Source organism: Calidris pugnax, unplaced genomic scaffold (assembly GCF_001431845.1).
Source record: "Calidris pugnax isolate Ruff unplaced genomic scaffold, ASM143184v1 scaffold209, whole genome shotgun sequence".
NCBI lineage: Eukaryota > Metazoa > Chordata > Aves > Charadriiformes > Scolopacidae > Calidris > Calidris pugnax.
This window is the reverse complement of record NW_015090978.1, coordinates 228,289-372,467: the sequence shown is the minus strand read 5'-3', so window position 1 is coordinate 372,467 and position 144,179 is coordinate 228,289. Positions and strand designations below refer to the sequence as shown.

The 144,179-nt window shown below is 40.3% G+C and overlaps 2 protein-coding genes across 2 annotated transcripts; both read right to left on the bottom strand.

Annotated features, from left to right (window-relative positions):
• Nucleotides 1-12,552: 12,552 nt before the first annotated feature.
• On the bottom strand, nucleotides 12,553-60,080 carry LOC106894636. The gene is made up of 3 exons (XM_014953423.1): nucleotides 59,942-60,080; nucleotides 16,723-17,699; nucleotides 12,553-16,539 (listed from the first exon to the last, which is right to left on the bottom strand). The coding sequence occupies exons 1-3, from the start codon at nucleotides 60,078-60,080 to the stop codon at nucleotides 13,354-13,356; spliced, it is 4,302 nt and encodes a 1,433-aa protein (XP_014808909.1). The 3' UTR covers nucleotides 12,553-13,353.
• Nucleotides 60,081-65,792: 5,712 nt separating this feature from the next.
• Nucleotides 65,793-134,845, bottom strand: ZNF608 (zinc finger protein 608). Its single transcript, XM_014953422.1, has 10 exons — nucleotides 134,787-134,845; nucleotides 132,393-132,591; nucleotides 114,048-114,303; nucleotides 77,144-77,231; nucleotides 74,212-76,666; nucleotides 72,013-72,430; nucleotides 71,272-71,444; nucleotides 70,204-70,357; nucleotides 68,905-68,964; nucleotides 65,793-67,873 (listed from the first exon to the last, which is right to left on the bottom strand). Exons 1-10 carry the CDS (start codon nucleotides 134,843-134,845, stop codon nucleotides 67,737-67,739), a joined length of 3,999 nt encoding a protein of 1,332 aa, XP_014808908.1. The 3' UTR covers nucleotides 65,793-67,736.
• Nucleotides 134,846-144,179: the final 9,334 nt, after the last annotated feature.

Sequence of the window (144,179 nt, the reverse complement as noted above, 5' to 3'; positions counted from 1 at the left end):
CTACATTAGACAAGCTTTCTGTTACTCTGTGTCCTGGTTCACAGTAAAATGCTCCCTCCCAACAATGAGACTTAATATTGAGCCATTTACCTAAGATTTTTAATATCATAAGTAAATATAGCATGAAGGAGCTCCAAAAAGCCACAGACCAGCATACAGTGGACTGTAAATCTTGTGTTGGATTCTCTATTTGAAATCTCCTCTGCCTGCCCAAAAATCCAAAAGAAAAAAAAAAATCTAGGACTCCTTTGATATAGAAATGAATCATTCTTACTTTTTCAATAGAATTTGCATTACAATTCACAGAGTTTGTAATACACATGGTGACAGTATAGATCTCTTAGTATCCACCATCATGGTAGTCTACTGCAAGTCATAACACATTGTCAGCTACACATTTGGACGTGAAATATGATTTTGTTTATAACTTCAGACTTACTTATTGGCAATATATTTGTTGTAAAATTTTATACCTATAGGTATGTTGCTGCCACCAAAGTAAAAGAGGGTTTTGTCACTAGCCTTTGAGAGAAACTGAAATACATTCTCATCAGTTTTGAATTGAGCAAGTAGGCAAGGGAATGTACATAATAGTACTGGGTTTATTGCTGGCAGCATAATTGTGTGCAGGTCAGGTTTGAGACATTTTGAAGCAGTACTTAACTTTTTTTAAATGGCTTTATATATTTATTTTTTTTTAAGGAACTAGTGTGCCAGAAAAATTTCTGGTTTTCAGCAGTGATGTCAGTGTGACTGACTAGCTGAAAGTCTGTGTTTACTTTTGAGGTTAACAGATTTTTTCTTCTATTCATCAGTTACTTAACAGCAGTCTTAATTTTTGATAGTTTTTTTGTAAAGCAAATTTCCTCTGTTAAAATATAGTCAAAGAATAAAAACAAAACAGTTGTATTTGTTTTCAGTGGCAAACACGTACACTTCTCTCATCAGAGCTCAGCTAGTGGTGCCAATAAAATTTCACAATCCTAACCGCTCAGATTAACAAATTGCAGTTCACACTGTGTTACAGTTTCGCTTTAATATTACATTTCTCTTCTTTCTTTTTTTTTTTTTTTTTTTCCAAATGCTGATCCAGGGATGGTGTTAACACACATCAAAAGGGATTTATTCTACTCTGTATTGAGCAGATGGCAGCTAGAGGACTGTGTGAGTAAAAAAGAATATAGCTTTGGGGTGTGTGCTTGCTGATATTAGCTGGGCTAACAGTTCCTTTCCAACACAAACCATCCTATGATTCTATGATTCTCAAGCTCCATTATGTGTCCATGTGCTTGGGAGTGTTGGTTTATGAGGATTCTGCAGTTCAGCAACTCATTGAGGTATAAGTACATGAAACAAATTCCTTTCTGTCAAATGAACACTAAAATTAAAAAGCAGCTGGTTTAGTTCAAACATAACTTTGTTGTCATTTTGAGCTCACCTGTACTTACTTTGAAGTCCAACACAGGAAAGCCACACACACACACATACATACGCAAACAAAGATTTCAAAAGGAAGTCCTGGAAGCTTTCAGTACAGCTTTTCAGGGCTTTTTTTGTCTGTTTTGTTTTGTTTTGTTTTGTTTTGTTTTGCTTTGTTTTTTTTTTAACAAGTAACTCTTTTCCCGCGCTCCAGGCACCTGCTGACCTCCTCTCTGCTAATATGGGAAAGAAGGACCAGATAAGACAGGATTACATCAGACTTCAGATGCTATCCCTTATGCTACGGTACTTACTGCAATTGCTTTTTGATTAAAAGTCTGAGGAAAGTGCTATAAACAACATTATATACAAATGTAGAAAAACATTAAGACTTGAGATGCAAAAAGGGTAGAGGAGCACACAATTATGTTAGACAAGTCTACATTAGACTATATTATTAATCTTATTTTGTATCTTGCCTAAATAATGTTACCATATGAATTTGTGATCAGAACTTTAGAAAAGGCTTATAGATTATAGAAATTATCTGAATACAAAGTCTGTCTTTAAAAACACGTAATTGTGATACAATTAATGAAGACTGTGAAAATTTATTAAAACATGCCTATTGTCTGCAGGGATATGTTAAGTTAATGGTTCAGTTATCAGGTAATTATACAGTAACATTGGCACCCATTGTCATGTAATTACCATGCACTATTTTACATTAGCCCATGGCACCATTTTATTCTATTGTTTACATGGGGAAACTTCATAAGTGAGAGTGTGGCCCTGAGCAAGCTTCGAGCTGTGATGGAGAGCTTATTTTTCTTATGTTCTGTTGGTGCAAATAGGATTTAACTTCCATTAGGTGTCATCCTATCAATGTCTTGCACAGTCAGGGTAACAACACAGGCTTAAAAAGTTATTGCAAAATATCAATAAAAAAACAACATGGCAACTGTGACAACTTCAGCTTTTGAGTATCCCATTCAGCCAAGATGGTCAGACTTCATGTGATTATAGAGGGTTAATGTTAGGATGAAAAAGTTAAAGGCCATATTGGCACAGAATCAAAGAGCATCTCAAGTTGGAAGGGACGCGTAAGGGTCATCGAGTCCAACTCCCTGCTCCTCTGATTGGCACACCTGAAATATGCCTCTGTGTGTGTATTAGGTTTTTGACAACTTCTTCCATACAAAATTTACTCTGTTTTTTTAATCCAAATGCACGATCATGTCCTTATACTAAATCACTTGGCTCAAACTCTTTTACTTGGAATTTACTTCAACTTGCATGCCATGCCTACTATACACATGCTACTTATTAGACACAAAAGTAAAAATCTTTCATTTGTGATGTTGTGTAGTGCAGTGCAAAAATTGAATGCAAAAAATTAAAATAAAATTCCACTTCAGGAGAGGTGTGTCCTAACTTACGGTTTTCACAACACCTGAATTAACTGTATGCATGATATCACACAGAGCTTTATATTTCAAGGGTGTTACAATATTCAAATGTGAATCCTTCATATGATGATCTACCTCTCTTGTCAATATTGAACCAGTCCTTACATGTCCCTATTGCTGTAATGTTTCTTAAATTCAGTCTTTCTGCACACTGCTTAACAAGAGAGAAATTATTTTAATCAGTCATCTTTGCATGTTCTTTCAGCTGCCTGGTGGCATGCCTGACAGACCTTCTGGCTTCATTTTTATGTGTGTCTGAAGTATTTTTCTCTTTCTTTGGTAACCCTAGAGAGTAAGGTTGTTAAATTCTGACAAATCTCCACACTTGTCATCTATCCTTTCCATTGAGTAGTTTGTACTTTTCTAAACCATTTGTGTTCAGATATGCTTGATATATGCATCAAAGACTTCTGAGATATCATATGGTAGTAGACAGCCCTTGATTTCTAACTTTTTTTCAACACAGTCATTTTATTTTTATACAGATCAATCTATGTAAGCAGGGACCAGGAAGGGAAGTTTTCTTTTCCTCCTTTCTTTCTTTTTTGTTTTGTTTTTTTTTGTTGTTGTTGTTGTTGTTTCTGTTGTTTGTTTTGTTTTTAGATTTCATAGAATCACAGAATCATGGACATGGACCTGATGGAGTGGGTCCAGAGGAGGGCCACTAAAATGATCAGGGGGTTGGAGCACCTCTGCTACGAGGAGAGGCTGAGGGAGCTGGGGGTATTCAGCCTGGACAAGAGGAGGCTCCGGGGAGACCTAATAGCTGCCTTCCAGTACCTGCGTGGGGCCTACAGGAAGGCTGGGGAGAGCCTGTTTACAAAGGCCTGCAGTGACAGGACGAGGGGCAATGGCTTTAAGTTGGAGAAGAGCAGATTTAGATTGGATATTAGGAAAAAGTTCTTTACTATGAGGGTGGTGGAGCACTGGAACAGGTTGCCCAGTGAGGTGGTTGAGGCCCCATCCCTGAAGATATTCAAGGTGAGGCTCGATGAGGCCCTCGGCAACCTCATCTAGTTGGGAGTGTCCCTGCTGACTGTGGGGAGGCTGGAATAGATGACCTTTGGAGGTCTCTTTGAGCCTGGATGATTCTATGATTTTATGATTCTATAATAGTTTGGGTTGGAAGGGACCTTAAAGATCATCTAGTTCCAACCTCCTGCCACGGTCAGAGACACCTCTCACTAGATAGGTTGCTCAAAGCCCCATCTAGCCTGGTCTTGAACAGTTGCAAGGATGGGGAATCCACAGCTTCTCTGGGCAACCTGTTCTTGTGTCTACCCATCCCCGTAGTAAAGAATTTCTTCCAAATATCGAATCTAAATTTCCTCTCTTTCAGTTTAAAACCACTACTTCTCATCCTATTACTGCACTCCTTGATAAAAAGTCCCTCGCCATCTTTCCTGCAGGCCCCCTTTAGGTACTGGAAAGTGGCTATAAGGTCTCCCCAGAGCCTTCATTTCTCCAGGTTGAACAACCCCAACTCTCTCAGCTTGTCCTGATAGGAGAGGTGCTCCAGCCCTCCTGTTCATGGTGCTCCTTCATGGCACTCATGTGTGTCTCAAATGGTCTGCACAGTCTGTCTACAAGGTAGGTACACAGTCATTTCAAAGCCCATAGGATGTTTCTTATGAATGGATATGAAGTCTACAGCATATTCAATTATGTTGTAATATGACTTAAAATACAAACTTGCAGGTGTGTTTTCATTCAGAAAAACAAAATTTCTCTTGCAGCTGTAGCTGGGGTTAGAAAATGTAGTTTTAAAAGCTGGATACTATTGTCCTTGTTTCTCAAAAAGCTATATATTTAGCTAATGCTAATAAGGATTAACATATGACCCCTTTTGAAGATGTGATGTGTTTCATGACACTAACAAAGAATGATGAATATCACTATTGTACTCCATTTGAGCATTTGTTATGAAAGGCTTCAAACAGGTTGGGGCATCATTGTGCGAGAAAGTGTGCAAACATAAGAAAAAATAAGGCACATTATGCTCTAAGAATTACTTTAAAAAGCAACAATCGTGATCAAAGATGTACTTTCCCTATAATACTTTGTAAGATATCTTTGTGTTTTCAGTTTGGGTGAGTCAGGGATCACTCATTTTCAACTCCCTGCTCTTTTGGACTTGCATGCCTACAGAGTTAATACAAAACTTATCTGTAACAAAAGAAAGATGCAGATGGATTTGTGTTTTCAGTAGCTGTTGTGGAACAAAATGCTATATATTTGAGAACTGAAAGGATCTCAGAAGAATGTGAAAAGTGTAAAACCCAGTGTCCAGAAGGAGATGCAAAAGAAAAGTCATGCATTCAATGTCTCTGTTACTTGTATTGTTTTGCCAGCAAAGTAAAATAGTTTCTAATTCTATGAAAACATTTATATATGTAGATGCTAACAGACCTCAACCGGATTGTACAATACACTGGAATTCTTAACTCATTGTCAAAACTCTTTTTGTTCCTTGTCTGAGAAATTAATATATCAGAGTTCTTCAATTATGAGAATACAATAGTTCCATCAGGCTCCTTTAAGTTCTGTTTTCTGTTATTGACCATGGTCAGTTATGTTTGCTACGGGGAGGAGCATGAGAAGCAAAGCTACTGTAGTTCCTCCTTGTATTTGTTGTCAGCTTGCTGGTGCAGGGACATGGCCCATTATACGTAACCACCAATTATGCTTGTGTATCCTGGTGAATCCCTCTTCCAGGGATGTATCTAATTGTTTCATGATCATATGGCATATTTCAATATTTTTGTCATTTTAAAGAAGTGGTATTGGTAAGTTCCACTGTTCTTCACATCTTTTTTCAGCTTTAAGCCTTCTGCCTGATAGTTTTCTTTGGGTGGGAGCTAGTTCATGTGTTGTGTTAATGTGAATCATTGCCTTACACCCACAGTCTCCATATCATTCAGCATTACAGAGATTTCTGTCACATTTCATAGTCATTACCCTTTTGCAGTAACAAATTCTAGTTCTTCCTGGTCTACTCCAAGTGTATTCATACAGAAGTTGTTCTCATCTCTGATTATCTCCTTTATACTTTTCATAGTATCCAGTCATGGAGCTCAATATTTTCACATTTCTGACAGCTTAAAATGATTATCTTTACAGCTCTACAAACTCATGTAATGTCTTGTATTTAGCTTACCTGAAAAACAGATCATTCTGAAACATAAAGCAGCAGGAAAAAATGTTGGAGAAAAAATAATATCATGACTTTATCTTAGGAAAGTGGCTTGGAAAGCAACAGCGGCCTATTGTGTCTAACATTTCTACCCAGTTTAATGTCTATAAAAATAACGAGGTGTAAATTTTTAAGAACAAAGATTTTAATCAAGAGACATCCAAATAGTAGGGAAAGGCTAGTCAGACTAGAGTCAATGGGTGTTGAAATACATGCACTGCAACTACTTTCTCTGCCAAATTGATCTCAGTATCTCTAATTTGATCACCCACGCAAATATACAGCTGATACCCCCCACAGCTATACACAGCTGATACTACTGTGTGTAAAACAGCAATACATGCGTTTGACATTAATGAGACTGTAGAGGCATATTTTTTTATAAAGCAGACCAACTACTATTTTTACAACTGAGAAATCTCATTTTAAATCTTTTTATCTGTAAATATGTTATAAAACTTGGCCTGAAGTGATTCGGGCAAAAGATGGTCCATTGGTAATGATGTTATGGAATATAATTTGCATTTCTCAAATTACAAAGATATACTTCAAATTGTTCATTCAGAAAGCTTAATTTTCCTGTCTAATTATATGGTTGCCACCTATACAGCACCTGGCACTCTCACCGCCTCCTCCCAAACATTAACATAGATGTTCTCACTATGCCTCTGGCATTCAAAATCATCATTCTCCATACTTTGTAAACAAAAATATTTAGGCATCTAATTATTGTGTCTCTTTAACCATTAAGTTCATCATACAATATGCAAAAGTTAGGCACATAAGGCTATGAGTGGGTTCAGACTAAGTGATTTCCCCAGGTTCGAGCTCAGTAGAAGAACAACCATCAGAGTCTGCCAAGCAGATGAAGACATATGGTTCTTCTTCCTGTCCATACCTTGTCTTCTACTTGAGACAAAGTAAGTCCTGTGTTTTCAACCCTTCCTTGAAAAACTTAATTCTTCAGCTCAGTTGTAGACTTTCCAAATGCAGTTGTCCTGCTTTTGCAGAATTTAAGCTCGAGCCTGTCTTTGGGGGAGCCTTGCTTCTTCTTCCTGCATCATGCATCAGATATTCAGATGGGGGGGAAAAAAGTTACTTATCAAGGGAAACAAAGATTCAGCAAAGATTTAAACATAGGCTTAAGTATAACCATAGACAGGCAAAAAATTGAATGAGGTCAGCTGTAAATACTGTTTATTTGTCACTGATTTGATGGGACAATTTAAGGTGCACTTGTACTTATTTGGAGTCATTTTGATGTAAATCAGTGAGACCTGAATATGACTTAACATGTTTTGTGGGACGAAGGTAGGCTTCTGAGTGAGATGACCATCACATTTTTTAACTCCCTGAACATTCTGAGTCTTAAATTTAGGCACAGATAATTTGAAAGCACAATAATTATAATGCACAGCCTACTTTTTTTTTTAAGCTCCCTGGAGTGTTGCGTCAGACTTAATCTGATGAGGAATAATTATTTCATTGTTTTTGTCTATATGTTACAGTAAATGAATGTATAGCTCATTCAAAAGACACCCTAAGATCAATAATTTTCCGTTATGTAGCATTTTGTCTACAAAAGAGCCAGAACAAAGTCATGTAACTTTGCTTTACATTATTTGATATCTTCACTTTGAAACACAGATTCAATACCAAGAAGACTTTGAAGCACCATATAATGCAAGGAGAGATGCCAAAGGGCTTCACATAAATGTAAGGACTACGTTTTATTGATTATTAAGAAAAAGGGATCACATTAATTGCTAATGATTTCAGAGAATAATACAAATATAATTCTTTCTCATCCTTCTGGAGTCTCCAAAACCATACCCAAAGAGGTCTTTTTAGTTTTATCTACTAGTTTCAACAATAAACAGAATTACATTCCATGAACTATGCAAATTGTATGATTTAATACATCTCCTAAAGTGGATTGCATTTATGGGATTACATTGTTTTGCAAAGCAAGATAAGCAAAAATCATTTTGGAACACATAAAATTCCAGCTATTGATGGACTTCAGCTCTCCTTTTTTCGCACACAAAAACCTCATTATCCTACACCACGTGTTATGCAAGAACATGAATATAGGAATCTGTATAATTCTGCAACTGTAGAATAGCAACAAGACATCAACATCATTAGCCAAAACAATTTATTGAGACACAGACATGTGTTGTTTACCACTGTAAAACAAAAGTGCTTTCCTGTAGAGATGTAGTGTGGAAAAACATTGAAGGCTAGCAATGAGGTGACTGTGGATTAAGAGCAATGGTAACTTAAAGAAAAAGTACCTTTCTCCACTTAAGTTCTTCTAGAAAGAAAACCAGTATGCTCTAGGCTTACTTCATTCTAAAATTAAAGAAAAAAAAAAAATCTCCTCAACTGACTGTTGGTAAAATCAATGTTAAACTCATCCCTGGTAAACTTTTCCCTGTTGTATCTCTTTTATCTAAAACAAGAGCTGTGTGTTATTTGGTGGAAAGCAAGGGAGGTGTGTCCATACCCTGATGCAAAGCTGGCACTTGGGAATGCAGAAAAGATTCTGCTTTGCTATCTAGGCAGAGCAGGGGAGCAGAGCTGCTTTGTCTCCCTGTTGACCTACAGTGTTGTATTTCTTCTCTGAGAGCCATGGAAGTTAGGGTGTGTCTCATTTGTGATGGTCATATTCTTCCCCTTGCTTTTTTCCTGCCAAGAAGAAGAAGAAAACAAAAATCTTAGAACTTGCATAGAATCTTGTTACACCTACAGTAGCTGTTCCTCCCTCCCAGCACCTTAATTATAGCTTTCAGAGACGGAATTCTTTTTGAAAATTCATTATTATATAATATTTTTGCTTTAAAGGAAAACTTGTTTGTTGGACAAAGGGGCTTTCTCTTTTCTGTTCATTTATGATAGGGCAATTAGACTTCACCAGAAGCTTCTCTAATAATTACACAGAGCAAAGAGAAAACCTTAATTAAATTTTAATGATGAGTGTGATCGTGCTGATTAGGATAATAGTGGTCATTATACATTATCGCAAGACTTCTTGTTTATATTGTATGTTGCTAGTACCATGAAGCTTATCTCAAACTTTGTATTTATCTTAATTTAGTAATCTCTGCTGTTATTAATTGCAAACTCCATTTACACTCTGTACACCTCATCATTACTATAGTATCGTTACACGTTCCTCAAATAGGCACATTTATATGAACCACAACAACCTTTTTGTGACATACCTAAATATTTTTCTCATGTAGACTCTAGAAGCTTGGTGACCTAAAGTAGGTTGGACTTTAGATTTGTGAAAATTAAATGCCAAAAATGTTGTCATGGATTTTATCTAAAAGTTGAGTTGTTTGTGAGCTGGGTAAGTTGAGAGATGCTGAAAACCCAGATGCAGTCAATAGGAAAAGCTAAACACAAGTCTGTTTGCAAAGGTCTGTAATGCGAACCTGTGCATTTGATCTCTCCATGCCCTCATATGTACAGAACCAGACTTTCTGGAACAGCAACAGAAGCCTCGTAAATGAGAAACGTGATGAGTCACACTACGTGAGATACTAGGCTACCTTCCTCTGATAAATTATTGTTCTTATGGAAAAGAAAGGTCAGATGTACAAGGTCAACACGAGAAAAAGTAAAGCAGAGACTCATTCCAAAAATCCCAATAACAGTGCACCCTGGGGAGAAAAAAAGTTTGTAGCCTGGTGGTAACATCTCTGTGGCAGCACAACCTCTGGGAAAAAGAGCAAATGAAATCCAGGACTTAACCTCTTGTATAAGCATGTGAACCTCTGACATTCACTGAGTGTAGACACTCAACTACAGACTAACAAAGTGTGGAAAATTAATACAGCATCCCCTTTTGTTGAAAGGCTTTGTCCACTGCCTTGACGTGCTGGGAGCCCAACAACTTTATACAGTAACTTAATCACGCTCAGGTTTCCACATTGTGTACTTGAGCACCAAAAATGCATGGAGTTAGAATTTGAGCACTTAAATGTAAGAGGGCAACACACATTGCTTATTGAGCCCAGGAGGATGCCATAATGTTACAGGTGGCTGTGGGTAAACAAGATGCATGCTGTATCCAGGGGCTCTGTAGGATATCTGGGGATCATTAAGTCTTAATTTACTGTCCCCAGTGATCCCTTTTACATCAATATCAACGTAGGACAGTATGTCCTCCACCTTCCCTTTCCCTTGTGGATCTCCCATCTGGCAGGCGCTGGCCAATACTTCCTGACTACCCCAATACAATTGATCACTGGCAACCTTCTTGTTTTGTCTTAATTCACAAGTCAGTCTCAGTTGCCTCCATCTTCACTGGAATTACCTTTGTGATGGGCACCCTGCTCTGCTGCTTGCTGGCCTACACACAAGTGGTGTCCCACCTGGGCATAAAGTGCGTATAATTTCATATTAATGTGAATGTAAATTACAAAATCAGTCTGAGATTTAATTGGCTGCTGAACGTGTTCATGCTCTAAGGTGGCTGAAGGCAAATAGCTTTGCAGTGTCAATGACTAGCTGCAGCTCTCAGTCCCACATGTAGGATGCGATCCTCCAGAGGAAGGAAGTGTGAGTTAGCAGGAACAGAAACAAATGGTTTGGGATGAACAAAGGGCTTAGCCTTTGTAATTTAGCATTTCGGATTTCAGTGACAAAGGTGCAGAGGACCACTTGGGGTCTTTATTAAGGGGCATCTAAAGAAATAATGAACCATGAAGAAATGACATGATCAATAGATTAGCTCCAGTTTACATTTGTTATAATTCTCACCTAATTGCTTGCTTGGGTCTGCCCATGGCCTTAATTGCATACTGGTATGTCACCTTTGAACTCTGCTCTGTTAATTTTAATTGTAAACAATGGACTGTCTCTGAAATATTTCCTCCAGTTTTCTTTCTTTTCTGTCACAACTGAACCTATGCCTCCCTGATGTATTATAAAAAGGAAATGTTTTCTCCCTGCTGTGTCTGAAGACTGAGTCTAAGCCAAAATTCAGAAGTTTCTAATGGCCTAGGCTGAACACTGGCTCAAGAGAAGCATCACTATTTACAATAAGCAGGAAAGGTGAGTCACCAAGTACAGCATCTGTTTAATATGCCCATATACCTGTGAGCATACGCACACCCTATGTTCAAAATAATTCCAAATGCCATGGCAGATAGGAGTTTTCTCAACTGTACAGCAAATGTTGCAGAATTTGTGGACTAGGGGTTTTTTAACATCGCCTGCAGACCTTAAAGAATAATATTGCACCAGTAGGGTCCTTCAACTTCTTCTAATATAAGCCAGGAACAGATATTTCTATCCACTGGGTAACATTTACATTTATTTCTTCGTATGTCATACAGAGCCATTAATCATTATAGCAGCCTCTCTATCTCATAGGAGATGTAGGGCAATGATAATGTTTTATGTGTGTAATTAATCCTGTGGCAGATGTGTAGTTTCCAAGACTACTGCCATTAGAGTATTGACAAGATTCAGAACAAATATTCAGGCACTGGGTTAGTAATGATTTTAATATGGTAATATCCAGTTACTCGTAAACACAGAATATTCAGACCTTAAGTTTTACATGAGTGTTATTATTTGTAAAGGCTTTCAGAGAACTAGTGAGGAGGGTTTCATATTCTTAATGTTGCTGTTGAACAAACAGCACACAATTAACATAGCAGCTGGGTGTACATAATTCCTCAATTCCCCTACACTCTGTGGTAAGTCACCATTTGAGAAGTGAGAAGGGCAATTTACAGTGAAAATAAAGGTTATCCAGGGAAAACAAATTATGCCAAGCAATCTGCATATACCTTTAAAGGTTTGCTTTTAAAATTATGCTCCCTTTCATTCTTGCTAAAAAGACCTCCTTAGCTGGATTCTTGGAAAAGGGACAAATTCAATTATATATCATTATAAAATTGAGGAAGCAAAAATCCCCCAATTTTCTTTCACAAAACAACCTCTGCAATGCATATGGATCTTCAGCTGAGCACAGGCCGGACTGATACTTTTCCATGTTTTGATACTTTTTCATCTATTGACATTTCATTATCTGTTATTGTGTTATTCCTTATTCTGCAGGGAGGTGGGTGTGCTGGTGAGCCCCATGAATTTGAAGGCTACACTTTATACAGACATGATTTTTCACACTATTTTAAAACAGTATATGTTTCCTAAAAGGTATAAAAGTGTGGACTGATGGCACTAATTTCAAATCATATACATATATGCAACTGATATGTCTCCTTATTGAGTGGAGAAAGGTATTTCATATTCAGTTTGTACTATCTTGATTGTGCAATTTGCTGGGAACAATGAATGTATTAATCCACTAGTCCTTAGTTTGGTGACTGTCGTGGTTTGGCCTCAGACGGCAACAAAGGCCCACGTGCAGCCGCTCGCACACAATAGAGCCCTCACGGCCACGCGGCCGGGAGGGGAAGATGGGAATAAAAAGGCAAAACTCGTGGGTTGAGACAAAGGCAATTTTAACAGAACGGAACAAAGAGCAATAACAACAACAATAACAGAGGGGTATACAACCGCGATCACGATACCGCCGCTCGATACCGCCGCGCGCCGACCGCTCCCGGGACGCCCCCGACCGCTCTACTCCTCCGGGGGTCACCGCCTCCTCTCCCCAACTTCCTGTCCCCTCCCCTTCCCGGCTAGCTCCGGCTACCCCTTGGGCATGGCTCACATGGGATGGAATACTTGTGTCCCTCCTAGGTCCTGGGGAGAATTAACCCCATCACTGCCAGACCCAGGACATCATCCACCCCTTATTCCATACCATTTCATGCCATGCCCAGATCCTACAGTTTCCAGTTGTATACTGTCAGTTTCTCCTGACATATATATATATATACACATATAGGTATAATGTCCTTAGTCTATGGGCCATCGCTCTAAAATGTCTGTTGAGTTCATTTAACCCATGACTTCAACCTCCATCTGTTAGAACAGTCTCTCAGGGCATGCAAGATGGTGTATGTTGGGGCTGGACTGTTGCATGTTGTATCTTTTCTCTGGGCCTTGTGGCTGATGTATCCGGTGTAGCTCATGTCCATGGGTTGAAGACGTTGGTCTCATTGAAATTGCTGGGCGCCAGCTGCTGAGGTCAGTTCTGGTCTCTTCAAGGCTGCACCGTACTTGATTTCTCATCAGAGTCCATCAGTCATTAGTTGGGTGATTCCTACTATAGTACAACCAATAGCAGTCACCAAAGTGAGATGGCAGGGTCATTTAGCAATTAACATCATACAGTTTCATTCATTGGCTATTCTCGCCCAAAATCAGGTTCCCGTGTGGTACACACTGCACTTCCCCATCCTTCCGCATCACCCACCAAGTGCATCCGGGTCCTTGAGCAAAGGCAACCCCACGGACAGGTTTGCCTTTGCCTGAGGCAGGACTGACCCAGACTGTCTTCCCCAACATATTCTTCATGTGCACTACGGGGACTCTGTCTCCCTCCACAGTACGTGGGGGTTTAGACTGGGCAGGGCCAGCTCGGTTGCTAGATCCCCTGGTGTTAACTAACCAGGTAGCCTTTGCTAAATGTGTATCCCAATTTTTAAAAGTCCCACCACCCATTGCTCTCAGTGCAGTTTTTAACAGTCCATTGTACCGTTCTACCTTCCCAGAGGCTGGTGCATGATAGGGAATGTGGTAAACCCACTCAATACCATGCTCTTTGGCCCAGGTGTCAATGAGACTGTTTCGGAAATGAGTCCCATTGTCCGACTCAATTCTCTCTGGGGTGCCATGTCGCCACAGAACTTGCTTTTCGAGGCCCAGGATGGTATTCCGGGCAGTGGCATGGGGCACAGGGTATGTTTCCAGCCATCCAGTGGTTGCTTCCACCATTGTGAGCACATAGCGCTTGCCTTGACGGGTCTGTGGAAGCGTAATATAATCAATCTGCCAGGCCTCCCCATATTTGTATTTCAGCCATCGTCCTCCATACCAAAGGGGCTTTAATCGCTTGGCTTGCTTGATTGCAGCGCATGTCTCACATTCATGGATGACCTGTGCAATAATGTCCATGGTCAAATCCACCCCTCGGTCCCGAGCCCATCTATATGTAGCATCTCTCCCTTGATGGCCTGAAGAGTCATGGGCCCATCGAGCTAAGAATAATTCGCCCTTATGTTGCCAGTCCAGATCCACCTGAGCCACTTCAATCTTGGCAGCCCGATCCACTTGCTGGTTATTCTGATGTTCCTCAGTGGCCCGGCTCTTGGGTACATGGGCATCTACATGACGTACTTTCACAACCAGATTCTCTACCCGGGCAGCGATATCTTGCCACAATTCCGCAGCCCAGACAGGTTTGCCTCTGCGCTGCCAATTCTGCTGCTTCCACTGCTGTAACCACCCCCACAAAGCATTTGCCACCATCCATGAGTCGGTGTAGAGATAAAGTACCGGCCATTTTTCCCGCTCGGCAATGTCCAAAGCCAGCTGAATTGCTTTCACCTCTGCAAATTGGCTTGATTCACCTTGTCCTTCAGTGGCTTCTGCAACTTGTCTTGTAGGACTCCACACAGCAGCCTTCCACTTCCTATGCTTTCCCACAATCCGGCAGGACCCATCAGTGAACAGGGCATATCTCCTCTCATCTTCTGGTAGTTCATTATATGGTGGAGCCTCTTCTGCACGCATCACCTCCTCCTCTGGTGACATTCCAAAATCCTTGCCTTCTGGCCAGTCCATAATCACCTCTAGAATTCCTGGGCGACTGGGGTTTCCCATTCGAGTTCGCTGAGTGATCAGTGCAATCCACTTACTCCACGTAGCATCCGTTGCATGATGTGTGGTAGGGACTCTTTCTTTGAACATCCAACCCAGCACTGGCAGCCGGGGTGCCAAGAGGAGCTGTGCTTCTGTACCAACCACTTCTGAAGCAGATCGAACCCCTTCATATGCTGCCAGTATCTCCTTTTCTGTTGGAGTATAGCGGGCTTCGGATCCTCTGTATCCCCGACTCCAAAATCCTAGGGGTCGACCGCGTGTCTCCCCTGGGGCTTTCTGCCACAGGCTCCAGGTAGGGCCGTTCTCCCCAGCTGCGGTGTAGAGCACATTTTTAACATCTTGTCCTGCCCGGACTGGCCCCAGGGCTACTGCATGGACTATTTCCTGTTTAATTTGTTCAAAAGCTTGTCGTTGCTCAGGACCCCATTTAAAATCGTTCTTCTTCCGGGTAACTTGATACAGAGGGCTCACAATCAGACTGTAATCTGGGATATGCATCCTCCAAAAACCCACAATGCCTAGGAAAGCTTGTGCTTCCTTCTTACTAGTTGGTGGGGACATAGCTGCTATCTTATTGATCACATCCGTTGGGATCTGACGGCGTCCATCTTGCCATTTTACTCCTAAAAACTGGATCTCCTGTGCAGGTCCCTTGACCTTACCCCGTCTTATAGCAAAACCAGCTTTCAGAAGGATTTGAATTATTTTATGCCCCTTCTCAAAAACTTCTTCTGCTGTGTTGCCCCATATGATAATATCGTCAATGTACTGCAGATGTTCTGGAGCTTCACCCTTTTCCAGTGCAGTCTGGATCAGTCCGTGGCAAATGGTGGGGCTGTGTTTCCACCCCTGGGGCAATCGATTCCAGGTGTACTGGACACCTCTCCAAGTGAAAGCAAACTGGGGCCTGCACTCTGCTGCCAGAGGGATTGAGAAGAATGCATTGGCGATATCAATTGTGGCGTACCACTTGGCTGCCTTGGACTCCAGTTCGTATTGAAGTTCTAACATGTCCGGCACGGCAGCACTCAGCGGTGGCGTGACTTCGTTGAGGCCACGATAGTCCACAGTTAGCCTCCACTCTCCATTAGATTTCCGCACCGGCCATATGGGACTGTTAAAGGGTGAGTGAGTCTTGCTGATCACTCCTTGAATCTCTAGTTGACGAATCAGCTCATGGATGGGGATCAGAGAGTCTCGGTTAGTTCGATATTGCCGCCGATGAACTGTTGTGGTAGCAATTGGCACCTGTTGTTCTTCAACCTTCAACAGCCCTACAACAGAAGGGTCCTCTGAAAGACCAGGCAAGGTGGACAGCTGTTTAACTTCTTCCGCCTCCAATGCAGCTATGCCAAAAGCCCACCGGTACCCTTTTGGATCCTTAAAATATCCTCTCCTGAGATAATCTATACCAAGGATACATGGAGCATCTGGGCCAGTCACAATGGGATGCTTTTGCCACTCATTTCCAGTTAGGCTCACTTCAGCTTCCAGTACAGTCAACTCTTGGGATCCCCCTGTCACTCCAGAAATACAGATGCGTTCTGTCCCTGTATGGCTTGATGGTATTATGGTACACTGTGCACCCGTGTCCACTAAAGCTCTATACTCCTGTGGCTCTGACGTGCCAGGCCATCGAATCCACACTGTCCAATAAATCCGGTTGTCCCTTTCCCCCACCTGGCCGGAGGCAGGGCCCCCCTAATAGTGGTCATAGTATCCGTTACTTGCTTGTTGCAGAAATGATTTGGAGGTTCCTTCAAGGGGATCAGAAGTAGGTTCAGGCCTTCTATACTGTCTGGGGAACTGCACATTGGAAACTGGGGCAGCACTTTTCCTGGAGGGATCCCCTTTTGTGGTGGTTCTTCCTTGCAGTTCCTGTACCCGTGCCCGTAGGACTGAAGTAGGTTGTCCATCCCACTTCCTCATGTCCTCTCCGTGGTCACGCAGGCAGAACCACAGGGTGTTTCGTGGTGTGTACTCCCTGTATTCTCTATCTTGAGTGGAGAAGTGTCTGCTTCTAACAGCTGAGATACTGGCTCGTACAGGCGGGGAGGATATATTCTCTTCAAGTTGCTGGACCTTCCGGGACAGTTTCTCCACAGCTGAGACAAGGGGAGAAGAGAGACTTTCTTCATATTGCCGAAGTCGGGCAGCCACCTCATCCACCGTTGGTCCCTCTTCGCCTCTCCATTCCATCACTGCCAATGAGTTGGCATATGACGATGGGGCGCTCCGTACAAACTTCCGCCACATGGGCCTTGTGCACTGGACCTCATCAGGATCTGTGGGTGACTGTGCATTGTCCAGGTCACAATAAATCATCTCCCGCACGGCTAGTTCTCTCAGGTACTGGATACCTCTCTCCATGGTGGTCCACTTGCTCGGATGGCATATAACATCTTCACTGAAGGGGTACCTTTCCCTCACACCTGATAGGAGTCGCCTCCAGAGGCTGAGGACCTGTGTCTTCTTCCCAATTGCCTTGTCAATGCCCGCCTCTCTAGACAGAGATCCCAGCTGCCTGGCCTCCCTACCCTCCAATTCCAAGCTACTGGCTCCGTTATCCCAGCACCGGAGCAGCCAGGTGACAATGTGCTCGCCTGGAAGTCGGCCGAAATCTTTCCGCATGTCCCGCAGCTCACTCAGGGACAGGGATCGAGTGATTATCTCTGATTCTGCCTCTTCCTCTTGTTCTCGTGATGACCCTGCTTCATTGTCATCCCTCACTAAGCGAACTGATTTCTTGTTGCATTTCTTCTTCTGGATAGGGGCGACTGACACGGGCACAGGCTGATTTTCTGGTTCAGTTGCAGTGACTGCCACTGGGGTTGGGGCAGCCGCAGCACCTGCTGCAGGGGCTGGAGCAGCCACAGCACTGGTTGCAGGGGTTGGAGCAGCCACAGTGTCTACTGCAGGGGTTGGAGCAGCCACAGCATTGGTTGCAGGGGTCGGAGCAGCCACAGCACTGGTTGCAGGGGTCGGAGCAGCCACAGTGTCTGTCGCAGGGGTTGGGGCAGCCACAGCATTGGTTGCAGGGACTGGAGCAGCCGCAGCATTGGTTGCAGGGGCTGGAGCAGCCACAGTGTCTGTCGCAGGGGTTGGAGCAGCCACAGTGTCTGTCGCAGGGGTTGGAGCAGCCACAGTGTCTGTCAGCCTGGTTTCCATGTCCTCCCCCTGAGGATGCTGCACAACATTGAGCAGTGCTCGGTAGATACTGGCCAAGGCCCAGCACAATGCAGTGAGCTGTGCCTCTCTGGAATAGCCACAGCATTTTCCTTTCAAATATTCTACCACTTTATCAGGGTCCTGTAATTGTTCGGTGGTGAGATCCCAGACCATTGGAGGTGAAAAGGTCTCTAGATACCTGCCCATGTTCTCCCACATGCCATGCCACCCATGACCCTCCAGCCTTGGGGCAGATCTCTTGGTGGTAGCCTTAAATAGTTGCTTAACCTTAAACAAAATCTGAAACACATTCAGGAGACCTAGCAGTAAGACCAAACTGGTTTGCGTGTCCCAAGGGTATTCAAAATTTTCAAAAACTGACATATCCAGCACAAAAAAGGAGGTGAAAGAGCTGGGGAAAATATCCCCCCCTGCTTCCCTCATAGATTCAGTGTGTTTATCAATAAATTCCCCGAGATATGGGCAGGAAAGCAGCGCTGAATAAACACCCCAACAAAACCATCTGAACAGAGATGCTATCATATCATAAGTTGATATAGCACAAGACAGCAAAATTATAACCCTGATCCCTCTCCCAGAAGTGATAAACATCATCACGGGCAGTACATACGGCATGTAAGAGTTCACATAACACAGCCATGAAAACAAACGAAACAACATTGTGCCCAGCAACTAATACAATGAACACAGATACAAAATTCCTTTTAACATGCCCTGGTCGGATCTGCCGTAATCTCAACCCTCCGAGTGCCCCACGTTGGGCGCCAAAAAGGACTGTCGTGGTTTGGCCTCAGACGGCAACAAAGGCCCACGTGCAGCCGCTCGCACACAATAGAGCCCTCACGGCCACGCGGCCGGGAGGGGAAGATGGGAATAAAAAGGCAAAACTCGTGGGTTGAGACAAAGGCAATTTTAACAGAACGGAACAAAGAGCAATAACAACAACAATAACAGAGGGGTATACAACCGCGATCACGATACCGCCGCTCGATACCGCCGCGCGCCGACCGCTCCCGGGACGCCCCCGACCGCTCTACCCCTCCGGGGGTCACCGCCTCCTCTCCCCAACTTCCTGTCCCCTCCCCTTCCCGGCTAGCTCCGGCTACCCCTTGGGCATGGCTCACATGGGATGGAATACTCGTGTCCCTCCTAGGTCCTGGGGAGAATTAACCCCATCACTGCCAGACCCAGGACAGTGACTCTCTGTCAAACTCACTCCTCAGAAATAAATGTTGACCAATATAAGAAAGACAGGATTTACCTGCAACAGCTCCACAATATGGTTATTAGAACTGATGAATAGCTGTAAATACCGTGCTCTCTACTTCACACAGAGGTTTTGTTGAAATTGTTGTGGAGTCAGAGAGAAATTGGTCTGCACTGTTTGCTTTCCAGTTGTCTAAGACGGATGAACAAAACAGAGATGGAGAAAATCAACAACTTCTCATGTTTAGAAGAGGACTTGGGGAAGGCAACTATTCACGGGAGAGAGCTCTTGTGGATCACAAACACTGCCTTCCCACACTTTTATCTGTGCACCTCAGTGAAGCTTTTTCAAACTGGAAGCTGAAAACACACAGATGTCTATAGGACTTTGGAGACCAGCTGTTATGTGCCATGTGCAACAAAGATGAGTGGAGAGGAGTTTCAGTCCTGCTGTGACCTGTCTCCACGTCTGCTTTCTGCAGTACAGCCATGATTCACTTCAAACTTCCAACTTCTTGGCTCCTTCTTTGCCCTGAAGCCCCCTGCCCATAGCACTCTGCTGACACTGGGACAGTTTCATCTCTTGCTCTGTCTCTACATCATTAGCTCACATGCAGAGAGACAGGGAAGGTGTGCATGCCTCCGTGGATAGGGGTTAGCCTCAACTGCATCCATATTGACCTTCCCCCAAAAAAATGCATGACTCTGGTGGCTGAATGCTTTGGGTCTGCTTAGCAAATGCAAATGTCACTGCTATGTGAGAGGGCAATTTGACCTATTTGCTTGTAACTGTTTCTAAGCTATTTTGCAGGGCACGGAACAGGATTGTCAATGTTGTTCACAGACTCAACTCAGGATGAAGGTGGTCTCAGTAGTTACCCCAAAAGTAGGGTAGTCATCTTGGAAACAATGGGAATATATATAGCCAGTTTCATCATCTGTGTTAGACCTCATCACTCTCTACAACTACTTGAAAGGACACTGTAGAGAGGTCGGTGCTGGTCTCTTCTTACAGGTAATTAACGACAGAACAAGATGGAACGGCTTCAAGCTCCAACAGGGTAGGTTTAGACTGAACATTAGGAAGGAATTTTTCACAGAAAGAGTGGTCGGGTATTGGAATAGGCTGCCCAGGGAGGAGGTTGAGTCACCATCCCTGGATATGTTTAAGGGACATTTAGATGTGGTACTGAGGGATATGGTGTAGGGGAGGACTTTGTAGAGTAGGGTAGATGGTTGGACTCGATGATCCGAAGGGTGTCTTCCAACCTGAATGATTCTGTGATTCAATGTGCTTATCTGCTCTCCAATACTTGCCTTACTTGACCCATTTATTGAAGAGAGATTTTTCCCTTTTACATTTCCTTCGGCAGAACTAGTGGCTACAACTTGCTTACGTGATTTCCTATATGCTGAAGTAAAAAGTTCAAAACACCTAAATTAATGTTTTATGGAGAATTCATTTAGCAAAAAGTTATACACATTGGAATGTATACATATTTTACTATTGTTCGATTACCTTTCATTTATACCAAATATTTTTAACTTTGTATTTCCATTTTTTCACCCAGTCCATAGCAATATATGAGTTCTGGATGCAATATTGAATTGCTGTTAACAGCATAATTAACTGTAGGGATTTTTTTTCAATATTAAAATGGTGAAAGAAAAGATAATAAACATGTTGTCAGAAATGTTTGGTATGCCTGAATTCTGTGATTAATATCTGTGAATCTGTGAGTAGCTGCTTGCCAATTAGTTCCAAGTAAAATGTGAAAAAGGTTATTCATTATAAATAGCACAATTATTATGTACGCTGCTCCTTTGCTTTTTTTAGGTTAGAATGGAGCTAGTTTCTTCATTACAGAAACTGTATGTAGCAGGGTTGAAATTTGTGCTGCTTGAAAGTCATTATGTTTTTTAAAAAAACAGATTGTCCCCATATTCTGTGTTTACTGATATAAAGGAATAAGAAGGACTGTATCAGGCCAAATCAAGCATCTGTCCAGCCCAGTAACAAACAGGAGTTTGTACGAGGTGCTTCAGAGTAGGATACAGCATACTGTAGCACTGTGGACCTACAGCATAGCGTAGCTCCTAGTTTCTGGCAACCCACGGATTAGAGACTCTCCAAGTTGGAAGTTGCATCAAAAGCCTAATTTTTAATAGCTACTGAGTAGCCTAATTGTGTGAATTTGTCAAATCTCCCCTTGAATCCATTTACACTCAATGCTTTTGCAGTCTTCTGTAGCAATTATGAGTACTATGTTAATTATATGTGGTATGGAGAAAGTAAGTAATTTTTTGTTTTCTTAAAGTTATTGCCTGGGATTTCCATTAAAAGCTCCTTATTCCTGGTATTACAAGAAAGAGTGGGGAAACACTTCATTTTCACCCTTTCAGTACTGCTTATTATCTTACAAATATCTGTCCATCATGTTTCTCTGGAATTTGTCTCTTGTCCTACAGAACCTTCCAAGCCAATTTAGTTTCTTTGTTAGAATATCATTCAGTATGTCTGAGAATCTCTGGTCTCCCTTCCTGTGTTTTCCTGCAAAATCTTCCAGACAAGGTGACAAGATCTATATTTAGGAATTAAGATTAGTGGTTTTAGGTGCAGTCAAGAATTTACAGTAGCATAGTGATATTCTTTGTTTTGCTCTTAGTTCTTCATGTGCTATTGTCCCTTTTGCCTGGTTGGTAGTTCATCACATTCACATCTGATCTCGTTTGGAAGTCTTGAGTTTATGCTGGCAATGAGGCTAGAGCAGGAGGAAAATATTTCATGAGTGAAGTGTTCACCTTCCCAACCCTTCACAGATGCCTAACGCAGCATCTGAGCACTGGACCCCCATCAGCTGCTGGGACCACTCCCCAGATTACAGTGTCAATAAGTAAAGGATTTTTTATAACAAATCCACAAAGGAGCTGTGAGTCTGTAATCATGGGATAAATGGAAGCAGGCAGAAGAAGCCAGAAGAGGAGTGAAAACAGGGTGCAGAAACCAAGCACCCTCCTGGACAAGACTGTTTCAATGTGGTTCACCTTAGTAATTGGCTCCTGTTTCCCCACTTGATTTGCTAAATGCAGGTTTTATCAACAATTCAACCTAAGCAGTTCCATAGACTTACGTCATGAAGAATGGACCCAGCGAGTGAACATTTAGGATTTGCTCCTGAGTGAAAGAATGAAAATGTTCTGTTCTGCTTTTCTGCTATGTTTTTTATCTTTCTTTTACACCTCAATCACATACTAGTTCCACTAGCTCTCCAGCCAGGCTACTGGTTCTGAGGCACTTAAATATACTTTATTAGAAGACTTTTTGCTTTTACCAAGTTGCTCTTCAAAACCTTTTGTACCTGTTTTTATTTCAATTTCAAATTGTTAGAGATAGATTTCAGATTTGTCTTGTTTCTATATTCTTTTTGGGAAAGTTATCTTTTTAACTGTCTCTTTTTCAAATTAAGTTTTTTGATCATGAATAATATCTTTAAAACTTAATTTCTTTGTGGGAAGAGGAGGGGGGTTTGGTATATTCAGTATTAGTGTTGATATTCTCAGTTTTTTCCTACAACTTTGAAAATGGGGTTACCACAATCTCTCCTCTCCTCTCCTCTCCTCTCCTCTCCTCTCCTCTCCTCTCCTCTTGTAACACAATATTTCCACATATTTTTTAACGCATACAGCCAGAAGCCTGAGCTTAACTTATATACCATAATCGGCATCTGGTACTAACTGGTCAACTGTTTAATGTCAAAAGATAGAGATCCTGTCTACTAGGATTTTCAAAATTGCTTAGATCTGAACTTGCCTATATAATGGATGTATCCCATGATATCCAAAAAATCTCTTCACAATTCCAGTCAAGTCTGTCTACACATCTTTACAATTCTTCACAAGTTTCTGCAGTTCATTGTCAGTTGTAAATCAGTGTGTTCATTTATTTATTTGCGTCTCTAAAGAAGTGTCTCCAGTAATCTTCCAATGTGCCTTGTGAAATTGATCCTTTATATAACAGAGTTAAAGTTGGAACTAATAGGATTATTTAGGACTTTTCCTCCCCTCCCCTCCCCTTCCCTTCCCTTCCCTTCCCTCCTCTCCTGTCTGTCTGTAGCTCAAACCTCTATTAATTCTGCTAGTTCACTTTCACTCTCTTGTGTTTCTTGACCCAAAAGCAGTTAACTAACTACAAGACACAGTCTACAAAGGAAAAACAGAAACCTAAAGAGTCGAGTAAAAATAAAGTTGCACACAGTTAAGTCTCTGTGACAAATACCCTGGATAAGAAAGGAGATAAATATAACCGTTCATATGCCAACTATTTAGTAATTTTATGCTTAACTTTAGCACAGAAGGAATTTTCAAAGATAAAGTACTATTTCTTCCAAAAACAGGCCATGCAAAGAAAATTCAAATAATAATGTAAAAATGTAATAAGATACTCATTAGTCAGCTCAGGCTAAGAAATAGTTGACATTTGTAGATCTTCTGTATTCCTTCAGTAAATCTGAGTATACCTTTCTTTTAAGTAGTTTACTAACGTACACTGACAACTGGGTTACAACTAATTGCATGACATGGTTTATTTGGAATCTATGCTCAGATTTTTGCCATACACACTTGCGAGTCCTATCAATCATTTCCAACATGAAAGACACATTGTTTAACTCCTGCCCAGCTGCACAGATTTTCATGTTATTAATTTGAATTATATACAGTGTATGAGCTTAGCCTAAGTACCGTGCAATGCAGTATATTGTTTCCTCTTGGCAGTGTTTATAGTTGTAAGAGAGGAACTAGTGTAATTTTCGCAAATTGACATAATATCTGTTTATGATCTCTCATTAGCACATGCTGAATCCATTCGTACTATCACCTGCTTTTAAACCAGATACCATGAGCTGTGGAGAAATGCTGGCTGTTGCAGCATGTCAAGATATAATACAGCTTCATGCATGCTCTCTTCCAGGAGTGTTGGGCCAGAGAGAAATGCCTAAGAAATTCCAGGCTGTTAAGCAGATTTCAGATTTGCTTTGTGAAAATCCCTGTCATGCAATAAACCATGCATTGAATAAACTGTGAGTAAAAATAGCTTTGTTATGCTTTTAAGCTTCTGGCATAACTTACCAAAATACATGGAACTAAGGCAAAATGGCTCTCCAATTTTAGGGAGTTCTCCTACAGCTGACCAAGTAGCAACGGCGGAATTAGTGGTGTTGCACAGACTGCATTTTTATCACTGCATTATCCACCATTACTCAGAGCAGATGCTCTTTGATTTATGCCAAAATGCACTAAATTCAAGCCAGTGACATCCATATGAAACAGTTTAACCCACAGTTATTCTAGTATACTATGCAGTCCCTATTCGCTTGTGCTTTCAAGACTGTCATTGCATACAAGAGTAAAATATTAGGTAATGCTGCTTCAACAACAACTGTAATTAAAACCCTATCAGAATGACAATTCACCAAAAATAAATTATGGAGGGGAGGTACAGGGCTTTTTTTTATGGTGAAAACTGCTGTGAGACTAGTACCAATGATAGTCATTGTGTTAATACATAGAGTAGACTTTGCACAGTTAATATGTACTGATCAATATTAATGTAAATTAGTTGCCCGGAATTTATTGTCTCTGGTTAAACTTCAACAAGACCCAAAGAAAATACCTTTGAATGATTTATTTTTCTTCATCACTCATTTTACCATTTCAGCAAATATCTGACTTGTTTTTGTTTGGAAAATAATTTTGCCCAGCAAACAAAAAAGCACTATGTAACACAAATGCTTAAAATAAGTCATTTGGGGGTTGATCCAAAGCCCTTTGAAGTCAATGAGAGGTTGCCATTGACATCAGTAGCTTTTGAATCAGGTCCTCTAAGGGATAGATATAATAAAAGCTGATGACAGAGAAGAAGGTTAAAGCTAAAAGGTAGATAAAAGGAGATGAAAGGAGGAAAAATTGCCACACTCACCCAGCTTCATACCACTTGCGGTGAATCCATCAGGATATTTAACCACTTAAACTAAATAAGAGTTTCTCTAAATCATGATCCATTAAATGATAGAGAGAATACACAAACAGTGTCCCAGATTTTCAATGAACCTAGGCTCCCAAATCAGGTTGTGCGATGTTCAAAAGTGTTGAGCTTACAGAGGCTGCCATTAACTTCAGAGACAGTAAAGGCTTCACTGAAACACATAAGAGATGTTTAGTGTCTTTCATGGGTGGGACTTTTTTTGATAATCTCTGTTTAGCCAAGAGATGCAATGCCAAAGAGCTATAACATGTCACAAATGAAAAGACAATTTAAATGCCCTTTCAAATATTATTCTCTTTTTATGGCTAGGTCTTCTCTTATTGAAAGATCCTCCTTCCAAATACTATCCTTTAAGCACAGTTTGGTTTGGTTTTTCAGCAGGAACATTTTCTTATTCATTTTGGCCCTTCTGTAGTGTCTATTATTCAGCCCTGTATTTTAAGCATGCATTTTTCAGCTGGGACAAGCTGAAGTTTAAGCAAAAAAGAAAATAATTTCTGCAATCATAGCTGGCACTTTCAAGTATTAATATGCATTTATGGAAATACATGCTGGTGGAAGGCATCTCATTAATATCAGGACAATCTTTGTCAAGGCAATTTTGAGACACTATTTTCTGAGTTACATGATTATAACAGCATGCACACTTCCTGTAACACTTGCCTGTATTTTCCTGAAATACATACATTGTCCAGCTGGGAAGTTTTATGACTCCCTACTGCTTTAGGCCAGGTCTGCATGCATGTTTGAATTTATACTAAAAAATCCCACATGGACAGTATTAGTATCATCAGATAGTTGCCGCTAACTTTGAATATCTGATTCATTTAAACATTCTTAATATTCATATTTGTATCATCTATGAAGTTTATGTTCAGTTCCTAAAGAACACTCCTCTTTTTCTTTTCATAAGTAATATGCCTTAAACTCCTTTCTATTGACCCCACAAATATTTAATAATTATGTCTTTCCTCAAATTTTTCTAATAGCTCTTTCAGAATTCTCAGGGTTGAGTATAAATAACTCAATACGCCTAGCTATGTATAGCATCCTATAATCTGAGTAATTTGAGGTCAGAATTATTTTGAAAGCTCATAATCTAGTCTTTACTTTTATGATTTATTACGTCAAAGCCACAAAAAATTGGCATTAAATAGAACTAGGACTAGGACTACTTTACAATTTCTGCTGTGAATGTATGTACCTGAAATAAATGAAATTACAATTTTTTTTTCCTGAGCAGTCTAGATACTGGTGAAGATTTAGAGAGCAGAAGCATTGACCTGTTTCGCACTGTGTGCTTGAGAACTGGGCAGGCTTACCCTCTCTACATCCTTATATGCAAAGAAAGCAGTTGACAGTGTAGTACTGAAGTATTTTATATTTTGAAAGATTTATAAATTTTTATCCTGTCTTTATTAACAATCCAGGCACTCTAAGCCAAAGGGAAGAGGTTTAGTTCAACCCAGCCTTTATTTTCATGGATCAAGTTCCAGATGAATTACCTTATGTTCACTAAAATTATCAGTAAGGGTCAAGTAATGCCCAGTGATAATCTTGGCACAAGTGTAGGATCATCACTTTTGCTTGTACAATAGCCACAAAGCTTCCCTCCATCTTCTATAGTAAGATTTAATTGATTTATAGGGGGAACTCACAAAGGTAGGGAGGAACATACATTAATGAGATTAAATACTTCTGCTAATGAAGAATCTTGGGCATTTTTCCAAAGATTTAATGAACATTCTGGAAGATTTTACTCCATTTTAAAGGTGCAAAAGCAAGTAGGCCAATTTATTTTTTTCATTCTGGGTTTTGCTTTATTGTAAAGAACTTTTAACTTTCAAGGATAAAACTGGTTAAGTGGATAAGATTTTTTAAAATTTCTTGTGATTTTTCCCTGGATTCAGTTATCAAAGCTGTACATTACAATGCATAATCATATTTTCTGAATACTAAACATTCTGACAGAAATTAATACAGATAAGTATTAAATACTATATTGATTGATTAAAAATGAATGAACAAGAATTTTCATTGCATTTCTACCAACAGATAAATATGTGCTTGCACATACCTATTGTCTGAAAATATACACTCTCATCAGCATGTACAGAACACATATCAAGGATATAGTGGAATGAGAGGAAGAAATCAAATCATGTTTGGGCATCCTTTCTCTCTGTGGCACTATCTGCAAGGGCTTCAAAAGATTAAAACATTTTATTGTGCTAAAAGACTGCTTGGATCAACATCATGAACTGAGCAGTGTGCATCTCAAAAAGGGGGATATTCTGAGATGTGTGTTTAGAGACTTTTTGAACCTTTAAAGTTTTGTCATTGAATGAAAGTGGCTTCTTTTGGTTGTTGTTTTTTTTTGTTTCCACGTGAATAGCTTTGGTTTTCTGAGACAGCCAAGTACAGGATGTAAGCTTATCATGCTGGGGTTGCAGTCAGCTCTTTGCTGCTTTTTTTTTAATGCTGTACATGACTTACATTATGGAAGAGATATAGAGTTGCCATTGTATCTTAGTACCTTTCAGAAACCTTAAAAAGTAGACAGACTTAACCTGGACTTTTCAAAACAGCAATAGCCATTGCAGCTGAACTGTCATTATTATAAGGTATTTTAATCATTCACATGACAGCTGTTCAATAAGAAATGGTCCAAGGAACAGAGCACACACACGCACCTCGTGAATGTTCAGTCAATTTAACTGCTAAGAAATTAGAGATGCTTCTTACAAGCTTTTCCTTGCTATTACATATGAAACCAAGATCTTCCAGTGACAAAACGGAAGGAAAAGACTGCTCTTCAGATGGTCAAAATCTGTGTGCCAAGTCACCGCAGATTTGTAGTCTGAGGACAGCCAAATATTTTCCATGGCAGAAGCCAAGTGGCAGCATGAGCTGGGAGCCCAGAGGCCACGTGACTGCGGTGAGAAAGAGTCAGCCACACACACGTGGCTCTGAGTCTCTGCTCATGGCTCAAAACCTCCTGCGTGTTCTTCTGCTGGCCCATGTGAAGGGGAGTGGACCCACCCTGGAGGTGTCCTGGCTCTTGGGTGGGAACTCATGAATCATGGAATCACATAGTGGGGAAGGGATGTGGGGAAGTCATCTGGGCCCATCTCCTGATTGCAGGGGGTTGTGTTAGATCAGGTTGCTCAGAGTTGTGGCCTGTTAAGTTTTGACTCAGTTCCTTCAGCCTCCATGGCTCCAGCTCCCTGACCACCTCAGTGGACCTCCTTTGGACTTGCTCCAATATGCCCACGTCTGTCCTTCACTGGGGAACTGAAACAAAACACTGCACCGCAGGTGTCGTCTCACAAGTGAAACTGCACAACTGAACACTTGCCCAGCTTTTCCAATCCCACTTCTTTTTCCTCCCACCCAGATGCAACTCCTCATGAATCTAAGGAATCAGTTCCGTTGCTTAACAGTGCCTTGCACTGGTAAAAGACGGCCATTAGGTCATGCCAGAGCTTGAGAAGCCTGCAGTTTTCTGGAGTGGCAGCTGGAAATCAGCTCAAAGGTGCTTCAAATAACATCAATATGTGGGTAACTGAATGCTTTCTTCAGTGCCTGATTGTACAGGGCCACTGTAGGAGATGCTCAGATGCTGTATGTCAGGAGGTGCCCTAACAACTTTTCTTGTCTCTTTCAAGGCAAAGGTAATGGTCTCAAATAACATGTATCTGGCCACCCACATGGTTTACAAGGTACTTTTAGTTGCACTTTCTTTCAGTTCATCTGTCTGAAACACTCCTCACCTCCACAAACTTCAGTATTTGTCCATTTTTTCTTCGTCTGATAGCTACTCCATTCCTCCCTGTCATCAACACCGAAATGTGATTTGGATCCTAGGGTTACAACTATGCCAAACAGCTGTATTTAGCGTAGGGTATTTGGGGGGGGGTATGTTGAGTTTCTCTTCATATATTTCTGAGACATAAAACTGCCAGGTGGTAACTGAGAAAGGAAATTTGCAGTTAGAGTAATAAGGAGGAAAAGACATTTAATATAATGATGTAATTCTGCCAATTCAATTGAATTTAAAAGCAGACAAGAAATCTAGGATGATAAAGTTCCTAGAACTTGTGTGAAAATTGGTAGCTGGGTAGAGGACAGACATGTTCCCAGTGCCCCTGCGAAGGGGAAAAGTGGCTGTGCTCTCTGAGAGCAGCTGGCTGGCCAGTGGCTGTGCCAGGGACTCCAGAGCAGCCTGTCCCTGCCTGCAGCAGGGTCAGGGGGAGCATGGAGATGCAACACTGCCGAGATGGATGGTGCGGTGCAGGATAAAGGATGCTGCTCTCTAGAAAACCTGGTTTCATTAATTCTCCTGCTCAGTGAAAAAAAGATTTTTTAAACAGTAGCAGCAACCCACCAGCAAGCTCATGGTGCTAACAGTAATGTGGGACTTAATTACTCTATTTGTCTAAATGTCTTCACCTCTAGCCCTTCCTTTTCCTGCCAATTTAGACTGATGTTTTTAGGGGCAGAACTTGTCATGCTGCTAGACCTTCGCAATTATTACGAGTGTTTGCTAAGGCAAATTGCAAAGGTCCCACAGCATGACACAAAAATTATGTCTACTGTTTAGTACAGTGTGACTGATTTGGACCCCAAAATAACCCAGATGAGTAGGAGAGCTGGATTTGGTAGCGAATCTGGAGCTATCAAAACTGGATCACCACCACAGATATGCAGAAGATCAAACTATAAGATAAGAAGACAAGAGAAATCAATATGCTATCAACACAGGGTCTGACAACAGGTTTTAGACCCCACAATTAGCTACTTACAATTAAAGCACAAATTATGCTTGATGCTACAACAAGCTAAGACAGTTGGGAGATCAGCCAAGTGGGGGTTTTTTGGTGGCAGGGAGGAAAGCACGCACGCCACAGCTCTGCAAAAAAATGGAGACTGTGGTTTCATGCTTGGTGGTAGGTCCTACCTGTTTGGTTTTTTTCTGCAGGATTGGCTCCCCAGTCTAGGGTCACCTTGCACCCCTGTGGTCTCCTGCACTGGCACTGAAATGAGTGACTGACAAAAGGGGTAAACTCAGCTTTCTATGCCTTCATTGCTGCTGGAGGCATTGTTGCAAGGTCGTAGCTTCAGTTTTCACTTTTTGACCATTCATGATAAACTGGAGATCATCACCTTTATGGACGGTTTTGTAATTAGCAGGAATGGCTCCCAAAAGCCTAAGGGGATTATGCAGACTAGTACCAAATGCTGGAACTCATTTTTCAAATAATCTCAAAACTGTTTTCACCCAGTCCTTCTAAAGTTCAAGTACTATCTCTTCAACTCAGTGTAGCTTAGGGCTGAGGATACTTCTCCCTTGCCATTTCTCTGTTCATGGAACACACAGTGGAAATATCACACCGTGGTTCCTATTTGGCTTTCTAAGAACACCAAAACAGTCCTGGACACTTCTATTTCCTGATTAATGGTACTGTACCCCCAAACAAGCTGTATTGTGCTATGAGCTGGTCTCCACCATAAAAACGCACACATGATGTGTATAAGTACATATACATACATTCATTTATATTCTCAGCACAGAGGATGAAATAATTCTGCAACATGTACATTTTTGTGCTGTTAAGGCGCACTGTTGCTTTGCAAGCAAAACAGTAGATCTTTCATTTGCCGGTGACATTGCACAAAGTGCTTATAATTCAGTGTTAGCTTATCAGCCGTCCAATCTCCCACTCCAGGGAATGTGTCAACCATCAAAAGGAGTGGAGGAGGTGTGCTGAATCTTAATGGCTTCTATTTCATCAGACTCACTTTCTTAAGGGCATTTAATCAATGAGGACAAGTAGTAGGCAGATTTTTAAATAAATGTGTCACTTTAGGTTAATCCGCAGTACTGTTGAATGTATTTGTTTATGCGATTCCCCGAATACGTTCCTCTGCTGCTCAGCTGAATTGATAATCTGTAAATCAAAACATGTTACAAGTAGTTTTAAACTAGCCCTTGAGCAATAACTTCATTTGACCCACTGGCATCTAAACCATCCAGAAGTTTCAGATCCAAGGGTGTTTAATGTCAGTGTTTCATATTCAGCGAAGTTTCAAGCAAGCCTGTCATTCTGTGAACCAAATGTTTTTTTGGTCATGGCAGATTTATAGGATTATTTTTGTGAATTATTTTTATTTGATTGTGTTTCATTTTTCTTTTTCCTTTTTTTTTCCTTTTTTTTTTTTTTTTTTTAATCTTTTGAAGCAGTCTTGGGGAAAAGAAAAACCAAATGAGAAGGTGGAAAAAACCCACAAGCATTCACAATATTAAAAGTTGCTTTTTCATATTGCTTACTTCTAATTATTTAACAACTAATTCAGCCAAATGATTGAATAACTTATATAACCTTAAAAATCCAATTTAGGTTTTAAATAGTAAAGACACAAAAAAATAAAATGGGTTGTATGGGTATGTAGATACACGTGTTTGTGCCTTTTTTTTTGAGTGGATAAGCAGCTATCCACAAGTTCTGATTTACTACATTACTTCCTGCTAATTAAAACACTGAAACTGTTTATCCTTCCTGCTCAGATATGAGCATTAATGTACATTAATCATGTTTAGCGCATTGCAAAATGGATCTAAATTAGCCGCTGTTACAATGATACCAATATATATTGGTGTTCAGAGAGAGGAAAACTGACAAACTAGTGGGAAAAATGGCTAGCCCATCTGTACCTGAGACTTGCACTGATGCAAAATATTGGCAAAGCTGCTTCAATTTACACTGATATGAACAAGATTATAATCAAGCCCAACAGCTAGACTGAATGCTGTTTGTGTTACTCAGCTGTGAGAACATGTAAGGCCTTACTGTGTAGTTAAAACCCCCTTGGAGACCAATGCTATTTTTACCTGCATAATGACCACAGAGTTATACCATAATAGTGTAGAAATTATTCTGTGCTATAATAGAAAACTTTTACCTACGGCCATTTATTGGGGTCTTTGGTGGAAATACTGTGCAGATCGAAGCGTGTGACATTGCAAAGGACATCTGTGATTACGAGAGGCTGCTTGTGTTATGTAATATAAATCATTTGAGCATGGGCATCCAACCAGAATATGACTTTCCAGTTCATGTGAGGAGTAATTAGATCTGTGAGAGCACGCCACATGTGGAAGAGCGAAATAAAATAAAATGCATCAACAGTTCTCACAGGCAAACCAGAAAATAGGGCTGAGGAGGTGTTACAGGTGTTCTAAGCAACGTTTTTTATGATTTTAAGGGTGATTCTCACATGACTTTAGCCTGCCAAAACCGCTCTGTTTCCAAGATATGCAACACTAGTATTGTAAGTGCTCTTATAAACATACCTATAATGGGTACTTTCAAATGTATATTCATGTGCCACTTTGTATCACAATTTCGCTCTTCTCCATTCAAGACAAATTAAACTCATTCCTGTGCATCCTACTGGCAATGTACAATTAGCTTCCGGACACTGCAATCTATTTTTCTCTCTTACCTTGCAGGAGGCTTTGAAGACACCAGGTGAAAAACACCTCATTGCTTTAAGAAGGATCTTTAATATGGATCTGAATGCCATGTAAATCAAACCATTTTGTAAACTGCGCCTCAACCTCTTTAAACATATCTCCATGTTAGCTTTAACATCATTATGCCCCATTGTGATGAAAATGGACTTTCTGTATCCTGTGATAATGAAAATAGCCACTTTATGCAGTTTCTGTCTGCAATTATCCAGGCTTTTCTCAGACTCTAGAGAAATCTAAGCTAATTGCTTTGGGACTTTTGCTACATTTCCATAAATTCTTTGTTAATTTTTCATGAGAAACTGTTATTGCAGTTGGCCTTAAAGTTCCCATTGTATTCAATAATGTAAAGAAGTCATTATGAAAACATAACCAATTCACTAGTGCCTCCATCAAAGCTACACTCTTTTATCTACATGTATTCTCAGGTGAGACTGAATGACTCATCCAAACCTTTCAATGGCTCTTTTTTTTTTTTGTATTTTGATACATGCTTTTTTTCATCTGAGCTTATTCAAAGCAAATCTAAAAGTGGTTCTATGTGGTGCATGACCTTGTCATTATAGGACATGAATTGAGTTTGCTTTATCTGACAGTTGGCTGTGGAATTGCTTTTATACCTACTCATCAAGCCAAAGACAAAGAATTCTGTTTTAAGTGACATTGTAGTAATAAAAATAAAGCACATTTCCAAGGGAACGCTTCACAAGTTGTGTTGCTGTATTTGATTTATTGATTATTTTGAACTCAAAGTCATGATTTCTGTAGACTAGAACCAACAATAAAATATTAATCTAAATCCACTGTAGTGCACTTTGTGCAGATATTCAGTAATACAAACACAGGCTCTACACTGATGGCTGTTGAGGATTTATCAGAATCCTTTTTCTCTTTCCTTACCTTGCTGGACTTTAGCACACTGATGCACAATTTCCTCTGCAACATTCTCTTAAAATGCAGCAATTATGAATGTTAACTGTTATTAATTAGATAATACCTTACAGTTCCAGGGTAACTGCAGTTCTTTGCAGGCGCCTGAAATAACAGCAGATCTGTGCAGCTGGCTACATATGGATAAGCATTTCTTGAAAATCAGAACCTAATTTCTAATTTCAAATTAGAAACCAAGAACTGTCAAAAGCACGGCTGAAGTTGTGTTATTGACTGTGAAAATATACGTCACTACCTTCTACAGGCTGCAGTGTAAAAGCTTTGACTGCATTCTGAGGACAAGCTTCTCAATACAAAAATCAGCAGATTTGCATTCATTTTGCTGGCGCCATGCCAGTTTACTCTTGCTACACCACCAGCCTTGGTGAGGTCTGTACTTAAACAAAAGCATCATTGCAGTCCACTGAAATGCCACATTAAAAGTCTCTGAACCATATGAAACCTGCTTGGCTCCCCCAGATCCCAGAAAAATGCTAATAAAAATGAAAGCATCTACCCTATTTTCAGAGTGCATTGCATATTACAGATTTTCACCATTTAGCTCTTTCTGTTATGATCATAAAATATTGACATCTTTGTAATCAGATATGTGGCACTGCCAGCTCTGAAGCAGTTAATGTAATTTGCAGCGCAAGACAGACTTCCGCAATGAATTTCCCTTGAATGTTGCAATAGAAGAAAACATACATTACTGAGAAACAAAAGAAAATGAACAGGATCAGGGTGAAAAAATCACCCTGAAAAATCAGGGTAAGGCAGTATTTCTCTAGTTAGAGAATATTGCTTAGCGATATGATTTCTGGAAAGCACAGGTTTTGCTGATATCAGTAGTAACCATTATAGATTAGAACTGAATCATTTAATGACCTATCTTTCTCTAAGGTCCTCTAACATCTGATTGCTGAAAAAGGCAAGGGATTGTAAGCAAACCTCAGAAATCTCTACGGTTTGACTCAGATACATGCTCACAAATCCCATTGCTTATCCTAAGCTTTTCTAAACCGCTTTCGTGTGGTAATGAAGCAGAGGATCATTGTATGATTGGATCTCTTATTCTTTTGTAGGTAGGTGGTCTAAAATAAAAGAAAACCAATGCCGTTTGCGATATTTATCTTAATCTTAAATAAGTAAAATGCAAAAACCTTAAATAAGTAAAATGTTGGACATACTTTTTGCTTTCTCACCAAAAAGATAAAGCTGGCTTCAACCTTGTACACAGATTCAAGTTTTTCACATTTGTTAGTGATTTCCTTGGGGTGGGGACTATTGATCCAAGACCTGTGCCCTTCCCATACTTCCCAGGAGCTGTGGTGCTTTATTCTCCAAGGAAGTAACTGATGTGAATGGGAATATTGGCAGCATATGGCACCACTCAGGATGTCTGAAGTGGATGGTACATTGTACTGGAGGGAGATTTGTTCTTAGTTCTCATTGCACATGCTCCCAAGCAGCACACATTCACAGCCTCTACGAGATGGCAGTTTTACTACCACTGCTTTTCAAAGATTTGCTGCCACTGATGCTAATGGTGACACAAGTGAAAGACACAGTACAGTAGGTAGGAGGCTGAGATTTTGACTACTAAGAGTCTTAACTATTGGGTTTTGCCTTACTGCAGTGGTAGCAAAAATAGTGAGTGCTATTAGGAAGCTGAGCCTTCCATGTATATGACTTCAAAAGTGCTTAAATACACTGTATCTCAACTTTATCCAGAGCACTGGGTATGTATCTTTTTTTTCCCCAGAAGACACAGCCATCCTCTCCGTATTGGTTTTCTTCCACACAAAATGGGGTTTACTTTGAAAAGAGAGATGAGTGAAAGGCCTGCCCTCATCCCAAAAGTCTGGTGGAAGACTAATGTTCTTAACAGCTCGTCTGCCTTTCTTTTCACTGTCTTCCCTCCGACATCTGCTTCAAGCAGCAAATCCAGCCCCATGCATTCAGAGTGACCCAGAGAGGAAAAATGGATCCACTGGCAGTGGTTGTGGGGGTCTCTCAATCCATAAGGCATGTGAAAAGCAGGAAAGTGCAGTCGTGTTTTTCCCTGTAGTTGCTGAGTGGATCCGAGGAGAGTGGCTGTTCTTTGGGATTGGGCTAAACAAGGTATTGACTGAGAGGTGTGGAACAAGGATTAGTGGAAGAGACATGGAACATGAAATGCTGGAAACAAAGAGATCCAAACAGGAACAAACACCTGTGCCTGCATGTATGTGTGTGCACATCTGTCTGCTCACACAGGATTGAGGCGGAAGCCAAAGAAAAGAAAGCAAAAAGAAGCAGAAAGGTGCAAATGCAAGAAGCACTTCCAAGTCTTTCTGCTTAAGAGAACAGCAACAGCCAATATTTCTTGTACAAACACTGCCGCAGCAATGCAACAAAAGAGACTTTGAACTTCTGGTTTGAATGGTTTTGAATTGAATGGTTTGGCTGTGCTTCCCTAAGCAAGTCATTCTGCTTTGTTTCTACAGGATAATTACAACAGGCTTTACAGCTAGTAGTCCCTCTAATGGTAAAGAAAATTTCACCTGGGTAAATTCAGTCCAGCAGGACAGGTTTATTGTATCTTGAATATATCCACAAGTTCATACACAAGCTAGGTAACCCCTTCTTTTTTAGCTGGATCCGAATGGTGTTTTCCTTTACATGTCAGTTACTTTCAAGCTTTTTGGTATTTTGTCGCTCTGGTATTGCCTGAACCATGATAGCAAATGAAGTGATTACACAAGCTAGTGAAAATGGCTTGGTTCTTTTCTTTTTTCTTTGCTTCAGTATCTGCTAAATAAGTTAGAGAAAGACAGCTGCCTGAGCTGTTTGGGAAAAAACATAAACAAGAGTAAACACATACAGTAAAGTAGCCTTGGATTTTTTCAGAACCCTTAGTGTTTAGTTTCAGTCTACCAGAAAATAAAGATTATTTAGGGCATATATACACAAGGCATGCATAAAATTTTGTCTCAGTTGTTAGCTGACATGAGACTGATCACCAAAAACAACACAAAAAAACCCACTTTCATTCTTACAACAATCATTTTCTCTCTATTAGCTGAGTGTATGGAAAAATCCCTCAACATACATACATGTAGTACTGATTTCCATACAAGTAAGTGCTGACCAGTGCCATCACATTCCAACTAGCTCTGCTGTGAAGACAATTATTCATTGAAAGCTGTTGGGAAGATAAAGTTCACAAGCTTTCCAAAAAAAAAAAAAAATCCAAACCAACAGCTAAAACAAACAAAAAATTGCAAACTTTGGACTCTTAAAGTCCATTATGCATTATGTTGTTTTTTACTTCAATGAAGGATCTCAGAATTGCTGTTACAATAACAATGAAAAACACATTGCTTTACATGATGCTTCATTTGCGAATTCCCTGTGGCTAGTGTATTTCTTTCCCAAACTGAAAGAAATGAAGTGTCATGTGTATCAGCTTGTTCTTCATTGCTCACATTCCTCTTTGTGTTGACGAGAATTTTTCAGTACAAGAATGCAAGAATGGTACTTTACTTAAAGATACTGTGTTATGTTAAGCAGACAGTATTGTCATTATTTAGCAGCTATAGATAGACTGTGGATGCAGCCCTGTTGATTTTATTAAAGAGGCTGTCAGGATCTATAATTCACACATCATTAACCGCTTCATTAAGACTACAGCAGCTCTGTGAGCCCTAAACTTGTAGCAGTTTCAAGACAATACAAGTAAATGCTCACTGGCTGAGACGCGCAGGCATCTCGAGTGACTTGTTCACTGGATAGTTAAAAGCCAGCATGTTTTTTACGAAACACTTTTTTCAAACTATAAGCATAAATGCATAAAACATGTTCACTTAGAATTTATTTGATTTAAGTTAAAAGCATTACTTTGCAATGAGGTGTGCACTCTCACATCGTCAATCAAAAAAAAGGCAATAACATACCAAAATGTACAGTCATTTAAGTATTTTCATATGGTTTAGGTTTTCTTTACTGGAATATGAAGCAGCCTGTGTGCTGAAACAATGTGAAGCAGAACTCTAACAGACATGAGCAAAGTGAATCCTATTTATTTAAGAATTTAGAATTAATGGAGCATTAATTATATAGAGAAAAAATTTATTTTCCTATTATTTTCCCCAAATCCTTCTATATTTCCTTTCTACTATGCCAGGCCCTTGCGCTTGTTTTCCCTTCCTCTCTTTCAGTAGTCACCTCCATCTCTCTCTCCCTGCTTCTTTGGTTAGAGCTACCAACTCAGACATAAACACATCGCATGGATTTGGAGCTGCACTTTGCAGCCTGTTGGATTTGAGCAGATTTGGAAACAAGCAAAAAGATTTGCACTTTCACTGATTGTGCAGAGCCAACTGTGGAAGCCTCCTGGGTGGGATGCATGTGCAGCTCTCACAGCAGCACCCAGCTCTTCCCCTCTCTTTTCCTTGACCTTTTTGCCTTCTTCCATTGCCCTCCTGTTGCATGGTCACTGCCATTTGTGCACTCCCTGGAGTGCAGAAGCAGCGAATGGATCCAGTGGCCAGATGCTCCAGGCTTTGAATCAGCCACCCCTGATGCTTCCTCCCCGAGCAGAGCTCTTCAATACCAGGGCACTCCTTGTATTCTGCTAATCCACGTCTGCTGACGGGGAAGGAACTTTCCTTCTGCTGCCAGCAACCACAAATTTCCAGCCTTCCCCACCTCGAGAGTTGCAAGCACAGCTTGCTGGAACAAGGCCACCGTCCGTCCCTCTTTCCATGCAAGAGGGCTTTGGGCACTTCACTCCATGAGGTCTCTGTGAAGAGCCTGCCCATGCAAAAGTTATGCTGATGGTTGTTAAGGGCTGACAGCCTTGTATGGGGCTCCCTATGGGTTAGCATTAGGCATAGGGTCAAGAGAAGAGCAATCCCAAAGCTATGCTAAGAGCAGGGCTGCAAAGCGACTGCCAAAAGAAACCAAGGGCTGTCTGGCAGTCAGAGTTTTTGCAGGTTTTTATGGTGCACTTTTTGAAGGCTACTAAATAAATTAAATATCATGACATTGTGCTCATTGTTACCAGCCCAGGAGCACTATGCAAAGCATAATTGATTGATGTTACCCCAAAAGTCTATTTGAATTTGGCTAACTTAATTCTTTGCAGCTTTAATTTAAGTAGCAAGTTGTTGCCATAAAGTAAATCTTTAGCTAAGTGTACTGTCAATAAACATATTGCACCTTTCTTGGAGACAGTATGTGAATGACTGTATTTATATTTTTGGTAAGTATATAAGTCAATGTTTTTTTCAGAATTTTTTTTTCTCCTCTGCATTTACCTAGAGAGACTTGCAGATAGATTTCTACTCAGTCACAGTAGATTCTTTCAAGGTTAAATCCTAGGCCTTCAGGGGAATGTATTATTCTCTCTGTGAGATGTCAATGCTTCTAAGAATGGTCCAATCAGGGAAAAAAAATCTTGTACAAACAGAGCACAATGCTGACAACTATTTTTGCTGGGGGAGAGTGGTTGCATAATGGTCAACATTTACAGCACGCTTACAATTTATTGGGTGATCTGTGCTGTAAAACTCTGGCTGGGGTTGAGACTATTCTTTCTATGTTTTGGTGTATTAGTGGTTACTGAGAAATACGATCAGGTACGTTTTTCTAGGCTTTGTTTTCAGTGCCACCCAAACGTGTCAAATACTATAGGACAAAGTGGGCATTTATAAAACAGGACTGAATGAGGAGCTCCATGGTTCTTTTCCTGCAATTACCACTTGTTCGTATTTGCCCCTTCAGCAGCTAAAGTACTGGTTACTTTGGGAGCTGGTGGATTTGTGCAAAGCGGAAGGGTAGTCACTGTGTAAACAACAATTAGAGGCTAAGATTTTTCACTGTAGCCTTGCACTGACCTCAGTCTTGAGGTATAAACTTCTTTGTGAGAGGTAAAACATGAATGCCTTCCTGTCTGTCCAGGACAGATGGCCCAAGACATGGTAGTAAATTTGATGTGCCCAAAGCCATTCTCTAGCAATGAGGCCAACCTACACACAACAGCACACATCCTTTCCTTTAAATTATCTTACTGTTCAAAACAAGGCAGCCAAATCCAAACCTACAACTTGGCTCTAGTTGCATCCCACGCCCAGCAGACAGTACAGGCCAAACCTTGGCTGAGGAAGACCTGACGTGGAGCCAGTATGGATGGGTGAGCCTAATATCTAGCACCATTCCCCAGCTCTCCTTAATTTAACAGTATAAAAGTAACAGGGGGGTGTTCTTCTGGTGCTCCTCATTCTTTCTAGGGACTAAATCCACTCATTCTGGGTTCATTTTACTTAGAAAACTTGAAGAAAATACAAACAGTTACCTCTTGAAGGAAGGTCAATAGTCACTCCAGAAGTATCTGATAAGTCAAATCATATTCATACATTTTCACAGCTCAACTAGCATATTCCTTTCACAGCCTCATCCTTTCCCTGCAACCGTTATTCATTCTCAAATTTAAAAAAGATGAAAAAACCAACTCCATCAACTCCATTATTATAGCTGACCTGACTGTTTTGAGGATTGTTTGTGTCCAGAGCCAGGATGACAAGAGGATTGTATCTATGGTAAATCAATGAGCACTAAATGCTACAGAAAGTTAGCAAGGCTTAATTAATTAGTCCCGCAAGATACCATTGGGCAAGTCAACAGGAAAATATTTTTCCTAAGAGATCATCCAACTTTGGAGGAGCTGAAAAACTCGCTAATCTGTGATTATGCACTGCAAACAAAAACCCATGGAACTCAGCATGAGAAAATCTTTTTGACAGATAATTGCCAAAAAAAAAGAAGATTGAAAAATAACTGAAAAAACAGACATGTTTTTCCAATAGATGCATAAAAAACTAAAGGAAACTGCCCTATCCTTCCCATGCAATTTCAGAAACCTGGAGGCATAACAAAAAGATCCTGTGAATGCAGCAAGTATATCTGTAACATTCTTATGAACACTCCTTCTGGCAACAGAAGATCATCATCATTTAGTGTACTTAAGCAACCATGGTCTGTGCTTAAGCCATGCAAAACTAAAAAGCCCTCTGAGGAATATTTAGATTTCACAACAACCTTTTTAATTTAAAAATAAAATAAAATAAAGTAAATACTAGATGCTGGCTAGATCTCAGCATGAAATGTTAGCCTCCAGAGCGCATACCTTACCAATGTTTCAAAAATCTGCTACAGATGATGGCCAGTATTTTGGGCTACAAGAACTTTTGGTACAACATCACAAGACAGCCTTTAATAGTCTGCCTTTCTGATGGGTGATGTAAATCTTCCTTGCTGGAACCTCATTCCTTTACTTCTCAGCCTATCCACAAAGAGCCAGGAGATAAAGTTACTATCCTTTTTTGTTCTTCCTTTTATATTGTTTTGAGACTTTCATCTCTGATCAGATTCTTCTCAAAACTGAAATCCCTCATTTCCTATCATTCTCGTTGTTCCTTCAGACTCACTCTACTCAGTCCACATCTTGAAGTGTAATGGCCAAAAGGCAGACAGGGCATGGAGCTGACTTCTTCCCCATTGCTCGGTAGAGTGGGATCATTAGTTCATGTGTCACAGACTATGCTGTTTCATACTCCAGCATGATGTGTCGATGCTTTCACAATAGCATGACATTGTTAACATTGTTTACTTCAATCCATGATAAACCCCTACAGAGTCACTACCTAATCCCTGCTTTCACAGTTCATTTTCCTTACTTATGCTTACATTTTATGTGTCTTTTGCACTGAACTTGTCCTATTTGTGAAGGTTATTTAGCACTCCAGTCCCATCCTTCAAGGCACTTCCAGCTTAGTCCAGTTTGGTAGGAACCATATGTTTTAAATGAGTATATACTGTATTTCATTATGTAAGTTACTGCTTAATATACTGAAGATGGCCTCAGAGCAGGTGAGTGGGAATCTTCTCTCAGTACACACTCTAAGTTTGACCCGAAGTGTTGATAGCTATTCTCCAAACACAATCTACCAGTCGTGTTTGTCCCTACTTTATCAACACCATGCCTCCCTCACTTGTATTTGTGAGCGTTGTGTAATACACAGTCAAAGTCATACTAAAGTCAAGATAGGTAACATTTGGTATTATTCTCTTAATGTCCTATCAGAGAAAGAAATTCAGTTGTTTTGTCTTGATTTGTTCTTGTTTTGTTGACAGTTACTCAACTCTTTGTTCTGGGTGATTACAAAGAGTTTGTTTTATCCTTTGTTGTAGTATTCTTAGGATAATATTATTCTGTGAATTTGAAGATGTTAGACTCCTAGACTCAACTAACAAGCTGCCCTAACCCTGTGTTTCCATTTTTCTCCCCCTTGCAAAGCTGATGGAACTATTTCTTTTCTGTGACACACAAAACAAATCCTGCGGGTCCAACTACTTAGGCAAAGAATCACTTTTTGTGCACCTGCACAGACACATTCTAAACTCAGACATTTTTAAGCACCTTGTGGCAGTTGGCTGCTTCAAGCCAACAATTTTGACCATAAGCAGTTTACTCATCTCTGCTCTTACAGCAAGTTTTGCATATGATTTCTGAAACATAATAACTTTCAAGTTCAAGGCTTGGGAAGAAAACAAATATCAGCAACTGATGATAGAAGAAATAGATAAAAGCCTATCAGCAACGAAATAGAAGTCTCCTGGCATAAACACATTCTTCCACAGGGTCCTTGGCCTTCTCTCAGCTCCCCACAAAAAGCTAAAACACCTGCCAAGTTTGAAGGTGAAGCTTCATTCTGGCTTCAATTTTGTTACTGCTTCAAATAGTGGTATGATACTCAGCAGATGCTGATGTTAGTTAAACTATTAGCTAAGTAGGTATTAAAATCTCTCATCATAATCCTAAAACTACTCTACAAGTTATACAATTTAATTGCTTATAGGATACTTTTGGCTGTGTGGAAACCTGAGTCCCAAAGTAGTCTCATTTTGATATTTATCGTGTATTTCACATTCATCATGTATCATCTATTTATCAGGTACTTCATATTTGTGGTAGGCATATATCTTTGATCTTGGTAAAACACAACTTGAACACTAGATCTAGGATAAAATACACAAGATCTATAATAATCCCTCTGCCACAAGTGTTTTATAAATTACTTGTCTGACAGCAGTGGGATAATAGGAGTGCAAACAATTGATAAATGGATTTTCAGTCATTTTTCAAAAAAAAGAGCCATCTTCTTATTCTAACTGCATGTTTGCCATTAAGAGTTGCAACCAAAGGTTGTAATCACACAGACATTACTGGAGAGAGTCCAACATAGGGCAACCAAGATGATGAAGGGATTGGAGCACCTCCCTTGCAAGGAAAGGCTCAAAGAGCTCGGGGTCTTTAGCCTGGAGAAGAGAAGGCTGAGGGGAGACCTCATCTATGTTTACAAGTTCCTAAAGGGTGGGTTGAAGGAGGATGGAGCTGGACTCTTTTCAGTGGTTTCCAGCAATAGGATGAGGGACAATGGGCACAAGCTGGAACACAGGAAGTTCCATTCAAATATGAGGAAGAACTTCTTTATGGTGAGGGTGACAGAGCCCTGGAACAGGCTGCCCAGGGAGGTCGTGGAGTCCCCTTCTCTGGAGATTTTCAAGACCCGCCTGGATGCAGCCTGAGTGATGTGCTCTAGGCAATCCTGCTTTAGCAGGGGAGTTGGACTAGATGATCTCTAGAGGTCCCTTCTGACTCTGTCAAACCCATGAATCTGTGAATCTATAGAAAAAAATCATTAGAGTGCTTGTGAAGATTGGGGTCAAAAACAAACACTAAAAAATTATGTATACACCCCTATTCCCATCATCAGGTACCATGCACTGCTGGTTTTTGGGGATCTGGGCCAGATTTCTGGCCTATTTCTGGGGCCCTATGGTGTACACCAAATTTGTGTACATGGACAGGATGTATGTAATGCATAGAACATCCACACCAAGCAAAGCAATTCTCACATGTGCACTGTGCAAATACGAGCCCTTACATGCACACAAGCCTGAACAGTGTAGTGACCTCTTCTTGGAGGTTCATGGACTTTATCTTTCAAATTCTTGCTATTGTTCTTAGGCCTAATGTTCATCGAACACAGCAAAACTTTATTTACAGCTAAGCAGGTTTTAAAGAAACTAAAATATTGGTAGCTTTAAAAGTGCCTTTTCTATCATGGAAGTAATGTGAGGACAACTAATTCAAGATAATAATGTTAATAGAAGCTGATAAAGTGTTTGAGCAGACAGTTGTATGGATTTATCAAGTGAAGCATGCATCTTAAATGTATTAGGAAATGATCATCTCATACTGATTAAGGATGTAACATTTCTTTCCATTGAGATGCGCTTTACATCTGGGAGGCTGTAATGTGTCTTGAAAATGCCTTCAGTATTTCACAGACAAATTATATTTTTCTCACTTCCACATATTCTGTCACAAAGTGAATGGAGACACTAGAAAACTTAGCTCTAAAAAAAGTTGACTCATTTTCCATCCAAAATAGCCTTTTCATTACAAACCAACCTTTTTGCAAGGGCTGTAATCCATTTTGAGATGTTTCTCTTGTATTCCCTTAGCAAGCTATGACACAGCTACATAGACATGAGGAAACTTCAGCCCTGTGAACACTTGCCCACGAGAGACATGTAATCCCTGGCAGTCGTGCTTAATCACATTCCTCAGTCAGGTGTCAAACAGAGCAAAGGCACAAACACACAAGCAAGTTTTGTTTAGAGGACCTCAAAAAACCAGTCAAGTGGCAAATTTGGACATCTGTGCTAGACTGCAGCTGTCCTGTTTTTTCAGTCTAATCTGTCAAGATAACCATTTCCCCATTCTCTTAAACAAACACAGACTTCCTTGTTTAAACACTGCAACAGTTCTAACAGAGCACAGGTTTTAATCATTCTCCGCTAAGTACACTAGCAAGAGACTCAGAAAAGAAGCAAAACATCTTAAACGTAAGCTGCTGATTTTGCTGTGTGTGAAAGAGCAGGACATGTGACCCTCAGATTTCAGATGGACTGTAAACAGTGGGCTTGTAAGAAAAAAGTGTGACTCAAAAAGAGATGAGCTCTTTTTTGGCCTCTTAATTAAAAGAGGCTAAATTATATTCAATTCCACTCTGAAATAATAATTACAATAATTAATGGAGGGGTGTCACTTCCTGTGGGGTGTCCTTTCCTACAGATTCCCTCTGCTACTCAGATTATATTAAAGTAGCACTAGTAAAAGCTTTTCCATGAACAATATAATCATAAAACGTGATAAACATTGAACATTAATCTATAGGTAGCCACTGCCTTTAATACTAGGAAAATATGCCTCTCACAGAAAGACAATTAAATATAGACAAACAAATAAATCCAATTAAAATCACCACTTTTTTTTTTTCTGAATATTGACTTATCTTTTTCTTCTCTTCAGGCTTTCCTCCCTCCTTTACTTTTCTATTAGTTCTCATTCATTTCATTAAATTCTGTATTATTTGTCTTAGATTTTTTATTGTTTTGCATGTTGTGCTCTTGCCTTTCTCTTCTGTAACTCTTTGTTCTTTTTCTCTCTGAAAGGAGCATTTTTTTGCATTCATTCTTTACTGCTTTTATGCCCAGCACCTTTTACTGACCCACACGCTTCCCCTCTCCTTCTCCTATGATCTTTCTCTTATTTTCTTTCCTTTTGCCTGTTTCTTTTCATTGCATTCTACTGTTTCTTTCTTGCTCCTCCTTACCACATTCACACTTCTTTAGCCTTTATCCCTAGTGTCTCCTTTTTCTTGCCATTGAATCCCCCCTTTTATCTCTTTCTCATTATGGGATTTCCCCACATCCTAATCTTCCATCTTTTCCTATCCAACATATGGTGTCTCCTACCCTCTCATTCCTCAGGGGGTCCTTCTTCCTGTCCTGCTCCAGAGGATACATTACCACTGACAGAAATGCTACTCTCCTGTCTTCCTCTTTCACCTCTTGCTTTATTTACACTACAGCAATGTCTGAGTTTTACCACATGCTTGGGAATCACTCTACCGAGGTTTTGAGTCTTGTGATTTCCCACACAAATGATCCCGATTATTTTCTACCTGCGAGCCACCACTGGGTGTATTGTGGGTGTGCATTTTTTGATGGGAGCCTCCTTCTTCTCCCGTGAGATGATGGTCTTGGCCAGATCAGTGCAGAAGCTCCACATCACAGTGTTTCCTTGGTGTTTAATATTGACTTCCAAGAGCTCCTCTTTCATGGCACTCTGGTCAAAAGTGTTTCTCCTTGGAACCTATCATTAAAGAAAAGAGGTTTGCACAAGGTCTGCAGGAGAATTTTTAAAACACTTTATTCTTGGACAATACAGGAACCACATGGGCCCATGCACAAACAAGAACACCTACGTATGTCTCTCAACCAGAGTTTATTCTCCCCTCCTCAGTGATTCCGCAGGTCAAATTTATGATTGAGGCAGCTATACTCCTTTCCTCTTCTCTGTTACTCTCCTGTGTTCCAAGGGCAGTTCATCACTGAATTGGGGAGATAAGGCAGATAGATCCATCCCCTGGTAAAACTTTGCTCACCTCTGTCAGGTACTTTGATACCTTGGTCAAATGGCTCATATCCAGTTCTCAGAGAAAACTAAGACAACTGGCCTCCATTAGCTTAGTCTAAGTGCTCTTAGCAAAGACAGTTAACAAAATATCTCCTTTCACCTTTTACATTCCAGATGAAAAGAATAAGGCACCTGCTTTTATAGCACAAGTGGGATGAAACAATCCAGAAGGAAAGTGTCATGGACAGAGAATCTGAAATACATTGTGCTTTGACAAAATGAGATGCAAACCAACCATCCTGCTTTCTTGCATAGTAATATATAGACATTACTTCATCAGCAATGTATAGATACTAGAAACAGCATGTCACATAACTGGAAAATGGTTCTTCTATCCAAAAGGTGCAGTGATCACCTCAGACCAGTAATTCAGATTGAACCAAATAGTAACTCTTACGTGCTCCAGTGATATAGCTACTCTTTTCTGTTCCTTGCTGAATAGTGCCAACCCCTAAACTAGCATTCAGAAAGCAGTAGTAGGTAAGAATCACAGGTAGCTCAGATCCAGAAAGAGACAGAAGGTGTACATGAAAGTCCTAGCAGGCATAAAGTCTCAAATGCTTAGAAACTGGGAAAAAAAAGACTGCAAATTCACCTAGAAAGCAGTGAGGACCGGGGCAATGGTAGTCATAACCACGTGAGGCAGAAGTGGAAAAACAGCCCTGAACTGACTAATTGGGGGAAAAAACCACTGAAAACCAAAACCAAACCAACCAAACAACCAAACAACAACAAAAAAAAAACACAGAAGAAAAGCCTAGCTAGGGCCTGTGATCCAGGTTCTGATTGTCTCCAGAGGTGAATTCCCCTCATAAAAGCCCTCACGAAGCCCAAACTGCAGTTTGCTATAGGGGGTTCCTTAAAATGTCAAGTGCAGAACAGCTTGTTGTCCACAGTCTCCACCTGAAACAGCGATTTTAAAACCTTGCAAAGATTTCTAGCCATACTTACACAGAAATCCTCTCTGTTGCTGAAGAGTATGATCATTCTTACAAAATCTTTGAATCTAGAACTTATTTAAAGATATATTTTTGACATTTCTAAAATTGTACTGTACTTTGTGCTTACAAAGATATGTCCATCTTTGAGTCTTCTACACTTGATATCATCTCGGTATTGTGAAAAATAGGCTGCATGAGGTCTGTTTTGGAAGATCTCTTCTGTCTACTGTGTTGAGATCATCCATCAAAACAACACATCATTGCTGTGTGGAGTCTTCCACTTACTGTTAGAAAGTTCTGCAGAGGGCTTTTATGTTTATGCAACATTATAGTGCCTTCTATCAGTTCGGATAAGAAAACTAACAAATTCATGGAAGGATCATGAATTAGAGAGACAACATTCAGATCTCCTTCCATATGTTCCTTCCAATCCTGCCTTTCAAGCGGGTCAGCTAAACAACTTCATAATCCATCAAACACTTGAACATTCTACAGTTATTAGTCACCTGGAGAAATTTACAGCTTGGGGAGAAGGGCATAGTTCCAACATGAATCCAAATATTAGTGAAGGCTGACATCATAGAGTTAGAGGATTTTCTTACAAAAGGAATATTGTCCTGAAGAGTCAAATGTCAACAGTTTATGTGGTAAATTACCACCTCACTCAGTGAAAAAAAAATAATAATAATAATAAGGTTTTCATAGAACTTGATGCAAAGAGCATGAAGTAAGGAATCTAGAGAAAGACAGAATGGATGCTGCAAGAGTCCAGAACTGAAACAGAAAAATCAGAGGCACCAGAATGGAACAAGTTACTAGAAAGGAGAAATCTGAGAATGAAGAAATAGGACTCTGTTAGACATGGTACATGGTCTAACTATTCAGACTTCAGGTTGGTGTCAAGGCTAGGATAACATTAGGTGTGATGTGGCCCAGGACTGGCCTCCCTGGTTGCCAAGGCACACTGCTAGCTCTTGCTCACCTTGGTGTCCACCAACAGCTCCAGGGCCTTTGCAGTCAGACCGCAGCCTGTGGTTTTGCTTTTGATCAGTATGTCCCAGCAGCAGGAATTCACATTTACTTTCGTTAAGCCTTGCACAATGCTTTATGACCCAAACTTTCAGCCTGTCAGTGTCTCTCTATAGAGTGGCTATTCCTTCTTGCATGTACACATCTCCTCCCATTTTGATGCCATACACAAACTTGGAGCAGGTGAATTCAGTCTATCGTCTGGGTCAGTTATAAGAATATTGAGTACCACCAGTCCCACTGTTCGCCCTGAGGATCTCTGCTTGTGAACGGCGGAGAATATGACTTTGAGCTATTGACCACCACCAGTCAGTTCAGACAGTTTTCTATACATCTTGTGGTGCATGTGTCTACTCCATGTCTTAATGACTTGTCAGTAAGGAAGCTGCAGGAGGCTGTGTCAAACACCCTGCTGAAATTAAGGCAAGTGATGTCCTCCACTCTGCTCAGTATTGAGCAAGTTGTTTCACCATAGAAGGTGACCAGACAGGTTATGCACCAGTTATGCTTGGTCAAACTGTGCTGGCGTTTCCCAGTCACATGTCCTTCATGTGCCTGGCTATAATAGTTTACAAGAGGACCTGTACCACAATTTTCCCAGGGACAATAGTAAAGCCTGTAGCATGCTGGGTCTGTATCTGCTTTGATTTAGTTGTGACTTCCTGTAATTGTTTTCGGTTTCACACCATATATTTAGGAAGGATACAAAGGACATGCCTCCAAAGTTTGTATGGCACTTGAGGACCGGTCATGCAAAATGGCACAGTAGAGATAATGTTCTTGTAAGCCTTTTAGTCCCTGAGAATCTCTTAAAGAGGTTAATTTGGGTCTTAGAGCACCCTATATTGTAGCTCGTGGAACGACTAGAGAGTTATAGAGGAGAGAGATTAGAAAAATCCTATATCTAAACTGTGAAGAATGCCTTCAGTACATATGCCAGAGCAAGCACCAATGATGGCACCTCTCCCCTTTACCCAGTGACCCAATATGTGTCCAATACTGTGCTGTCCACACACATACAAACAGAATCTGAGCATGGTGAGGTTCCACATGCTTGTAACGTCAGTACCTTCAATAGTAGGTATATCCTCTAAAGAGAATATACACATGTACTTGGGGGATTTTATTTATGAATATGTTAGGCTGTGTGCGAGTGTTTATTTACGAAGGCCAGGATGTTTGGGCTTGCACCTTAAATCTCTCTGTTGAGGAGCTGAATGTCTTGTCTGAATGCCCTAAGAACCCAGGAGGCAGGAAGAATATTTGTTTTATAAATTCAGTGGAATAGATAGCAGAATGCATTTCTTATAGGGAAGAGATCTTATAAAATAACACGCCTTACTTTGGATATTTGCTAAGAGAAGAGGTAGGCTTTGTAGAATAATATACTAGTGAAGGAATAGAGATATTGCTAATGTATTTTTACTGTGGTATATTCCTGCCTTTACTTTTAGGCAAGGTAATTTCATCTTTTACCCTGTGCAGATAGCACATAAAGTCAAAGAAAGGCTGCATTCTTTTCCAGAAGAATGTGAATATTAGCTATTCATCACTGAGGCAGATTCAAGACCCATGTTGGCAAAATCAATACAGTTTTATGAATACTTAGTTTATTAGTGTCATAAATAATTAATTCAATCCAGGTAGACTCCTTTAAAAAGCAATTTACTAAGCTGTCCAACAATAGAGCAACAAAATACCAGGAATACACTTTGCTAAGAGGCATAATTTTGAAAAAGGATTAGTTATTAGATTAAAAATATGATAAAAACTTTTCTTCTGAACCTGCAGTTAAATTGCAGCATTGTCTTCACAAAAATTTGTAACTAGTAAGGCAGAAGGACAAGCAAAAGATGTTATTTTAAATAATAAGGATTAACAAAATGTAACATACTTATAGTATGATATTTCCCATCTGAAGGAGGTGGTGGTAAATGAATGTATTACTTACTTCAGAATGATTTAAATATTGCTCAATAATTAATGTGCCGCTGTGCTAACGTGGCATTATAGAGAAGAACTAATTCAAAGGCAATTAGTAGTATTAGATGAAAGTTTTGCTTTGGGGATTTTTATTATTTAGAAGCTATTTTTTATCATTAATTTAAACTCGATAGCTTACACTTAAGCTGGGGCGGCCGTGGCTGCCTCCTACATACGTTCTCTGGTGGAGATCTATGTTCTCAAGCCAGTCGGTCCCCGCAGCCCGGGGACAGCCATGCCAGAACAGCTCCCTGCATTCAAGCTGTCCCATGGGTGTGCAAACATTTTTAACCCTGCCACCTCCTCGCTCTTGTAGCTAAGATATAAGGGAAGAATGCAGCGTCCCAGCTTTGTCTTGCACTTCAGTCCCACGGAGAGGCAAAGGTTAAGAATGAGGAAAATTAGGCAGACAGCCCTGTGTGGCCCAGAGAAAGACATGCTATTCTGCGGGGGCCAACTCCCCTTACATAAATGGGGGAAAGCTCTATGAATGAGATCATTTTGACTTCCTTTGCTCACATGCTAATGTGGGCTTTCTTTCCTTTAGTGGAAGCAGGTCAGCCGTGCAGCAAGGTTCAGGGCCGCATTGTGAACCGTTTCCGAGCCCCCGGTGCCTGCGCTGACACGCGGGCCTGAGGGACGTGACATACGGGGGCTTTGCCCGCCCTGCGGCCGGCCTGCGAGGGCCCCCGAGCCCCACCGCCCTGCCCCGGGCCGGATCCCTGCAGCAAAGGCCTCGGCAGTCTGCACCCCCAGGGGAAGCAGTCAGACCACCTTTCAGGGGCTTATTAAAGTCACATTTCTGTACCCCCAACCCTCATCCCCAGCACATTGCGTTTTAAAGGGGGTCAACCCCCCAACATTTAGGAGTGCTGGTGGATCGCATGCTAGTCGCAGTGATAAGCTATCAGACAGACACTCTTTCTTCTGCTGTTTGCTTGGTGGCTTTTTTTAATCCTCGGATTACTTTGCCCTCAAATTCTTTTATAGTTTGCTCACTGAATTATGTTCACTCCAGAGAAGTGAATCCAGTTTCTTCTGTTCCCACAGTAATCATCAATTCAAGCTGAAGTGAAAGGGTCAAATTTAGAGGCAAGTAAATGGTGGTGTAAATTTCTCATTAGCAAATCAATGCAAATCTGTGAAATTCAGTGTCATTGAACCACAGTCAGGCCTGCTTTAAGTGAAAACAAATTCCATTAATTTGTGTGGGAATAGCATGTTTTTCGGTCTGCATTTGATCCATTGGGCCAAATTACCTCTATACCCTTGACACCACTGTGAATTTGAATTAATTAGGGAGGTCAGCATCTCTGACACGGTGAATGTAAATCTGCACAATTCACCTGCTGAGAGGGGAATTGAGCTGAAGTAGCAAAAAAAAAAAAAAAGTCAGAACAACAAAATAAACTTGGCCACCATAACACTTTTATCATCCCCTTGAACCTTGCTGGTGATGGCAGCTTCTACATTCTCAAAATGTGCACTGCATTAACAGATTCATACACTCAATGGACATGATGAGCAGATGGCTGGGAGGTGGGAGATAAAGTGCCCAAAAGGAGGCTGCCCTGCATACAAAGAAAATCCTGTCCCTGCTGTCCCAAAGCCTGCCCCTGGCTGGCATGGCCCCAAACCAAGTGGTGCTGCTGGGGGAAGGAAAGTGGCAGGGCCTCTCTGGAGTATCGGCTAAATCCGTACTGAAAGGCAGTGGTTATCTTACATGTATGAAATTATTTTAAAACACCTTAGAAATAGTGATGAACAAAGACAACCCAACACACCCTCCAAAACCTTTAAGATGTCCTTCAACCATCTAAAGAGTCACCCCACTGCTCTCCACCAGCACGGGCTGTCTGCTGTCCTTCCCAGTGGCTCCCAGTGCCTCGTGCACCCGGGAGGGTGGTTTATCGCATTGGACTGATGAGAGTGGTGCAATTTATTGCTTCTGGTGCAAGAAGGAAAAACCTGCCACAGACGTTCCACCAGTGGTGGGGTGCACTCTGGACCAACAGTCAACAGCAGCTTGCCACTGCTACATCCACAATGTCTGTACAGGCTGCTGAGACTCCCTGTTCCCCACTGGTTTATTTCAAAAATAGCTTTTAATCAGGCTTCCACACTTATGGAGAAGGTAACAAAATGCCTTTGAAAACATAACATGCATTTAACTGTTTGAAAATCTATAACGTAGCTTTACATATATATGTGAATGTATACATACTTATATATACATATATATCTATACATATAAAATTTTAAAGGCCGATTTACAAATAATACATCGCACATTGAAAATAAGAAAAAAATAAAGGGAAAGAAATACACTTTACTGTGAAATTAAGTCTAACTATAAGCTTTTAAATGATACTTTATTAATCTAAAGTTTACTTCAGATCAAATTTTCTCTTCTTTTTCAAAAGCCATCTTACTACTGCTCTATCATATTACAAACCCACTGTGAGAGACTTAGATTCTTACAAAATGAATGCCTTAGTCAGGTTAGGCCACATTCAGGAACAATATTCTCAGGGACAGCCTTGGCTGCTCTTTTTTATTATTATTTATTTTTCACATTGTCCAGATTTGCTTGATATTGTTTTGCATTTTTATTACTGTTATCTCTGAAAGCCAAGATGAAGCATTATAGCAGAGTCTTACTATTATCTCTGAAATATATATACGTGAACAAAGGCATATGAGAAGTGTAAGCAGTTAGGAAAAAATACTATTTTCAACATTGGAATTATTTAATGGATCAGATTCTAGCTGGTCCCTTTAGGCAGAACAGTTTCTCCCCCACATACACATGCAATTAATACTAATGTACTTTTAAAGGAGATTTGTGGGTACTTAGCTCGGTGTACCTGCCTGCACAAGAGCCTTGCAGAACTCCCACAGCAGCTAAAACGAATCTGTGAACAAGCCAAAATGGGATGATAGCACCTACGAGTGTAAAGGCCACTGAAGTGTATGCCAAACATGTGAGAGGTCACCCACTGTCCTGCAGCAGATATGGATAATACCTTCAGGCAGACTGTGCTGTCTGGGGCCAGCGCTGCTGTCATGTATCTGTCTGCAAGAGGAGCTGAAGCTTGTTTTGCAGTCTGCAACACTGCTCCTCATCTGACGCTCTCTAAACACACTTTTTGGAAACGGGAGAGAATTGCAGTAAATCTCAGGACAGTAGATGTGAGGATGCACAGCCTGGATTAAAATTCTTGGCTCTGAATGTTTTAGATTTCAGATCTGGATCACAATCTAAGCAGACAGTCGATGTTGGATTTACTGTGGTCAGAATCTCATGTGAGCTGCCAATTGTGTTTCCTATCAAAATAGCAGGAATTTTATAAAAGCAGCTGTTCTGGAGAGATTTTTTGCTGATCTCCAGACTGATTTCAGCTGATCTGCCTTTATCTACCTCACACTGTACTCAGTCTCTGGGAAATGCTACTCCTGTGTGCTCTGTGGAGAGACTGAGAGATGAGCCTGCGTATCACCAGCAGAGACTCATCTCACCTTCCCACTTTACTCACTGGTAGGCTTACATATGTGAAATACGAAATGGCAGAGTAGAACTGTGTGGTGCGGTATCTAACGTACTGTCAGACAGAGGAACAAACAGCCAGCAGCGTGGTGAAGGCTCTCTCTGCCTCCCTGATGTGAAGCCTCATCCCTTCTCCTGGGAACCAAGGAATATGAGGAGCAACACACAGCTGGCTGGAGGCTGAAAGACCTCAAGTATGCAAAGCAGCAGTTAAAACCTCAGCTGGTCTTTGCAGATCCACTCTGATGGATCATGGTATTGAAATCACTTCAGTCTAAGCTAGAGCATCTTGCATTGCTTTAATTTTTACTAGCTTTTGATGGCCCCCTCTGGGGTCATTATTCTATTAGGATTGAACTTTGTAGCACACATGGTCTCTGCCTTGGTACGTACTGTACATATTGCATCATTCAACCAATATTTCAGGAATTATTAGTCGTTGGCTTGTAGTGCAGTTCTTTAGATCTAACTGCCTATTTTTGAGTAACCTAATTAAAAAACTTGCTAAGGATTTCTTCTAGCTCCATGCAGATAACACTCGTATCCTGGCCCTCTCCCATTTACTATTAAGAGCAAGAACTGCTGCTATTACTGTCAAAGCAATGCCTCTTAAAGAAACTCACCAGCATAAAAACACAGTACAGAAAAATAATGGGCTAAAATCCAGGAAGTTAAGGGTAGGAATAAATGGGCTGTTCTACAGTAGAAAGATAGATATGAGTCTCTACAACTATAAAGTATATAACGGAAATAGAAGAGGTTCAAAGAAGAATGACAAGGATGATTAATAGCTTCCATACAGGGAAAAGGAAGAAAAAAAAAAAAAAAAAAAAAAAAAAAAAAAAAAAAGAAAAAAAAAAGAAAAAAAAAAGATTAGGCTTGGGGTTTGTAGTGTGGAAAAAAGATGACTTTACGTGGAATACATTAGAGTCTATAAAATCACAAGAGGTATAGGGGAAAGATCTAGGGAAGATATTGTCTGCTGTTACTTCCAGTACAAGAATCCAGGGTCATCAAATAAAGGAAAGAGAGACTGCATCCAGGACGCGCAGGTACGGCAATGTCCATGCAATGGACAATGGACTTGGGAAACTCCTTGGGAAAGGAGGATGCTGTGGATAGAAAAAGTTCATACTGAATTTGAGAGTAGATTGAACAAGAACATTAGAAAAAAACCCCTGTAAATTATTGCATAGAAAAACTATAACAGAAAATCTCTGGATGAAAATTGTCAGAAAATGGAAGAGTGTTAGCACAGATACTTGCTCTTCTCTATGCATTTGCTTGTTGCCACTACTGATGACTGAGCTTCTCTGAGTACAGAGAAGACTGCTGAGTGAGTAGATCACACCCCGTGCCTGAGTGCAGCTGGCTCACCCATGGCCATTGGCTTTCCTGCTGCTGGATCAATTCCCCAGCACTTTGAAATCCCGAGGTGGCCAAAGTATGTGTGTCCTCTTGAGCAATGTAAGTGCATCCAGAGGCTGCTGCATGAATCTTGGCCATGAAGCTAAGTGTCAGCAGAGCTGAGACAGCCAGAGTGGGAAAGTGAAAATGTTGGTGGCCTCCGCTATGTGGCCTGAACGTCCCTATGGCAAGAGCAGCTGGATTTCCAAGACAGTTCAGGCTCTTTGCAGGGATCTCAAAATGTGTTTCACAAGATAGTTGCCAGATGCCTAACTCCCCTTGACTGCAGCACGATAGCACTTCTGAAAATACATAAGACACCTATCTACATCTTTAGGTGCTTAAATCTCTCTAGCGTGCTGACCCTGTGCCCTCCAGAACTTAAAAATAACTTCGCCTAATTGGACTCCTACTTGACCCCGTGTGGTTTGAGGCCTGCTCCATCTGCATAGGCTGACAGGGCAAATGAAAATATATTAATCTGAAGTGAAAAGCACTTCTAGCAGATGGAGCTGGATCCCTTGAGGTATATTTCTGATCCCAAAGTTATGGACAGGCACAGCAATTTTAATATTAATACTATGTTTTAAATAATAGAGAAGCTGTGAGATTATCAATTTATGGCTAACAAAATAGGAATCACACTGTTATACGCCAGATTAAAGGACTGCAGTCTGTAACTTTTCACAGCTCTCTATGACTACAATACTATAGTGGTAAAATAGAAATTTGCCATATGTGGGGTGTTTTTTTCCCTCCACACAACAAAAGAGAAGGAAAGGAAGAAGGAAAATGATGGGGGCAGGTCTCTGTCTGTAAATGTGTTTGTGCAGCATCGAGCTGAGCAGAATGAAAACTTTGGCGGGCAGGGTAAAATAAAACTCCAAAGTAAACTCCAAACAAAAGAGCTCAGAAAGGCAAAAGGTAGAGCAGGAGGCATGTCAGGCAACAGTAGTACACTCACTGTGTGTGCACGTGTGCCGAAGGCATATCTGATCACCAGATGATCTCACATGTATGTATATTTATCTCAGCGTTTCACTATTATTTTTTTTTCTGAGAGAGCAGTTTTGTTATCAGACGCAGGCATTCCCATGTTTGGCACATTCAGGATTCATTCCCATGTCTTTGCTTTTTTTTTTTTTCCCTTTGTTTTTTCCATTGCAGTACGAGGCACTGAAAACACATTTTTTTGGCTCCTGATTAGGCAGAGAGATCTTCTTGTCCAATTCAAGGATGCATTCACTCACATTTTCAAAGCAGATGATTAGCTGTTCCTGTCTTTGCCAAGACAGTGGGAGTTGCATAGCTAAATCCTTGTGCGGGTCTTTGAAATTATTCTCTCTTGATAACTAATTGCAGCAGCTGACCTTCCCAGTTTCACATCCATCCATAGTTTCCGAGCAACGGTGCAATGCACCACCTACTATGCCAGTTATGCAGTAGCCATTATGCGCAAAACTGCACAAAAAAATATTTTTGTCCTCTGTACTTGGTATCTGCTTTAAACTCAAAAGCGGGTAATCAGGTAATAATCATTCCGGTCTGGTCCTGCTCATCTGGCCTCAGTGGTAGCTCAGAGCTTTAAGATGTTTCTACCCCCAGATGCCCAATTTACCTTTTCTTCTAAAAAAAAAGTGTTATGCCCATGTGAGAAGTACCCAGCCAGGCTGTGCTTCAGGTCTCCTCCGTCGGGGTCAGTGCAGCCTGGGGTAGATGTGGGGCAGCTCTCTGCCAGGCCACAGTGCTCGTCCCCAGCACGATGGGCACATTCAGCCATGGGACAAGCACTTGGCAACAGCGCCCTAAGGTCCCGGAGTTAAAATTTCCACAGGTCTTCCCCCTGCCTCCTGAGGTTAGAGATCAAGAGAAGCAGGAGTTACAGAGGTTGCTCCTCCTGTTGCTCTCCCAGTCTGGGCAGAGGCAGTCTGCAGGGCTTCTTTGGGGTACAGTAATTATTAGCTAAATGTTTACTGGATCACTTCAAATGGAAACAGCATGCCTTCAGCAACACTACAAAGGGCATTTCATTAGCAGGGGAGATGAGCCTGTACCAAAAACTTGGATTCAGAAAGTTTGTGTTCAGCCTTTGTGGCTGTAACCCTGCTCAAGTCAGGATGTACTCTTCCCCCAGCTATTTATTTAGCTGAAACACATAAAACTCTTGTTAGTGCAGCTAGGGTTGAATATTTCCTTTTTCTCTGTTCCAAGAGAAGCATTGTTCTACAGGAAGAAACAGCTTGTGTCTAAAAGTAAATAGGTTAGCAAAATAGCTGGTGTCAATGGGCAACAGGAGCACTCTTCCCATACAGAACAGCTCATTCATTTGGGTGGTTAAGAAAACAGAAGTCTGACTTTAGGTGCCCAAGTTTGAAAGCGTTGGCCTGTGCTCCTGATCTGAGTCCTTTTATGCTCCAATTCAAATCATATCAACCTTGCTGTACAACAGGCTGATGAATCCTAAAACCAGATGTTTGTTGTAAACAACAAAAAAAAATCACCGCTGCATCTTCAATGATAGCTATCTGAGCTCAGCACTGTGCTCCAGGTATGTCCTTTGCTTGATACTTCCTAACATTAAATGTACATGTGCATGACAGGGAAAAAAGATCCCCAACAGCCGTGCCAACCTCATTTGAACATTAGATTATTCACTTTCCAACTAATCAATAATTGTTATAATTAAAATTGATAGCTGCAAATAACATGACAGAGTGCTGCTGCCAGAATACTGATTGTGTATTTGGCTTGGAAAGATAGGCAGTAGCGTGGAACACTTATTTTCCAATTTGCTTTTAGCTGTGTGCAAATTGCTTTAGCTGTATCCAGCTGATTTAGACCTTGCCTGGAGGTACACTAGATTAATTGGGAGCCACACATTCATTGCTTACAGAATGGACTCTGTAATTGGTGAAATTTGTTAGTGCCAGTTATAAAATAACTATATAGTTCTGCTTTTTAGTTGTCCTTTCATTACTCTTTCAGGAAAGGGGAAAAACAATTAGAACCTTTCAGACGATCAAGCCTGCTTTTAAGTCTTTATGTAAAACTGCCAGTGTGACTACAGTCAATATTTTATGCAAGCAAACATTAGTGTGAATATGGTATTGATTTTTTTCAAAACTGAAAAGCTCTTCAGCATACACAAGAGGGATTTTTTTTTGTCCTTGTTGTGACTGAACTTTAGATAATGAAACCATTATGTTGTTACTACCCAGAGCTTTCAAAAATAACTCTTTGTTCTTTTTTGTATCTTAACTAGCTTATTATTAAACCGTAGAAAAATTCATTGTTGTTTGTTGGCGCCCAAAAGCACTAAGAAAAGACCATGGCCATAGCTTCTCTTAAATCCAGGCTCCTTTTTTGCCTATGTGTATATAATAGGGACACATAAAGCCTACAGCTAAATACATAAAAATAATGGACTACTTCCAAGTTACACATTCTTGTGATTATTGATGGATTTAGGAGTCAAGAGCCATGACCTACACATATTTCAGTTTCCCTTGTTCATAGCCTTACCCTAAACCCAAACAAATTATGAACCAGTTACTTTTCTTTACAACAGCTATGACGCCAGAGACATTCTGCATCTTACTTGTGGTGCAAGGGACTGGAGTGATTTCACAGAGAGGGTCCATGCCTGGCCCTGAACACAGCACCTCTGCGTGAGGGGAAAAGATGCTGTTATGCTCACTGCCACCTTTAAGTTCTTTGAGTGCTCAGGATACACACACAAGGCCATGCAGAAAAGACCCTTGCACACCTCTCATTTTGCAGTTCGTGTGATCACACCATGTGCATAACGTTCCCCTTGCACATAACATTTGAGCCCCGTTGACCAGTTGCATTTAAACTAGATACTCGAAAGATACTATAATTTCATAAATATTGGTAAGGAGGCAAAGGTTAGACAGCCTGTTAGTGGCATCATTTAGGAAAAAATTAAGAAGTTCACACTTTATTCAGCATCTGAGAGTCCAAACAGGAAACAAAGCCATTGAAAACTGATCTTGATTAGCTGCTCTGTTCATAGAACTATTTGTTGTTCTTCAAGTCTCTTTTCCTTTGTGATTAGCTAGCAATTTGCTTTTGATGGTGTCAGAAGATAGGGGTAATTCAACTGTTGATTCAAGTAGGGCATCCGACCTTGATGCTATCACTGGGGACTAATGGCTAGTAAATATAACAAGCAGGCAAAGCATAAACTTAAAAGGGGTGTTAGGGTGTGAAAGGGAGATGGGGAAGTAGTCTGCATCCCTCATTCCCCGTAGCTACCCTGAAAAAACCTTCTTCTGAAATCAGTGTTGTGTGTTTTCTTGAGGGATTTCACATAGATTTTCAAGTCTCATCCTACTGATCACTGTATACTAGCAAATGAGCTTTCGTGTTGGTTAGAGGGGTAATTGTATTATTGGTAAATGTTGCCTCCATGAAATCAGTGAAATTTTGAAATTTGTTTTCCTTTGGATCTGCTACCAGATGCTGCTAAGAATCTGAGTGATCTGTGAATTAATTTTGTCCTTTTAAAGAACCAAGAAAAAAAGAAAACCTGTCAAAGTTGAATTCCTGGAAGCTTATGTTTCCCTTTCAAATGAAAAAGATTTAAAAAACAAACTAAAAAAAAAACAACAACACAACCCCCCCAACAGCAACAAAATATTGCTAATATATGTGGCACACTATGAAAGCCTAATACCAATTTTGAACTTATGAACATATGAAATACTGTGTCCTGAAGATTCAACTGATACTTCATCTAAGCTGCACACTGAAGTGGCGATGTCTAAAAATATAGCAGCCAAAACAAAAGCATCTAGTAAGGACAAAACCGTCATGTCCCATGATGGAAATATCCTTCTTACAGAGAAAAATACTCAAGATGGCTTCTTAAACATGTATCATCCAATTAATGAGGAGATATGGGTGTTCTGTACTGATGGTTAGTAATCTAACACCATCATTTAACAGGCCCCAAAAGGATGTAAGAATCGATCTATTTAATTACAACAAACAATGAAAGAGGACAGGACCAAAGGTTTCAACTTACTGCCGTGAGAGGAAGTGTAAATGGAGACACACACTTCTGATTTCCCACATATGGTCTCCTGACTGATAATTTTCAACTCTGCAATAAAGTTCTCTTCCTCTGCAAAGGAGGGATTCCCTTTACTTCTGTCTTCACATAGCAGACAGAAAAAGGACTGGTTTGGGGAGTATAGCGTTTGGAAGCAAGTGAAATCCTGTTCCCTTGGGGTAGGGGAGCAATGGGACGGGTGTGGTGCCTTCCAGAGACAAACTTGTCAAGGCCATGCCTGGGCTTTAAGGCTGCCCCAGGCTTTACTCATCTATCAACTATCTTCCGTTAGTTGCTCAGACATAATAAGAGAACTGTCACTGCTCTTTGGATCATAAACAGCCTATCTCTCGATGCTGCAAGACCTGTGGCACTGCGGAAAGCAGAGCACGCTGAGATGGCAGCTCACAGGCCAGCAGCAGGGGAGCCTGTAGCAAGCACCCCAGCGCTTCAGATCTGCTCCAAGGGCATTAACCAGCTACAGAAGATCCGTCTGTCCCGAGACAGAGATTTCTTTACTAGGAGCCATTGCAGTCCCCAGTATGAGCGCTCGGGGACTCACCTGCACTTGCTCAGTGAATTAAGTGATGCCACTGTTCCTCGTGCTGCTTGGGTGACCTTGCTGAATCCATGGCTCTCCAAGCACAGAGCTCAGCATTGGAGTCTTTAAAGCAGACTCAGAAGTTTTTAGCTAGACCACTTGTATGTCAAAGCCTCCTGTCCTCCCTACCCATTACTTCCAGCTATAATCATTCCCTATCCTTTCTGTATACATCTTGAATAATTTTCCAGGCCCATACAGTGACATCTACATACTGCTCTTCTTTAATAAAATAGAATTGTAGTGTGTCTGCAGCTTAGAAGAATTAACCCTTTTACAGGCAGGACAGGTTTTAAAAGTTTGTGACCTAGTGTCAGGTGCAGAGATGAAACACCAAAGCTGAGCACTCATTAGTACTCTAGATAGCTATTTTATTGCCAGTGGGCTACAAAAGAAACCCCTAAGCAAATTAATATAAAATTATGTATATAGCATTTATGTGTGACCCTCTAACAAAGGGGAGAGTGAGTACATGAGCATCTGAGAGAGATGTACATGTGTATGTTCTCAAGGAAGAAGTAAAGAGCTATACTGAATAACAATCACTGCTCTGCCTCAAGGGACCGAAACCTTATCTGAATTGCAGAAGCAGAACCCACCTTCAGCCTAATGAAAGGCGCTCTAGCATAAAAAACAGTGGACTCTGACTTTCTATTTTTAGCGTTTTCTTTCTATAGTAGTCTCTTCTGCATCTTGCTTCTTTAGGGAAGTAACTCAAGAAATGGGGACAGACTTTTGGCAGATAAAAGGGAAAGTGGTCAGCTGGTTTCAACAAAGCCACAGAGGCTGAGGACTTGGCAAATTCTCTATGAAAGGCAGTCAGCTTCTTTCCAAGTAGGAAGATCATGAATTAGCACAGCAGATACTTGAGGCAAACCTTGGTATTAAACTGTTATGTTCCAATGTACAGCATGGGGAGACATATTGTGTCATTGACGTTTTAATGACCTTTTCCGTTTGGAGCTCTGCTTAAAAATCAGTGGTTTGATGAAGCTCATCAATGCAAACATTTAAACGGACCTAGTGACAGAGCTGGGGAAAGGCACATGCAAAAGGATATTACAAAAGCCTTGCTCTAGCACATGTAAGCAATGGAAAAGAAGAAACTTCAACCGTCCCTGCAGTCTGCCTCGCCCCTGATCTGGTTCCTTCCACTCTGTTCTGGGGAGCCCCAAAGGGAAGGAGACAGAGCCACGTTTCTGAAGCAGCCAGCAAAGCAGACCACTCCTGAATAGGGAGCTTATCAAGGAGAAACCTGTTGTGTATGAGAAAGGTGTCTAGTTTGAGCACATGTAGGCCAGCTCCTTTTAAACCTAATTGCCAATCTTGTCCCTCTCAGTTATGTACGTTGGATGGGGAGAGGAAAAAATTCCCCTCTCCCCTCAAGTTATTTCTAGTCTCACTTGCACTTTCAAACACAAGTTTAAACTATTGAGGAAAAAGGGGGGAAAAGAAGGAAACAAAGACTTTTTTCATGGCAGCCTGTTAACTATGCAGGAGGTTCTTCAATCAGAAAACCCCAGGGTTTTTTTTCCACACCTCATTTCTACTATTCTTGAAGAGTTTGTTTTGAAACACATAAAGAAAAAAAATTCCTCTTTCACCTTTCAGTCGTCTATTTAAGAAAGTAAGGGTCTTAAAGAAGCCCATTCCCTGCATACCGCTCTATTAGAAACAGCCTAACCCCAAGTCCTGCAGGAGCAGAAACTGCACATCCTTGTTCACAACCATGAGAGCACGGTCAGGGCTGGGGGCTTCTGGGGGCTGGCAAGTCCCATCTCACTGACCCCAGCCAGGGAGCCGGGGTACTGGGGTATCAGCTGGGGTACAGCTCCAGCCCAGGGCATCGGGTGGCCCTGGGGCAGGGATGGGCAGCCCCGGGCTGAGCCGCAGAGAAGGGGTGGGGGAAGGCTCCATGGGAGGCTGAGCAAGGCCAGCAAGGCTTGGTGGTGCCCTCAGGGCGCCCAAAACAATTAGGAGAACTGCAGTCATTTACTCTGCCTGTCAAGATGTATGCTTTAAAATTAGTCTCCGGCATTAAGGGTTTACACAGGCTTTGAGAGACTCTTTGCTTCCTGATTTAGCTCTTGCTTTGGAAGGAACTGCTGCACCCTTCAGTTTTGTGAAGAAATCCTGTAGCATTTATGCTCCAAGCAGTAAGTAAGCACTACTCTACCATCAGTAAACTCAAATGATGGAAATCGTGTAATTAACATACACCGTTACACCATCCAAAATGACTGCGGAGTGCTGCTGAAATGACTATGAGGCTACTGGAACAGAACTACAGGTACCAGCTTGGTCTGCAGGAGTTCATTTGTCTTTAACAAAATCTGCTCTCAAAGTCCCACAGCACTTCTCTATAATATTATGGTGGAGAATGAGGTTTTTTGCATGATAAATATAGTCAGGGTGCAAGTAATAATTACCTTTGCTAAATCCTTAAGTTTGCTAATTTATCAGTCCAGACAAGAAGTTTCAGAGTTGCTACTGAGGCTGAAAGCACAATTTAGCATAAGCTGCACAAAAATAACTAACAGCCAGTGCGAGGATTTTAATGGTGTCTACCTTCCCACCACTGCAATGTGTAACTTCAGCTGATGTCTCCCCTCCTGAATGAACACCTCTCGCATTTCTTGGTAAAAGTAACAGTAGGATTCCCTCAAAAAAATCTTAGAGAAAAGGCTGAAGCTATGGGAACTGAGGAAATACCAACCTAAGAAAGGTCCATGAACTACATCAAGGAGGAGAACTGTAGTTCACAGTAATGCTATAGAGTGTTTCGTACAGAGAGCTAGGTAAAGGGCTAAAACTGAAACAAATTATGAAAACAGAGCTGTTTCTATAGTAGAACAAAGGTGGTTCATTAAGTAATGACTGCATGTCTCCAGTTCCCTCTGACACAAGGAGATACAGCTTCAGACTTCCTAGGTGGGCTTGGTGTCGTTCCCTATTTTTGAGGTGTTAGATTGCTTCAAAATACCTTTTAAAATTGTAACAGGTTTTGTCAGTTATCTTAAGCTCATTGTTAATAACAGTCTGCTCTAGCTACTCATGGCATCTTTTATTATCATCTACAAGACGCCGTAGCTATTATTCAGAGGGAACTATAAATATGAACTTTGCTGTACAAAGTGAGATACGTTGTCTTTCCCAAACACTTTAGGCTGAAGAGAGACAGGATACATTAACACAGCCTAAGACACCGAAAAAAACCCCACAGGTCAAAGGAGGGAGTGTGATAAAAGGCAAGAGAGAGAACTAACCAAGGGACGAGATCACAAACGTATGCAGAAAGTTTCTAGCTGTGCAAAGAGTAAGTTTTGATGATATCAAATGGATGTAAGAGGGATTAACAAGTGGGCAAGTGGGGTAGAGAGGGGAGAGAAGAAAGGAGAGCGTGGTGAGCAAACATCAGAGTGAGATTCTGAGGCAGAAAGATGAGGACAGCACATTTACCAGTGGTGATAAAGACAGCGACGTGGCACCAGAAGGAAAGGTGAACTGGATTCCCTGTTTGAGTCTCTCACTGCTTCCCTGAGAAGAGCCAGGGTGCAGAGCTGCAGAAGGGCACCGTGCTCTTCTTTGCTTAAGCCAGTTTTTGAGCTGTCAACAATCCCTGGTGTGTTTTAGGATGGATTCGGGGGTTCTCTGACTTCACGTCCTTTAGGGGCACGTGTCCTGCCAGCACTTTTCAGCGTGACAGGTGGGACTAGTGACCCGACGGCTCAGCCCAACCCATGCACCTTGCAGACGCCGGGGGGAGGGGGAGGAAGGTGGGTATGGCACAGAAATAGCTCTGTGAGTTCTCAGGTGTTCCCTAAGGCCACCAGGGAATCTAAAATTACAAAACTGGAGAAACGCTACTCCTAGCCCCCATTTTCACCAGCTCTGGTCTAGCCCTGGTAGCCAGCCAGCTCTGTCAGTTGGACCCCCGTCCCTTTTCAGCCTATAGAGCTACGTGATTGCTCAAAAAACACCCCAATGCCTTGTCTGTTCACATTCATTTTTCCCAGTGCAAGCCAGGAACCCCTGGCTGGGTTTCCTTTGTGTGTGATGTGCTGCCATAGACAGACCTTTAGTTTCTCTGGATGTATTGCACAGACAGGTGAGAAACTCCCAAGAAATAAATGCAACGCATAGGCCCTGCTTCACCGTTGCAAAACATCCACCAACAAACATCTGGATGAAAGAGAGGAGCGGGGTCACCGATTGCTGCTGCTACAAGAGCAGTGCGGTAGAGCTGGCAGCTGCAGGGAACAAAAAAAGCACAAGCCCTTTCTGTGGAAAACAGAGCGTAAGCCTATCTGTGTCGTGCTGCTTCGGCTGCCCCTTTCCAGCCATCAGCCTCTGCAGCTCCTAGTTCCCAGGTCTGTAAGCTGTCTTCCTTGCATTGCTGCTTCAGTTTGCTCATCCTTTGGATGCCCACACAGTGGTGAAACGACCACAGCAGCTGCACGTCAAGGGGCACCCTCTGTCCCGGGGGAGCGTTGAAGCAGGGCATCATGCTCACTGATACACAGCCTTAGGGAGGCCAGCACAGCAAGTGCTAAACCGAAAGGAAAGCGATGAAGATAGAGGGAAGACAATAACCTGAAGGAGAGGAAGACAATAAATAGCAATGGATGTCAGCCCCTCTTACAGATTTCAAGGATGCAACTTTAATTATAATTTTAACTGCTGCTTACTCTGTATCAATCAGAGTAATTCATTCCCGTTACTTATGACGCTCAACCTTAAACCACACTAAATCAAAATCACCAATAGTGTGAATTTATAAGATCTGTTTTGCTGCAGAAGCATTAATGGTCTAGGATGAAAAAAATAAAAATCAATGGTACATTTCAATACAAAAGCCACCTGAGTCTTTACTAGAGAAGTAATAAGGCATTTATTATTTCAAGAGCCCTGCATTCACAATATCCCCTTTCCAAAGAAAACACCCCTTCCTTCCCATTTTTATGAGGCTGTGAGACTTCTGAATGTGTTCAGAACAAGACAATAAGAGTAAGCCACAGATGAATGATGTGTAATAAAAATCAATAAACCTTATAACTAGTCACTAAGGGAACTGATTTTATGCCTATAAAAATAAAACAATTATAGCAATATTAATGGCAGATTCATCATCGCAATATAAAAAGTCCAAGTGTGCTTGTCTGTTGGGAATCTTTAATTCATCCTTCTGCATTAAGTATTCACATGGTAGAAGAAATGGAACCGACTTCAAGAACAAGCTTTAACTTGTAGTAATTCACCCTGTCAAAACAGAAAACAAACACAAGAACAAAAAAAAAGCAGTAAAACTTTAAAAAACAGTTTTGACAATCAATGTAGCCGGGATATGCAGGAAAAGACAAAAGTTAAAGCCTCAAAAACCTGACCAGTAAATCTGATTTTTTTTCATGTCATGATTAGTGACTTCATATTACTGTGTACTGTGTTAACCGCACTGTAACAAAACAGGTGGTATACAGCCACATAAAATATTTATGTTGTGGTAACGCAGATTAAGCACAGCAAAGGACTTTTTTTTTTTTTAATCTGTCCTAAACACGTCCTCTGTTTTTAGGCCTCTATTCATGGGGGAGAGGGGTGCATTCAGTTATAATAGAAAAAATTTGCCTATATAATTTATAGCACACAGAGCTGCTCTACAACAGGTATTAGAGAATTAAGTTCCACTAATACCATCCGAAGTGTTACTATGGGCCTTTTTTGAGCTTATCAGTGTCAACTGAAAGAGGTCCACTGCCATCTGGCTGGAACCCCGCCTCGCCCGCTGGGAGAGGACACGAGCCCAGGCCCAGGGGGGAGGCACGGGAGGGCTGCGGGTGCACACCGGGAGCTGGGCCCCAGGGACAGCCCCTGGGCACACAGAGCAGTAGCTGAGTGGTCGCTGCAGCCTCCGCTGTCGACAACCGTGACACGTCTTTCCGAGCGGCCCATAGACACTGAGAAAGTACAAAAAACAACTTCTTTATTCTGATTGCCAAATTATTTAAGGCAGGTATAAAAATGAAAGCATTCGATATACATTTTACATAAAATAAACGAGATTACAGCATAAAACAAGTAACCAGGCAATGGCATTAAAGTCCCTCTTCTAAAACTCGGTAACTGTAAACATTAAAAAAAAGACTGCAGGACTATTCAAGTAATAGAACAATCACAGATGTCTTCTGGTATGCAGGCTATTAGGTTATCTGCCATTCAAGATTATCAAAAAAGACATTTCATTATTCACAGATGCTCATTATCTCCATTTAAAATCTATACATTATATACAACACAGTTTTTGTGGTACTAAGATCCCCATGCCTTCCAAAGGTATATTTTTCACAATACACAATTACAATGAAACAGTGAATACAGTAACATTTTACACTGATGCATCTTAATAGGAGCCACCAAATAGACGTCTACATTGTACCAAAGTGTCATCACAGTTAGCCTCTCTGAGAGCTTGTGGGAAATATCAGAAGGGTATGCAAGGTTCAGGCACACTGATACATAACATTATTTATTTACAAATGGAAAGAAAAAAAAAAAGGAAAAAAAAAAAGAAGATAAAAGAAACAAAACAGCCTTTTGCGGTTAACGCTTTCTAAACATGACAAATACATATCTCCTTTACTGTGTGGTTCGCAACTTAGCAGCAGACCCTGTGTGCGAGCCTTGGTACTGATACAAAAAAAGTAAAGAATATATATATATTTTTATATATATATGTATATATATATATACGCATATATATATATAAAAACAGAAGTCTAATTACAGCAACATTTGTTACTCTGTGATAAAATCTGCAATTTACAAAAACGAAATGACTGGTTTTTGCCTGCCATTAAGGCATTTCAAATTAACACCATGGAACTGATGTCTGTAATAAAGCGCTTCCTCATGTGATCCAGTCACATGACAATGTACATCTCCAAACTCATCATTCTCTGCAAAGAGAAAGAATAATATTTTAGTATGCAGTATCCTTTCCCCCTTGGTTTTTCCTGCACCTCAGATACATCATGAAATGCAATCTGCACAGTCCCCTCAATCCCAAGAAGGAAAGACAGCACGCCATGTCCCCGTCCCCCTCCTGCCAGGAACAACACACTAACAAGTAACCTGTGCCAGCATTTATCTTCTGGGTTCCGACACCCTGGCATCCATCAGCTCTTTCAGGGCTAAAAACCTTTCCCACTCAAATAACTACAGCTAAGAGCCTTATGTGGTCACCTGTTTTGAGAGTCAGCTTTCAGAAAGACACCCATAACCACGGAACATTATAGTACTATTTAATACATTAAACTCTGAAGCTTAACATGGCAGCAATGAAAGAAACCTTAATGTTAAGGATGCTTTGGTTTTTCCACTTGAGATGAGATCATTATAATATAAAAGAGTTTCTCTCCTCTTGAAGAGCAAGGTGATAGTTGAAGAGTAAATTCTACTGAAAATCTAGTAAATAACTAGGAGGCAAATGCATGGAATGGGTATGTAACTTAAATACAACGGACTCCCAAGAAATCCCCCCAAGCAAAATCAGCAAACCAGGCAGACTTGCAGAATAGATACAGTCCTAAGTTCTCCTGGTAGTACATAGATCTAACTGAGCACAAACTTTAAACCTCTTTTATAAGTAATTTGGATCTTAAATTATATTTCATAATCACTTGTTTTATCTTAATATCAATCCTTAAAACACAGTCTGTGGAAAATCTCAGAAGACAGACTACTTGTTCCTTCTTAATAATCGATGCTACAGTTAGAGGACATAACCAAGGACAAAACGTCACCTTAAAGAGAATAAAATTACAATTAACTCGAAGTCCCAGGTTTTTCTTCATCCTTAAAAACTGTGTCATACAAGGAACTGCAGACCATCAGGCTACAAAAACTATGATTTATTTTCTCCTCTGTATATTAAAATATATAATTTAATATTTACTGGCTATTTACCTTCTTTGTGCAGGAAACATACCAGATGCAGATGCCTGCGCAGCCACCTGCTGAGTGGCAACAAGGGCAGCAGAGGTCAATCCTGAAGGAAAGAAGAAAGGAAGGAATGTTGATGTACTTCTGGTTTTAATGGATTTTGTGCTCAGAGAAATGTTAGGAAGCATCTCTACGGCAAACAGACCAAAAAAACCCACCATCAGAAAAGGGTGGGGTGTTAACACTGTATAAATGGCAAATATTTCAAGCCACAGTATTAAGACGGTCCGCCCAATGTGACCAATATGCCTTCATATCGTAAATGGAATTGTTCTTAACAGATATTTTACAAGAAAATACAGCATTCCTACTTATTGTATTTCTTTCCAAGTAGTGCACTGCATGATGCCAAAGGGATTGTATGAGTTCCTGAATAGGAAGCTCAGTAGAAATAATAGGTACCAGCAAACAACAGGAATCAAAAGTCACAGTGAATTAAAGAAATGGCATGCCAGCTGCTCAGAATACAACACTTCCATAAAAACTTATCACTTTTACAGTTTTCCTACTGAACAAGCATAATGCATCCCAAAAGGCATACGGAATCACTAAATCAAACTGACAAATGTCAAGACTTTTACACAGGAAAAATAACTGTTGAGGCACCAAGTGAACGTAATGAATTAATGTCATTTAGCCACCAATTGTGATAGCATGTACTTTGCTGCATGGGAGGAAATCTCCTTTAAATTCAGCTGCAATTCAGGGCTAGAGAAAACCAGTCAAAGACTGGTATAAAACCTAGGGAGAATGAATCATAACTTACTGTGCTCTTTTTCCCTGGCTGCAACTTTGTGCACTGCATTTGCCAAAGTACAGAGTCCTCTTTCAGACGGTCAAACTATAACAAGCTCAAACCCTTGTGACTGCAATGCCTTGTACATGAAATATGTTCAGTATAAAAAGCTTTTGTCTTCGCTACACTTCTTCCATTGCTTACACAACCCTAATTACACAAAAAGGAGACTGTTTGGTTTGGTTTTTTTACTGCCTTTCTGCCAGCTAATGTCAGTTTGCAGTGGGAATCAAAACATTCATGTGAATGGCAGCCTAACTGGTACATCTCTAACACCCAGTTTTGGAAACAAAACTTTCTCAGACATGAAGCTACTCATTTGCTGTTAGTCCACGCTGTGAATTCCCAAGCCTTTTTCCTACACGTAAAGCATTTCTGATTTACCAAGGGGATCTCTATTCAAAATACTTCACGTAGGCATGACTTCCAATGTCAAGGTAACAACTCCATGAGGCCAGCTAATCCCACCATTGGAAATCTTTTGCTCACCTTGAAACGGGTCGTATTGTCCAGGTATAAGGGGGTAGCCCATTCCAACGTGTGTGTGATGGTGCGTATGGAGATGCCGCTGGCTGAAAGGAGAATGACGGTCTCGTTCCCTTTCTGCTTCCCGTTCACGCTCAGCTGCCGATTTTTCCACAGGCTAGCAGTAGGAAGGAGTAGCAGAAAGCATCAGAAAGAAAACCCGTATGAGAATTTTTAAAGGGACAAAATCACAATAAAACCACACTTGCCATTACCTGGCAACAACCTTTTGAATTCAAATTATGAACCTGTTTCTTTCTGAAGAAGTATCTCTAGTGGATTATTTGCACTTGATTCCAATCTAAAGCTGGTGCATCTGGTTAATAGAAGATTTTTCAAGGCACAGCGATTTTGAGGCAATGCACTGCAGCTTGAAGCCACCATGATGACTTCTAGTTTTGAGCTCCCTTTAGCTTGGCTGACTTGCCAATGCCTGAACATCCTAGCTGAGCTGCTGAAAGCTGATAGAAATGAATCCTCAGCCCTCTTTAATGCACTCTGGGGATCAAGCCTGCCCGAACAGCAAGAAAGCCCTATTAAAAATAGAATCAGTAACTTCTGCACAATTAAAACAAGCACCAACTTATCTGAAAGTATTTGCTCCAATGTGGGAATCTTCAGAAATGGGGGTTGGTAAGCTGCTATTTTGAAGATATGGCTTCTTGGCAAATACAGGGAGGGGATATTACCAAATCCCACAGCCCAACTTCTCATTTCACTATCTGTTTCCAAACAGGAGCTTCCTGTTTAACTGCAATAAACTGTGCACCAGGAGGTATCTCTGATCCTATGTTTCTACATGAATCCATTCATCTAAGATAGTAAGACTCCAAGCACAGAACTGTGTTATATGTGTCACTTCCAGTTAATGCCACGGAAGCATCCTGACTATAAACTGCTATTATTTTAAGCAGTACTATAAAGAAGAATCACGCAGTCAGAGCTTGATGCCAGATTGTGTGATTCTTAACATTGTGTTCTCTACCCCTTCCCATATGTGCCACTCTTCAGTATCAATAGATGAGGCCTTACAACAGGGGACTTGCTGCGATATTGGTTGGCATGCTGCTGGAGCAAATCCAGTGCTTTGGACTCAGTGGTTGATTTCGCATTGATGCTCGGGCTGGTATTGACTTTCTCCGCCTCTTCTCTCCCTGACATCTTTCCATAAACTGGATAGTGAAATCCTGGAGAGAGATAGGCCCCTGTGGGTAAACAACAATAAAACAAAATAAACATCAAGTTACTGGTTTTACATTTTGGTTATATCAAGGTGGGAGGAGGGGGTGCCAGGACAGAGGATAACATCAAAAATGGATCATGTGACTATCAAACAGCATCTTTGCTCTTCAATTTCTTCACCTAATTTACCTTGATGAATGGAGGTTATAAAGAGGGTTGAGCTGATAGCCATTTCAGACATTTATGGGTCCTCTTTAAGTGAAAGGAATAGTAACTATAATGGTCCTGACAGTAAGTGCTTAGAATATTTTTATAGGCAATAAACTATCTGTCAGTCTAACAGCAATAGCAGACTGTCAAGGGTTGAGAAAACTGTAGCTGGGAATTGTGACAGTTCATAAAAGGAACATCTTGTATTAAATCAGTTTCATCTACAGAACTTTCCCTAGTGGAAGCACAAGCAAAACAAATGTCACCCAAGAAGCTTCTAATTTACCCTAGCTACTAACAGAAATACTAAAATGCAGGCTTTACTGCATTTTGAGGGTGTAAATCTTAACTAGGGTGAAAGGCAAATTTCAGAATACATACCAGGATAGCTGTGCATTAGGACAGGAGAGACTGCGCGATAGGCTGGATGGTTGGGATCGTACATCTGTGGATAAGGATAAGCATGCAAGTACTGGATATATGACTGATGCTGACTCATTGGTGAGGAAACTGCTACTCTAGCACCCCGAGAGTCCTTCCAATTTACAGGAGTCTTTCGATCATCGTTTTTTATCTTGCTCTCATCCACTGATTGAGAATCAGAACGCTTGACCTCTTTAGGCTCCTCTTTAATGCTTGCTAATGAGACAGGAAGGTTAGGCAGGGAACTTTCCTTGTTAGGTGTTTTTCTAGGGCTGTCTTCTTTTAACTTTTTCTCACGATCAAGTTCTTCTGGTTTTTGCTGATCAAGGTATTTGGGCTGATAGACATAATGATGCCATGTTCGTGAATCTGGATCCTAATATGGAGGAGAAAAAAATTTTTGTTCTGAACTTAGTTGTTGAAATAAGATCAGTATTGATATTTCCCATACTTCAGTTAATGTCTTTTTAATAGCTGTTTTAATAACATATCCCTATTACATAGAGGAGAGGTTTGCTTGCTACAGGGTGTCTTGAGCTCAAAGTCAATCCAATATTCCCATGAAGAAGCAAGAGACTATTATCAAAATTTAATTCAATTGCTTCATCTTATATCCTTCTTTATGCCTTTAACTAGTTTAATCATGAAATACATACACATTGTATCAAAGTTCTGAGACCATGCTATTCATAAAACATTTTAATTAAAGCCCACAGAGAGATTTTCCCACTAGAGAGAAAAAAAAATATCTGTGAACCACAAAATTAAAGCTGGATAAATATATGCCAGAGCACTTAGATTACTTGGAACAACGAACCCGAAAAACTGATCTAGCTGGAAAGATGTTAATGCTGCCTCTGGTATTACAAACATACAGGAATCAGTGGAAGTCAGACATTAAGGCAGACTTCTTCAGCTGACAGTCTTATTTCAAGTTTGTAAAATTACACATGATAATTATTTACAGGATTAGGACAACACAGTTTAAAGAACATGTACAGAGTATCGTAATACATTTTTGCATAATATATTACATAGACCAGTTTATAAACACCAGTTGATAGAATTAGGTAGGTGAGTTCTTTACAAGACTACACCAGATTAGTACTGAGCAGTAACAGGAAGACTTTTTTTTCTAATACAGGATACACAAGAGCTAATTGTAAACATTGTCTCCAAGGGACACACATTTATGGTACGTGCAACAAAACCATAAGCACAGAACTAGACTCTTGGACAGGCTGGTTCAAATACTCATCTGAATCAGCAGAAACCTTCTCCTACTCTGGGCTGTACCATCCCACTGCCTTTAGAGCTCCCTAACTCCCACTCGCCTGACCCCACCATACCTTGAAAGACAGACCATAAGGGTGAAGTCTGGGATGTACTGTACATCCAGAACATGAAAGCATCAAGCATCGAGGCCCCGGTTCAGAGCACAGAGACAGTCGCATTGCTTCGAATGAAGGCAATGTGACGTCTAGGAAGGTCAGCACGAAGCCACTGGATGAAATTCTGGCTCTACTGAAGTCAATGGCAAAACTATCACTGACTTCAACGGAGAGAGGATTTCATCCATTGTGTAGGTCTGTAGGGGCTTGAGGTTGGCTGAGGAGAAAAGGGGAACTTAACTGCTTCAAAAAGGTCACCTTGGGTTAAGATAAAGAGCTGAGCTTCAAGCCAACTCTTCAAAGAACCAGCTCACCCATCTTTAGTAAATGCCAACTGTTATTTAACAAAAAAAAGAAACACTTCAAACCATGTTTCAAATCTACTTCAAGTTCTCTCACAATGAAAGCTGCTTATTTTGCTTGAAATTTCTCATTTCTGAACTACGCAAATTGCTTAGAATTTACACCTAAAAGAGAAATCTAATTCTATTTTATTCATGCATGTAATTTAAAATAATCCATTCGGGTCTTAAGCCTGGGTTCTGTCACCACCTTGCTAGATTTTTTAATATTTTTTTTCTTTTCAAACAGCTCAACTGAAAGGACTATTGGTCTATTCACAGACTACAGTACTATCCATCATGAAAAAAGGATGGCGGCGCTTCTTTGGCTGCAAAGGTAGAAGAACATAGCAGAATCAGGGACAAAATCTTACATGACTTAAGGATAAATCAAGACACTCTTTTTCAAATTCCTGTGATCTCACCTGTTTAAATCTTGTGGTTGGATCTACTCCCGTTTGCTTCATGGAGTCCATAACAGATTTCATCTCCACGGCCTCCTTTATGAGCTGGTGGTTTTCCATTTGTTTGGCTTTGAAACTGTCAGACTGAAGCTGCTGCTGGTGATTGGAAAGGATCTGTGATTTGCTTGTCTCCTCACCTTTGTTAGGGACTGATGACCCTATTTTAGTGTTATTTTTGCTGGATTCTGGAGTTGAAGGGGCCTTTGAAATAGTGGCCGATGGAATATTCTTCTGCTTGTTGTCATCCTTCCCAATCTCCTTCAAGGGGGGTTCATTCTTCCTTTCACAGTCCCTCCCAGTTTGTGCCATTTTCTGTTCTGCTAGTCTCTGGTCCTCATAGTATTTTTCATACTGCTGCCTGTAGGCAGGGTTAGAGGCCATTAAGGACTTTTGGTCCATATAGAGCCCATAGGCATACTGTCCGTAATAAAGTGACTGAGCAAGTGCAGGGTGTCTTTGAGTTATTACTGACTGATGTTGTGGCTGCAAATTAGAGGAAGTAGTGCTTTCATTTTTCTTGGCGTCTGACGGTTCTGCCTTCTCTTTCTTTTCAGCCTCTTCCTCAGCCTCTTTTTTGATCTTCAGTCCCTGTGGGGTACTGCTGTTCCCAGCTGCTGGGGCACTGACCTGTCCAGAGTGCATGTAACTTGGGGAATAATAAGGATCGTAGCCATGGTAATAGGGAGAATGGGACTCTTTCGCTTGAGCCGATTGTGCTGTGGTTGAAGAATGTCCTTTTACCACACCGTCCTTATTAGAAATAATATCCGACGGAGAGCTGGCCTTTGACCTCATGCCCTCTGACCTGCTGTCAGAGCCCCCATCATCAGCCGCATCAGAAATATCCGAGTAAGCAGGGCTGTTGGTTTTAGCGGCCGCGCTATCTGCACCGTTCTGTGTCAACACGTGCAGTGGCGCCATGGCAGATTGTCCATTCACCAAAGTGCTGCATTCCATCCTGGAGGCGCTCCCAATGGAAGGGCTGGGCGCATTGTCTGTGAACGTGTAAACCTTATCAGCTTCGGCCTTAATACTTGCCATCCTGCTCTCTTGAGACTCTGACAGTCCATTAGCTAGCACTTCATTCTTGTTGAGATGGTCCTTTAAAAAATGTCCAGATAAGTCTTTCCCAGGCCCTTTAGAATCCTCCAGCTTTCCCAGCTTAGAATCCATCTTGGGGCTTCCCGTCTCTTTGCTTTCTTTGTCCTTCAGCTTTCGCTTCTCCTTTTTCTTTTTGTCTTTGAGTGATGTGAGAGCTGGGTTTACAGTGCTTGGCTCTCCCATAATTGTGGGCTTTGGTTGAATAGGTTTTAGCGGAGGGCTCTTTGGTGTAGCCTGAACAATAGTAGTTGTTAGAGAGGGCAGTCCCGGTATTGTCCCTGTAGTGGTGGTTGTAAAGGCTGTAGTAGGTATAGCTATTAATTGGGGAGGAGTTGGTGCTGGCGCTGGGGCAATGGGCCTGGCTGTTTTCAGTTTGGAAAGGTTTTTATCCACTTTGCAATTGTTGGCTTTCTTGCCTTTATCACCCAAACTCTTCTTGTCGATTAACCCCTCAGCCTCCAATTTGGGCATTTCGGTTTGCAAATTGCCATCTGCTACGGAGCAATTATCCAGTGTGGCTGCCATATTAGAAATTACTGGAAGGCTGTTCAACTCACTGTTTAGACCCTTCTTTTTGCCAGAATTCTTGCCCGTTTTGGAACTGATAACCGAACCGGGGCCATTGCTGGTCAGTTCCCTTTTTCCCTTGGGGGTCCCTGGGGTAGTGATGGAGGAAGGAGATGTTGGTGCTTTTAGTGGGTCAAAGCCTGGCAAATTTGTGCTTGGCTCACTGCATTCAAGTGCCACATTACTCAATGCTTCCTCACAGTCTGAAATTTTGTCTTCACTGTCAGGCTCAAACTCCAGCTTGTTTTCTGGGTCTAAATGTGCATGAGCCTGATGGTATCGTAGTCCATTAATGTGCTTGTACTTTTTGTTGCAGTTGGGGTGAGGACAGTCAATCAGCACCGGAGAAGAGCAGCCTTGGTCCAAAAAAGTAGTCTCAGGTTTCCCCTGTGGGGTGGTGGGAGTGCTTCTAGAGTTAGTACGAACACGTTTCCCAGATTTATTGTCCTCTGAACTGGAGTTCAAATCTAGCTCCATCGGAGGCTTAGTTTTCCTCTTGTTTGTGGATGAGGGGCTGGCTTTGACTTCATCCATGGCACAGTTTGGGGGTGTCCTGCGCCCACTTGAGTTAAGGCTGCCCCTCCTCCCCTTCCCATTGGCACCACCTCGATTCTTATTCTGAAGTCCTCTGGACTCTGCAAAACTCACATCATTCCCAGGTACAGCTGCAGCTGCAGCAGACCTCGCCCGCTTTCCCCTGCCCCGTCCTCCACGCATTTCCAGGTCACTTGTTGGCGATTCACAAAACCTACACAAACAAGAGCAGATTTCATCAGCAGGAACTGTGAACTGAACAAACACCAAAACACCACCACTTCCTGTAACAGAACCTTCACACTTATTAAAGGAAAGATGTCCTTCTTCCAAATAAGAACGCTACAGTCTCAAAGGGCAAGTCATTACAAAAGGACAAAAATGGTAAGAACAAGACCACCTAATTAGAACAATGGAGAGAAAAATTTTCCGAACTTACAGAAATGCATTTTTAAATTAATTTTCCTCTCATTGAATCCCATTTATTTCCCCTTCCCTCTCAAAAACACAAGACAAAAAGAAATAAAAACTCCCACCCCACATTTCAGTGTGGAACTGAGAATTACTTGTTTCACCGGTGCATGTTTTCAATTATAACCAGTTGTTTTTTATTAATCTCTGTACAGTCTCTTGACAGAGATTGGGGGTGAAAATACAGTGGAGAAAAAACAGACTCAGAATGATTGCTTACCTAGGAGGGGCCCAGTCATGCTTTGTGCAGTCCAGCAGCGTTCCCACATAAGTCTTGTTCCTCCATGTAACATTTACCACTAGGACACCTGCAAGTGGGAGAAAAACAAAGTATTATCACAGTCAGAACAATAATTGGGGTAGGCTTTTTGTTTTGCTCTTTTTTTCATTTTTCCTCTCCTTCCCCACAAAGTGAGAGGTTTATTCTCATTCGCTTTCAAACATTGTGGTCTACATTCTTCCTCTTTTCTGGTTTCAGTGACCTCAAGTTAAAACCCACAGGAAAGACAGAAAACGACAAAGAACAAGAGTGTGTGTGCGCATGTGTATGTGTGTAAGAGAGAGTGTGTGCCTGTGTGACTGTGTGTGTAATCAAGATACAGCTGACAGAAGGAAATGGGTTTTGCCATGTCCTGCTGTAAAACAGCAACACTCACCTCTTAATTTTGCTATTATTGCACATAATTGCTTTCGCTTGGCAGCCAGCCAGCATAAACTAAGCACCAGTTACAGTGTTTAAATCAGTAGGTGACTGAGAAGAATCTGCTTTGCTTTGAACAATATGATAATGATGCTTCTATTTATTTGAAATTGCATATATCCAAACACACAAACACACGTACGCATTGCAAGTTTTGTTCAGCAGATATAGATAGAGATGTGTATTATTTGCCTTGGTTTTTTCTTCTGTGGAAAGCAAGGGACCAGACAAAAAATTGCAACCATACAGCAAAGCTAAGAGGAATTGCAATACAGATACATAGAAAGAGCAATCCATTAAAAAACGTACTGTACTTTAATTGCTTTTCCACTTACGGCGTTTATTAAATGTAAATTTGTCAGCCCACCTAAAGCAGACTTTTAATTTGGGTTTATTTGAAGTATCTCTGTATGTATGTGCATGGTAAGGATATCCTAAGTAACAATAAAACAACTGTGGGGCATGTAATCTAAATGTTTTCAGGTTGCCCTCAAACACTTCTTCACATAATTTATCATCATGTTTACAGTCCAGCCAGCATAATGACACCTTTAATTCATTAACTTCCACAGATTAACAAACGGTAGTATTATTGAACCAGCCATCTCTTCTCGTTAGAACCTACCCTGGAATGAAAAATGCATTTTACCTAGCAAAGAAAGGCATGATACAAAATGTTTCCAATTCATGAGAGGCGTGAAGACACTAACTCGCAGCTGCCAGCCTTGTGACTTGTTTTTCCTCTACACTTCCCTTGTTCTAGCTGCAGCCTTTCTGTAACGGATATAATAATGGCATTGCGCCAGAGTGCTTCCAGCCAGTCTTTTTTGCCTTGTCTTACCAGTGCCATTTCTAATTTCGCACTAAAAACGATCCCTCTCTGCTGCACCAAGGTAAAGTAAACATGCAACCAGCCCCTTATTTCCTCGGGGGCCTTTTAACAGCAGGGAAGCATTTGAAGTGTTGTTAGCGGAGGTACCAGGGAAGAAGGGATTTCCTTGAAAATTCTCTCTAGCAGATTTGAAAATTATTCCCCATATGATTTTAAGCTGCCGGTATAACACGGCAACCAGAGCTGCGTAGGCTGGGGCAGACTGGTCTGAAAGGAGGGAAGATGAAGCAAGGCTCTGAACACCTACAAGGACCAGGCTTAAATCGCTATGGCCGATTTTTATGAGCTACGCCAACTTGGCAGCCTGGAAAAACACCACATTCTGGTGGAAAAACACCATGCCGCCCGGAGAAGTCGGCAGGGCCCGGCCCGGCCCAGCCCCTCAGTGGCCGCCATACTTTTTCCCCTCAGGGCCCCCTGCCGCCGCCAGCCGCACGAGGCACCGCGGCCGCCGCCGCCATTGGCCCGTCTCCTGATTGGCAGCCCCCGCCGCCAGCTCATTGGTGGCAGGGGCCGGGTGGGCGGGGCTCCGCCGGGGGCGGGGCAGCAAGCGCCGGGCGCCCCCAGGGAAGAGCCAGGGCAGCGCAGCCTCTGCAGCCTCCTGGGCCCGGGCGGCGGCGGGGTGTCGGGCGGGCAAAGGCCAGCGTGAGGAGGAGTCTGATGGCCGGGAATGGGAGCCTGCGACCCTGGGGGAAGAGGGGAGCAGGGGGTTCCACAGCGCCAGGGCGGCGGGCAGCGTGTGGGCCGCCCCGGCCTCGTTCAGTGCTGAAATGGCAACGTGTGTGGAAACCCCTGCCCCTGCTGAGGCGTGAGGGGGAGACCGCCCGCACACCCGCAGGGGGAACACTTGGCGGTGAAAGGGGGTTTCTCGCAACAAGCCACTCCAAGCTCTGCTCCCATCTACCACTCACCCACTAGAGAGATTGAAAAGGGTTTTCTCTAGTAACCTTGATGCTTTCCTTAACGCCATAATAGCTTGTCAGCTGCGGCTCCGCAATGTTCCCAGTGAAAATGGACATCGCTAAATTCTGTGGCGCAGCCCACCTCCCTGCAGCAGGACAACGGCTCCCTCCTCTCCATCTACCCGTGTGTGTCCCATCTCCTCAGTGTACAGAGCAAGGAGGGCTTTCTGACTTAACCATGGAGCATTACGGGAGAATTGACTGTGCCGTTCATCTTCCCCCAGCTAGTTCACCTTCATCCGTTCGTTAAAATGTAATTGTTAGGGTTTGTGGGTTTCGTTGTGGTGAGCTGGGTTTTTTTTATCCTAAATAAGCCTCCATCTTCCTCAATATTTCTAGCCTTGTCTATCTCTTCATGTGCTTTATTTATTTATTAATTTATATTAACAGACCTAGGGGTAGTCTGTTACCTATTAACAGAAACGAGGGCGAAGTAGAAGGCACAGAGCAGGTATAATAAAAAAAAAACCCTGAAATCAATACATATTTCAGTAATTCTTAGAAGACATTCAAATGACCTTTCACTGTAAGAAAGTCAATACTTCAAAAGCAAACACAAGTAAGTTCCTCCCTTAAAGTCAGTTACATTTAGCATTTCATTAAGTTTGTTAGTCTTAGCAAAGGCCCCAGTATTTAAGTAGGAGGGAAGATTAATCTCCATGCTGTGTTAGAATAACTGTGGCAAGGAATAAATTTCCTTTCCCTAATGAACCGCACATTACTCAGCCACAGGTAAGATTCCACAGAACCGGCAGTGAAGGTAGCTCATTTAATCTTCTAAGATTACCATAGAAATGGGTCAAGAGAATATAAGTAACACGGGAGGTAGGACTGACCCCTATGGAAACATGCAACTGGAGGCTTATTAGACCAAAACACTGGAAAATGGAAATGGAGATGAGAACGATAAGTAGCCCACACGATATACTAGATGAACTACTGAAGAGAAAGGATTATTCCTGCTGCACCCAGTCAGGGTGTAGCATTACAGGTTTCTTTGGTCCGAAATACAGGTCCTGGCACAGCGTTCAAGCTCAGAACAAGAATCTCTGCTGGGGCTTCTCTGCACTGTCCTGGAGGCAGCACACAAATCGTGCCCCACAGCAGCCTTCAGCTCACCTCCGCGTATCGCATCCGAGAGCGCTGGGCAGGCAGCCCCTCGTGCACTAACCCTTCTCGCTGAGTGTGACCGGGCACAGCTCTCCACACCCTGCGAAGTAGGTAACGTATCACTGACAGGATCAAACCTCACGGGGGGCCGTGTCAAGAAGTCCCTGTATAGGACTTCCCATTACATTAGACTACACACGATGTTAACAGTCATTTATTTAGCACTCACTGCCTGGACAGGAGTGAAAATGCAAAGACAGGCTGGGGAACCCACAGGTTTCATACTGCCTGAATACAGAGATATATTTTCACCTTATAAAAAGCCCAAGAGGCTAAACTATTTAAAGTAACCATTACTGAAGAATTAGAGAAGAACTCAGATGCTTGTAATGCAGTGTCCCTGGGGGCATTGGGACTCAGATTACAATTCAGGAAACCTGGCCAAATATCTCATCCTGCTCTTGTGAGGCTGGATCAAACAATAGCGAATATATGTAGACTATATGCAAATATTTCTTCCACCAAGTAAGGGTGTCAACTCAAGAGTTTCACCAATTACCAGAGCAGAGTTCACAAGATTTGGATGTAATAGAGAAAAACATCCCCAAATAAGGGTGTAAATGCCTTGATTTAATTTGGTTTATCATTCTATTTGCAAACCACATAACTATTCACAGCTACAGTATATCTGAAATTAGCAATATCCTCTGCAATCTTCAGTGTCAAATACCCTAAATTAAAGCAGCCAAGAATAAGAAAACGAAAGGAACATTAGGAAGGAAAACAAACATTAGGAAGGAATTTTTCACAGAAAGAGTGGTCGGGCATTGGAATAGGCACCATCCCTGGATATGTTTCAGGGACGTTTAGATGCGGTACTGAGGGATATGGTGTAGGGGAGGACTATGTAGAGTAGGGTAGATGGTTGGACTCGATGATCCCAAGGGTCTCTTCCAACCTGAATGATTCTATGATTCTATGAAAATTTCAGAAGTTACTACCTGTGGTACTCTGTAGAGTAGACACAGTCAGTGGTGAACGTGTTAGGTGCAAGAATTACAAAACGGTGTCTAACACAAGAAAACAGGGTCACCTACAGTTACAGTTCACCTACTCTGATCAGTACCTTTTCTGCCGAAATCCATTTTTAACCAAGGCAAGATCATACACAAAAGCCTTAATGTACAGCAAAGGTACCAAGTGCCCACCACTGTCAGTGGAAGTCCCCCCTTTAGGACCAAGGGGAATTTCATTAGCCTGCTAGGAGCAAGAATAGATTGTGTATTTTGGCATTTTCCTTCACAGTGCTTTCTTCTTTATGCATCACATTCATAACCACAATGCTTATGGTAAAAAATTACCCAACAACAGGTAGCAAAAAACTAACACATGCCTAGAGGAGCACAAAACCCCTTTACATAAGCAGCTCTGATAGATATAATGTAATAATCTGTACAAAATAACTGTGACAATTTGTACTTGGTTTTTATTACAGAATGAAAGGTCACGTCACAAAAGTGATCTGTAATAAAATCATTTTCAGAAATCTACAGAATGAAGCACCTTTTATGAATTCTGTGGATGTGATGTATCTGTGCTCTTCCCCTTCTTTCTTTCTTTTCAGTGACTGCACAACAAAGACCAGAACTAAAATTGGCTGTTTACTATTAGGTAAATTTATAGAATGAAATACGTCATCACAAATTGGAAATGAAATACCTTGTTTCCTGTTTGTAAAAAAGAGCCATGCTCTTTTAAAGTCAGCCTAGCAAATGCAGATGTGCTATTTTGACATAAAAACATCACAATCGCAAGGCATCTTCAGTATACCAAACCAGGATACCATTCATGTTGACTACCTTGACACTGTACTTTTAGCAGCCACATCAAGCTTGTAAGGATCTACTCAAATCTACCAGGATACACTCTTGCAGATGTTCCACAATCAAAAGAAAAAGACTGAAGGATCTGGTCTTAAACAGATATCAATCCTTTTGCTTTCTTGCCTCTTGTTTTCTGCAATAAACATAAACCAAGAATTCTTATGCTTGTATTCAAAACTTTGAAAATGAGATCATGTGGTTAGGAATCAAATTATCACATTCCTATCTTAAATGCAGGCCTCAGTTTTTAAAAATACTGGCTTTAGAAAACAAACACATTCAAATTCCAATGTAAGTAGACACTACTCAATTAATCAGACTGGAAAGCCTGACTTAATGTTTACAGCATAGGCTGCTTTTGTGTTCAGGTCACAGCAACTGCTACAGAATTCTGTTTTAGTTCAAGTTGATTATTTTCCCAGAAAACTTAAAAGACCAGTGATCTGAACGGGTGAATAGGTATGCCTTCATGTTTGTAAAAGGAGCTGCTCCCTCTGTTCCTAGCAGAGAATCCAGCCAAAAGCATCTTCAAAATTCTGGAGAATGCTGATCTGCACTAAGTTTCTCTGAACACTTCTGTAACTGATTTGCTGAAGAATATGTAAATGATCTTCCAAAACTAGGAATAATTTTTTTTGCTTTTCAGTCACCAAAAGCCACTTATGTTTAAAAAGTCACACAATTCACTTATATTTAAGCAGAAGTGGAGTCCTACTTGCTCAAAATTCTCATTTGGTTACCAGTTCTCCCTACTGCCTCTACTATTCTGAGTATCCTTTTAAGACAGCTTTTGCTGATGCCAGAGGAAGACCTACCAAAATATACTACGTTTTGTAGCCATTTTTATAAGACTACTTCCTAAAAAGTTTACTATGACAAATTCTTGTAGCAATATTCCTGTGGCATAGAAGCTCTTCAAAGTTGAGATGCAATTCTCAGTATTGAGAAAGCGTCACGTCGTCACATGATGTAACATTACAGCAAAATCAATTCCTCGTATCTTTACGATCAGTGAATCCACGACTTTGTTTGCCAACCAAATTCCATTTGCCTTTTGTTCCAGCCTTGCCAAGTGCAAATAATACAGACATGCTTGGGATAGCCAGCCAAACCGTGGCATATCTGTCATCAACGAGTACACTGCCACCATGGATTAAACACATTTTATTCTGCATCTGGCACTGCAAATTTTTTAATCCCATGTGTATCTACTTGACATCACTGTCCTAACAGTAACTAAAGTATATGAAGTGCAAAAAGCTGTGAGATGAAACTCAGTAATCTTAGGATTATCTCAAGCTTTTTCACTGCCATTCATTTAGTAAGAGCAGTATAACTCGTTTGCCTCAGAACATCCGCCACATCATCATCAATTCCAGATCCACAGATACACCTGCAATTCATCCAGGCATAAAAAACACAGAACAATGTTTATATTAGACTTGCAATGCAAATGGCTTATTTCTCCTTGATTGCTTCCATCAAGAAAATAATCTAAAATTAACAGTAAACATTCTACGTATAAAGTCAAGTCTTCTATACTGAATACTGATCTGGTAGACCTACAATTTATTTACTACTTTAATCACACTCTCTGTCTAGCATGGCACAGAACTTAACTACATCTACAGCAGGTGCACATGTAACAGACATCAACATCAGCAAGCCTGAGAATGTAATGACTGTCAGGTGGCCTGGAAATGCAAGATTGGTGGGGGTTTTTTGACTTTGTTGGTGGGGCTTTTAGGGGGTTTTGGGACCTTTTTTTTTTTTTTTTAAAGCATCCTACTGCTGTGCTGCATGTTTGAGAAGTCACTTTAACCACATCCTGTAATCAAACCATCTGGAGTACAGATCTGCAATTAGTCATGCTGGACATTGGACTTTATCTGAACAAATACTGTATAGCAGTGAAGCTGAGCGGATTGGATAGCAGTAAGGAAAAGAAGCATAATGAAATACTGCTGGTACGGTCATAAACCTTTGAGACGCTTAGCTGTGGTGTTAATTTAGTACTTTATGAAAGCATAGTAAGCTTAAAGGTTAAAGGGCTGTGAGGCTAAAACCTGCTATTTTAGTTAACATTGCCCTGCTAGTGGCTAAAGCAGGTTGGCATTACTCTAGCCACATAAAATACAGCAGCTTCCACAACAGCATAACAAACTCAGTTCATATCCATGTGATTTCCAGTAAGTTCTGAGTAATGTTAACCTAAATTTCATTGCTACTTTATTCAAATGGCATGCCCTTTCTTTCCCCCTTCATTATGAACCCATCAGTACAATATATTTAGAGTAGCAACCACCACCCTAGCTTGAAAAAGCTGTGTTATACCTTTGATGATATACAAATAAAACATATGTTGTCTGGACTTGCGTTACATACTCCCATTTGCATTCAGGTAAGAAGCAGCAATTATACAGTGAGGAGTACTTCTCGTAGCCATGGAGTTGGTCCATCAAGGAGACACTTTTTCATCCCACCTAATAATAACTGTATTATATTTTCTTAATCTAGAGGTTTATCCCAGAGCATATAGAAGAATAAACACTGAAATAACTGAAGGCAGCCTGTTTCCCCATGAGCCTATGTGCTTAATACACAAAAGAACACACAGCCACTTCCATCACTGTCACGTCTCCCTCAGCCTTTGTTCTGAAGCCTGATGAGCTGTATTGATTCGGGAAAATCATTGAGCTTCTTGGAAAACTAGACTCTAGCTTATTCACCACCATCTATTTCTTTCTCATGAAGACAGCTGGTCAATATTCAGTTGAATGGTCAGCTGAAAGAAGCTCTGATTTCTTTTCTTGCCTCTCTAGCAACATTATCCTTTTCCAGCTTTAGTATAAAAAACCCAGCATGTTAGGAAGACTTGTTGCTGAGGGTGAGCTGAAATCGTAGTGCCTCTGTACAAAGCTATGACTAAAATGCTAAGGGCAGGTTGGCTCTGGAAAACAGGGAAGCATCTAATCAAAGAGCTTATGTCCCTCATCAGTTATCATAACAATGCCACTATAATTTATCAGCATATGTTTCTTCTAAAGACAGCCTGCTTAACAAAATAACCAATACGCAAGACTTAAATGCAAATGAAAAGCTGAAAGAAACACAAATGGTCCTAATGAAACACAAGGCTAACTTTTACACTCATTAAAAGAGCAATAAAATACTCAGTGAAAACTGGGTGATACCCCAGAAAGTACATGAGATTGGGTCCCAAACGGCTTGTAGGTTTATCCACAACTAAATAGTTCTACTAAAATATGAGCTACTTAGAATAGTGATTTCGAAAACTCTGAATCCACAGCAACCAACATAGTTTTTTCCTGTCAGGCTTGTATCAAAGTGATTAGATTTTGGCAGGACTAGCAAAACTTTTGGATAAATTGCTGTTACACCTCCTGAATGTCAGACCACATGTTTGCAGTGTTTACAGGAAAATGTGCAATTAATGTTATTATAAGCTAACCATAGGTTTCTGACCTCCAGAGTACAACTAAAGATTTGTTTTTGTACAAACCTTACCTTTTCTTTGGCCAGAGTAACTGAACCAGTTCACTGTTCTACTGAAGCCTGAGAATAAAACTGCAGTCTTACTTTATTTCAGCTGACACTAAAAATGCAAGTTGAAAATCATTTAACATCTGTGTGTTCTGAAGAAAACCAAATCTGTTTCAGAAATAAAGTATTTTGTTTCTAGCAGATTTTTTTCTCTTTTACTTCAGTAATCATAACTGTGATTCACATAGCCTGACACTGAAAAATGTCACACAGTCTCAATTTTAGAAGAAGGAAATGCTGTTCTGTAATCCCTTGAATTTCCCACTCACTTCTCAAGGAGTGTTACTTCAGCTCCTATATTGCTGCCCCGTGGAACACACGGACACTGTTCCTCCTTCTCCTAGAGTGAAAGAAAAAGAAGCCCCACAATCCACTGCCTTTGCTTGTACTCTCGGACCATATGTCACTTGAGATAAGCAACAGAACATACCGCTTTTCAACTCATCTGTCACACTCGCTTCCTGCAGTTTATATTAATTACAGGATCTCTTCAGCTAGTTACTTCTCTCCCAAAGTCTTTTACTCTTAAAAGCAACTAAATAGCAAAGCAAAACTAGACTGGAGTGTAGGAAAAAGCACTAGTGTTTAAATACGAGAAGACCAAAAAAGGAAAACCATTTTTTCTCACCCTGACAAGCATTCAGGAGTTCCTTTAATAATTATCTGCCTCATTTCTATTCTTCATCTCAGACAGCAGACCACAGAAATACTGTTTTCATCAGCAGACTGTTGAAAAACAGCTGCAGAAATAGGGAAGCTGGTATAAATTTATGTGTATGTGTATGTCTATCAAAAAAACCCAAAACCCTCTTAAGGAGCTCATACGTTTTTGTTTCTCTTCCAGGAGTATTAGGGCATCTCAATAGAAGTTCATGTCCCAGCTCTGAACTCTGCTACTGTAGGAACAATTTCCTTGGAGAGTAAAAACCAAGCAAATAACATATGACAAAATGTACCTATAAACTTTCAGGTGTCTTTGGTGATTAGTTCCCCAGTGCTCTACATCATGATAAAGAGCTGCCAGGTGCTAACAGTGGTACAATTATTTATCAAACAGTAGAGCAGCTAATGAAACATAAAGGACCGCCAAGACAGAAGAGACAGAATCTGTGGAAAAGAAACAGCACGGATAAAAAAACAATTCCAAGCCCAAACCATGAAAATGCTTCTAAATCTGTAGACTGCAGATACCAGAATTGCAGTCAAGCCAGGCAGACAATTCTGCCCAACCTCAAAGAGCTGCTGCTGATCCATGTACCTCATTGGGATTGAGAAGCAGAGCCTCTTATAAATTATGATGCTTTATTTAAAGTCAAAGCATTTATTTGCTTTTGTGCCAGCTTTGGATCCTTTTCATCTCTAGCTACCAGGCCCAAGAGAGAACACATTCCTGTAGCTCTGCTGGCAGCCAGCTGTGGCCTCAGTAAATCATAAAGCCTCCTAACAAGCCATTCTTTACAAAGGCCAACTGCAGTTACTAGACATGATAACTTCTCTATTATTCCACTCACTGGAATTTAAAATAGCAATTTAAAGCAGTAGCTGAAAACACTGAAATTTACTGAACTGAATTTTACATCTCTCTCCCTCTCTCTGCATTAAGCTTCACTTATTTCATGAAGACTTCATCGTCCTCAGCCTGGGAAAAGGGTAAGTAAACACCTGAGACAGACATACCCAAGACAAAGAAGAGGGGGGAAAAAAAACCCACAACAAAACATTTGGGATTTCTCTTGCAGAACTCCCTCAGGATTTCTTACTACAGCTAATAGGGGACAAGTACCTCTTCTTTCATTCAGTCTGCGGGACTTGCAGGGCCACATCTTGCATGTTTGTGAAGTTAACTCTAAAGATGTTAACACAGTAATACCCTACTACGAAACTTCACAGTAAAACACATAAAGCAAGGAGTAGTGTCTAGTCAACTATGGGATGTGCATTAAAGTCCTATGAAAACTGCAAATGTAAATAAGTTCTGACTCTTACCTCTTTCCGCCCCATACACTGGAAAGGAATCAATTAAGTATAGCATGGTGCAGCCCACCATTTTGCTTTTTCCTCTTTCTAGGAAAAGCAGATCAAGAACCTTATGCATCTGAGGCTCTTCTTCCTATAAAATTCCTTCAGTTTAGGATTTGGAGTACATTGGGAGGTCTCTTGTTGCTATCGTTAACAGATTAACAAAAAAACTATGCTTGAAACTCCACATTCTAGATTTGAAAACCACAAACCAAACATTCAAATATTATGCATTGCCAAGGCTAACTCCTACATAATTTTTACAGCTCTTCTATCACAAACTAGTTCTTTTCCTTAAAAAATAGCAGGCAGTGCTGTCCTCATTATAAAATTGTTGCATTTTAGTGGGGGAGAAGATGCCCAGAACAGTTACAACTATTTCACTTAAGATACCAGCTTGTTATGTAAACAAGCCTAATCAACTATGACCGATAGTGCTCCTGAGCAGAGGAAAGGTAGAAGGGCTTTTGTTAGCATTTACTGAAACAAAGCAGTCATTTTGCTGGGGCAGAACAAAAGTGATCTACTTATCAACTAACCGACTTCAATAGGTGTCAGAGTTCTGCAGAGTAGCTCACTGTTATTGTCCTTCCTCTGTTTTACATTATGTCCCAACTGGGTAAATTTAGCAAAACATCTAGTTAACCAGCTGGCTTGTTCCAGCCGTTTGTCAGTACTGGTGCAGTGCAAAGGCAAGCTACCAGCAAACACTTCCCACTAGCAGTCAGTACACTTTCTTCTAGGTTTCCCTCCTCTTGCCAGCTACTGGTTGGACAATTTTCCTCTAAGCCTCCTCTGTGCAGGCTGTCCCAATTTCTCCACTTATTAATAAGAGCCTGGCTAGTTTTCCCTGACCTGCTGTGATCTATGCTGCTATTACAGCTTCTCTTGGCTTTTTCATGCACTAGAGCTGACCAGCCTTTGACCCTCACAGGTTTAGAAACAAAACTATTTAGCCACTGAGAACGGACCAGTGTTGCATAAAATAATAAGTAAATTCTTAGGGTTCAAGGAATCCTAATATAGTCAGTTAAAAATCTCTACATCTCTTTTGGCAATGAAACATCCCTCTAAGGATCGTCATAGGCATGCCCTCCCTCATTAAAGTACAACCAACATGATGACAGAAACACATATTTCAATATTGGGAGACTATTTTCCCATGTCACTAAAAGAAAAAAAAAAAAAAAAGAGGCTGGACTTTCAGACATGACTTAATTCTTTCCTTGGTCAGACAAACAATATCAAGATAAAGCTTGCTTTACTCCAGAATCTACACACAAATTTCTGTATAAATTATTGACTGCACTTTGGCCTCATCTGAAACGTTGGCCCCTGAGGCTGATAAGCTCTGACCCCAGGTGGCACATCCAGCCCTCTCACAAGAGGCAGGAACATTATTGCTTTGCACCGAGGAGTGCAGCCCGAGAGCCCATCAATCAAGCTCCCTGACAGCTTTTACTGCCTCCTCACATTAGGCCTAAGTCAAACTCCATGGCTCCTATTGTTCACACTATTCTTTTTTCCTCTGCTCTGATGAAGTTAGGGCAAGTCCAAGGCTTCAATGAGAAAGAAAGCCTATTATGAGCAGCTCAGAGTTTATTGACTCTGAGCCGTACAACAATGGCCCAAAAGCCTTTTTCCTGGAAGTAACACATTCCTAATTGCTAATAATCATCAGTAACAAAGATCAGCCCTTAAGACACATACTTCTATGAAAGAAAGGTGTAACATTCAAACAACTAGACTCATCATCTTTACATACTAAGAAAGATTTACTAAAATAATTTTATGCACACACAGAACGACAACCTTTCAGTCACACAGAACTATCATAGAAACGTTGGTATGTTCCATAACATAACTTGTGTAATAGAAAACCAGTGACCAAAACAGATTTGATTAAAAATATCCCGTGTGGAATTGTGCTATGCTAACTGTGGACAAACAGATTTGTTCTTCTTTAGTCACTCTATAGTATTTCAAGATCAATATCACATTGGGCTCAAAATGGAAAAACACTTTCAGAACTAATCATGATGTCATTATTTTTCCCTAGCGTTCTACTGAGGTCTGAAGAGCATTTAAGGGGGACTACTACATGTCTAACATGGATGAATACTGATTTCAGCCTTAATTATTACCGTTATTTTTAAACAACTGTGACCACTTTAGTTCAATGCATAAACCTTACTACCACCAACAGGTCATTTACAGAGCCATAATGTGCTGTCACCAAATACGCAGAAACTTTTTTGTAAATTTTTTTGTAAAAATGTAAACATTTTTTGCTTTTATTTTTGTAAGAAGTTCAACATTGTGTAACATGACTTGGTTTTACAGTTGGCAAATTCTTCTTTTTTTCCTATTTATCAAAGTTAAAACTGGAACAAAACAAAAAAGGTAGTTTTTTTTAAGAACTCATTTTGATAGAAATGGAACTTGTGATCAACCAGCGCAAACCAACTACAGTAACTCCAGAGATCAGTTTCCCTGGATATTGAAGAAAGAAGGAAGAGAGTGGTTCTTTATTCTTTCATACTTTTTTTGTTGTTGTTGTTCTTTTTAATTAACTTAGTTATAGCTTTAGATTGTTCTGCCATCATAACTTCAGCGTTTAGGAAAGGGTAATCTCATTTTAAATTACAGCCTAGAAATCGATAGCCATAAGTGAATATTTATTTACTATGTTAAACATGAGTATCAGTGCTAAACAGTGAGAGGTACCTTCCACTAAACTGTTTCATACGCATATTTGTTAGTGCAACGACTCCACAATTGGACTGAGCTGGTGAGAGATTCAGAGAGCTTTCTGAGAAGGTGCTGGCTGAAAGAACAGCAGCTTCCTTCTGCTAAATCCCCTGATACAGCAGCTTGCCTTTTCAGCTGTCATTGAGTCCAATGTGACTTTTCATACAAAACCAGAGGAGATCAAGTGCAGACTAAAAGCTTGTTCCCTCCCTGGCTTTCAGCTGAAAGCATATTTACACCCTGAAGAATGAGAAGAAGTCATAATTTGTAGTCCATCAAATTGCTTGTTTTCTGATTCTGCTGAAGATGAAGTTTCACAGTTATTTAGGTGGACACCTGAATAAACAGAGCAGTAAGCACTGGTAGTGCTGGAGCATAATAAAAATTTAAAATACAGCAGGCCTTTCAGTTTATTTATGTAGCTCTACTGTGGATAAGTCACAGTATTAGTAATTCAAGTTTTCGCCCTTATGAATATTCTCTTATTTCCTTTCTTAAAAATAGTAACAAAGCGCACAACATTAAATTTCTTGTCCCTACAGGGACATAAAACGTGGCTGAGAAAAACTGGCAAAGCAGTATGAAAAGGTAAATCCTGCAGGTCCCTGGACTGGACACTTGCAGCGTACAATGATTCCTGTTTACAGGGCTGTCAATTAGCTCTCATTCACAGGCACCGCATTCAGCTTGAGCATTTTTTTACAGTGAAATAAATGTAATGCTATTCTTGTCAACTTCCAGAGCTGAGAAGTAATGCTGCTATATTTAACCTAAAGGCTGTTTTTCATGGGTGCTCTGTAGGATGAATGATATCTGATTTAGAAAAACGACAGTGATTTTGCTGAGCTTTCCAAAATCAACACCCTTTTTAGTTGAACAAAACAAGAGGCTGTTGAAGCACATTTGTCTCTCTGATGATGTATATTCACTAAGTACAGCCCATAACCCACCTACTCACAGCAGCTTCAGACAGCCAGCCTCACCCACAGATCCTTGCAATTTAATGAACAGTCATATCCAACAAATCTTTTACCGATAGCCTGACAGTAGTTATTCTTTTAGACTCCTGGCCCAAAAGAGAAATTTGTCATTGCTTAAATAAATTTTACAGATGTAATAGATAAAGGCAATAAAGAAAACAGGGCTTTTATAAAACAGAATCGACAGAGCAGAAAGCTGTTTCCCTAGACTGTGCGCAGGCGCACCGGGCTTGTGTGTACCGAAGGGAAATAGACAATGAAGGTTAGGAAGCATGAAATGACAGCCTTCTTTGCTTTTCAGGGAGCGTAAATTTTGTTCAGAGAACGTAAATCTCAAAGTCATGGTTTTCAATCTGCATGTGCGATCACACAAAATTGATTTCAAGGAGATTTGGAAGTATTTAACTCATTGCTCAGAGATGCAAATCCCATCTTGTAAAATCATTATTGTAAAAATAGAGAAAAAAGTGTGTGACGTTTCAAGGGCTCTGCCTGTGCATTTTCAGTTTTCAGATAGTCACAGATTATTAAGCTTCTATTTCAAATACAGACCCATCTGTATTGAAACACCCAGATAAAGTTGTGTATGTTCCATATGTTTGAGGGCAGCTTAAAACCCTTAATGAATAATACAGCTTAAATGAAAGACATTCTTGAATATGTTTGCCACAATGTAACACACCCATGCTTATGTTCCTCCCTAAACGAGCAGGAAAACATAGTTCAAATGCTTCAGTAAACATGGCAGCAGCCCTAATGTGGATGCAGTGCTGAAAAGTTTTTGGAGATGCATGAATACATTTCTCCACTTTGGCACGTCTGCTGCATCTCATAGTGGTTTTCTTATCATTCAATACCTCCTTCTTGATACTTCATCGCTTATCACAAAACAAATCAGGTAGAAAAACTGTTGTTGTTAAATGAAGAAATCCTAAACCACAGATTCTTAAGCATGGTGTGTCAAGTTAATACATGATAGCATTAAAAATATTCCCAAAGTGCAGTCTTTTCTAACAGAAAACAGATCTATTCTTGAACACAGATGAGCTTCCCCTGTGTCAATAAACACAAACTGACTCTGTTTAAAACACAGAGGAAACTGGTTAATTTCTATCTCAATAAAATTTATGAAGCAATAAAGACTGTGTAGTACAAGCTGTGTGGTTTGTTTCACTTCCTTGTCATATGAACTAATGGGGAAAATTCTTCCCTTCATCCTGTTACGCAGACTGGTGGTGCTGGAGAGGGCACCGAACACTGACCAAAAGCCCCGAGAGCCTAATTCTGGTTTCCGCTCCTCACCCGCCATTTCTTTATAAAATTTGGCAAGGAACATTTCCATTTCCCATCCTCGTCATGACAGTGATTGTGAACTCAATCACCACTACACTGTGAGTTGGGCGTAGTAATACACTGTAACTGATGGGAAAAAATTCCAAAGAAATGGCATGTCTGAACTAGGGTAACTGTCACCAGATCATACTAATACGACCCTTAATCCCCTGTTTATGATACTGAAAATGTCAGCTAATTTCAGTTTCTGCAACCTCTGAATAGGAGGAAAAGGGAGGGAGGGGAAAACGTACTGAACATCTGAAAATATATGCCTGCAGCAGCAGGAGCAGAAAAGTCTGATAAAGACTTTATGTGTGATATTTAGTCAAGTACAACTCTTCGCTGCTTGTTTTATTGTCATTTACGTTCTCCCAGACCACATGAAGAAAGCTGCTTCTGACAGGCCACAAAAGCAAGGCTTTGGGAGTGTTTTGTTCTTTCTCTTCAAATCCTCTGATGCATTAATTTCCTTGACCTCCCTCCTAATATAAAACTACAACTCACTCCTTACATGATCATCTTTGTCAGAACAGCTTCCACTTAGCAGCTAATCCACTACAGCTAATGGTTTCTGTCAGGAAGGAAGTAAATGAAATGATGCCATCATTATATCATTATACTACATGGAATAATCTACGTATCTCACGTGGACCTCCTCTTTTGTGAAATACCAGCGAGATGTACCAAACCCACATAAAACCTAGCTCCCTCAGTCTTAATGTGTGAATTCGGCTCCATTTAGCAAATGTTTTTTTTTTTTTTTATAGCCCTGGAGATCGTGGGGTTTCGCTGGGGTGGATGTTCACCCTTCTGCAGGCTGGGAAACAACTGCATGGAAAGACTGCTCCCTTGCTCTTGGTCCTTCACACTACTTACATAGTTGTTACCATCTTTTAACTCACCTACCTGCGACATATGAAGAGGAGTCTTTGTGTTTCAGGACACAAGATCGCCTGAAGATGACCATCTAAAACTGCAAAAGTAATTAACAAAAACAATACTATATTTTTAGCTCCCTTATACTTTCTGTGCAATATTCACCAGCAGATTAAGGCCACTTAGAGGGAAGGATGGAGTAGAATCACACAGAATCAGGGCATTTCATCATGCAAAGGCAGCAGCAATGACAGAGAAGGGGTGCCAACAGGGAAAAGGTCAGACCTCCATATGTCTCCACCCATGGGTTCCTGTTGAGGGACCACATCTCTGAGAAGTAACAACAGATGCCACAACAAGAAGTTTGTAACACTTCAGGAAAGTGTGAAAGGAATGACAGTTGGCTGCCTTTCTCAAATCTTTGGCAGAAGCCTCTCTCCTCACCCAGAAGGCAGCCAAGGCTGTGGCACCTTTTCCTTACACTTTCACTGTGTTCAGAGGTTCTACCAATCTTACTCCACTCTCGTGAGACCCCACCTGGAATACTGCATCCAGCTCTGGGGCCCCCAGTGTCAGAAGGACATGGACCTGTTGAAGCAGGTCCAGAGAAGGGCCACAAAGATGATCAGAGGGCTGGAGCACCTCTCACATGAAGACAGGCTAAGAGAGTTGGGGTTGTTCAGCCTGGAGAAGAGAAGGCTCCAGGGAGACCTTATAGCAGCCTTCTAGTATCTGAAGAGGGTCTACTTCGTCAGGGAGTGTAGCAATAGAAGAGGTAATGGTTTTAAACCGAAAGAGAGGAGATTTAGATTAGATACTAGAAAGAAATTCTTTACTCTGAAGGTGGCGAGGCATTGGAGCAGGTTGCCCAGAAAGGCTGTGGATGCCCCATTCCTGAAGGTGTTGAAGGCCAGGTTGGATGGGGCTTTGAGCAACCAGGTCTAAGCCCTGGTGGCCCAGCCCGTGGAAGGGGAGTTGGAACTAGATGGTCTTTGAGGTCCTTTCCAATGCAGACCACTCTATGATTCTATGGTCTTTGGATATTTTTAGTCAACTAGTTATTCAGATTACAGAGGCTGGGTTTCTTACGGACCCTCCTCTGTGACAGAGAGAACAAAACGTACTAGACATCAAGATAAGACCATACATTTGTTTTAACTGTTAAGGAACACAAAAACACGGAGGTCTTTCTGCCTCTTTTGGGAAGTGAACCAGAGTGGGACTTTTGCCCATCGGTAAGGGGATGTTTTCTCCTGGAAGACTTTTTCTGTTCAGGTTGAAGAGCTTCTGCAAATGTCGTTTTGAGAAAGAAATGTTAAAATGACCAATGACACAACACATAAGGGGAACACGTTGCTTTTGAAACAGGGAAGACCAGTGGATATTTGAGGACTGCAGATTTAATATCAGGAGCTAACAGTTTCTTCTTAGTGAAACCACCTACAACAGCTACCAAAGTAGTTAAAAAAGAGACTAAACTAGGTTTTTAATGAAAATACTTGTAGAGCCTGTGTCTTTTTTCCTTCATCACATTACTGATGGCCCAGATCAAGATGCCTTCTTGTTCTTTGGAGAGTCCAACACATTACACACAATCAGAAACAACCTCTTTTTAGTAGGAAACCTTTTGGGGATTAGCATATAAAAAGGCTGCTTGGAGAACTGAATCAGGTTCCAAGGAAGAAGGCTTGAGGATACAGATGAGCCGTACCAAAGGAAACCTACGTCGGGTTTTTGTGGTCTCTTTCCAGCTGACAGGACTGGTAGGCTGGTAGAAAGCTGCTACATTTACCCTTTCATTTGAAGGTTCTGGAAACGGAAGGGGGCCTATAGAAAAACCTCTTGGGCAAAGACTCCCTGTTGCCCATTCTAACTTTCCTTAAATTTTGCAGACCCATTTTACTTTTCGCTTCTCTTCTCTGAAAGGGACCTTTTTTCCTCTCTTGATAAAACTTCTTAGTGACTGAGAACTATTTCTGAGAACACCAAAATATGCAACTGGTCTATCAGAAATCAGGCAAACTTGACTGAAGAGTTCATAAAGACTATTAATATAGAAATGATAGGATCCGGAAGCTTTAAGCACACTTGTGAAACAATTTGTATTTCCTAAACAGTAATGAATTTAACAACCATTCCTTTCAAGAAGTTTTGTTTTTTTCTGAAAAGAGAATTTTGTATTATCTTTTACCACCTATAGACTACTGCAAAGACATGACTTAGTATTTCAGATGACAAATGGCAAACCTGGTAAACTTGAAAAACTGGGAAGCAGAAGTAAAACACCCTTAAACTAAAAGACAGCAGGTGATTCTTTCAGTAGTTGGCCTTCAAGGCAGTTCAGAAAAATATTCTATACAGAATAATAGCCATTGAGTTTATTTGCCATACTTTTAAATTTCACAGAACACCACCCACTGTTGTAGAAAAATTAAAACCTATCTTTGTGTCTGATATGCCTGTCTTTAGGAGTTAAATATCCACTTCAGTACATCTGGGAATTGCTGAAAAGGAGCCTGTAGACATCCATGGATAGGAGGCTCTACCTGACAGGAGACTGTCAGAAACATTCAGAAAGTAGAAAGATGATTTCTTCTCTCCAGGGATTTCCCACCTACATAATTAACAGTCCCTTGGCGGACAAGGCAGAATGCTTCCAAAAAGCTTGGAGTCAATTTTAGTCTTTGTTTTTGAAAGCAAAGGCACAGCATACAGAACCTTCCAAATTGCTCTGAATTTCAGATTTTCACAACGATAGCCGCTGCAGACATAAAGGATGACTTTGTGTCTAGATAAAAATGTTATTTTTCTGATTCGACCATCTCATTTGTCCTGCCTAGAGAATGTAGCAGGCACAATCAAATGTTAGGTTCTTATTGGCTGAAGATCTCTTTTCTTCAAGATCTTTTCAATGGGGGGATTAGTAAACCATCTACATAAAATACTTTGAGGAGCATGGAGTTTTTCTCTTGTTGTCCATGAGAAAACATCTTTCTTTTAGAGATTCTAGACAGAGAGAAATGTAAGGTATTTACAAGCCAGTTGCTCACTGGCAAAAAGGTTCATGGTTAGACAATCAAATGGGCAAAGGCTGTTCTTTGATAAAACTATATGGCTGATAGACTAAGAAATTCATATGAGCTCTTTAGACTTCATAAAACTTCAGGAGTGCGAGGGAGGGCTGCAGAAAGGACCCAAATGAATGGTGAATCAAGGAGAACATTGTTGGTAAAGCCACTATTACTCTGTCATAGGAAAGTCAGCTAGATGAAAAACAACATAAAACTAGGAAACTCTTAAATAGTGTTACCATTAGGCAGTAGGAAATAATGAGGAAAGAATGAGAAAAGTGGAAAGACTAAGAGTGAAATTCAGTCTCTTTATGGCCAGCTGCCAACTGTCTTAGAGATGCCATAAATAAAATATACCTAGCTGTATCTCCGAGACCTTGAAGAGATTTTTTTTTCTTCTCTCCAAGCAAAACTCAACATACAACCAATACCTCTCAAAGAAACAAACAAAAATGCTAATGCATTTATTATGTATTCAATATTCCACTGAAAATAGTTCGAAAAACTGAAGGAGAAGAGCAGTATATCTTTATTACTCTCCAAACTGAAACCAACAGCTGTCCTCACAGAAGGAAGATTAGTGTTATTTATGTGCCTCACTCAGACTCAACGGTATTCTTGGATCTCAATATGCTGTACTATGTTTATAACTTTGCCTTCCCTCATAAGACAGCTTTAAAAGATTACATTACAGAAAAGCAAAGGTTACTGGAGAAGTGTCCTTCGAAATTCTGAGATATTTACTTAGTTAGGTATTGGTATGAAATATTAAAGCATAAGCCAAGCACAGGGATAACCTTCCAGCAAAGAGTACCTGCACTCTCCTCCTTTTTCCTTCAGCTGTATAGATTCAACAGTCGGTCTCTTCATTACTAGCCTGTCTGTAAGAGAGTTGTTCTCTGTTCCATATTTGGTTCCCGTGAGCCCTTGATTAATAGCTGTCTGCTATAATTTATATATAGCCCTGGTTTAGCCCGCACAATTTCCTTTTTAATGCCATTTTAAAATCCTTCACTCACACTGTTCAACTAATTTGAAATTTTAAAAAAATAGAGGTGACACACTGTGTCCCAATTTCCTAGGAAATGCCTGTGTGAGAAGCAAAAAACAACCAAATCAATTATGAACTCAACTGTTTCTAGAAACTCTGAAAAATAGAGCTAAAAGGTCCACAAGAAGCTGTCCAGTCTGCCGCCTCTACTTCTGAAGCATTATCAGCATCTATCCTGAAAAATGTTTGCATAGGTTTTCCTCTAACAGAAGACTCCACAAGTTGCTAGACAACCTACTCCACAGCCTCATTATCCTTGCTGTTAGAAATGCCTTTCTAATGTCTCACTTGAATCTCTCTTGCACTACTTAGGATCATTACTTCCTGTCTTTTCTGCCACAGTCACAAAGAACAGACCAACCTGTGATAAACAAGATCTCATCTGTCTTAATAGTCTCTCCAAACCAACCAAAAAAAAGAGAGACCAAACCAAAAAACCCAAAGAACAAACAAACAAATTCCTAAATCAATTAATTTATTTCAGTATTTTGACATGTTTGCTAACCTATGCTGTGAGGTTATTTTTTAACCTAAGCTGACCTTATTCAGTCAAGATTTGAGTTTAAGTAGAGCTGGGGGCAAAATGGAAACTTATTAAATTCTGTGATTAGGAATGTAATGCTATTTACTAGTCTACTTCCACCAAACCTGTATTTCCTGCATAAATGCACTGTGGCTGACCCGGACTTTCTGTCATAAACACCTTATACTACAGCAGCAGTTAAGCATTACGTATTTTTCAAAAAGTATTTCAAGGAATGGGTGTGGAGGGTAGATTTTTTTTTTAAGGACCAAAGAGGAAAGACTGTTTCACTGCTTTTTTTGCACTGCTTATAATAGAAACCTCTTGTGAGGTCTTCTAAAACAACAATTCAGCAAAAAGCAAATGCTTAAGCCACTGAGTCAGCCCCTATAAGCCTTTTTTTCAAAAAGGCAGCTTTCAATGAATCCATTTTAAATGTTTCTCACCCCCTTCCTCAGTTATTCTTACATAAAAACTTTCCCTCCCAATGCTTTCTCTTTGGAAATTTGGTAACCATAGTTTCTGTGTCCTGCTGAGACTTGATATGTAGAGCTGTATTCTACCTGCTATTAAGCTGCTGATAGCAGTATTTCTGTTGCAATTTATGAGAAATGTCAGTTGAAGGCAGAGAGTATTGTACACACTATATTTTCCCAGCTGGATACCTCCGTGAACAGAAAGCAAAAACATGAATACACATGCACCATACGTTTTGGGGGAGGGGAGGAAAGAGACTGCAGGAAAAAAAGGCTGCAGGTTAGATGTGATGTTGTGTGGTCTAAAGCCAGTAGAAAATGAACACTTGAATGGGAAGATACTTCCACTATTATTAGAAAACACCAGAAGTTCCTAATGCAGTCCTTGGTGCTGCATCACCAATACAAAGACCCCTCTGCAGACTCTTCAGATGCCTCTTTCCCTTACACTTACAAGCTGAATTGTTGTGTTTTGAAAACTGTCACATTCATCTGTTTGTTTCTCTTACCCAGGGCTGCAAGTTCTTATTTAATGCTTAGCACAAAGGCATTTTAATCCTGAATGCAGCTTAGCCACTTCAGTGGTAATTATACCTGCGGGTCTTGTGGGGTTTTTTTTCTCCTCCCCACAGCAGAACGAAAACCAGGTCACCAAGCACAGGAAATATAATCGTGTCTCATCATGCTCTTCAATAGCAGTTTGCTTACTTCAATGATATCAATATCATATAGCCATACATTTGTTTGTGAAAGTATTTTAGGCATCCCTGGATAACAATGATAGCAGCTTTAATGTTTCTTCATCACACTGACAGCTGATGGTAACAGTCTTTACAGGAGAGGCACTGAAGTCCTATTCAGCAAGAAGTGAATAGGAATTAAAGCAAAATGTTGGTTTCTGTCTCCTAAAAACACCATGGGACCATAACTCTTTCTACACCAGAAAGTATTGAAGATTACTGTAGAAAGTATTCACCAAAGATTACTACTCTTTAAGCACTGCCTCCCTGGAGATCAGGGTTTCGTGGCCATGACCTACTCTCCAGAGAGTACTGTGTGGAACTGAAAGTTTTCAGGCAAATAGTTTAACAAATCCCATAACTTCTGTCTACTTCACAGTACAGACTATACAGAAACGTTCACCTGCCAGTGAGGAACTACTCCAGATGTAAAAGTCACCAGTAAAGAAGAGACAGATTATTACAGCAGCAAAATCATTCATTATGGAACACATGTTGCTCAAACAGCATATGTGCCTTCCCAAAAGTTATCAACTCTTGTCACTAGTAACTAACTTCCAAATTTGCAATTAATCTTTGTCATTCCTCAAATCACCTCCTCCATTAGAAGCATGGAACTGAAAATAATGAAAATCCCAAACCTACTAAAGTTAAAATGCTCAGTCAAATTGAGGATAGAGCCAAATACCATTTAAATAACAACATGAAACTCTTTGAAGGAAAGGCCTTTTGATCTCAAAGATTCAAATGATGAACAGTGAGAATCCAAGTTCTTTAAATTTGCAGGGAAAAAGCTACAAAAAAAGAACTGTGACCCAGGTTGTCAGTCATGTGCTTAAATCCCTAGCATTTTTTACTGTTAAATGTAGCTCTCTTGGCGTGTAATTAGTGGCGATGTCATCATCAATACCACAGTTAATAAATGCTTAAGTAACTCTTTTCTCGCAGGTCGTTCTGGTGTGGAGGTGCAGGGAATAGTGAGAAGTGAAGGGGAGACAGACCAAGGGTGAAACATGAGTTGTATTTTTCATCTTTCCCCCTGTGGAACATTAAGATTTCCAAATTTTGATCAGCTCACACTTAGTTGTTAATACAGATTTTGCAAATTTGAATGCCTTGTTAATTTCAAATACAAAATAGTGTAAGGTCAAATAGCATTAAAAGTCTCATTTGGGTAGAATTACAAACCCTGTGCTTTTTGAGTGGCAAAGGCAAACAATAAAACTGTACTGACCTGCAGTTCAAATTTCTGTCATTTTTTAATCCTTTCTCTGGAGAGCTGTGAGGGAATGATGCTTTGAAAAGTGCTTTAGCCTTTGACAGCCTATGGAGTTTGCTGATGTCACACTTCCTAATTGACACAACACAGGGTCTGCACGACACATTGCTACAACATTTGTTTTACAAGTGCACATTTCACAGGAAACCAATGATTAATTTCCCAAAGACTTACAGGCATACATTTCCAAAAAGGGAAAAATAAAACTGTTACATATCCACACAAATCAAAATTTACAGAATTGTGGCAGCCAGCCAGCAAAACTACTCCAGGTCTGCTTTCCCATCTGCTTAGCCTGTTAACTGAAAGAAAATAAAACCAAGTTGCTCCTTCTGCAACTAATTCTCAGAAGAACTCCCTAAAAAACAACTTCCATGACACAATTTTAATAATACAGAATGCTTTATGACAATAAATAAACATCCTAACGCTGTGCAATGTAGACACAATAGCTTCAGAAATGGGTATTGAGACAAGAACAGTTGCCTTCTCCACCAGCACTGGAAAGGCACTGTTCCAAGCCTCTACTGCTGATCACAAAACAGACCTCTGTCAATCCTTTTAGCAAACTAAGCCCTCCAGCAGATAAACTTGGCCACATCTTGATGTAGACGGTGATGCTACTACCCCCACGTATCTATCTGCCCCAGCCCCTTGCTGGAGGCTACAAGCCCTTGGAGCAAGGAGGTAGTAACAAATGTCAGATCTTTGGTCACCTTCACTCACAGCATTAACGTAAAGGAAACTAGAGCTGGTTTATGCAGGTTTGTGAACTTGCTGGCACTGGGAAGAGCACACAATCCTGCTCTTGCCTCTGATAATTGTGAGGTAACCTACACAGATCAACTGGCTGAGCAGTTAAGGTCAATAATGCCTTCAGCTATTTGTCTGCTGGAGCCCTGACAAGCGATTCTCAGTTTATGGCAGCGTACCATGTCAAAACTATTTCTTTTTTCTTTTAATCTATAAATTAAAAACCTGTAGTGAAGACTTGCACAGCTTTTGTGTGTCTACCATTGCAATGGTATACAGTAATTAATATACTACAGGTTTCTACTTCACAGATGAAAAAATAATTTGACTAGGAGCACTTTCAACAGCTGCCCATAAATCAGCCCACTCTCAAGAGTTCAACTCAAGAGTTATTGTGTCTATTGTGCATCTTAAGGTTCAAAGAAAGATTATTCATGCATTCATTCATAGCCAAGAACGTATCCCAGCAAAGAAATTTACCCTTCAAAGCTGACCCAAGCTTAACCACTGGATTGACTAAATAATTTAATTGCTCAATGATATGCTATATCCCTTCTCTGAAGATCGTATTTTTGGTGAACTGAGCTAGGTTTATACCAGTGGTATGTTAATGGCACATATTCCAAAAGCGTAAGCAGCTGCTGCCCACAAACATTGCCAAACTGAGTAATAGGAATGCAAACAAATCTCCTGGTGCACAGTTAGGTTTTTTTAAAGTATTTAAAAATTGTAGGGTTACAAAATTACTTTTGTGGAAGAAAGAGGCAGAAAATAGATGAAAGCAAAGCTGTTATTTACAGAGAGCCCCTAATAACTGAGTAACGCTGCCAGTGTAAGAACATTAATTCTGTCACCTCCTTTTCATACCCAACAATTTATTTTCCTTTCTGTGCAAAAGGGTTTCTGTGAGTAGATGCAATCATGAAAAGAACAGTGAGTGTTCTCCTCACATACTAGAAAGTCAGAAGAGTCCCAGAGTAACTTCTCCTCGCCTATTAGGAGAAGCTATCTGGTGCAGTTAATTCAGTCAACATTCCAGCCTTTCCTAGCTACACTAAGCCAATGCAGCTAGACTGAAGATTAAGGAGAAGGGAAACAATTACATTGTGTGTCACTGCCAAGGATGCAAAGACTCTAAATCTCCTTGAAGCTGAAAACAAATTAGCAGCTTTGCCTGCATCAAGCTGTCTGTCCAAATGGAGGTTTCTTTTCTCAACGGTATTACTGACTGTGCTCCTTGAAGATAATGCTTTGGGGATACAAAAACATTTTCTCTAAGTTATTTCCTGTCACTTGCTCGTCTAGACCAACAGAACTGTTTGTAACCCAATCACCGCCCACCACCTTGAAGCAAAACCAAGCACAGATTTACTCCTGCTCCTCAAGAGCCCCCTCCTCCCCCATTACTTTTACTAATTCCATGTGCTGGTTGTGTGGGCAGAATCAAGATAAGAAGAAACGGCGTTAGCCTTCAGGTTCATATTTCATAAAAATGCATCATCACTTGGTAAATCCAAACTTCTGTGCCACCTTTAATCTTCACCTGCAGGAGAAATTGCCTGTCAGTTCTTGTGGAAGAACTTTCAGACTTAGCATCACAGAATGGTTAGAGTTAGAAGTGACCTTAAAGATCATCTTGTTCCAACTCCCCTGCCCTGGGCAGGGACACCTCCCACTAGACCAGGTTGCTCAAAGCCCCATCCAGCCTGGCCTTGAACACTTCCAGGGATGGGGCATCCACAGCTTCTCTGGGCAACCTGTTCCAGTGCCTCACCACGCCCACAGAAAAGAATTTCCCCCTAATATTGAATCTAAATCTACCCTCTTTCAGTTTAAAACCATTACCAGGCTGGAAGGAAATGCTGTGTGTTCAGTGAGTGCCTCCACCCCCACACGCTGTGGGGATTTCTTGGTCTCCCAACAGCACTTGTGAGGACAGCTTCACTGCCGCCTGTTCTCTCCCCACCAGAACTACGTTTGAGCCCTTTCCCAGCTAAATCTGTTCCTAAAAAACCCTGACCAGCCAGCTCAGTGAGAAAGAAGCTATTACGTCACTGTGTTTCAAACCCAAGGTCTTTCACTCCCATCTTAAGTAGCCCTCCACTTGGGGACAAGTGGGGTCTAGCTAGCTGGGGTTTGCAAAAAATTGGTGAAGTTGAAAAAGCTCAGAAACAGGCTACTGTCAACACAGGCCTGACATGCTTAGAAAGACTGAATTCTTAATTTTTATGCGACTACCTAGGAAAACTTTTTCTTTCCTTTACACAACAATGGAAAAATTAAAGGCTTTTTCAAGTGTGTGCAGACAGTGCAGAATTCAACAAACATGATCTAACTTTCATTATGTAACGAATGTTAGTAGCTTCCACTGGCCTTAGTTCAGGTTGCATCACTGCTAAATACAGGTCTCATGCTGGGAATTGTTGCAACCCAGGAACAATTATATTTGTTTTAATTGCTCAGGCTTGTAACCAGTGACACTTCTTACTTTGAAGCTAAATGAAGTCTACCAATAGCCAGCAGTTCTTCCGGAGGAAACTGTCCTGTCGGCTGACAAACCTACTGTACTGGCTCCACCGCCACCCATAGTGGTATGAACAAAATTTCTCAAGAAGTAAATATTAATTTATGCAAAAATTTCTCAGGAACCACAGAACCTACAGTCATAACTTTCAAGACTTTAATAAAATTGTAGAGAATAGCCTAAGAAATAAGGGGTTTTTTTAAAAAATCTGTAACACACATTAGAAGTCGTACTCTCATAAAAGTTGACATGAGCTTATCTCTTCCCTAAGGAAAACAGCTCCTTTAGTGAAACCTGAGACTCTTCTTTCTGTTTCTAAAATCTCCCAATCGGAGGGGGTCACATAGCCTCAGGCTTTAAATGATCCACAAAAGCCAGCTCTATATGAATGCAAGGTTAAGAAGCACAGGTTCAGCCACTGAAGGGAAAAGTAAACAGGCAGTAAAACGTAATTACTTGTTTCAACCTACTTAAATGAATAAGTTTTAAGTGACTGGGGTAAAAAACCCACTTCTAGATTAACTGAAGATTGATCTTGAACTACCCCTGCTGGAAGCCGATTCTCCTCAACACTTGTCCTCAGTGTTAGGGACCAGCTACAAAATTGCCATCTACTGACAACCAACTTCAGTTCCATTTTATTAATGGAGGTCTTTACACTATTGGGTAAGTCACCAGAGAAAAAGCAAATGGCCTGATCTCTTCCTTAACGCTCATGCAAAAACAACAGCAAAAAAACTCAAACAAACCAAAATCACTTAAATACACTAAAATATCATCCCAAGCAAAGCCCTAAAAACTTCCTAACTTAGCTTAAAAAATAAGTGACATCTATTAAAACAGAAGAAAAGAATAGGGGGAAAGAAGGCTTTTCTTAAATATTTATTCTGATTAAATCTCTAACAAGGGTAAATTCTGCCTTCAAAAATTAATTCTATGGCTTTTATTTCCATAACTATATTCCCTTAAAAATTCTTTGATATTTAAATTTGAAGCTAGTAAGTACAAACCAGTGTTAATTCGGATGGCCATGTAAGTGTTTCAGCTTTAGCTGATACTCCTTAAAAAAAAAACCAAAAACCCAAACCAACACAAAACTCAAAAAACAGAGTTAAAGCACAATGCTCTAATAATGGCCTTTTTGGTTTTTACTCCAGACTTTTTTGGGTCCGTCCCCCACCCGCCTCCAATCTCATGGCATTTGGGGATATAATATTGTTGAACCTCAATTGTGGTTTCCATTGCAACACTAACTTTAATAAATCTAGACCTAGTTTTTCAGTCTAAATCAAGATAGCTATTTCCCTTGAGCTTTTCTTTTTTGATATTCTTTGTTTTCACCCTCAACCTCTATCTTTCTTGTCTCCCTCTTCTAGAGCAAAAATAAACGCTGCAATCTTTTAGTAACCCCGAAGGCCAAAGAAATGTTTACTGGTCAAAAATTTTAAATTGAGGCTTTCCTTCTGTTTTTTGGATTGCCTCTTGTCATGAAGAGTTCCAGACTAGTAGCTTGTTACTACCACATCAGTAGTTACTGGGAAGAATTATGAATATGCCCTCAGGGTGACAAAACGTAACTTTCCACCAATTCTAAAAAAATGAAAAGCTGGTTGTTAGGCCAGCCACTGATCTTATACAGGCAAGTTACTACCAGTGCCAAAAGCAGCTTTTTGCTACATATCCTGAAACACAGGAAAAAAAGATTATTTTATTAAATTGATATTAATCTGTATTAGTGAAAACATACAGTCCAGCAACCAAGACCACTACAGAAGACCAGCAATACTCAGGAGTGTAACACAACTGGAAGACTACAGCTTGTCCTAACTAGTTAAACTACGTACAAAATTAGAATGACTGTGAGAACATCTTTAAATGAGCGGTTTAATGGTTTAATCCCTGACCCACACCAGTTAAAGATACCATTTTAGTTGTGCTTTCATTCCTTACTCCAGTGGTATTTATTTAGTAAGAAAACACTTGCACGCATACACACTTTCTTCATTAGCAGTCATCCCTCCCCCCTGCTATCTACAAATCCAAACACCACATGTTGCAAGTATTTTGTACTGGAACGGTCTCACTTCTAAGCAATCTGCTACTATTGAGATTTTGCTTTTGAGCAGTAAATGCTCAAAACTGTTGCTGTTCTTAAAGCAGCTCCTCAGTGCTCATAACCTCACTGCTTGAGCAGGCTCAGTTTCACGTTCAAATAGCTCCAAGCAAATGTTTCCAATCTCAATTATCCTCCTTCCTTTTTCTATGCACCCTCCCTGCCCCCATATGCTTGTTTGTAAAAGGGATAATTTTCTATGTATGTACAAGTATCGCAGGGAGTCTTCCTCTGTGGCAGTCTGGCAATATACAGCTTTTTATTTAAGCACTGTCTGGAATTTGTTTTTTCATGCTCTGCTTTGGGTTACACCAAGAGAGTTGAACCCGGTTTTCTCATTGAGCTGTAAAATGTGGCTTTTGCCAGCTCCCTTTAGATAAGCTGGCCATTACAACCCTGGCTAAATAAAGACTTTTTGGTCAGCGATTGCAACTGTGCTGTGGCTACGCTCTGCTTAACATTACATCTGTATCCATAAGAGCGAAGCAACAAGACAAGCACGAGGCAGTATACAAATCAGCATCCCTCCGTGTAACAGACATGTTCAGCCTCTCTAAACAAAGTTGTAGGGCTAGCGCTAGTTGGACCCTGCAGCATGTATATGTTCAAGGAGAAACACTGACATTTAAATACCAAATTTAACATTTAACAGCTATCTTTACACAAATTTCCTAAGTGCTTTTCCTCCCAGGGTGGTCTGCAGTCTTCAAAAATCTCCTGAAGCAGTGGCGGTTGGAAGGAATGGAAAGGGTGATGAACTAGCTTGACTTCTCTGCTGCACTAAGAAAGCCTGGAAACTAGCAGGGGCTTTGTTTTCACATCATTTTTTTCCTTTTTTTTTTTTTTTCCATTACACATCTTCACTAATCTGTGATGTTTTCCATCACCTAGACAAACAGCTTTAAACTTAAATTACTGTTTAAATGAATGACTAATTGAATGTTTCTGGGGGAAAAAAAAAAGTGTGCTTTGTAAGAGAATCAGAATTAAACTGAAGGAGGTCAAAATATCTCCCATTTGACATATAGCTCTGCCAGGAGGGAACATCCATAACCTATTTTGCATTTCTCCTTCACTGAGAAGGTTTATACTGACATGATTTATCTACTGTTTGCTGTGAACAAAGAGCCTGCAAAGCTTCGGTTATCATAGCCCAGCTCATTCATGGAAACTCATTAAAGCCACATGAACTCAACCATAAACATTTGGTTCCTAAGAGCCAGTCCCAACGGCTTAAAACCATTCAGAGGGGCATCTGTGGATAGGTGGGTGTTTGGCTCTAAAATTACTGTTTGCTTCATTTATTTCAGTGGAAGCAGTATCATAGACTACATCTAGTTGTCAATGGGGCAATTGAAGGTTGTGTGTGACAACATCTTACGAGGAGCAACTGAGGAAACTGGGGTTGTTTAGCCTGGAGAAAAGCAAGCTGAGGGGAGACCTTGTCGCTCTACTACCTGAAAGGAGGTTCTAGAGACGTGGACATCAGTCTCTTCTCCCAAGTACCAAGTGACAGGACAAGAGGAAACGGCCCCAAGTTTCATGAGGGGATATATAGATTGGATATTAGGAAAAATTTCTTCACCAAAAGGGTTCTCAATCACTGGAACAGGCTGCTCAAGAAAGCGGTTCAGTCACCGTCGCTGGTGGTATTTGCAAGATATGTAGACAAAGCACTTAGGGACATGATTTAGTGGTGGACTTGGTAGTGCTACGTTTATCGTTGGACTCGATCTTAAAGGTCTTTTCCAATCTAAACAATTCTATGATTCAGTCAAAAACGGCTCCCTTTTTGGCCCTCCCAGTACAAACATGTTGTGTTATACCAATAAATGATATAAATATTAAATTAGCACCACACTGGCTTTGACCAAGCAGTCCATCCAGCCCACTCCTTGCCTCTAACACTGGCCAGCACCGTATGCTTCAAACAAATGTACAATAAACACTGCAGAAGCCATTTACAGGACAACATCAAAATTTATGTCCCTGAACAAGCACATACACTGATAAGGTCAGGCAAACTGCTGAGATGACCAAAAAGGCCCCTGAAACCCAATAAACCTCAGCGTACCTACAGTTAAATCCCTCTCACAGTCCAAATCCTGTAACATTAAACTCTTAAAACTTTTCTCAGATACTCTGTGTACATTCCAAAGCAGAATCTCCAAAACTCCTTTCGTAAAGTAGGTAGAGCTTCCATAAAGCACAAACATTTTTACACAAGTCTGTGGCTTCCCATTGTGAGATATAGCCCATTTTAACTTTGCTCTAAGTTTCTACATAACAGGTACTAGGTGTCAGACTCCAAGTGCCTTAGAGAATACAATCAGGCAGTTGAGGTCTATAAAAAAATCAACTATCTCAGGCTTCCTTAAATGCATTGATATACTGCATCTGATGTCACAGACAGTAGGAAGAGGAAAAATTAAACATAACATCTCAAAATATAAACATGTATAGGCTTTTTCTGAACAGGTGACATTTTGATACTGGCTGACATTCATACTGATCAGCAGATGATTTGCATGGCAGTAGAAAATATTTTAGGTGTTCTGTTAATGTAGCAAGGCAAAAAATCTTTCTCCACAAGCAGCTTCTCTGTAACATGGACATAACAAAGCCAGACTTTTGAGCAATATCTTTATGCTTTTCTCCTATAAAAATACCCCCTTGTCTTTCAATTCTGAACTGAGTATGGTGGTCAACCACTGCTTCCTGTATCCAGCAAGTCAATGACCTACATCACACAGAAAGGACATAAGCTAAGTGTATATAGTCTGAAAGCTTACCCGTTTTTAACAACTGTATCAGTTGGTTTAATAAAGGATATTAACTCTCTCTATAAACCTTGCCTGAGGTCAAGACAACAGTGTGATTTAATCATGTTTATCTGAATTTCCATGAATTACTGTAATGTTCCTTGATCAAACAGATTTTTTAAAAAATATCTAATTTCTGCATTTGTTTACTTACATATTTAACACAACTTTCAACATTACAAGTCTCATTGTTTTATCATGCCTTTGTACTTGTGAAAGTAGGAAAATGTGGTTGTTAAACCACAAAAAACTGCTAAGGGGAATCAGAGGCCGTCAGACTACATCTCATTCTTCTAATTCTGTTTCTATAGACACATACACACCCTTACTTATACACACATGTACAAACACATACATAACCAAAGACATTTAAAACACTCTGTTCTTTTAAAATAGTATTTGCAAAACTAACCCCACACAGTAATGCAGGGAGGAATCCATGTCAGCTCTGTGCACAAAACAACATCTAGTTGCAAACGTGGCAGGCTGGGAAACCCATACACAAGTACCAGCATGCCTCTTTGTCATCTAAGCTTTCTCCTTTCTATGGAAAATTTCTGCAAAATAGCGTCAGAACTTATGCTAGGATAAATCTGGAATACCCTGGAGATGACCCTATCAGATTTCTGAGATCCAGCAGATTCCTATTTTTTACATTTGACAACTAGTCTCAAGTTATAAAAAATCAACAGGCCAACCCTGAAAGAGGACACTTTGGAAAATACAACTCATCTCCCCATTATTTGTTACTGAACATCAACAGCAAGTTGTACCAAACTGCATAAGGAGTGCAGCAGTGTGAGAGCTCCAACGCCTGGTGTAGACAGCTTGTTCTGCACACAAAGGCAGCAAGGTGACGGATGGCTGTCTCCTACACAGTTTTCAAGCAAACAACACATCGTCAGAACTAGTATTTCCCACATCTAAAGGCAAACTCTACTACTAGATGCAGAACCAAAAAACAGGACATGACCCAGGGCAACTGCGTGTGAGAAACTAAACAAAAAAGCAAGGTCTAAGCAATTTACAAAGTTGGTTGGTGGTTTCCTTTTTTTCTGGGTCATTTTTATTTCCTCCAGGCAGCAAGAAACAATTACCGTTCCCTTCAAAACTGTTTTCCCAGAAGATAATTGCACGATTTAGCAAGTACCTGATTCTAGATAAACCTTATTTCTCAGTATAGAAATACAGACTTTTAGCAGCTGCTTCCTAGAGTATCAGAAGAACCAACGAACTAAACCAACCAAACAAAAAAATACACTCCTGTAACACTACCAAGCCGCTTTTTGTGAAGGACTTTTACTGCTACTGGGTAGTAGTTTCTGGTGTCAAATATCCACATCAGCTGCCAACTTTCAGGTTGACTTGCCCATAACCATTTCTCAATCCACTACTACAGGGTAGCCTCAACTAGTTCCTTCAATATTCTTTTATACAGCCATTAACACCATTTTGGCCACATTATCAGGTCAGATCCAAACAAGGTGTCATTATGCAGACGAAAATGCCTACTGCCTACATATGTAGAAATTAAACACTACACAACTTATTAGTGCAACTGAGAAACGCCCACGTGATAAGCAGCAGTCTCAGTCAATTATATGGGTAACCAGCTATGGCTAGTTACAAAGCCCTGTAATAAAATGTGACAGACTTCAGATGCCAGCTTCCCTCTACACATTTTAAGAATAAAACACTCTGGAAAAAAAGAGTCTTATTTATTAAATCTGCTGATCAAGTCAACTGAAGAGATTGGCATGGAATAAATGAAAAGAGCTGTAGTAACAACACTCCCTTTGATCTGCCACAGTTTTGTTTGAAATCCAATGCTGCTTCCCCCCTCCCCCTCCTTGGAGTGATTATCTTAAAAATATGAGTAAGAAAACCAAACATTATCCTTTTCCTGACCTTGAAGAACAAATGCAACAGAATGTGACAACTTGTTTAACATTCCTAAAAGAAAGCTGCTTAATTCAGATACTGAAAACCTTCAAAACATGAATTCTCATGATTTCTCCTCTATAAAGCATATATTACGTTTAGTAACGAGTTCTACATAAACTATCTGATTTCATCTTTCTCTACTCACTCTACTATTCTTATTACAATAACTGTGATCACCACATCCTTTCTGTATTTGCATTCCCACTGCTAGTCGGTGGAGCATATGAAGGCTGCTCAGCTGCACATTTGGTTCGTAGTTCCCATATGCCAGAGTATGCAGACATCTACTCTAATCACCTCACAACTCATCTTACAGAGTGGCTAAATCAGATACAAAATAATTCAAATACCTCAAAGCACAAGCCAAGGTCAGAAATTTTCATACCTTAGTTTCTTAAAATTGTTTTATGTTAAAAAGCTACCGTATTCACAGATAGCTAGATAGTTATCAGTTTGCATGTGTGCTTTTATTAGGTTTTGGAAAGCAGTGAAGGGAGGAATATGAAAGAAACATATGGGCATCACAAAAGAAATCTGTATTTCAGTTGGTCATTATTAACATCAAGATGGTTTTAGATGTCACCAATTACAAAGATTTCAGTTAGAGTATTCTGGATTTACACCAATTTAGGAAAGGTCATGTTCTGGCCTAATTAAAGTCAAAATCATAACTGAAGAAAATGAGTATCTGATAATCTTCCTTCTGTTAAAGATAAATAGAAGACCCATCTGCACCCTGTTTTCTAAAATTTGGCAGAAATTGCTTCACGCAAGCTGCTATATAGCTGCTTTCATGAACATGTCAGAAAATTTGAAAACAGCTAAATATACACATATATATGTGTGCCCCAAACGTCAAAACTTAATTAAAATGCAAAAATGATCATTAGGAACTCATTTTTCATAATACACTGTTGATTGTGAACACTGGGAAAAGCAGAATAAAATTTATGTTATTTTCTTCAGTCAGCAGGGTCTGAAACAGTAAAACACAAAGAGCACAGTACAAGCCATCCAATATGAAATCATATCAATTATCTTCAGTCTCTTAATCTACATTTTCTGGAGTATTTTAGAATTCCATTATATCTATTATTGTAGTCACTCATAGCTGTAGTGTCACCAAACAGTGTTTGTAAAGCTGTGAAAACAGGCACATTCAAAACCCTTTCACTCAAGGGTTGTCGTCATTGAACTCGAGTTGTTTCACAAAATTTCTTTAAACAAAATGGGAAAAGGCTAAAGGAGTTAATTTCTATTAACTAACGAGAGTTTTTAAACCAGTAATGCTGAGAAACTGGAAAATGGAATGTCATCCTGACCAGAATGCACTTTTTTAAATGCTTCATTTCTGGTGCCAAACGTTTAACAAGGCAGGCTTCTTAAATTCAGTGGGGGTCAGAAGTTTAGTTTATTCAGCAAGAATAACACTATTAACAGCTACTGCTCTTTCATGTCAACACAGTTAACGCCCACACATTCCAACTCTGGTTAATACAGGCCAGTCAAGGAAGATTGGAGCTGCTAAGGGCAGTCATCTCTGCAGGGATATTTTAAAGCAGAATTTATACTGTGCTTTAAAAACAATCTAAAAGGATCAATCTACCTTATGAATCTGCTGTAGACATACACAGAGAGAAAGATGGATGGATGAAAGCATATAAAAGCAAGTAAATCTGACTCTCTCTATTGATTTTTGAGAGGACAGTGTAGAGTACTTTGGTGAGGTCTTATATATCACTGCAAAGGACCAAATGCCATTGTGCGTATGTCTGAAGGATGTCAGGATTTATCATGAAGCAATGCACTGCTGTATGCTTTCATTATATCCTTTTGTAAATAATCTTGTTTCCACTGTTGAGGGAGATAGATCACTAAAAATTAAATAATCTTCAAAACAAACACAGGAACAATCACAGGAAGACTTTCAAGCAGCTATAACTGGAGAAATCCACTATTATTAAACCAAAAATGCAGTATTTTTAGCATTAACAGGAGAGAGCTGGTATTTTAATAATGAGCTTTTGAAAACCAAAATGGAAAAATCTGCATATCACAACATAATCCTCTTCCTACTTACTTTGTTCTAAATCATAGCAAATCAATGGTTAGTATTCCCCAAAGCTCTCCAGCATTCCTACTTGGCCAAATGCCTTCAAAAAATATTAAAGAAATCACTCTGGTTTAGATAGCACTTCTTCACCAGATGGAACACTACTCCTCAAGGAAGAATGCTTTTCTCTTAAAGCATGTTTCAAATAACCAAAATGCAAACAATAATCACATCAAATTGAATTTCTGCAGGGTCTCTGGGGCTTCTGTTGTTACGTCATGGTGGCATTTTTGATTATAGTGTCTGAATTCCAAAACATTCAGCTAAGTTTTCATCTAAACTATTCATATATCCAGTCCCACCACATGCGCCCCGCTCATGATGTACATTTAAATAGCACATTTATCTTATTCTATTAGCTATTTCTTCATATGCTTTTGTCAATATAGCGATAGGAAACAATTCTATTGTTAACTGGGGTTACTTGGTAGGTCATTTGGAAAATACAGTTACTTAAATAATTTAAAAAATGCCATTTGTTTTTAAAAGAAAAACTCACTAGCTGAGCTATAAAGCTGTGACTGCCATTGTAGATAATGATGTCCCAACAGACTAGCAAGCCCTTAGTTAGTGCCCAGGCAGATACAGCAAAGACTCCTCCTTGTTAACGTAACAGACAAACCTAATGGAAAAAACAATTTACCTTCTTCAGTTTCATGCCACACAATTCCTTCCAAGTTCACGCTGGTCCCAGGCTCACAGGGTCCAAGGCATTCGGGTTCTGTTACTACTCCAACCTCGCAAGTATTTACACCCACTGAACGAGTCCGTACCAAAAGCTGCTCGACTGGTGCTGCAATATTGGATGAAGATGGGGAAAAGTAGGAAGGCAGAATCTGAGGTGTGATACTGCTGGAAATCGGAGGTGGAGGTGCAGGCACTGTAAACAGGGGATCAACCTGAAAACAACAGACAAACTTACTATAATGGTGCTGTGAGATTTAAAAAATAAAATTAAGAAAAAAAAAAGAAAGCCCAGTTTGCTGAGACTGCAGGGATTTGGTGTATCCCGGGTAATTTCAGTCTTATGAGTTTAATTTTTTTGACATTGGCCCAAATGCTGCACATGAAAAATTAAGTACAAAAATATCTATCATGCTAAACAAGGCAAATTTCTATGTTTCTACAAGACTATTCCCTGTTATCATAGACTGCTAGTATGAAATAATAATATATTTTAAAAACAAGGACTAAGGCCACTATTTTCTTGCCGTTGACGGAGACTGATTTATAGACGGAAATTAATTTTGCAAACTGGGAACTTCATTTTCTATTTAAAGAAAAACATTTATAAGGACAGTATAAAGACATATAAATGTCATTTTTTTCATGTGCATCATAGAGAAATTAGCACTTGGAACAAATCTAATACCCATATGGCATCAAGTATAATCTCTTGTCATCCAATCATTTAAAATATATTAGGATCACCCACCTAACAGCTTATAGATAACATTTATATCTTTTTACTTCAGATAACAGATGAGGACTTTTAAAAGAATCTATCCAAACCATCTAATTTCTCAGGGTTTCCAAAATGCGTATTTGGAAGAATACAACTCACCAGACAATCAGTCTGCATACAGACAATTCACACAGAGACAACATCTGTATCTGAACTGAAGAAGTTATCTTTCCCATATGACTTCCAATATTCCCTGTAGCAGATTTTCTGTACACAGATTTGTCCTAAGGGTTCTCAGTATTCCACTGCAGCCAATAGGTCCTTTGTCACATAAAAGATAGCTAAATGAGGATATGAGTGTGCCCACTCAATAGCTAAACCACCTAACATTCATGTTTATTTGGCCCACTGGATCACAGATACCACACCAAGAAATTATTCTGCAATGATTTTTTTTTAAATGGCTACTTTGTAACTGTTTTCAAATAGATGATCAAATGTCTTTATGCTTTTTTTAATTTTGGACGCCATAAGAAGACTCAACAGAAAAGACATAATGACTCACTGTACATTGTCATCTAGGTTTCATTCAAATAGATCAAAGTTAATTCTGTTTCTTTTGAAGCCAAGTTAGCAAATGGAGATGCAAAGAGAAGAAAGGACGAAGGAGTACTATCCTTGTATTATATATCCTTTGTATCACAGATCAGCTCACTTCATCACATGGCCACTTTTCATAATGAGAAAATAAAATGGATATCTGAAATTAAAAAGAACTTTTTAAAAAATTGTAACAATTGTTACAATTGGCCTTTGTAAGTATGATTTTGCTTTGAGCGTCAGTCATACATACAAACTGAGGGTCAACACCTTTAATTGTGCACACAAGCCTTAAGCGTGCTAATTATTTAACAAAAGTGCTTTGTATGGTCTTTATATAACCAACCTGGATTCTGATTTCAGTTACACTAGAACTAGGGAAGCGAGAGGAGGGACCTATAACCACATTTTTCGCCAAACTCTTGCTCATTTTGGGTGCGTTCTTTTTATTCAGGACTAGAATAATCTTCAGGTTAGAGATAGGACAAAGTAACACAAAAAAAAATCGAAGCAAAATGTGAATACTAAAGGCATCCATTAGGAGGTAAAAAACCTGCTAATACCAGCAAAATTCTACTGAGTAAAGCAGAGGTCCTACGGCATAAAACCGATGTAGTCAAGTATAATATCTTTATTCTTCTCTTTATGCCATTGCAATTGCAGAGTTAAATCACAGGCAAGAATGCTCTGCAGAGCAGGCTTGAATGCACGCAGGCAAGACAAATATCAACTGACCCCCGACAGCAGCTGTTACTCGCAGTGTCTAATAGCAAGCACAACATAAAGCCATCAGGGTGTATGCCTAGTACGGGAGGACACTGATTCCAGGCTACACAGCCTCTGGCTGATGCCCAGTGGAGGCAAACAGTTGGATGGCAGAGAGCCCTGCTGCCTGGCATGGGCTGCGTGATGGGGCTCTGTCAATGAAAAGGGGTCGATTGGGACCCCAGGCATCGTTTAGAGGAGTTCTTAACGTAGCTTACTTCAAGCCAGAAGAGGACCGGGATCAGCAGCTGGCAGGTAAACGGAGCCCAGTGCTTAAGAAAAGCTAAGCCACACCCCTTTATGATACCAAAGAATACTGCTGAACGGCCTGTTTGATAGTTTACATGGTGTTTTGTAAAGCTGTGCAAAACCTCCTGCTACACACACAACATCATTCCCCGGTAAAACATACTCATCACAAAGCCAGAGGAAAAAACAAAATGTTTGCTATTATCTTACTAAACTAGCCAGCGTTTTAAATGAGCGTAGACTAAATTGGCAGATGTGTCTTCCATTTTCCAAGTATTATAAACAGTGAGGGGAAGCTAAAGAAAGCAGGGATCTGACAGTGTACCCTACTAAGTTCTTTGTTACAAATATTTGTACTCAGTTCTGGTTTATTTAGACCTCCTAATAAATATTCATGTTTTCCACTAGAAACACACAGGACGAGGCCAAAGGGTGTATATTGCCGTAAAAGAGGCTGTTGCTCTGTGAAGTAAAACACTAAGCTTTGGTTGAGAATTAAGCAGGCATATACTGCCCCTGAGGTTCACATTTATTGCACAAATATGACCTTACTTATAAGACAAAAAAATATGCTGAGCTTAAACACCGCTCCAGTTTTCCATGTTTTAAAATTATCCCATCTTGTTTGATAATCGTAACGTCAGCACAGCAAAGTGGTGGTTCTCAGCGATCCTTGTGGTGACACAATTGTTTTCATGAATTCTCCAAAGGGCACTGATGTAAGCTATTAGAGGCAAAGAGAGAGGCAGGAAGGCTGCCATCTCCACTGGAAAAAAGGCACATAAGACTAACATCTGGTGGTGGCAGTCTGTCAAACTGAGGAAAGTTAATGTCAAGAACAGATGCTCTGCAGTTTCTCACTGTTATTTTTGCATGATTATTCCCAGGTGTTGGCGCATACTGAGCAGTAGCCTTGCTGTTTATCACACGAGAGATTCCAATACGAGAATGAAAATCTAAATCTGAGAAAGGTTATTTACATAGATGCTCTCTTTATACACATAATCAAAGGGCTCCAAAAAAGACAAAAATATTCAAGCAATATTTTCTTCATTCACCTAATTCCAAGAGCTTTTGAGAGCTGATTAGTGACAAAGGCTACAAAGCTGGAGTGTTATTCATGGCAGCTTTCCACTGCCAAGTGTTTGATTGTATCAGAGAGCTATGGCTCTCAGTAGTAGAAAGCTCACAGAAAATGAAGAATGCCTGCCAAGCAATGTAGTCAGTGCTCCACGGAGCTCTCCTCTATCTGAACATGAACAAAAAATAAATATTTTCGTGGCTGCATAACATTAGTCAGTATGAGGAAGAGGGTATGGAAAAGAGAGGAATATCACCCTAACTAGAAAAGGGCAAGACTTCCTAATAAGCAGGGTTCTCCTTCAGTTACTCAGACATTTTACATGCTGAAATTAAGTTCTGCTCATCAAAACTCATCTTTGTGATGCAGTCTGGAATTACGTCTGAAATTTTGTGTCCTTTTGTCCTTTGTCCACAATTTCCTAGAAACCAGGAGGATTTCCAGTGGTAATGATAAGCTCACAGTAGAAGGTTTGAGGGTACTTCCCAGATCAAAGAGTACCCAACATAATACTATTGCAATCAGTCATACCATATTCCCATTCCTGCAGGAACAGGAGAATTTTAAGTCTTTATGGGTCAGAGCCTCTCATGTACGTACTCCTGTGGAAAACTCACCTGGATGAAAGAAGAGCAAGATACTAGGAACATCTATGGCCCCATCTGATATGGTGCTAATCTGAGAGAAACGGATTTATAGTAGTAGTCAAAATAAAGTCACTTTTCACAGAGATTTAAACACATAACTTTTGATCATATTATCAAGTGGAAGTATTCTGTATCTACGTATTTTGTTCATTTCAAATTTCAGAGGGTGTGTATCTTAAGTGAGAAATGTTTCTGTCATAAATCACAAAATGCAAACTAGAAAATAGCTGCCATGCAGCCAGGCCACGTGATGTGACACATCAAATGCGCTACCGCATATATAACTATGAACGTATATATAGTTCCACCTCATTAATGGAGATATATCTTTGAAGGTATATCTCTGTGATGACATGGTCTACCAATCTAAGACCAAATGGAGCCATACACTACTGCAGTGTCACCCAACAGCTGATTTTGAAATGTACAAGCCAAAAGCCATTTAATCTATCTACCAACATACAGCCTGGACAAAGGCAGAGGAGCAGGTTTAAGGACAAAGACAGAGGGCTCAGGATAAGCCCCTCCAAGGAAGCACTGCTTTTTAAGTTGAGAAAAAAAAAAATCACTGTAAGCATTCCCAGTGCGAATGTCTGCACTAGAAGAATGCAAAAAAAAAAAAAATCTGAATCCTATTATGGGATATACCTAAAAACCAGAACCTGACCCTTCCCAAAACTAAATCATTCCTTCAAAAAAAAAAAAAACACCAACAGAAAGACTGGAAGGAGTAAGAAACCTCCAGCCTTGAAAAACAACATTGACAAGCTCTTTAGAGTTATGAATTAATACTTCATAGAATCACTATGTATGAAATAAAGGAATTCAGCTGTATATGGACGTTTTGCTTTTTCCAGATTGCTTTCTCTAGATTTTATGGTGAAAGGAAGATTACCTTGTTTTTACATGAAGTAAGCTTGCCCCACCTTATTTTCCTAAAGCAACACTGACCCCAGAAGCCCTCATTCAAATCTCATTCACAGTATTAGTTGCTGAATGAGGTGAGTGCCCTGGTGATGGTGGATGCAGAGAAGATGGAGCTACTGAATGCCTTCTTTGCTTCAGTCTTTACTGCTAAGGGCAACCCCCAGGAACCCCAGACTCTGGAGGTAGCAGACAAAGCCTGAAGTAAGGAAGATTGTGGAGGATCAGGTTAGGGTTCATTAAGCAAACCTGACACCCACAAATCCATGGACCCTGATGGGATGCACCCATGAGTGCTGAGGGAACTGGCAGATGTTATTGCAAAGATGCTCTCCATCATCTTTGAAAAGTCATAGAGAGCAGGAGAGGTGGCTGAGGACTGAAAGAAAGCTAATGTCTTCAAAAGGGGCAAGAAGGAGGATCCAGGAAACTACAGGCTGGTCAGCCTCACCACCATCCCTGGAAAGGTGATGGAACAGATCATCCTGGATGTCATCTCTAAGCATGTAGAGTTAAAAAAGGGGTCATTGGGAGTGGTCAGCATGGATTCACCAAGAGGAAACAATGCTTGAGCAATCTGATAGTCTTCTATGATTACATGACTGGCCGGGTGGATGAGGGGAGAGCAGTGGATGTTGTCTACTTTGACCTCAGCAAGGCTTTTTTGATACTGTCTCCCATAACATCCTCATAGGTAAGCTTAGGAAGTCTGGGTTAGATGAGAGGACAGTGAGTTAGGTGGACTGAGAACCGGCTGAGTGGCAGAGCTCAGAGGGTTGTGATTAGCGGTGCAGAGTCCAGTTGGATGCCTGTAACTAGCCGTGTTCCCCAGGGGAACTGTACTTGGTCCAGTCTTGTTCAACATATTCATCAATGACCTGGATGAGGGGACAGAGTGTACCCGCAGCATGTTTGCTGATGGTACAAAACTGGGAGGAGTGGCTGACACACCAGAAGGCTGTGCTGCCATTCAGCAAGACCTGGACAGGCTGGAGTTGTTGGGCAGTGAGGAACCTGATGAAATTCAACAAGGGCAAGTGTAGGGTCCTGCACCTGGGGAGGAACAATCCCATACACCAGTACAGGTTAGGGGCTGAGCTGCTGGAAAGCAGCTCTGTAGAGAGAGACCTGGGAGTCCTGGTGGACAAAAAGTTGACCTTGAGCCAGCAATATGCCCTTGTAGCCAAGAAGGCCAACGGTATCCAGGGATGCATTAAAAAGAGTGTGGCCAGCAGGTCGAGGGAGGTCACCCTCCCCCTCTACTCTGCCCTAGTGAGGCCCCATCTGGATTACTGTGCCCAGTTCTGGGCCTCTCAGTTCAAGGAGGACTGGAAAAAGTCCAGAGGAGGGCTACACAGATGATCAAGGGACTGGAGCACCTCTCTTATGAGGAAAGGCTGAGAGACCTGGGTCTGTTTAGCCTGGAGAAGACTGAGAGGGGACCTCATCAATGCTTATAAATATCTAAAGGGCAGGTGTCAAGAGAATGGGGTTAGGCTCTTCTCAGTGGTGCCCAGTGACAGGACAAGGGACAACAGACACGAGCTGGAACAGAGGAAGTGTCTGAACATGTGGAAAAACTTCTTTACTTTGAGGGTGGCAGAGCACTGAAACAGGCTGCCCAGAGAGGTTGTGGAGTCTCCTTCTCTGGAGATATTCAAAACCCACCTGGATGCATTCCTGTCCAGCCTGCTCTAGGTGACCCTGCTTTGGCAGGGGGGTTGGACTAGACGATCCAACCCCTACAATTCTGTTATTCTGTGATCATAAATCAGAAGTAGTTCTAATGAAATCAATGAAACTATTCTGGAAGAAAACAATGTGGGAAAATGTGACATGGAAAAAATGTCTGTGTGCTTAGGAGTTCATCTGCATTTCTAGACATCTCATTGATCTTTAAATCTTTTCTTGCTACAGGAAAAGACTTTACGCATCTTAGAACTAAAATTATCCCTTCATATTCTAACATGCAACAGAAATTACCCATATGAAGAACCTCCATTTCATCTGAAAAAAACCTCAGTTTAATCTCAATTTAGTATTTCTTGCATCTAAATTCACATAAGATGCAGCTCAGCGTTTTGACACCATACCTAACAGAAGCAATGCTTTTTTTTTTTTTTTCTTTAAGATGAGAAGGATTTAATTATACTTCTGAAATACTTGTCGTTACCTAGAGGTATTTTATTTATTAAAAACCATGCTTAGAAAATAGGAAAGAAATATTACAAGATATGGATGTAGAAAGAATTTTGGTCATAGGACAGACATATCTATTACAAGCCTTACATTCAAAATACAGAAAAGTCAGAGGTACTAAGGAAGTTACTTTTTTTGGTAAACTTAGTTGAAAATCACAAGAGCTTGAATATAAAAGGATGAAGAAGATTCAGGCTGTCTAAATTTCATCCAAATTTTAGACTTAAAAACCTATTTGAGAATAATCAAAAAAATACACTTATTCTTTATAAATATTGCAGTATGGATGAGAAACCTGACATGTGGTTGTGTTGAACTGAATCACACAAGTAGCATCTACTTGGAGATTCCAAGTATTTCCTACTCTTAAAAATTAACTTCTCCACTTCATTCAACTGAGTAGTTGGAGAGAAAGGGAGGAGAAAGCAAGCAAAAAGATGCACTTTTTTTTGCAGTAGATCAGCACATCACTCACAATGGAATAATTTCAATATTCTTAATATTATTACTATGTAAAAAAAATCCACTTAAAGCTCTCACTATGCTACTTATCTTTTACTACAAGGAACTTGGAAGAAATTTTGTATTCAAGATCTTCTGTGCCACTCCCATCAGCTGCTGAACCAGCACTCACACACAGTTCTGCAAAGTCAGTCTTTTGACAGTTACATATACTTCCTGCATGCAGACCTCCAGATCTCCTCAGACATTATGTGACTGTATCTACCCCACCTCCACAGACATGTTAATGCTAGGTTGTTTTTTTTAGGAAATCATTCACGTACAATGAAGACCAGGAAGAAAACTCAAAGCTCTGAGTAGGGTCTAATGCAGAAACAATGTGCTAAACAACAGGCAAAGAAAGCTCCTTGTCATCTCTCATATCTTCTATTCTAGCTCAGATGCTTGGGATTTCCCAAAGCCATTCACCCATTTTACTGTGGGAAAGATTAGCATTTGACAGCTGCCAGTGATACCCTTCTGCCAAAGGCTGCATCTGTGAAAAACTGTATGTCAACTCTAATGTTTGGCAGAGTCCTGGGAGGATGCCCAGATTACCACCTGCAAATTTCTAGTAAAGACATTTCTCTTCTTTCAGGCCAAGAAAATCATATTCATTGAGATAATTTCGTTCACAGGTCTCTAGAACACCGTTCTCCATTAAAAGTTGATTTCTCTTGGTCAGCTCTTCAGTCTTGCACTCCCAAACTTTTATTCAGCCAGCCTGGGTGCTTTGCCAAGCTTTAATACAGAATAATCAAGCACTGAAATTCGCTCAAGATACCTACCCTGTCTAGAAAGACACACTGCATTCCACAGTCAAGAAGGAATTTCTCTGAACTGTTTGGATGTAGACCATGCAGAAGATGATCTCCAGTACCGGACGGTCTCACGCCACCGAATATAGTAAAAATCAAGGCCCAGACATTTTCTTGTAAGGGTTAGATACCACTTCATCAAGTTGTGTGACCATTTAGGAACTTTTCATTTTAAAGATGACACTCACCTCTTTTACTTCCCAAATTTTTGCTACACTCAACCTTTCAGGGTTCTGAGTCTGAAAAAAGGTAAGGAAGGTAAGCTTATGGAAATCTTGCAGCATTATTAATAAACGATACCCTGAAGCTGCCAACGTTTAATTCTAAGAGGTGTGAGACTTAGACCCAGGAATGAAGCTATGCTTGTTCTATGACATATCAAGACACCAAATGACCAAGGAAAATTTTCCCACTCTTATTTGTATATAGGAAGATAATATAGCATTGAATCGAACCACGACTGAAGGCATTTAACTGTTACATTTCAAGTTTTCATTCTCAATGTACAAGCAAATCATGCCACAATCCCATGACCCCGCAGCAGAAGTTCTCCATTGCCATAAAGATGGCTTCAGTTAGTCAATTATGTGACTGCAATCTGGTGCAATAGCTGCGTTTTCAGCCATTCTGGAGTACAGGGACATAAAGAATCAATGTAACCTCGTGAGTTTTTCCAGGAATCCTCAATGTGTAATCCAGTGGAAAACAAGACTTAGAAGACAAATGGCTTCTTTGCCAAATGGCTTCTTCAACTTTCTGTATGTCAATAGGTTTTTTGTTGCCTTTTTCCCCACTTGCTGACTACTACACTTTGGAAGGGCAAAATTGGCATACAATACGGTTCAGGCTGTTGCTTTCTCAACTCAATAATTTTTTGTTGAGGAAAACCAACTAAATCATTAATTTCTCTTCCAAAAACTTGTCAAAGAACCTTTGTAATTCTCAGAAACAGAACCGAGCTTCCTCGATAGTCTATGCATACCAAAAACTTTTAGTTGCCTCAGTAGGTTCTTATGCATGCCAGTTTTTAGCATATTCTGAACACTCATCATTTGACTTCAAGGCCCTGTATTTATCAATGTCTACAAACCTAAGAATTTTTAATTTAGGTAGCCCCTCTGGTTAATATATTCCTGTGTTAATGCCATACATCGCCCACTTGGCCTTTACAGTACAGTTTAGGATCTCAGTTAGTTAGGATATCAGTTTTGCTCTATATTTCCAAGACCAACTTCATTGCATTAGCTACAAACACTACCAAGTGCATGATACCATGTCCTCATCTTATTTAAAGAACAAGACAGTTTTACTACTTTTAAGAATGGGACATACACATTCATGATTATTTAGCAAGTCACTACAGGAAACACTTCTGAAATGACCTTTCAGCTTTCCTTTTCACTGTGATAGTTCAACTTATTTAGCTATCCCTACAACTACCTGCTGCTGAATATCAATAGTTAAAAATAAACTCTATTCTCAAATGAAGTTTGAGGTATTCACAGTTATCTTAGGGAAAGTCAATTTATTACAAGTATTTTTTTTTTCCTCAACTGCCGTATACCTTTACTGTGGTGTAAATACAGACTTATTCCACTGAAGCCTAACTATGGGCAAAATTTGGACTGTAGAGTTTGTTTTAGCATTTGAAATAGGTTTTCAAGAGCTCTAAAAAAAATTCTGAAAATAATACATGTACAGTGAAGTTTTTTAAGAGGAATATAATACTTGTGAGTAGCCTACAGCAAATACCCATTCCCTCCATATTGTTTTTGTTGGGTTTTTTTCCCCTTTCTAAACTGAACATGGTACTGATGCAAACTGCCCAGTAATCCTTAACAATGAGACTGAAGGATTAAGCTTGCAGAAGGCAAACACAAGAACTGGAGTCAGCAGGGAAGATCTTCCTAAATTACTTACCTACTTGCCTCAGAGCTGAGGCCACACAGTTTTGGTGGAGAGGAGAAGCATTCACTTAATTCTCTTTCATGAGACTATTTACACTACCAGCACCAAATCATCTGATTACAGGCTACTGAACAGACAGCCAAATCTTGTCCTTTCTGTAGCTTAGGAGTAGGTCACCTTGAGACATATGTTCTCATGTCCCTACCTCAAGGACATTTTCCCTATTGATTTTGCCTTAGTACCTTGGGATCCTCACTGGCATGCTCTCTAAGCACCCAAACACAGGTAAAAGTTTACATTCACAGAGTTTTACTAGTGGCTTATCATTCCTGTCTTGCTGAGAAAGAATGGAGGCATGCAAAGAAAACCAATTTCACCCAGAAAATAGCCAACACTGTTGTCAAAACATCTTGTGTTTCAGTATGTCAACCTAACTTTTAACTTCCTCCTTTCTTACACTCTCATAGACTATTTTTATAGTGTAACAGCGTAACCAACACCTGCTGCAAATGAAGCTCCCTTTCTGTTCCTGTAATGCAAAAGAAATCAGTAGTCCAAGTATTCCGCTTCTCATGTTATATTCTGCAGCTCCTTGCACCTTCCATTCTCTGCTCTGCCCTAACTGTACATATCCTTTGTATTCTATCCACTGCGTGATGGGCTTATAACAGAGACAAACAAACAAAAAGAAACATTTTGAATGCTTGGTAGAAATTCAAGTATTTTGCTCAACTGAAATAAAAAAATAAACCTAATCTAAGCTGTCATGAAATCATGAAATGACTCTGGCAGTTCTATCAAACTATATAGACATGTACAGATCCTTTGAAAAAATGAAACTGCAGTTTCTCAAGTGTGATTTATAAGCAACACTGATTTAGCTGGGAGATAACACTGCTGTCTAATCATTAGTAGTCAGACAACAGCCATGTGAACACATCAATTATGGGCCACTGCCAAAAGCCCTTGAGATCCCAGAGATTAACAGCCAATCCTCTGTTTTACAAGCTCACATCAAAAAGAATATTAATAAGAGGAGGGGCAATGTGAAAGCTTGTCAGAGTAATTCACGCACTAAAACAAGGCATTTTTCCCTTTGCTCTGCCTTGAACTGGTCCATGAAAAAAGCTGGCATCAGCTACGAAGCATGAAGCTGCCAATTTCTCAGAAAATGTTTTTCATTAACATATGGGAAGTTGTGAAAGGCTGCAAAAGCTCTATTTGGTGGATAAAGGCGACAACTTCTATGCATTCCTCTCCTGAATGTATCAATTATACAACCTCAATCATTTTTCAGATATTTGGAAATGAACATCCATGCACAGCAGTGTTTGATGGCTTTTCTCTCTCTCAAAACCAGAGCTGTTTACTATTATAAACAAATTAGCCAGCCTTCAATGCATCCATTTACTCTGACTTGCTAATGACTTAGAAAAACTGAAGTGGAAATAGTACCAACTCATCTTCAGGTTCATTTCAATCTTCAAATGTGTGGAAAAAAATCCTACAATTGTGCCAGTTACTGACTAGTATGCAGGGTGGCTGACTTGAAATTTATTCTTCTTACATATAAATGAATGGAAACAAGACAAGAATATACCTCCAAAGGGAGCAGTTACTCCTCTCTACAAATGTAAACATGCCTATTGAGGTGGACCTCAACCAACCTGTTGCTGGCATTTTAAGTTAAGTGATATTGGCTAGATAGTCATCCAACCACTGTCCAGTCATCAGTTATGCTGTCTGGACTCTACTTAAGGGTCTGAAAATAGAGACATGTCTTACAGCATTGCTGCAAACAACCTGCGTTCAATTCTACCAATTCCATATTTAAAGGTATGCAATCTGGAAGAGAGAATTTTGGTTTTGGGGACTTGCCAGAGCTACCTTTATATAAGCAATCACAGGTACTGCCAGCAATTAACCTCTGAGCAAAGAGGGGGCAAGAAGCAGGAACCTTTTTAGACTGTCTCTGCTGCCCAAGAACCAGTAATGTGAAAATTACACCTTTAGGCACAGCTCCAGAACACATATCCTTTGTTAGATGTGCCAGTTTTAAAAGTTCCCACTTGGCTGTGGTCTTTCAGACACTCAATCCCTTCACTTGTTTTCACCTAGAATATTACTTATACATCTCCTACTGGAGGATGGCGCATTGTTAGTCCAACTGACACAGCTAAGAGGGTCATAATCACACATGGAAGGACACACAGGCAGGAAGCGTTTCATATTGTAGAGAACTGCCCCTTTAGTAAACAGCTGGAGCAAAGAGATGTCAGTTCCAGGCTGTTTGCTCAGGTAACCATGGCAATGTTAGCTTCCACAGCTTTACTGCTTCAGGGAAACCTGTAATGGCAATTTTAACTAAGGGTACAGTCTTGTACCAGTCCTTGTGTTCCCACAGATGAACAGGTGGACAACTCACATGTGGCCAAAAGAGAATTCCACAACTTGTCTCACGCTTCTGGTGGGACTCATCTAGGCATGCCAGTTAGTTATCCAGGGCCCAAGGGAAAGTATGACAGCGACAGCTCAGTTTGGGATAGGTTTCTGCAGAGGCGGAACCACAGGCCAAGAGTGCGCTTCGCACCCACGGGGACAGACGACTCTCACACACTCACTCTGCCAGCACAGCCACGGAGATGGCAACTGCTGGCAGAGATGTGCAACATCTTAAGGTCACACTGCATCTTAATAGATTAACAGTCCTTTGCTCACCTAGGTTTGCACTTTTCCCATAGCGAAAGCAGTGCCTGGAACGTATCAATATCAGGTTCTTGAGGATGTATCACTTGCAGTTTAACAGCTGACATGATTTTAGAAATACTTTTTATCTTATCCTAGACATGTTTTGGAAATATATTCACTGTTTTAAAAGCAAAGATTTTCCTCTGATACGTATCCAAAAGCAGTATATTTCTCTTACATGTCCAAAAAGAACACCATGCTACGAGAGCCAGCCTAAAACATCTCAAGCTTTTAATTTCAGTGTATGCTCTCTTTCTGTCATTCTACGAGGACTAGTGACTTTGTGATTCAATTACTTAAAAGCTAACCTGGGAAAACATTTATCAAGCAGATGTCTTCCAAAGCAGTAACTTTATAAGCGCATAATAAAACAAGAAAGTGATTCAACCATTGTGCAGCTGACAATGGTATTAAAAAAAAAAAATAAAAAAAAATTTTGGATTGGAAAGAAGTTAAATTTATTATGAGGCCATGTTTTTGTTCAGCTGGCTGGGACAGGAAATTTGTCTTCCAAATGTTCTCTAACATTGTTTTCAAATTTGAATGAACTAATACAAACTAATACCAAATGTTGGACTTAATGCGCCAAGTGACATGAATTAAGTTTGACAGGAGTGGCCTCCCAGTATCCAGCAAATTAAAAAGAAAGACTGTTTATCTATTTTTAGACTGTACTCAAAACAGGGTCAAGATTTTCTAAGTTTCCAACTTAAAGACATCATTTTCAGAAAGCACGGAGCAGTCTGTGTACAAAAATCTGGGACTTCTGAGATGTCTCTTTCCAGGCAATTAGAGATCTCTTAAATCATAATTAAAAATTTTGATTTAAGAGCGTAAACAACTAACACAGCGCCTGGATCAATGGGATCCTGTTAGAAAAGTGGAGACTTTAGCTGACTCTAATGACTCTCATATTGGCTCTTACTATGCCTCCTAACTCACTACCAATTAATGCAGGATAAAAACAGTGTTGTGGTTTAACCCGGCAGGCAGCTAAACATCACACAGCCATTCGCTCACTCCCCCCTTGGTGGGATGGGGGAGAGAACTGGAAAAAAAGGTAAAACTCGTGGGTTGAGGTAAAGACAGTTTAACAGGACAGAAAAGGAAAGGAAAATAATAATAATGATGTAATAGAATATACAAAACACATGATACACAGTGGAATTGCTAACCACCCATCGACCAACGCCCAGCCAGTCCCTGAGCAGCAGCTACCCCCTCAGCCAACTCCCCCAAGCTTTATATGAGAAGCACGACATCATATGGTATGGAACAGCCCTTTGGCCAGTTTGGGTCCCCTCCCAGGTTCTTGTGCACTCCCAGCCTGCTCTCTGGCAGGGCAGCACAAGAAACAGAGGAGTCCCTGACTTAGCGTGAGCACTGCTCAGCAACACCTAAAACATCCGTGTGTTCTCAACATTGTTCTCATCCTAAATCAAAAACACAGCGCTACACCAGCTGCTAGAAAGAAAATTATCTCCATCCCAGCCAAAAACAGGACAAGCATCAAGTGAAAATAAACCCTTTCATAAAGTGGAGGGCAGGACTTAAATCAATTAATTCATTTTTGGTAGTGATCCTGTACAAATGCTCCTCAGGTTTTACATGGCACAGTTCTCAAGGAAGTGTCAAAATTACTGAATGAGGGCTGTAAAAGAGGGAATGCATTAGAATACAATAATTGGATGATAGCCCCAATACAGAGCCCCTGATGATGCAAAGCAACAGAATCTTTATTCTGAGCACCACCAGTTCTTTTTAAATTCACGATTAGAAAGGTTTTCAGCACTAGCTGCGTCAGGCTCTAAACACTTATTTGCTTTAAGACAGTGTTAATGACTTAGTTAATCACACAATTTTATAGTTCTGTAATGTACTGTGCTGTAAAAAATAAACCAGTGTTTATTACACCTCTGCTACCTTTCCTTTCCTTCTCATTGGACTGACTCTTAAATGGGTTAAAGCAAATACTGTACTACAACAAAGCATAAAAAGTCCACTGGTTGACAACAGTTCTTAATATGTAACACAGTATTTTAGTTCAAACCCTGCTTGCAAACGAAGTAGTTCAAAACACTACTCCCTGATACTGAAATTATTGGCATAGTTAATTTTCAATTTTGAGACAGCTACTTCCTCTGAAAATGTTATCAACGTTAAACCACATTAAAGAGACACCAACAGATTAAAAATTAAGCTACCTTGCTTAATACTTGCTACCTTGTATTCTTACCAACATTTCAGGTAACTGAAAAAGGAAAAAGCTAAATTTTCTTGTCATTGTTTTTATTTCCCTCCTTTTGGACCCTAAAACCAACCTAGTGAGTTTTCCTTTTTCCATCTGAAATACAAAAGGCAAAATACAACTCAAGTTTGTATTTTTGCAAAATTGTGTGTTTTTACAAAGTCTCTTTGATGTCAACAATGTTTATGTGACAGGCCCTGATACTGTACTGTTAAAACTGCACTGAGAACAAAGCTTCCTTTATCATGGGAGAATCAATATGACTAATGGCCAAGCAGAAAAGACTGGATCAAAGACACCTGAAGATGCAGTGTTTGTGTGTTGAGGACTGAGAAAGAAGAAAAGGCACAGACACACACACAAAAACACTGGAAAAAGCATATGCCGACATCCAACATACAGACACAGAGTTGGTGGCTCTTTGAATATAAGCAAAGAAGTTCGTACACATTTTTAAATTGTAACCTAGCTTTTTTATAGAGAAAAAATGGCAAAAAGAATCAGATAAACACATGCTTCTTTGATCCCGATAGGCATGATACAGAAAATTCTTCACTCTTACGCAAAGAAATAGGTATTTAAGCTACCCTAGACTGGATTAGCTTGAGTATCTACTGAAAACTAACCACTTACTTTCAATACTGTTTATAATTAAAAGGGAATCACCAAGCGTTTTATTAAAATTAGTGTAATGGTATTTGAATTCTGAGGAGTGTTTGTTTGCTGCTCCACAGAAAAAACACAGTATCTATTGTTCCGCCCCCAAACAAGTGAATATTATTTCACATTCCCTAATCATGCTGAAGAGTCTGATGATAATGTAGGAATGGATACAGTCTGTCCTTATGGCATAGTACAGCTAATTTCCATGCTGTAATAGAAACAACTTTCTTTGTGGTTTTGAAACCTAGGAATGTTGAGATCACAGACGCATTTCTTTTGGTCTGAATTTAGGCTCTAAAAGTCACTTTTGATGGAGCTATTCAGTATGGAAATATACTGGCAATTTTCAATAACTCCATGATCTCGCCATCCCAATTTCACTGACTATAAAAACAGGATAGCTTCCCCCCACCCCCCCTCCAGTTTCCCTCTGGGTATTGTGAAGCTTATGGCCAGACTGTGTACTATATTTAATTAGAATTTAAAACCAGAACTGATGCCAGATTTTCAAAATAGCTCACAAATCAAAACAAGAGGCCAGATGTTCACAAGAACAAAGCACACTGGGTGCATGGGTTTCCCTCAGATTCTCATAATGGCAAAAGTAGGTGCTAGACTGTTCAAAAATCTTACATAGTTGTAGGTGTTAACCACATTAAAAATCTGCCCTTCAGAAATGAACTTGTAATGCCTGTAAGTTCTTTGAGATTCTTGGAAGAAGAATGAAATAACCATGCATTGAAATAGTTAGAACTAATTCCTCTTTTCATTCACGTAAAAGGAATCTGGAATTTGGTCTTCCATCTGTTTGAGGGCACGGAAGAGACTGTTTCTTGGCTCGCTTTTTCCTTATTATCACACAGAAAGCTTTCCGCTTTTTTTCGCACGTGTTTGTTCTAAGCAATATGAAGAAAGACGACTAAAAGTGGAGTAGGGTAGGATGCCAGTGGATAACTCCGACAAATAAAGCTATGTTTCCTTCTCCCACACACAAGCCTTCAGCTTAGTCCAATGCATCACACGAGCACGAGGGAGGAGGATGTATTGGCTTTTTCTGCTACACTCACATTTGCATGAAAAGGAGCAGTCAAACGAAAATTAAGCACTTAAACAGCTTAAAAAAGCACTGGTTCAGAATACTGTACTTCAATAAAACACTCATTGTTATTCAATGCTTGGCAAATGACATTGCCATCACATACTAGTAGAAGAACCGTGAAGAATAAATGCTATCTGAAAAAGAGGCTTGTACTTATGCAGCGCTAATGACCATCTAAAAGAGCGATTCTGCATGGTTACATCCTCTTTGAGATTCACAGCTGCAGCTTCACAAGAGCAGCCATACATCATAATCTGCAGCCATTTTAGGCTACCCTTGTGCTTTGGAGAGCAATATGGGCAGTAAGGAACTGCTAATCTGTAAAGCTGCAATCAAAAACAAGTTTATTCAGCGGCAGCGACTGGAGGAGAAGAAGTTATTCAAATTTTAATACCGACAACACCTTTGACCGTAACAGCCGCGACACGGGGAGGAGATCTCCACGTTTAGTTCCATTAGAGAGAAAACATAGTCATTTTTTGATTGCTAATTCATTGTAACAGTGGCACGGAGCAGCACACAAGCCATTCTTTGAAAAGGTCAGGTACCTGTGTTTTGCGATTGTAACACTCACGTTTTAATTAACGCGAGGAATTTGCTCACTGAACAACATGGTGATCCTATAAAACACCATTAATTAACTGGTATACAGTGATTTCTCAGAAAGTTGACAGCTTGGGAACAAACATTATTTCACCATACTTTGAAACTGACATTCAAATGCAATGTAAATAGGCACTAAATTAATCACAGATTTGTGGGCAAACCAAAGATAGCCTTCACTTTCTAGATGCACAAGATTCACAGTCACCCCCAGAACAATGAAATATTTCCTCCAATGATGCATACTTCTTCAAGCTCAGTTATATGGAAGCAACTACAGGTCTCCACACATTATCTGTGGCTTATTAACACCATTCTTCTGGATCTTTAATTAAGTTAGACAAACTAAAACAGACTAGAAATTCTTTTGTCATTACTGTGCTTGTTTGTCTCATACATTAACTATCTTTGTCTCTTTCTACCACTACCTAAAGCACATTTCTCAGGCCAGGCCATTCAAGTTAGCCCTCCACTGCCCTGTAAATGTCATCAGTCATCAATGTGGTAACTCCCACAATATCTGTACGTACAAATTTGGAAGAGGAAGCTCCAGAAGCGAGAAATGGGGCTGGTGCCAGTTTAAGCCGTTCAGAGTTCAACCGGAGGTTAACTGTAACCAGGAAAGACTGTGTTTTGCTTTCAGCCTCCTGTACTGCAACAGCCAATATATATCTCTTGTGCTTATTCGGCTTCTCTTGCTGAGATGAAAGCAGCTTGAAATCCAAGTTGCTACAAGCATCAGCATCTATACAAAAATGCTGGCGCACTGAAAAAACTCAGCCCTTTGGTAATTAGCTACTGCCACAGGCTCCTCTGCACTGTGAAAACACATCTAACAGGAGTGAGTTCATACAAAATGTCCATTGATATATACCTGTTACTGAGAAGCTACATTTCAGCATTAAACACAGCACTTGCAAGATCTGGCCAGGGCCACAGAAGGATGACGAAGCCAGGATTCGTAAGTCACAATGTGTCACAACCCCAAGTGGGCAACACAGAGACTCAGTGAAGATACCGTCCTTCCCTCACAAAGGAGTGTTCCCTTACACTCTCTTGCTGCCTCTTCCTTTCTGAAGAGGTGATTTTTTATTTCCTCATCATGGGATAGCTTATAGAAAGCTAGCTGATGTGCATTAAATGCAGAACAACAGCACACCATTTCTACGGCCACATCACCACCTGGCTCCCTGAACAGCACAGATTTGCACATAAGCATAGCGTCCATCAAATCACACCACTTGCACAAGGGATCGTATGCTCACCTATTTCCATAGGTTACCATTTACTGTTTCACTGGGTACACAAGGCTATTAATGGACCAATGAAAGGTCCTCAAAAGACCGTTTAGCACCCAAGAGTGACATAAAGACAAGGCTGTTCCTGTCTTTTGCCAGCTCCGAGAAATGCGTTTTCCAGAGTCTGATGGCAAGTATGGAAACAGAGGGGGAGGAAAAAAAAAAAAAAAAAAAAAAAAAAAAAAAATCTGATTTTTTTGCTGCGTGGTATATGATGAATCACAAACTTTCTATTTCTTCTTAACTCCATCTCCAAAATGCCCAGTGAAAAAGGCATGAACCCTTCTGGATTCTCTTTTGGTGTTCTTGGAAAGTAGTTAAGCTTAGTTTTACTCTTGGTAAAAAAAAAAAAAAAAAAAAAAAAAGAAAAAAAATCCCTGAAGAAGATTGAAGGGTGATTTTTTTTCATCACATGTAAGAGAACTTCATTCATATGAAGTGACTCAGTTCCAGCTCCTACCATTATGCATGAAAGCCCTGTCCTTCTTGCTCTCTGTGATATTCTTCCTAGCTACATCCAGAACACCAGGCCACCAGACAGCCTGGTGAGAAGTTTCAAATGTTGCTAAAGAGGAGGCCTGGATGGAGACCTCCAAGACAGGACAGCAAAGGAGACAGGGATTTCACCAATCAGGTTTCTACAGGCACTGCCCTTCAAGTTAATGCAAGCTTTTTAAAAAGGAAAGCCCTGACAGAGTTGCCCCAGATACACAGCTTATCTTGGAGACTTCTATACCTTTTTGGAGTTTCATGACACATTTGCCTATTAATTTGGAAATACTTTTCTGTCCTCAGCACCCAGTTGGTAAGTCCACAGAAACAACAAGGGTAAATGACAGAGTTACACCAGGCAACCAGAGATTTCATAGTGTACACAACCAGTCAAATGAATGGCAGGGTCTTGAGGAAGATTTTGTCCCTATATTCTACCTCTTCTACTAACACTGAATACAGCACAAGATGGAAAAAAAAATGTAAAAGGCACTACAATGAGAGATTAAAATGCAAGGAATTAGTATCACGCAAACGCAAGCAAAAGTAAGAATAATCATCCATCTTGTGGAAATGAGGAGAAAGAATTACACATAAAGCAGCAATGTCCTTCATGAAGAAAGCAGGCAATGTGATACAATAAAGTACAATGACTTTCAGTGCTTATTCCTCTTATTTTTTTTTAATAAATTGTGCTGTTTAACCAGGAGATTGCAAACGTCAGTATGAATGCCAACATAAACTCAGTACATTTAGGCTGGAGTCACACATCTTGCTCAGCTGCAACTGAGCTCAACTGCAATGAGGGCATCGAACCCAGTTACTCATCTCCAGCCCCACCTTCCCTGTACTGGAGACCACTGCCTCTCCCTCCTCAGTGCCCACGTAACCCCACCTTGAATCCCAGCCGAGTTGGACGCTGGGGTAGAAAAACTGCACTATTGTGATCACCTGGACCTTTTTTTCGCACTCCCCCCGCCCCTGACAAAAGCAGGATAGGGAATGGCAGAAAGTAAGAAAGTACCCATGAGCGATGAGTACTGATACATTCCGGGTGGATGCCGTTAGAAGCCCACACAGGATTACAGCTTGAGTTTCACTTCCAGCAACCTAAGAGAACTGTTCCACCGATACCTGCGGGCCGAGGTGCGCTCCGGCAGGCAGCTACCCGTTCTGTCCTGGCACTGCTCCATTCTCGCCCATTCCACAGATGCAGCCTCACCGCACATCCAGATGCAAAAGCTACAGTACAGCCAAGACATTTGCAGACGCTCTTTTGTAAGAGCGTTGTGCAAGAACCTTTTGCGAGAGAACTGAGCAAAAATGTGACCTTTTGTGTACAGAAATCAAGAGGACAAGATTTATCATAGTCCACTTCCATGCTGGCAAACCCATAAAGATAACAAAGAATTTCTGTAGTGCTCTTAAGAGGAGTTAGTCTTGGAAGTACTGGTTCCTGGAAGTGCAGCCTGACCGAGCCAAAGAAATGATGTTTCCCTACTCAACAGACTTGTGATGACGCTTTGCTCTCATATCCCAAACTAATGAAGGCAGCAATTCAACTCTAAAGTGGGCTACCAGTTTATTTTTAAATGAAGCTGTAATTTAAAAGGAGAGTAAATTAATCTCAAGGTAACCAGTATTTCCTCACTGCTCATAGCCTGATCTCTCAGCAAATGCTTTACAGACTTAGTAATGACTAAACCAAATTAGCCTAATTACATGGAAAATCTGGTATACTGACTTTCCGTCTTCAGATCAGGTGACCTTCTTTAAGTCAAAACACTGAAAATACTGTGACTATGAGGACAAACAACAAAGGTGTCACACTCCTCATCCACGGAGCTGTTTTTTCTTTGAAAAAAAAAAAAAAAAAGTGATTCTTTTCTGCAACACAGGCAAGAACAGATCAAAAACACCCATGGGCTATACAAAATGTCAAATAGGATAGAGAAATACGTACTCTGACCTCTGTATTTAAACTTATCAAAGATTTGTCTCCTGCAAGATACTGAAAATCTGGCAGAATTTGTTAGCGGGGGTTAAACCACTCCCCACTCCCCTCAATTCTGAAAGTAATACTATATTTGCATGGCTTTTCTTGAAAGAATTAAAAGTTGATAAACATATTTATAAGAAAGAGGAGCTCTTATGCCACCATAAATAACATCAAGAGCTATTTTTATCTTAATGAGTTAAAATCATGTCAGCAACTTCCTCTTCCTCAGAATTTTACCAGCTCCTTGGCTTCCAGTACAACAACAAAATTCAAACTAAGCCTCTATCAAATTTTCCCAAATCCTAAGATTAAATAATTTCTTGGTCTTAAATTGTTGATTTAGAACGCAAATTTCCTTTTGAATTTACTGCGAGCCACATTCAGGGCAACAGTGCTTAATTACTGTGTTTTATTCTAACAAAGAAACAGAGAAGTCCATTAAGTCTATCAAGCATTTAGATATGGTACTACTGACAAAGAAAACCCTTACCTTTCTATTACATACTTCACTACATTGATCAAAAATGGAAGACTTAGCCCAGAGTGAATTTGTTGACAGGTAGTTAAGCCTCACATACCCACAAAAAACCAAATACTTTTGTCTTGACAATTTATGAAACTTCACCTGTTACTTCAGTGCTATCATTTTTAAACTGCGGTGTGACCATTCAAGTATCTGTTAGAAGCAGTAACAAGAATAAAATTATATTCTTGTAAGCAGATGCAAAAGAATATTACCACGCAGAGGATAAGCCTTAAAATCTCCTAATGCAAATTTCCTCTTACAGACTGGTTTTGTAGCTCTGCCAGTCACATTATACAAGTTCTAAAGTACAATATGAACAAAATCACAATACCAGAACATAATGTAAAGTTCTTTAAGGGCCACTTAGAACACTGGTTTCAATCACTTAAAATACGATGTCAATGCTCATTTTACCAAATAGGTATCAGATAACAGACTGGTTTAAAGTTCCAATGGAAATAGACATTTCACTGCTTAGGGAGAAAACAAAGGGACATAAACATACACAGATATGCATATGATTAGACTGCACATAAGAGACCCAACTCTAACACAACTTTCACGGCAGCTTTTTCATTGCAGAGACGTTAGTGATCATGTTGCTACTTATTCCCAAGCAACCGGATTCCGCCTCTCACTGGAATGGGCCAAGCAGCCTGTTCCCTGGGAATGCAGCTACACGCACTTCACCGTGTACTAGCTCTCACTCTCTGGATAAGGAAATACAGCAGAAACTAAATACAAAGAAAAAAATAGTCTATTAAGAAGAATACTGTTGGTAGGGTTACTACTTATTAGCCTTCAGTTGGAGAGTGTAATATTTTTAATAGCACAAGCTACTGGGAATGCTCTTTATGTTTGTCTATACATAAGCAGGGTAGCATCTTATAGATGGTCAGTAAATCTCAATCAAGCAATATGAAAAGAAACAACACATAGCATTGCTAAGCACTTAAAAAGGCCACACCTGCAGCTCATTAACTTTTTTCCTATGCCCTTACAGAAACTATACAATAATGTACACTAAAAACTTCCATATTCCTCTGGATTTCAAATATAAACAACTGAAAATTTCTTTTTTTCCTGCATCTTTTGATTTTTCTTTACATCAACTTGCCACTAGCCAAAGGAATAAAAAACCTCAATGTCCATTTAATTATAATTTAAAGGGAATCAGACTAAAAACATGTTTTGTAATGACTTCAGGTGACCAGACAAGCTTGCCAAACTCAGCTATGCCTGCTCCCTCTCTTACACAAAGTTCCTAGGGCCACTGAAGATAATAAATGGCATATTTATAGCCAGTTTTACATAGGCTAAACATATTGTTCAGAAAGTTCATAATCTGATCAAATCACAGCCAATTTTCACACAAGCAATCATGACAAATTTTCCAAGGAAGTTTTGCCTACCAAGTTACCGGCAGCAGGAATGTCCTGTATAAATAAAATGTTTTCTTTTCCATGATGCATTTTTTTCCCTTAATATGCATTTCCCCTACTCAGACTTGGTAAATGCTTTTTCACGGTGGTTACAGTGACGAAATTACAGTAAGGTAGTCAAGAAAGCCTTGACAGTAAGTCAAGAAAATTGAACTCAAAAGGTAAAAGTTTTGAAAGGCTATAAATTACTGAAACAGAGGAGGTTCAAATGAAGAAGCTTCAACACCCTTTACTGTAGAGGTTACTCCACTTCTGCTATAATGCTTTCTTGACTTTGATCTTTAAACCAATGACTCATGAAAATGATATCTTCAAATTTACAGGCCACCAGTAAATGGGTCTTTAAAAAAATGTTGTACAACAATAAAGCAGGAACCACAAGTACTTCTTAACCATTTGAACTGCCAACTAATTAATTACGATACTGAAACAAAGGCCCGTTTAAAAACCTTGCTCTCAAAAAAGAAAGAGGAGAAAAAGAGAGAGGGGAAAAAAAGAGGGGAAGAAAGGTCTTGTGAGCAAGCCAAACTGCATTTCAAGGAGAGACGTTCAAGAAAATGTATTATGTTTGCTCACACTTCTCCCCCACCCCATTCAGACGGAAAACAAAATAGGGCAGCTCTTCTTGCACCGACTGGTGCCCCTTAGCTGGAATCAGCTCCAGTTGTCAGGTTCCTGTCAGCCTGTAAAGCGCACCGACACTTCCCTTCTCCCACCCTTTTGTTCCTACTTAATATGTGCACTTTGCTCAGCAGCCTCTGCTGTTAAACAATTCATTTTTTCCTTGCCTCCTCTGCTTTAGGAGGAGGCTAAAATAGCAGGACTTAGTCACAAAATATAAAGCTCATTTCCTGTACCTTAGTGCCTCATTCTTTCACCTCCTTGTCCATAGGATTTGGCTACCAAATAGGTCTTAATCTGTAAACAAATGATTTGCTCTACAATTAAACCATTCAGTTCTTTTTTTTTTTTTTTTTTTTTTTTTCTTCTTCTTCTTTCTTTCTTTGGCTGCTTGGCTGCTGTCCAATGTGGAGGCTCACAGGTTCTTCTATTATTTAGTGCTGGTTAAAAGGCAATAAGCTCATTTGGAGTTTATAAAACTATAAGCTATCAACAAAAGCATTTAATGCTTCTCTGAAGCACTGCGGTTTTTGCCTGAAAAATTAATAATGTGTGGTTGCGTGTGTGTGTGTGTGTACACATACGTGTGGATGTGGGGGAGTGTCTTTTTATGTGCTGGTCTGGTTAAACACTCTGGATGTCTTTAAGTCAGTTACTGTAAGCTAAAAATACATGCATTTCACTGCAATTTTAATTGTCTGTGTACTTTTTTCCTCAACAACTGACAATCACAGGAACTGCAATTCACTGTGGCTCCAGAGCTGAACCTCAAAGACTTTGATGTTGTATAAGGAAAAAGAAAAAAAAAAAAAAAAGTCATGTTGCTGCAGCATTTCACAATGTTTGCAAATATTGTTTCCTTATAAAACGATGTTGTGAATCACAGGAGTCTACTACAGTAAGCAAAACCTTTAGAGAAATAAATAACATGTTAGGTTTCTCATCTCTGCAGTTAAAGAGTCACTCACGACCCAAGAGAAAACAAGATAACATCAAGGTCATTTTCCTTTATGTCTCTTTTTACATTTTCTTTCCTGGTGGAAAATAGATTCTCGGGGACTATGAACCGAAACACAGCATGTGCGTGTTCGCCTTCATTCAGATGTTTATACATACAACATGGGGCTAGCAGGCCACCACCTCAATATGGGATGATAAAGACAATGAAATATTTTTTAAAATGTGTCTATAAATAAGTGAATCATTGTAAATGAAAAGCTAAATTTAGAGCTGTTAATCTCATTTAGAAATGACAGGTACTTAGCAATATCAACTTCAGCAATATACTTTCAATGAAATTCTGCAAGCCTATTTAAAGTCTATTACGGCTGCTGACATCAATCTGCCAAGCTGCAGAGTGCTAAGCTCCACTAAAGATTTGCACCTATAAATTTAGCTACTGGTATATTTGAATTAAATACACCGTGTTTCTCCATATAGGCAGCTACAGACATAAGGCATTGAGGTGGACGGGCAATAAAGCAGAATTGTAACGGAGCCTCTGACACCAGTTTCGTCTGAACAAGGACTCAAGTTCAGACTCCCACTTGGGTTTAGATTCCAGTCCTCTCCAAAGAGTTTTAGTCTGGATTTCCACACTTTCCACTTAAAATGTCACTTCTTCCCCAATGAATACAACAGTAAAGGCCATATTCCTACAGCAACTGCTCACAGGAATATAAACACTACAGGAGAATCCCAAAAACTCAATTTATATAAAATATCTTAAAGGTACACCCATGTACTCATGTATATGCATGCACGCATACACAAGTATAGACACATGCAAAGGGACACACACATATTTTAATTAGCTGTACATATTAAGACTCAGCAAAGGCTAAATGAATCTCTGTCTCCCTACTCCCAGCCAAATGACGACTTCTGGAGCTGCAAATAATAGGTGGTAAGCAGACAGGTGGCAAGTAAGTGTATTTGTCCTGAAAAATTACTTAAAGATTAAAAAATAACAAATGTTGTGCTAGCCCTGTAGAAAATAAATGTTTCATATCCCAAACTGGCCTAGTTATCATAACCAAATTTGAACCTTAATTGCAAGTATTGTTCCTTTTTCAGATTTATCCATACGCAATGTATCTTCAATAATCACCAACCAGCTGACAAGGTTTTGTAAAAATTAAGCAGTAAGAGGCATTTTAAACCTATAATAAATATTTCAGTTTGAGGAAAAATGTAAATCTTGGAAGTAGTCTGAAAATAGTTGGCAACTTTTCCTCCCAGAGTAAATCTGAAGGCTCAAAAATAAATATTCAAAAGCATTAATTTGTTTCTAGATGTGTGCGTGCAAGTAAAACAGCAGCCATAATGTGGAAATTTGAGTCACATTTTGCAACTAATTGGAAGCAGATTAGAATTCTGCCTCAGGGGAACATTGTCAAACTAGAAGCTGGAGCAAATGAAGAAAGAGGTGAAAGCATCGTGAAGAGCTGACAGATTTACAGTGCTCAAGGCAATAAACGGGTACTAGATGAAAATGAATGTGCTTCACTGTACCGCATGCAGTTTTCAGTCATATCTCAGCAATAACAGCATACAGCCATGAACCTATTATTTTCAGAGAGATGGTGAAGGAAAGAGTAAGAAGGAACAAAACACTATTCAGGCGGTGTGCAAAAAGATATAAATCATACAGTGGCTCAAGTTGTTACGAGAATAATCAAATTGGTCATACTGGGCCCTGTTTTGTAACCTGGACTCATCTCAAGCAGGGGCTTACACAGACATAATGCAATGAACTACTTACTTGAGTTGAGAAAGGGCTGTAAGCCCTTGCTCACTGTGAGCAAGAGTCAAAGCATTAAGCTCTTAAGAGGAAATAAAAAAATAAAAAAATCACAGACTTTGTATTTTTAAAGCTAAGAAAGACACAGAACCCTGCAGACAGATAAATTGGAGGCAGGAGCGAAAAACCTTTTTCAGAGGGTGATTAGGAAAGGTTGGAGGGGAATATAAAAATGAAAATAAAGTGCAGAGGCTAATGTACCAATGCTGTAATGGAAACAGCTGCTAGCTTTCTCCTTCATCTGGTGCAGTAGCACAGGAAAGATTGTTAAAGGACCTCAACATGAAATGTAAATATAAACTATTAGCTAAAACTCAGTTGCTGTATTTATAAAACGGTAGCAGCTCTTTTCGGTGTATATGTATCTAAACACACATATATACTTCCCCCATATATATGAGTGTATATATATATATATATATATATATACACAATCCTGTCCTTAAACAGCAACTAGTAACACTACTACATGACACTGGACCTTACTACTGGCTGAGGTGGATGAGAATATGAATTTAGTTTTTCAGTAACACTGGGTGTGGAACAACCACCTTCATTGTTCTCAAACTGCAGCAGTATTTTTCCTTCAAATTCCACAACTCCGGTGCAATTCAACATACACTGCCTAACATTAAACCCAGGGCAAAAACTAACCAGCAAAACTTTATGTCAAGTATGTTCAAAATATATTCAGAAATACTGCAATATTAGATCCTTATTGTCAGTGCAAGCTAACTAAACAACTCCCTGGACATTTACTAAATCAGACTTAAAACTCCAAGCAGCAAAACAAAGTTCAACTGAGTAATGAGGTCCATTTCTAATTGTATTTGCTTCTAACTATTACCTTTTGTCGCAGAGATACAGATCTAGTTTCATTTCCCTCCTTCAAAAAGGAAGAATTGGCAAGAACATGAAACCCCAAAACATGCAACTACTGCCATTACTCCGCTGTTATAAGCCTATAATAAAGCACAGATTTGATAGTACTATCCATGTAGTGTGGCGAACCACACACAAATAAACAGTTCTCCGTGAAGAATGAAAACCCAAAGACCAAACCCTTCCAATTCAAACATTATTGTTGCTTTTAACATAAGCCATCCACAGAATCAGCCAAGGAGGTGACAGGAAATCCAAAAATAATTTGGTCTGGCCATATGCGCTCTGAGAAAGGAGATTACAAGTTGCTTTTCGCTCTTCTTACTGGTTGAGGGGAGCAGTGAAAACTGTAAAAGCTACGCGGATGTAACAGGCTCCTGTGGTACCACTCCTGCAACAGACGGATTTCTACCATCGCTGAAATTCGTCAATAAAGGTGGCATTTGAGTACTGTGAATTTATGTTGGGGCGGGGGGAGAGGGGGCGGGGTTGGTGGTGGACTTAGCAAAATCCCTGAAGTAATTCAATGGCTAATGCAAATGATTAATGTGTGCAAAATCAAACTGTCTAGTGCACACAGTTAAAGAGGCCAGATGTGCCTCAAAATTTCCTGGGAAACTGAGCCCAAACTTGGCACTTTCTTTTATCAGAATGAAGAAAGCGAGCTCTAGGAGTTTTTTAAAAGTGTGACCAATCGGAGCTGAGTCTTCTGTTGCTAATTGAAGCATGAAAAAAAGCCAGTTTCTGCGGGTAAACTACAAACATATACTTTTTCTATTCCACTGTCACATGATAAAAAACAGAATCAAGCTGACTGGTAGAAACTTGACTGGCAACCAAAGACCAAGCTATTATTTCAAACTGTTATGGGAAAGCAATAAAATTGCTACCAGGTCTCCTCATGTTACTCTTCAATAAAAAGAAGCCATGAGGGAAATAAGAGGAAAAGAAAACACATCAAAACCTCTAAAGTTCCTTTAAGTAAAAATACACTTCTGTGGCATAATGCCATCTGCTTCTTAGTTAACATGACAAGACAATTCAACAGCTAGAATGCCAGTGTTTTGAAAACACCAAGTAACCACAATCAATAGGTTTTAGTTTGCTCTTTTGACTGCAAAAGCTCCATTCAGGTGCCACTATTGGCATATGCTTCAAACATCCCCATGAGGACGTTTTTCTTATATTATTACTTGCTGGAGATTCTCAGGGGACAGAAACACCTCAGCCAAGCTGGTGCCCAGGAATAAGATTTAGGATAGGAAGACGCACAAACTGGGAGAAGAAGATGGGAGAAGGTAAGGGAACCAAAAGTTCAATATTTATTTTTTCTGAATGGTTGGACTCAATGATCTTAAAAGACTTTTCCAACCGAAACGATTCAATGATTTGTGAAGATCAGTAAATCAAAATGGTTGAGGAAGATTTATCATAAAGGACATACAATTCAACATAGCACATCTTCACTTCCAAATTACTGAAACAAAGAGTTTCAAGTTTTGTTCCCAACGGCTTTGATCTGAATAGCCTCAGTGTGTGTTACAGGTAGATGCCAGAAGAGTTGATCCCTTTGCTTTGAGACTTAGCAGTGTTTGCCAACTTACAGGAAAATCAGCAAAAGCAGACATGTTATAAACTTTTATCACTAAAATGCCGCTTTCTTACTTGCAGTGTTGGCTTAATATTTCAGAAAATTTAATCAACATTATAGCTACCCCAGAGCTGGAAAACCTATATATACGGTTATCAATCCTATCTCATCGCATGCAACTTACTCTACTCATTCTCTTAAGTTGATTAATCAAGTAGTCTTATATATAAACATATATATTATGTACGTGTCCATGTACATGCAACCAGGGGAATCAGGGGCATCGTGCCAGGGGCATCAACTACCTCTTCCCATCCCCTTGAATTTTCTCTCAGCTTCTTCCAAAAAGGAAGAGGGGAAATTACAAAGAACTCACTTGTCAGTCAAGTCACTCTGAATAGTTTTACAACCTTTCATTCAAATGTAAAGGCTTTGTTCCCATTGCCAAGACCATTTAGTCAGAATTAAAAGAGAAAATGCAATAGAGAGTGCTTACTGAAACCCTGGCTACAGCACAACCAAAAGTCATACTCTGATCTTCATATTTGCCCGAATGGCTACTCATAGCCTGAAGTATATTGTGGTTTTAATTCAAGAATGTAATCAGAATAAAGAAGAGAAATCTTGTGATTTAAAATATCATATTAAGAAAACCCTTTGAGT

What these genes read in the sequence shown, in the direction of transcription:
- ZNF608 (XM_014953422.1), bottom strand. Translation starts at nt 134,845, where the DNA reads ATGGAGCAGTGCCAGGACAGAACGGGTAGCTGCCTGCCGGAGCGCACC. An exon ending in GAGCGCACCTCGGCCCGCAG is followed by an intron (nt 132,592 to 134,786) that starts GTATCGGTGGAA and finishes TGATGCTTGTAG; the next exon opens with CAACTTGGATTTCAAGCTGC. An exon ending in ATCGCAGCAAGTCCCCTGTT is followed by an intron (nt 70,358 to 71,271) that starts GTAAGGCCTCAT and finishes TCCTACTGCTAG; the next exon opens with CCTGTGGAAAAATCGGCAGC.
- LOC106894636 (XM_014953423.1), bottom strand. Translation starts at nt 60,080, where the DNA reads ATGACGGTTTTGTCCTTACTAGATGCTTTTGTTTTGGCTGCTATATTT. An exon ending in TGTTCATAAGTTCAAAATTG is followed by an intron (nt 17,700 to 59,941) that starts GTATTAGGCTTT and finishes TGGCTGCTCCAG; the next exon opens with CCCCTGCAGCAGGTGCTGCG. An exon ending in CTTCAGTCCTACGGGCACGG is followed by an intron (nt 16,540 to 16,722) that starts GTACAGGAACTG and finishes GACCACTATTAG; the next exon opens with GGGGGCCCTGCCTCCGGCCA.